General features: G+C 37.2%; 1 long non-coding RNA gene and 1 pseudogene across 1 annotated transcript; one reads left to right on the top strand and one right to left on the bottom strand.

The window, feature by feature from the left end:
• Positions 1 to 35,341: 35,341 nt before the first annotated feature.
• On the bottom strand, positions 35,342 to 36,425 carry LOC122673205 (annotated as a pseudogene).
• A 6,711-nt stretch (positions 36,426 to 43,136) lies between these two features.
• LOC122673391 lies at positions 43,137 to 117,402 on the top strand. The gene is made up of 3 exons (XR_006334672.1): positions 43,137 to 43,449; positions 116,759 to 116,799; positions 117,198 to 117,402. It is a non-coding gene; the product is annotated as an uncharacterized LOC122673391 (long non-coding RNA).
• The last annotated feature ends 26,777 nt before the right edge of the window (positions 117,403 to 144,179 follow it).

Below are 144,179 nucleotides of genomic sequence, written 5' to 3'. Positions count from 1 at the left end.
AAAGTGAAGTCGCTCAGTCGTGTCTGACTCTTACCGACCCCATGGACTGCAGCCCACCAGGCTCCTCCATCCATGGGATTTTCCAGGCAAGAGAACTGGAGTGGGGTGCCATTGCCTTCTCCAGGCCACTTCCCTTAAATGATGATAAATCCAGAGTTTCACAGATAACTACTTGAAGGGACTCTCTGGATTAGGACAACTGACCAAGAGACATCAGTCCCTTTTTGGAGTTTTCCAGAATTGCTTCACCATTGTAGGACCCTTCTTTCTCCCCTCATGGCTTTAAGCAAAGCTAAAAGAAGCTGGCAGTTCCAAACAAGTTTAACTACATAGCACATGATAATATGAAAATATTAAATATTAAGATACTTAAGAACCCAAACAATTAAATTTATAACAGCAGCTTTGCACTCCCAAACTTACTGGTTCTACCTTTTTACCCATGAGGGCTTCCCTGATGGCTCAGATGGTAAAGTGTCTGCCTGTAATGTGGGAGACCTGGGTTCGATCCCTGGGTTGGGAAGATCCCCTGGAGAAGGGAACAGCAACCCACTCCAGTACTCTTGCCTGGAAAATCCCATGGATGGAGGAGCCTGGCAGACTACAGTCCATGGGGTTTCAAAGAGTGGGACATGGAATCTTTACATGTGGAACCTCAAGAAACAGCCAGGTCATACGTCTGTCTCTTACTTTCTTGCTCTTAGCAATTGTCGTATTTAATTTCCAGGGCATAGAAAGACCATCTTTACTATACTCTAAGAGTATAGAAGGAAATGGCAACCCACTCCAGTGTTCTTGCCTGGAGAATCCCAGGGACCGGGGAGCCTGGTGGGCTGCCGTCTATGGGGTCACACAGAGTCGGACACGACTGAAGCGACTTAGCAAGGGTATAGAAAAGAGAAGCTAACCTATTATCTAACGTCTGTTCTCCCCCTTTAATTCTCTAGTATAAACGGCAACCACTTCTTGAGGTGATTATATGAAATCCCGCCCTTCAAGTCAATGCTTATTTTTATAGATATATGACTCTATTAACTTAATATAGAGACTATAGTTCTGTAGTTGTAGATTGATAGTCAATAACTGTCATGTGGAAAGAATTACATCTAAAGCTTTTCTTCATCGGGTGTCATTAAGGGGTTATGAAAACAGTGCTAGCCTAGGAAACCAGAAACACTTCAAAATACAGAATTTGCTGACATACGGTTTAAGATACAATAAACATGATGTGCTGATTAAAATGTAATAAAGCCTTTATCTTTCTGGCTTACTTCACTCTGTATAATGAAAGATAAAGACCAATACAGTATACTAACGCATATATATGGAATTTAGAAAGATGGTAACGACAACCCTATATGCAAAACAGAAAAAGAGACACAGATGTACAGAACAGAATTTTGGACTCTGTGGGAGAAGGCGAGGGTGGGATGTTTCGAGAGAACAGCATCGAAACATGTATATTATCTATAGTGAAACAGATCACCAGCTCAGGTTGGATGTATGAGACAAGTGCTCGGGCCTGGTGCACTGGGAAGACCCAAAGGAATTGGGTGGAGAGGGAGGTGGGAGGGGGGATTGAGATGGGGAATACATGTAAATCCATGGGTGATTCATATCAATGTATGGCAAAACCCACTTCAATATTGGAAAGTAATTAGCCTCCAACTAATAAAAATAAATGACCAAAAAAAAGAAAAAAAAATGTAATAAAGCCATTTAAAATGCCAAGCTGAGGGACTAAAAATTGAGACACAAAGAGGCCAAAAAAGAGGAAATGGAAAACCAGAAGACATGAACTGAGGGTTGGTCTCCCCTGAGCATTTGAGGTGGTTGGTAGCAAGGGACTTTGGTTTGAATGACTGGTGGGAACAGCAAACAGGGATCCAGGGAGCAGACAATTTGGAAAGGACCAGACTGATTTTTCCTGTATTGCTGTTTCCATTACTGTTCATTTCTGTTCAGCATATTTAAAATGTGTTGACTCAGCTAAATGCCTGACAGAAGGAAAGGAAGAAAATAATGAAAGAAAAGAGGTATAAATGAAGATTTGTGTGTGGATCTATTTATATGAAACAAATAGTATTTAAAGTACTTTTTGAAGACTTACCTATACAGTAAATCATTTTCTTTTTTTTTTTTTTTAATTTTTTTAATTATTATTATTTTTTTTTCCCAGTGGGTTTTGTCATACATTGATATGAATCAGCCATGGATTTACATGTATTCCCAATCCCGATCCCTCCTCCCACCTCCCTCTCCACCCGATTCCTCTGGGTCTTCCCAGTGCACCAGGCCGGAGCACTTGTCTCATGCATCCCACCTGGGCTGGTGATCTGTTTCACCATAGATAGTATACATGCTGTTCTTTTGAAATATCCCACCCTCACATTCTCCCACAGAGTTCGAAAGTCTGTTCTGTATTTCTGTGTCTCTTTTTCTGTTTTGCATATAGGGTTATCGTTATCACCTTTCTAAATTCCATATATATGTGTTAGTATGCTGTAATGTTCTTTATCTTTCTGGCTTACTTCACTCTGTATAATGGGCTCCAGCTTCATCCATCTCATTAGGACTGGTTCAAATGAATTCTTTTTAACGGCTGAGTAATATTCCATGGTGTATATGTACCACAGCTTCCTTATCCATTCATCTGCTGATGGGCATCTAGGTTGCTTCCATGTCCTGGCTATTATAAACAGTGCTGCGATGAACATTGGGGTGCACGTGTCTCTTTCAAATCATTTTCTTTTTGTAGTTGAGAATGTAATCTTAGTTTTCATTTAATAAGATCCTCAAACTATCATTTAGTTTTTTTTTTCTAAAAAATGACATTTGAAGAACATGATTTATAACTTATTCAATTAATATATTATTGCTTTAGGCACTTCAAAATATGAAACATTCAACCTTTGTAAGAAATCACTTAGGACTCAAATTCAAGCTCACAAAATATTTTCAAAGAGAGTGAAAGAAGCAATGAATCACTTTTGGCCGTTCCAATAAAAAAATTCAGAAGTAGAACAAGAAATAAAAACACTGAAAATCACTGAATATTACTTTGCTCATTTCTGATTTTGCTTTTGACCTTGTGAGAGTTCCCTCTATCTTTAAACTCTTTGCTCTTCAAAAGTGGAGCTTTTATCCCCTAGAACTTTTTCAAAGAGGATATATCTAATGTACTGCCTCAGACAGTTTGTGGGATGAAGCAGAATATGAATTATTAAATAAATAACATCTAATGTTTATAGTCTGGAATAAAAACATTATGGATGGAAGGAGAAAACTCTTTCAGTTCTGTTTTGAATCCCTGAAATGAAATTTTCTCATCTGTGATTCCATTCTCCTCCTGACTTTTAAGAATCACAAGATTTCATCATAATGAAACTTTACGATTATCTGTTCTTAATAAGGGAGGATCAGAGTGAGTGTGTGAGGAAAACATTAACAATTTGTTTTTGTTTTTCCTTTATAGACTCAATTAACATGTTACTTAAATTTTATTGGAACAGTTGTTTATACTTTTGCTGCATGAGCATTTTAAGCTGCATAAGTAGGTGCTGAGAAATAGATTGATTATTCTATGCACTCTTAAGCCAATAAACATGTTGAGACTTTTCAAGATTAAAATAATCTAAAAGAAATGTCTGTTTTGGGCAAAGTTTTATCTAGAAGTTAACATAATAGAAAAAAATCAACATAAAACATGAAATTGCATAGTAATTATGTCACTTATTTTGGAAAGCCATATTATTTTACATAAGGGATTAGCAGTATCTATATCTCTCTAAATCTATGTCTATATCTACGTGTATATCTTTATCTAGCTTTTTACTTTATATTTTCAGATTCTAGTTGTATTAGAGTGTCTTCTTTACTCACATATAAAAGATAGTCTTTATTTTCACCTGGCTGTGTACATATGAGTTATAGGGCTTTCATTACGGGACTAGTTTTTAACTTCCTAATTTCTCTTTCCTCTGGGCTGCATGTTCAAGACTTTGTGTTGAAGTGAGCACAGGAATTTCCAGCTTCAGTCTCTGAACACTTTGGGATGACTCATAATCCCAGGAACTGAATATGCCTTGAATGTCTTTATTCCCTGAAGAGATGTACTTAGTCACCTTCAGAATTTTATTTTTACTCTGATTCATTAAAATATGTTTCTCCTGGTGAACGCTAAAGAAAGTGATGCTATTTTTTGAATGAAATTTTAAATCAAAGAGGCATTCATCTATAGACTCTGATTACAAATGTCTCTTTGAATCACTTGTCATACACCTTCTCTTGTCTTCCCCTGCATGGTTGAGGCTCCTGAGACATCTTCCTCAGTTATATTTCAGGTAGAACTTAGCACTTTGAGTGACACTCAGAGGAGGTATTCCATTCATCAATCAGGGATCTATCATTAAGCAAGAACTTTTCCTCAAGTAAGGCACTAATACAGCATGAAACTCTTGGTGAGTTTCACATATAAATTTCAGTTAAACTGTATTCATGGATAACAAGGCTTAGCCATTCAGGTTACCTTCAGGTTCCATTAATATTTTTTTACTCAACCAAAAGTGAACTTGATTCAGTTTTATTGTGTTATATCAGTGTGACCACCTGATGTGAAGAGTCGATTTATTAGAAAAGACCGTGATGCTGGGAAAGATTGAAGGCAGAAGGAGAAGGGGATGACAGAGGACGAGATGGTTGGATGGCATCACTGACTCAATGGACATGAGTTTGAGCGAGCTCCAGGAGATGGTGAAGGACAGGGAGGTTTGGTGTGCTTCAGTCCATGGGGTCGTGGAGAGTTGGACATGACTGAGCAACTAAACAATATAAGTGTGGAATCTGCTCATTTCATTTGAAGGTTTGCCCACAAATGTGAGTTGTATATAGATACATAAGCTCTTATCCTTAGTTTCTTCTACTGAAAAGGATCTTCTAAAATTAAAAAAAAAAAGGACATTTTCCAATATACCTATAAAGAAAATAGTAAGGCAAATATTCATTTTTATCCATCATCCAGATTCAACAATTGTCAGCATTTTGACAATCATGTTTCATAGACCACTCCCCAACATTTTTTCTTTTTTTTTTTTAAAGCTAAAACATTTTAAAGAAAACCTCACATATTCTTTCCTCCCAGAGGTTCATCAGCATGTCTATCTAATGGATAAGAACCTTTGGAAAAAGACCCACATTGCAGCATTACTCAAAGTTATAAGGAATTTAAAAAATTTTATTACTAACCATCCATTTGGACCTAGTTATCTTAAAGATGTCCTTTAGAGCTCATTTGCTAGAATCAGGATCCAAATGTGGTCCACACATTGCTTTTTTAAATTATTGTTCTTTTCCCCTGTCATTGATTTGTTGGAGAAATCAGGTTTTCTTCCTTGTAGCATGTCCTAAATTTGGTTTATTGCTTCCAGTGATATCACTTTTCTTATCTTACTTTAATTCATATATTCTGCATTCTCCTAGTAAGATCTAGAGGTTTAATTAGATTTAAATTTAATTTGTGGAAATGGTAAGAATGTTCCAGAGAACATCATATCAAGAATTACATGATTTATGGTTGTCTCACTTTTAGTGATGCTTAAACTCATTAGTGGGTTGAGATAATGCCAAAGTGATTCTTTTTAAAAAAATTCTTTGTCAAATTTCATTTGATGTTTTTAGTATCATCGTTGTCAAGCTCCATTATTTCATTAGGTGGTATGAGATGATAATTTTACAGTTCTATCAACCCTTTGCATTTATTAACCTGAATACTTCTTTAAAGAAAGAAGAATTTTCACACACCAGCTGTTTTCTTATCTTGAAATGCAATTTGTTCATGAAAGGCTGTATGAATGATTGATTCATTCACCTTATTACTGAATTTTCAAAATAATGAGTTCATATCTTGGTAAGTCTCATGTGTTGTGGGTGTTTAGAGGTGGTCAGTGTGTTGAACTCATGGATTTTACATGTTTAATGTATTTGTTTTTTCAAAAAATTTAATATTTTAACTTTTTTTGCAGGGCTAGTCTGATGGTAACAAATTCCCCCAGGTTTTGTTAGGACAAATTTTTATTTCACCTTCGCTCTTGAGGATAATTTTGCTGGTATAGAATTCTAGGTTGTGTTGCTGTATGTGTGTGTTTTCCTTCAACATTGAGTATTTTATTCAACTTTCTTCGTGTAATTTCCTCTACAGATAAAATGTTACCCTCTACCTGGCTTTTTCAATATTTTTCTTTGTTTTTGTTTGTCTGCAGATTGACTGTGACATACTTAGGTGTGTTTTGTTGGTATTTACCCTGTTTGGTGTTTTTCTGAGTTTCTTGGATCCATGATTTGGTGTTTGTCATTAATTTTAAAAACTTCCTAACCACTACCACTTAAAACATTTCTTTTATATCCTTCCATTTTTATACTCCTTTGAGATCCTAGCCATGAGTATGTCCCACATTTCTTGATGTTCCAGTTTTTTTTTTTTTTTTCTTTTGTTTTTCTGTTTGAGACATTTCTATTGACATATCTTTAAGCCCACTGAATCTTTCCTTGGACATGTTGAGTCTACTGATGAGTCTATCAAAACACTCTTCATTTTTGCTGCTTTTTTTTTTTTTATAGTTTCTAGCATTTCCTTATGATTCTTTTTAGATTTGGAATCTCTATTCTTAACTACCTTCCTGTTCTTGCATGTTGTCTACTTTTTCCATTAACCCAGAACATATGAATCATAGTCATATTAAGTTCCCTGTGTCATAATTCCAATATCTGTGTCATATCTGGGTCTGGTTTTAAGGCTCACTTTGTCTATACAAACTATATTTTTACTAACCTTTTGTTGTGCCCTATAATTTTTGTTGAAAGTCGAACATGTTACATCAGGTAATAGGAAGCTGAGATAGTTCGGCCTTTATCGTGAGGATTTCTGTTAACCTAGCTTAGAAGTAGGCTATGTTTAATGTATTCTGTCACTAGAGGTGTCAGAGGCTTCAAGTCCTCTAGTGTCATAGTTTATGCTGCTCCTCTTAATGTTGACCTTCCCGACATACTCTTCCTGAGAGAAGGTTTGTGTCTTGCAGCCATAATCCACTACTACTAAGCTTGTGTGCTTTAGTCACTCAGTCATGTCTGACTCTCTGCGACCCTTTGGACTGTAGCCTGCCAGACTCCTCTGTCTATGGGATTTCCAAGGCAAGAATACCAGAGTAGGTTGCCATTTCCCCTTCCAGGGTATCTTCCTGACCCAGGAAATGAAACCATGGTCTCCTGTGTCTCCTGATTTCTGGCAGATTATTTACCCACTGAGCCATCTGAGATGTCCCCACTGCTATTATACTGGAGCTCTACTGGTGTGTGAAAAGGATGCTAAGAGGAAGCGTTCTATAGTCTTATGATTATAAACAAATGTCTTTTTGTCAACGTGTGTCTCTGGGCTTTGACCCAATTTGTCTTTTATTAGTTTCTTGCTTTCAGATAAAAGATATCCCAAGCCATCTTGTACATTGTCTTTGTCAAACCTGCATGGAGCAGTTTCTTCAAAAAGTTTGAAATAATCATTAAAGAGCAAAGCAAACAAAACATATCTTTGATGAACATTGGCTAAGTTATTCCATGGTATACTATTTCCAAGTATATTCCAAGAATACGAGCTAAGTTATTCCATGGTATTTGTTTCCAAGGCAAACCATTCAATATCACAGTAATCCAAGTTTGTGCCCCAACCACTAATGCCGAAGAAGTTGAAGTTGAATATTTCTATGACGTTCTAGAACTAACAACAAAAAAAGGTGTCCTTTTCATCATAGGGGACTGGAATGCAAAAGTAGGAAGTCAAGAGATACCTGGAATAACAGGCAAGTTTGTCCTTGGAGTACAGAATGAAGCAGGGTAAAGGCTAATAGGGTTTTGCCAAGAGAACACAGTGGTCATAGCAAACACCCTCTTCCAACAGCACAGGAGAAGACTCTACACATGGACATCACCAGATGGTCAACACTGAAATAAGACTGATTATATTCTTTGAGCCAAATGTGGAGAAGCTCTATACAATCAACCAAAACAAGGCCAGGAGCTGACTGTGGCTCAGATCATAAACTCCTTATTGCCAAATTCAGACTTAACTTGAAGAAAGTAGGGAGAACCACTAGACAGTTCAGGTATGAGCTAAATCAAATCCCTTATGATTATACAGTGAAAGTGACAAATAGATACAAGGGATTAGATCTGATAGAGTGTCTGATGAACTATAGACAGACGCTTGTGACACTGTGCAGGAGGCAGTTATCAAGAACATCCCCAAGAAAAACAAATAAAAAAGGCAAAATGGTTGTGTGAAGTGGCCTTAAAAGTAGCTGAGAAAAGCAGAGAAGATAAAGGCAAGGAGAAAAGGAAAAGAGATACCCATCTAAATGCAGAGTTTCAAAGAATAGCAAGGAGAGATAAGAAAGCCTTTCTCAGTGATCAATGCAAAGAAATAGAGGAAAACAATAGGATGGGAAAGATGAGATCTCTTAAAGAAAATTAGAGATACCAAGAGAATATTTCATGCAAAGATGGGCACAATAAAGGACAGAAAAGGTATGGACCTAACAGAAGCAGAAGATATTAGGAAGAGGTGGCAAGAATACACAGAAGAACTATACAAACAAGATCTTAGTGACCCATATAACCACAATGGCGTGATCACTTACCTAGAGCCAGACATCCTGGAATCTGAAGTCAAGTGGGCCTTAGGAAGCATCACTACGAACAAAGCTAGTGGAGGTGATAGAATTCCAGCTGAGCTATTTCAAGTCCTAAATGATGATGCTGTTAAAGTGCTGTGCTCAATACGCCAGCAAATTTGGAAAACTCAGCAGTGGCCACAGGACTGGAAAAGGTCAGTTTTCATTCTAATCCCAAAGAAAGGCAATGCCCAAAATGTTCAAACTACCGCACAAGTGCACTCATCTCACACACTAGTAAAGTAATGCTCAGTTCTCTAAGCTAGGCTTCAATAGTATGCCAATCAAGAATTTCCAGATGTTTAAGCTGGATTTAGAAAAGGCAGAGGAACCAGAGATCAAATTGCCAACATCTGTTGGATCATAGAAAAACCAAGAGAGTTTCATAAAAACATCGACTTCTGATTCATTGACTATGCCAAAGCCTTTGACTGTGTGAATCACAACAAACTATGGAAAATTCTTAGAGAGATGAGAATACCAGAACACCTTACCTGCCTCCTAGGAAATCTGTATGCAGTTCAAGAAGCAACAGTTAGAATGGGACATGAAACGACAGACTGGCTCCAAAGTGGGAAAGGAGTATGTCAAGGCTGTGTATTGTAACCCTGCTTATTTAACTTATATGCAGAGTACATCCTGAAGAAACGCTGGGCTGGATGAAGCACAAACTGGAATCAAGATTGCTGGGAGAAATATCAATAACATCAGATATGCAGATGACACTATCTGTATGGCCAAAAGGGAAGAGGAACTAAAGAACCTCTTGATGGAAGTGAAAGAGGAGAGTGAAAAAGTTGGCTTAAAACTCAACATTCAAAAAACTAAGATGGCATCTGGTCCCATCACTTCATGGCAAAAGGATGGGGAAACAATGGAAACTGTGAGAGAATTAATTTTCTTGGACTCCAAAATCACTGCATATGATGACTGCAGCCATGAAATTAAAAGACACTTGCTCCTTGGAAGAAAAGCTATGAAAGTGTATTAAAAAGCAGAGACATTACTTTGCCAACAAAGTCCCATCTAGTCATATATATGGTTTTTCCAGTAGTCATGTATGGATGTGAGAGTTGGATCACAAACAAAGCTGAGTTCCAAAGAATTGATGTTTTTGTACTCTGGTGTTGGATAAGACTCTAGAGAGTCCCTTGTACTGCAAGATCAAACCAGTCAATCGTAAAGCAAATCAGTCCTGAATATTCATTGGAAGGACTGATGTTGAAGCTGAAGCTCCAATACTTTGGCCACCTGATTTGAAGAAATGAGTCATCTGAAAGGCCCCTGATGCTGGGAAAGATTGAAGGTAGGAGGAGAAGGGGCCAACAGAGGATGAGATGGTTGGATGGCATCACCGACTCGATGGATGTAAGTTTGAGCAAGCTCTGGGAGTTTGTGATGGACAGCGAAGCCTGGCTTGCTGGAGTCCATGGGGTTGCAAAGAGTTGGACATGACTGAGCGACTGAACTGAACACATCATCTATTGATAAGTATTATTTGTACTGATATTTGTTTAATAATTCAGTAATGTTTATTGAGCACTTACTCTGTGCCCACACTGTTCTAGGTCTGAAGGTTTATCAGTGAACAATACAAGACTTTTTCATTCATTGTACTTCATTATAGAAACGAGAAGCAAAACACAATAAACTCCTATAAAAAAGTAAAACAACATTGTTGCACTTTGCTAGGTGCCATGAAAGAAAGGAAAAAATAGAGCTGAATAAGAGGGCCAAAAATGGGTGCATATGGTCTGTTACAGTATTTTAAAAAGTGATCTGAGTGATCTTATTGAGTGACAACTGGGTTAAACTTGAGATGGGTGAGGGGTTAAGCCACGCTGATACCTGCAGAGTGTTCTAGACATATTCTACTGGCCCATGTCCAACCATTTACTACCTATCCTATTAAACAGTGATGGCAAAATTTCTCTATCTTTGGAATTAGGTTTCAATGAGGTGTCACACTAGATACCTATGTAACATTTTGGAGACCTGAAGTACTAAGAAGTTAAGAAACTTGTGCTATCGCATTTGGTATTTTCTGCTTAGAACAGAAAGAAGCCTTAATCTGTAAAAGAAGGAAAATAGTTGTTATATAAAGTACTTCTCTAACATTTAAGGAGCATTTTAGAAGACATTTCCAAATAATTTTTACTGGATGTGTCTATAATGAATTGAAAGTGATACCATGCCTTGGATCATCAGTTTTTGAAATTTCCTTCTCAGTCATATTTAATTGAAGAAAATGTTCTTGTTAAATAAACTACTTTCATGTGCATCAAGAGAACTATGAGAGATCACTAATTGTGATCTCTAATGTAAGAAAATAATTAGACTTAATTATTAAACTAAAAATGAAGCTGCTATATATAATTTTCTTATAAATGAGAATTAGTAAAATAAAATCAAGTTTCTTAGTATAACCTTGTAAAGGGTGGGATCCTGAGAAACCAGAAGGATGAGATAATCTAAAGGAACATCATGAATCAAAAAAAAAAGAAAAAAGTTTTCTGAACTGAAAACAATAAGATAAAAGCATCAAAAGTACATCATAGTTAACATTTTTCTCATGTATTTTTCCACTTGAACATTTTAACATATCTTTTGAAGTTGCATATGTTAATTTACAATGTTTGAAATTGGAATTTTAATGAGTCCAATCATAATACTCCTTCATACATAAAAGTCAAAAGACCTTAATATGTATTACCTTGTTAATTAGCTACAATTCTAAGTTTTAGAAAAGGGAGATCTTATTATCCAAATGAGAATTAGAGAGGTTAAATTTTCACTTATAATAAAGTGAGATAATAAAATTGATTCTCACTTATAATAAGGCTGAAAGTAGAAATCATATCTTATTGCTCCTAGTCTAGGGAACTCTTTTTTTAAAAAAAATCCTTTCTTATGTAAAGTGGATCTTTTCCAAAACGTCAGCCTGGGTCACTGGTATTTTAAAGCAGATGAAGGTGGTTTGGGAGGCAATGGGATAATAATGTGGAGTGGGATAGAGATTGATTGGAATTTACACCTGAAAGATCCCTATGCAGATGACCAGAGCAAGAGACCGCTGTGATGTGCAGATGTTACCTGTTCCCAGCCTTACTTTGTTCCCCGTTCTTGTTCTTCACACTGAAAAGTGAAAGTGAAAGTCGGTCGCACTGTTGCATCCGACTCTGCGATCCCATGGACTGTAGCCCGCCAGGCTCCTCTGTCCATGGAATTCTCCAGGCTAGAGTACTGGAGTGGGTTGCCATTTCCTTCTCCAGGGGATCTTCCCAAACCAGGGATCAAACCTGGGTCTCCTGTATTGCAGGCAGATTCTTTACCAACTGAGCTACTAGCCACACAATCTATTGTAACCTGTTCAATTTCCAATTATTATTAAGAAAATGATCTCTGCAGCCAAGGCACTGCTTCCAAAAGGCCACTCTTCAAATGCATACTTCCTGACCAGGAGAACAGAAATAACTGAAGTTCTAGTTCAAAAGTAATGAATACTCTTACTCACGTGTGCAAATCTGTGGCTGTTGGTTGTGGGTGAATACTGTGCTTGGTTTTGAAGAACTCTGACATTGAGCTCGGGGGAATGAGTTCTAGGGTCACTTGTTGATATCTTCCATGAGTGCAAAAGGAGGAATTTGCTCTTGCTGATAGAGTCTTTTTCCAGAGGTAAGAAATATTTCAAGGCAAAGACAGATAAGCAGGGAAGAGGCAAAGAAAGGTGGCAAATTTAGTTCACTTAGACCACAGCTTTAGCACTGAGTCCTTGGAACTACCCTGGGTCATGGCCATGGGTCCCTTAGAGTCAGCAGAAGAATAATTCTAACTACACATTTTGCTTAGAGCTGGTCTTTTCTGCAGCTTTTCTTGGATTATTCACTTTTAGGGTGAGTGCATTTTTTTTTTACAATTGCAATAACTTTGTGTTAGTTTTTTAATTTTTTAAAAATACATTTACTAAAATCTCATATGCATTTCACCACAAACTTGTGATTAGACCAGGCAAGAATTGGTATACATTTTTTCATCAAAGAGAGAATAAACATAAAATTAAACTCTTTGCCCCCAATTTGATATATCAGGAGCAGAACCACAATTTCTTAATACAGATTATTGTGTCTTTTCCCCACGATTAAATCCTTGTCTTGATATTTTTTTCAGGACACCCAAAATACTGTGCCAGTTATTTTGCTCTAAAGAATTCATTATCTCTTTTCAGTGAAACAGAAGACTTAAAATGAAATACTCATCTTTTATTAAAAATTTCTAACATGTTTGATGTGACAAGATAGGAAGAGGAAAAATGTTAACAGGACAAAATCCATTAGGTCTTCAAAGACTGCAAGATAAATTGCTACAAACCACTGAAAATACAAAATAAAAATTACAATATCTATAAAAATATGGGCACATATATAAGAACCAGGCTTCACTTCCACTGAAACCTGTTCAATAGCTGAAAAACATTCATTGAAAAATTAATGTTACAGCTGTCAAAATGAAACACAATTCACCTTTATCAAGAAAATCTGAAAGTCAGCTTCTAAATGACATTGGTTTATAGAAATGGAGTAGATATTTTCTAACAGAAATAGTATCCCAAATACATTGTCTCCTCATGGAACATCAGTATACCGTAATTCCTTTTTATTCTTTCCTGATGTCACTTTCCTCTAGTTCATTAATCTCTATAGTCAAGTCTTGATCAATGGTCCTAATTCCAGACTGTGGCCAATGGGGAATTAATAATGAGGTAATATTAATTATCTTTTATGATTCAAAATTCAGTACTATAGGGAAGATAACTATTGCTTCTCTTTGAGTTTTCTCTCCTTGTGCCTGTTTCTACTCCCTTCTAGGAGTCTTTTTTTTTTTTTTTAATTTCTTCCTTGGTTTGACCATGTTTCTTCCCAATGATCAAAACCTGACTCCATTTTAACAAAAAATTTTGTTGTATAGTTATGGGCATATTTCTTGTTGCAATTATGGGTTCCATTACGAAGTTGATCAACAACTTATGTTTATATTTTATAGAAATAGAATATTTTTCAATGAAAAGGAAACAGGAGACATTTGAGTTTCATTGAGCATTAATTAGAAAGATTATTCTAAATTAAAGCAAGGAACCAAAAGAAAATATTTCAATGAAATTTCAGAATGGATGGTTGATATTCTATCTTGTTGGAGAAAATGGACAATTCCGTGTCCTGGATTAATTATATAATTGTGCCAGCAAAAATGTTTGTAATATATGTTGATAGAAAGTTGTTTATTTTTCTCAAAAATATTCATGTAGGCCAGTTGGATATCTTGCCTCATCTCCTATTCAAAATCATGAAATGATCTTGGGGATATATAATTAGAAACAAAATCTTATCCTGACTCAAAAGACCTCTCCACCCAATTTTAATACTGAATAACAATGAAACCAGAATGTGACGCACATCACAGGCAAAGAGAGCAATCTCATCCTTTTTCAAGCAGATATAGTCCATTGTATACATGGTTCAAGATAAATAATAACTGGCCCTCAGGTAAGAGGACTTCACAATATCATTTGTAACACATAATTCATCTTATGTATTCATCTTACCACCTGGTAAGTGGGATGATCATCTATGATGGCTAGATGCCTTTATCTGGAGAAGAAACAAACTCTCATATCTTATGGGAGAAGGTAGTTTTGCAACCTGGAGCAAGTCACACACAGAAGTTCGGCTCCTACACTCACAAAGAAAGTGGGATTGTATACTAATTAGCCTCCAACTAATAAAAATAAACGAAAAAATAAAAAAAGAAAAAAGAAAGTGGGATGTAGAGACGCTACCTCTAATTGTTGCATTCAAAGAGATAAGTCCCAGGGCCTCCAGGAAGACCTAGGTCAAATCTGACAAAAGCCCTCTCAAGTCTTCAGAGGGATTTATGTACATTTCAAAGAGAGAAAAATGTACATACAAATATTTCTAAGGTAAATACTCTTATGGAAGAGAAAGAAAAAGTTTCTTATTTTCAAGAGGGGAACTACATCTCTTATTTTTAATTTGTCTTTGTCCTTGTAACCTCTAGATTCTCTGATACAGATATCTACTTCCTCTAGAGTGCTTGTATCACAAAGAGGTCTGGCACATTGAAACTATTGAATCTCCTCCCATGTTAGAGACGGAAGGATATTAATGGAGTGCAATAAGGTTATTTTTTTCAGAGCATGAAGAGATAAGCAGTGTAATATACTGATTTTAACTACTGGAAAAAAATAGGCAACCAGCTGATTGAAAAAGAGAAGAAAAAAAAACCATACAGTTCTTTTCAATTACTTCACACAGCTAGAAGCCTGCCATGAATTGGAATCAACACCCAAGATTTCAGATAATTGCCACCTCTTCTTTTCATTTTTGATGCATTTTCAAGTCTCTTAAAATCAAATATTCAGACTGACAATTTTTTAAAGATTAATTCTCTATCAGATTATTTGCACTTTGTGGCTTGATTTATTAGATTAAAATGCTTGGCAATCATTACTCTAATTTCTACTAGGCATTTTCTACTTGATTATTTTTTTTGTAGTTTTGGGTTCTGCTTTTAAGTAGTTCTGGATTTGGGTTCTGTTTTTAAGTAGTTCTGCCCTCTCTCTCTCTTTCGCCATTTCTCTCTCTGTATGATTTCTACCTTCACATTGGGTAAGATATCAAAACCCTGCATAACTTAATTCTATCCACCACAAAGGCAGTCAAATCTCCCCCAAAACATTCCTGAAATATATAATCAACTGATGGATTAACTACAGTTTATTTACAATTTAATGAATTTTTCAAGCAACAATTGTATTTTTTCATTGTTGCAATGGTATACATAATTTATATCTTGTTCCTAAGCCTAACAAATGTGTTTTCTAGAGATAAGAGGTCTATTTCCACTATGTTTGTTCTCTGCATAGCCAAAATTTTTGAAAAATTTTATGAATATTACTTATAATATATTTGCTAATCATTTCCCCCTTTTAATTATGGACTTAGACTCAATTTTGCTTGCTGAAATTTCATCCCTGTTTTGTTACTTTGGTAATTTTAGATAATCAGATTTGAATCACAGTAACTTATTAACCTAATGTAGAATGAATCTTGCCCTCCTACAAATACATACATATTAACATTACTTATTGACAATTTAAGAGCAGTCATGCAAACTTTCTTTGTTGATGGGAAATGAAACAATGTAAAATGTTAACTTGATTCCATGACTTTTTGAAATCTTATCCTTGAGAATGTCATATCTTGGAATTTAGTTTCTGTTTCTTTATTCACTAGTAAATCTCAGAAACAAAGTTGATGAAAGACTTCCTTTAAATTCAAGAGGTTAATCATCAAGATGTTGTGCACATTTAAGTGAAATTTTCTATGAAGCACAGAAATATAACAGCAGCGGTCATCTTGTATGTGTTTTACAATATTTTAGAATTGACATGAAATAACTCCTTTGGAAAGTAAGTTTTCATAGGGTAAATATATCAGAGTAACTGTCTTACAGTTTTTCCATATTTATCTAGTATTTTAACAGATACGTATCCTCAATATATTTTCAGTAACACTGTGCTATTTCTTAAGCTGTGTAACAAGAAGGCCTTAACTACTAATATTTATTATAATAATAAAAATTATCACTTGTTCAACTCTCCCTACATACTAGGTGTTTTTTCAAGTGCTTCCATGCATTAGCTCTTAAATCTTTATGATACTCTGTGAAGGACAAGCCCTCATAACTATTACAGATGAGGAAATTGAGGTTCAGTATGGTGAGATGGCTGCATAAGCCCAGGTACACTAAGGGCTGGGGTTTGAACACCAGCCCAGGATTGTCTGTGTAAATACCACTGATCTTAACCAATATATTAACTGCTTAATTTAGACATTGCCAGTCTTGGTAACGTATAATCAATTAGATGAAAGAGTAAATTGGAAACCTATAGAGAATCAATAAATATTGTTTCCCTTCCTGATTTTTCTCCTATATCCTCCAGAGATCATCTTGTATCTTTCCCTCCTTTTGGCATCACAGGAAAAAAATCCCAACTATGGTTCTTTACTCAGTTCTGGCTTGCATTCTATGCTTCAAAATGTGTCATGTCATTTCATCCTCATAACCATTTAATGTATGTTAAATGGTTCTTAAAATTGTTCTTACTTTACAGAGAAGTATATGGCAACCCAAATTGCTCAAATTGACTAAGATTTTTGGACTCCATCTAGTGATTTTTCCTTTATGACTGTGTGATGGTTCATTTTATGTGCCAACTTGCAGTGTGTTTTTGGATGCCATTAACATTTAAATGAATGAAATTTGAGTAAAGCAGATTGCCCTCCATGATTAGAAGTGGGCCTCATCCAATCAGCTGAAGGAAAGCCTAAACAGAAGAAAGAATGGGCTCTTGGAACAAGAGGCAGTTCTCCAGGAGATTGTCTTCAAACTTTATCTGCATCACTGGTTCTCCTGGATATCCAGATTGCCAGCCCACATTGTAGATTTGGGACTTGTCAGACTATATTCATGTGAGCCAATTTTTTATAATAAATCTTTTGATGTAAATACATGTTCTATTGGTTGTGTTTCTCTGGGAACCCTGACTAATATACACACTGGGTTTCTGGCATGCATAATTAATGGTAGAAAACTTGGTAATAGGTAGCAGGTCATATACTACTCCCTATTGACCCCTACTGGGGACTTCCATGGAGCTTCCCAGGTGGCACAGTGATAAAGAATCCACCTGTAAATGCAGGAGACACAGGAGACACGGGTTTGTGTGTTTCCCTGGGTTGGGAGAGTTCCCTGGAGTAGGAAATGGCAAACCATCCAGTATTTTGCCTGGAAAATCTCATGGACAGAGAAGCCTGGTGGGCTCCAGTCCACTGGGTCACAAAGAGTCAAACATGATTGATCTACTGAGTGCACTTGGGGACTTCCAATAAGGAACATACTCGATTCTTCTAAATGTGACTTTGGTTTAAAACAGAATTTAACAGTAATAAATGTTTAGAGGAAAATATTGCTTGAGTAATAATTATTCAATTACAAATGCAAACAAATTATATGCAAGAAACACCCTATAAAAAGTGTGGAAATCATTATTTAGGAGAGCTCAACTTACAATGCATTGATTTTTAAAAAAGCATTTTAATTAGGTGCGGGGTAACTGAACATAAACAAATAATGTGGTAGTTAGATGTCTGTATCAGTCTATCAAATTTTGCCCAATAGTGCCTTGGTCTTTTACTATTACAAATTCAAAGAAGTTTCCCAAGTATTCTTACTAGGTGTTGTTGTATGTTTATTGGAAAGTTTCTCAAAATGATCAATATAAGCACATAAAATAATAGTTTAAACACTCTCTTTATGATAAAGGAGTAGTAGTTTCATCCCTTGCATTTGTTGTGGACAACAGCCAACATATGCATGCATTTGACTTTTACTGATGACAAATTTGTGAATTATAAAAGTGGCAGTGCATCTGTTATATTCATGATTCAAAAACATACAAGGGATAGAAATTAAATTTCAATACTATGTATATATATATACACATATATATACGTAATATACCTTAGAAAGATTGAACAGCACAAAAGCTGGATGTAAATCTATTGAAATGAGAGCTATGGAGTGGACTCACAGAACAGAATAGGAGAAACCAAATAAAATATCTATTTTTTAATTACAACAGAATCTAGAATATTAGAGTTTAAAAAGAGGAAGTCTAAGGTCAGAGAAGAGTATATTCATGTAAAAGTAATTATGATAAAATTAAAAAATAGTGATAATATCATTTGATTGGATTTTCCAGGAAAAGTATCCATGTGGATACTAAGATCTGAAATATTGGTTAAGGAGTAGAACAACAACTATACTGAATGGATACATAAAAAAAAGAATCACTATGCTGCTATTTGAAATTAGAGTAAAAGAGAACAGAAAAAAGGTGTTGGACAGATGATCATCAAATAAACATTTTAAAAGGTTTCCTGATCTGAGAAAAGACTTGAAACATCAGATCAAAAGTTGTAAGGGAGTAGCAGGCAAATTTAGTGAAAATAGATACCTTGCATATCCAGCAGATAAGATGAGTTGCTTTCAAAGGATATAATGAGGTTGGTGTTAGATTTTTTTTATCCTGATTACTGAGGGTCAGGAATCAATACAGCAGCATCAGCAGCTTTAAAAGAAAAGAAGTCTAAGGCCTAAGAAACCCTTATTTATTGCAAATGCAGGAGAAAGAGATTCTCTGACATGCAAGGACATGAAAATTATACCACCTAAGTAGTCATCCTGAAAAAAACTACTTGAAGATATATCTAGCTAATGGAAACATGCATCAAAATAAATTTTTCAAGAAGGGAAGTAAATGTATAAAAATTATGGTGAGCAATTAAATCAGGAAAAAGTAATATAGAAACAATTATTGTTAATATGATAAAACAATGAGAATTTTAATGCACAAGCATTAATAATTTACAACTAACTAAAGTGATTTAAATGAAAATAACATGAAGGAATCAGTAAAAGGAGGGCAATTCTCAGTTAATATCAGAAGTCAGTAATTTATAAGTAATCACTTGATACTCATTTTTCAAAGTAATGAAGCACATGTTTCTAAGACCAAATGCAATCAGAATCATCTGGGCAAGTTATCAAGCATATGTGTTGCCAAGACTCATCCCAGATCTTCAGAAACAAAATGTGAGACATGGGAATCAAAGCCACTGAAAAGCTTACTACAGTTTTTTTTTCCCCGTGCATATAAGCACGGGTTTAACATGGATCACGGTAGTTCTGGGAGGCAGCCAATCAAATCTTCCGTAAGAGAACTGAAGATCCTTACCCTACTGTGTAGCTTAATTTTTTTTCCCTTACATTTCCCTTGGGCAATTGATAGGAGTAGGGAAGAAAGAAAAGTATGTTTGTCTATAGCATTTAAAAGTTAGAAGATAACACATTAAAATAGGGGCAAGAATATATATTGTGTTCAAAAATTCTATGAAAATTCTTCAATTATTTTCTGTTTCCTATTGAAAACTTTACTGAGAGAAGAGAGACTGCCTTTGAAGGCCTCAATATGCAAAACAGAAAAAGAGAAACAGAAATACAGAACAGACTTTTGAACTCTGTGGGAGAAGGTGAGGGTGGGATGTTTCGAAAGAACAGCATGTATACTATCTATGGTGAAACAGATCACCAGCCCAGGTGGGGTGCATGAGACAAGTGCTCGGGCCTGGTGCACTGGGAAGACCCAGAGGAATCGGGTGGAGAGGGAGGTGGGAGGGGGGATCGGGATGGGGAATACGTGTAAATCTACGGCTGATTCATATCAATGTATGACAAAACCCACTGAAATGTTGTGAAGTAATTAGCCTCCAACTAATAAAAAAAAAAAAAAAAAAAAGAGCTAAGCAAACAAACTTGGAATGGACATCACCATTGATCCCGCAACAATGAATGAAATGAGGTTAAGTAGTTTGCAATTTGTGGTGTCAGTGATCAATCTCCAAGGGAAATAATACAAGAGGCAGAACACCTTCTCCTGAGGCTGTTATAAGCTATAGGTACTGGTGCAACCTCAGAGATTGGCTGTAAGTTATAGGTAAAAAATCCTATGTTTGCCTCATGATCAGGTATACGCTGGGATGTACCTTTGCAGAGAGCTGAAGATGGGAAATGCAAGTTCCTCAGGGAACGAATTATCAATGCATTTTTGAAATGGGCAGAGCTGCTAAAGCAAATAAAGCTAACCATCTATTAAGACACAAAGCTCTGGAAGCTTATTTCTTACATGAGCAGCAGTCTAAGAACAGTGCTATCTGTGGGTTAGTGGTGCTCTTCCACTTGGTGACGAAAGCATCGGCACTTTCTATCATATGACTCTGCCATCCCTTAGAGCTTCATCCTAGTCAGCATCCAACTGGCCAAACTGGGGGATGAGAATGTCTCTACCAGAAGCACTAAAAACACCAGTTAGAACCAAAGAGGCATAATGCCTTAAAACATGATTCCTGAAGCACAGCCCTTGGCTAGATGGCTTCCAACAGCTAGCCATCCCTGCTGGAGGACATGAAAGTCTTAGACTGGACTTTTTCAACATCCTGAAACTTCCAATTAATTACACTGAAGTGTCCAAATTAATCCTAATTCTCTGGAAAGAGTCCTCATCCCAACAAATGTGGACTAAAATCTTATAAAATTAAAAAACAAAAGGATGAATGTTTTCACTGAAAAATAGGCAAAGGACCCAAATTTACAGAAAGAAAGAAATCAAGATGGGACATAAGAAGCCTTACATTCAATTTCAATAAAACCACGAAATGTAAAGACTCCTCCTCCTCAAACTGACATAATGTGCAAGATAGTTAATATCCATTGTCAATGAGGTTGTATTATCCATTCTTATCTATACCTTTTTTTTTTTAGAAAGTAGATTAGTTTTTTGCTTACTGAAAAGTAACAAGAAATATGTATCTACAGTTTTAAAATAATGTGTATCCTTTGACTGGGTGAATTCACTTCCAGCCACCTACCCTAAGGAAATCAACAGATGTCAATCATGATTTACGAATAAGGGCATTCAATGCAGTATTATTTATAATAATGAAAGATTGGTGAAAGATCCCAGTTACAGTAAAATAAAAACATAAATTTTGTTACAGCCATATTGTGGGCTGTCATTCACTTATGCAATTATGTATTTCAAAGCAGTTATGTATGAAAAACTGGTCACAATACAATATTAAGTGGAAAGGTAAACTATAAGCACATATATATGAGATACATTGTATACATAAAATGTATCTCATATATATGATATGATATATAGATTATCAACTTAATAGAAAGTAAAAACAAAAATGAATAATCTATATTAAAGCAACACATATAGAAGAAAAATATCTAATAAAATGTTTGCTAAAATATTAATGACTTTCTTTTTCAGGTTTTAATATTAGTAGTGATAAATCTTTTTCTTTTATGTGTTTCTGTATTTCCCAGAGTTTCTATTGTTAACATGTATCTTTATCATTTAAGATATATGTTAAAGAATATAACACTTTATAGAGTCATAAAAACTTAAGTTCAGAATCGACTTTAGATGTTAAGTATTCTGAACTTCTACTCAATGCAATAGTCCTTTCCATACCACACTAAATCATTACTGACTAATGCTGGTCACAAAAAATAGTTTCTTTTAAGTTTGATGATCATTTCTGTATATAAGGGAGTAGTTGGGAAATCAGTACACAGATGCAGGACTCTAGATTTATATATAGATATGTGTATATATAAATATACATAAATTTGTATATAAAGCAGGGCTTTATATTTAACATCTATTCTTTTTTTTAGTTTAGTTTTTCTAAATGATTATAATTTTTTTTCTAATCAAAGCAATATTTGAATAAAAATTAAATATATAGAATAATTTATAATTAACTTTTCCATTAGCAGTTTGAATGCTTATAAACAGGTTTAAATTCTCTATTTCTCCTTCTGTCTCTCTCTCTGTGAAAACTTCAGTACCTATATGACAGGAGCATCTCCTCCTCACTTTTGGAGATGTTGAGTTTTTAAAAAAACATTTTCTATATAGAATTTCAAAGGTTGCTTTTAGATGACTCCATTCTGTTTGTTTTGAAAAAGTGCTTCTAAAGTAATCTATTATAAAGTATGCAGTTTTCCGAAACTCATAGCTAGTTGCCTAGCAACACACTTGGTTATGTCATATAAAGAAAGCAATGTGGTAAAATGTTATTTTTCAGGTATTAATTTTTAAACACTTCTCTAACTAAAAGGATATATTTTACAAATGGGAATTTTTGAAAGATTGGTCTTGTAAAAACAAAATAAGAGAGTGTAAATACCGTACTAATTGAGAGTCATTTTCTTAATGACACAATATTAAAATTCAAGCCCAACTGTAAAGGTTTGAAAACTCCTTGCCAGGCCTCCAGGCTCTACCCTGTACTCCCGGCAGCACTCACTGCATTAAGAGCCTGCAGTCAGAGGATAAAATTGCATGTCTGTGAGGGCGACTTAATGGCATTATGACATTTACTGAACACACAGAGTGCCTTAAATGCAACAGGAAATATCCAACTTTGTAAAAGTTCTTTATTTTCTTAAATGTCAAAACTGTTAGAACAGGAAAAATTTAAAAGCTAAATTTAAATCATAGCATGAAAATCAGAACAATTACCTCTTGGGTTTTTTTTTTTTTAATTCATTGCTATTTTTTGTTTCATTTCTAAAAGTTACTTGAAAAATCCCACACCTCTGCTTTTTTGCTTAAATATTTCTCTCATGATCCCTAATATTAGAGATTGGCCAGACTTTCTTCTTTGCTCCCCTTTCAAAATGCCTTCTGCTTTTTCTGTTTTCCACAAAGCTCAGCTTCTTTCTTCTAGTGTCTTTTTCCTGCTCATGTGTATGTTTGTGTGTGTGCATGTGTGTGTGTGTGTGTGTGTTTGTGTGGTGGTGATGGGTAAGGTATGGTGGGAGCGTTCATAAAAGATGGAAGACCCTCACATAAACACAGGTATAACGAATAGTTAAAGATATGGCCTTTCTGTCAAATTTGTTGAGGACTTAGAATTTAAAATTCTAAAGCTTTTAAAGAATTTAAAATTCTTAGGCTTATTCAGGATGTTTTCTTTTTATCTGATTTTTATTCCTTTGACATTTTAATATTTACTGACATATGGCTGTCCATTATACTCTCCTATTCGAAGAGGCTGTTATTATCAGAGAAAGGTGGGAAAGGCAAGAAAGGCAGATGCTTGATCAGACATCTTAATGCTTTATTTATTGCATACGAGCTTTTAGTTTGATATTAAAGCTGCTACTGTGTTGTGCTCTGCTTAGTTGCTCAGCTGTGTTCAACTGTTGTGACCCCATGGACGTAGCCTGATAGGCTCCTCTGTCCACGGGATTCTCCAGGCTAGAATACTATTGTGGATTGCCATGCCCTCCTCCAGGACAGCTGCTATTAGCAGAGCTTATTTTGATTGCAGTTGCTTATAAAGCATTGGTCATAAAAGTCATGAAAGTGAAATCACTCAGATGTTTCCGATTCTTTGTGACCCCACGGACCCCAGTCCTTGGGATTCTCCAGTCCAGCACACTGGAGTGGGTAGCTGTTTCCTTCTCCAGGGGATCTTCCCAACCCAGGGATCAAACTTGGGTTTCCCACATTGCAGGTGGACTCTTTACCAGCTGAGCCACCAGGGAAGCCCAAAACACTGGAATGGGTCGTCTATCCCTTCTCCAGGGGATCTTCCCCACCCAGGAATAGAACTGAGGTCTTCTGTATTACAGGTGGATCCTTTACCTGGGAAGCCCATAAAAGCCATGGGGTAGTGATAAATCCATGCATTCAGCACAAGAAAACCATGGAGCCACGTAAGTAACTGGATTCACAGCCAGTGTTACTCTTGCTGGGTAACATAAGCCCATTCACTTAGTGTTCACATAGCTGATACAGTCTGCATATTATAACCTGCAGCAGCATAAGATCAGTCTACAGCCAAAACATTGCAGTAGGTCTCTCTACCACTCTTGTTCCTCTTTTTTTTTTTTAATTGGAGGAGAATTATGTTACAATATTGTGATGGTTTCTACCATACATCAACACAAACCAGCCATAGGTATATAAATTATTTCTTTACTGAGGAAAATGAGGCTATTGATATCCATGTTCACACTAGTATGGAATTTTTTTTTTTTTTAAGAATTCAGTGTTAAAGTTAGCATGACTGGGTATGTGTGTGGGGTGGGGTGTCAAGGAGGGCACTGATTGTATAAGGGGGTAATATTTAGGGAGCTTGTGGGGTATCAAGAAACCATATTGCTGACAAATGTTCCATACTCATCTATATTACAAAGCAATTCATTTTCTCCATTTTTTAAATTGTGGTAAAATTCATATAACATAAAATTTACCTTAACCTTTTTTTTTTCACTTCTAACCATCTCAACATTTTTTTTCACTTCTGTCTTAGTGTGTACTCATACCTAACTTAACAAGCAGGCCTAAGGACTACAGTGTAATCCATGGGGACAGGGAAAGAGGGCCGCTCAGATCCTCAACCTTCCCTCCCTTCCAAACCACTGGCACATCTGTGGCTATAACTTTCTACCTTTACTTTTGGACACTGACCCAAGTTGTGCCAACATCTAAGGAAGCGTAATTCCTTAGGTTTTGATGTTGTTGATATCCTATGTGTAACTGAAGATCAGAAGTAGGGGTTTGTGGAAGGGAAGGAACCCTGGGGATGAAGTGACCAAGCTCCAAAACTACTTAGAAGGGGCTATGAACATTAATGTGGGAATCACAGTCAAATATTTTGTACTATGCAGTTTTGTTTCATTTATTCTTGCTAATGTGTTTTTGACATCCCTCCTTTTCTCAGGTCCCCCTCTTGCTAACATTTTTATTCAAACTTAAATATGCAAACACACATCTTTAGCATTAAGTGTACACTTCAGTGGTATTAACTACTTACATAATGCTTTGCAGCCATCACTATTATCCGTCTCCATCATGTTGCAAAACTGAAAGTCTGTATCATTAAACATCAATTTCTCATTTCCCTTTCCACTCAGCCCCTGGTTACCACCATTCTACTTTCTGTCTTGACAGTTTTGACTGCTATAAGTTTTAAAAACATTATATCTATTCCTAGCTTTTTATTCCTTATATTTTCTTTTACCATTTGCCACCTTCTCCAATCCACTCTCTTTGACCATTTTATAATAGCACTTACTATCTCAAGGAAGATAAGCATGGGCTTTTTTAGAAAAGAGTGAAATTGGAAAGATTAAGGAGAAATAGAACGTATTCCAGGCAAATACAACATATGTTGGGGGAAACCCAGTAAAAATGATGGCTTTCAAGCAAGAATTTCTGTCTCTGAGATTTGTAAAGGTTTCTGGTCTGGGAGTTGGGAAAGAGTTGTAGATGAAACAGGGAAAATTTTGTAAATCCTGTAGGCTTTTTGGAAGTAAGAGCAGAGAGTAGGGTCCCCAAGGATATATAATTTTGTGATATACTTAAGGAGATAGGATTTTAGATAGCTTCAAGAAATTCCCAGAAAAGCACAGGAACAGTTAAACAAGTCTCATGAACAAAAGAGTGGCAAGAATTTTGTGGAACACAATGCATCTGAGTAGACTACAGCATTAGACGTTCTGTCCTTGACAAACTCTATTTGTTTAAGGATAGCAGGGGAGCAGGTGTAGGAAAGAATTGTATACAACCCTCTAAAATTTTTACTAAAGCAGAAAAATGTTACCTGTTTACCATATTGATTAAAGAACTGCAAGGCCTCAAAAGCTGCAATTGATGAAAACTGAGAGGTGGTCATACAGGAAGATGTAACTCAGTGAATGCCATCATTGAAAAATAACATTGAATAAATGTAAGAAATTAAATTGATAAATCGAATTCTATCTCTGTTCCATACTGTGCCATTATAAAAAGACTCCAGATTTCAGAATCAGTTTCAAAGAAGAGAATGCAGAACATCAAAAAATAGAATGAGATCAATTTCTGCTAAGTGGTGACACTGGGCTTCATATTGAAGCTAAATTCAGAGATAAAATTGAAATTATACTTATTGTTCATCTGAGTGTCTTATGTAGAATTATAACTGCTATTGTAGGTGTGTTTACATAGATCCACATTCTCAAATTCACTTCCTGATCTACATTGGAGCTGTAGGGATGCTGAGGGTTCGTTGTGACCTTTCTATTTTCCACAGTCTACTGTGAAGCAGGTTCCTAGGCATTTGGAGTCTATCCATCATTTACCTACATGCTCCCAGATGAGTTATAACTTATCAAGCACTTACTCTGAACTATCACACTAACTGTGATCTCATAACTCAGCCTGTCTTATGAACTGTCAAAAATAGTTCGTGGGTGCCTGTGAAGCTATTTGAAGACAATTATGCCATTTGGAGCTAGTAGAAGCTCACGAGTGTCAGAAATCTGGGGGAGAGATTTTTAAATCAGAATCACCAAGAGAATTTTGTCAGAATTTTCCTCCACTCAAAGAATATGATATAATATTTAAGTGTAATTGGAGAAAGACAGCAATTTGGATGAATTTTGACAAAGCTCCCTTGATAAATTCAATATTCCTCACTCACAGTTATTCATATTATTTCTAGTGTTTTCATAAAGTGTTTGGAGGATTATTAATTCATTTGATAGATCAGTCTTTATTTTGAATTTCCTTTAAGACATTTGTTCAAGGGGTTGAAAATTATAAGAAGGAGGGTTTTCAGAGTCCTTGCTGACATGAGGCTTATAAAGTAGTGTGGCGAGAATAGAAATGAAAGAAATAAATGTTATGTGGCAATAGTGTTATTAAAAAAAAAGCAAAGAAGCACAAGGTAAAAGCAAGTGAAGAGAGTTCTCTTTATAGGATAGTCACAGTATCTTTGAGGACTTACACTTTATCAATACTTGGAGGAAATTGGGGAGCAAGCCACATAAGTATCCTGGAAAGGAATTCTAGGAGGAAAAAATAGTGAGTATAAAGTCCCAGGCATGGCAATGTGCCTAAGCATGTTGGAGGAATGGCAATAACACAAAAGACAAGAGTTAAATTGTTGATAAAGAGTGGGATATGCAACGAAGTCATAGTGGTAGTGGGAGCTAGATCACACAGAACTTTGAAAGAATTAAGCTTTTACTATGAATTGGAAAGCCACTAGAGCATCTTAAGGAAAAAATATGGTTTGATTTGTGTTTTGACATAGAATTTGTAGCACAAAGGAAGCAACACACCAGGGGAAAGATGATATTGTCCTGGGTGGCGGCAGTGGAGGTGACAAAAAGTGTTCTGTTTTGCATATATTTTAAGGTAAAGCTAACAATATTTTCTGATACAAGGGGAAATGTACAGTTGGATGTGACAAAAAGAGAAGAATTTTGCCTTGACAGTTTGATACAAAATGTTGCCACATACTGGGATGGGGGGCAGACTGAAGGAGGGGTAGATTGTAGCAAAGATTGAATTGTATTGTGCCTGTGCTAAACTTGAGATTTATAATGAGATTTATATCATTATAATATAATGAGGTTTACATTCATGTTTTATATTAAGGATAAAATGTTGAACTGGAAGCAGAATTTTTGGAGACAGATCTTATTTGGAGACAGAAATTTGAGTATTTCTAATTACTGAATTGGTGATTTAGTTGTACGACTACATAAAATCACCTAAGAACCTAGTGTGGATAGAGACGATGTCTAAAAACTAATCCTAATCTAATATTTAGAAATCAGAATAGTGATGAGGGTACAGGAAAGGAAAATAAGAAGCAGCAGCCAGTGAGATAAAGGAAACATGATCGAGGAACATGGTGTCCCAGAAATCGGATGATAAAAAAGCACTTAAAAATATTGGAATGATTAAATACAGATGCTAGATTGAAGGAGAAGTGGGTAAAAATTGACCATTGGATTTAGCCATCAGGGATGTCATCAGAGACTTTGATAACTGCAATTCTAGAAGTTGGAGATAAAAATCTTAATTAGTGTGGGTTCAAGAAAGAATGAAAAGACTAGAACAGGAAGCATTTTAGTATGAAATGGCACAGAAGATTAAAGAAGAAAATGAAAGAGAATGGAGGATAAAGGGGGTTCATTTTTAAGATGTGAAGTAATTCATGACTATATTTAATGAGTATATATTATGTTAATAAATATGTAATACATAGTATTACATAGTATACATAAGTAGTATACATAGTATTATATATTTATGTATATAACAAGCATATATAAAAGTATATGTAAGGCATTTATTATATGTACTTATTCAGTATATATTAATATTGTATGCAAAGAAGTATTATTTTATGTATAATATATTGGTTCAGACAGTAAAGAAACTGCCTGCAATGTGGGAGACCCAGGTTCGATCCCTGGGTCAAGAAGATCCCCTGGAGAAAGGGGTGGCTATCCACTCCAGTGTTCTTGTCTGGAGAATTCCATGGACAGAGGAACCTGGTGGGCTACCGTCCTGGGGTTGCAAAGAGTCAGGCATGACTGGGTAACTAACCCTTCACACTTCTTCATATACATATATATACTTATCTAATATATATTTATTAATAGGTCAGGTAGAAAGAGAATATTATGACCTATGATCCATGAGTAACCTTGAGTCAGAGACGGGTCTGGCTGAGTTGGAGAGTTGGCTTAGGTGGGAAAATAAAAGATTTCCCCCTAAAAAGAAAGGCAGGGAGAAAATCTTAGGCACAAATGTAAGTCAGCTGATAGATTTGGTGATGAGAATATGTGGAAGATTTGCCAATGGCTTCATTTTCCCAGTGAAATAAGATAAAAGATCATGAGGTAAAAGTTAGAAAAAAGGAAGAGGTCTTGGAAGCTGATAATAAAGAATGAGTAGGAAAATGTACCAGAAAATGTACCAGATAATTGCAGTAGTATTTTGGACTAGCACTAAAATTAAGAACTCATTTGGTATTTGATTTCACAAATGTAAAGAGATATATGGTAACATGGTGTGTGGGTGTTTTTTTGTTTGTTTGTTTTGTTTTAGTTTTGTTTTTTCCTTGAGATCTGCTCAACTCCTCAGTTCCAGTAATGAGTAAGTGGAGAGGAAGACTGAACCAGCCAAATCAGTATGTCTCAGGGAGAGATGGGTAAGGAATTCATGTGTGTATTAGTTAGGATAGTCTAAATTGCTGTAAAAATAGATTCAGAATGTAATGGATCAACACAAAATAAATTTTTATTTCTCACATACATATCAGGTTGGTAGGCATCTTTCTTCCATTTGGTGATTCAGGGACCCATCCTTCTCTTTTGTGACTTTGCTATTCCCTAAGGCCTTAATTCAAAAGAGTTTTGTAGAAAATCTAGAAAAGGAAGACCAATTCAAAAAAGAAAAAAAACCATTATGGTAGTAGCACACATCACATCCACTCACATTCAATTAGATAGAACTAATCATACTTTCAGTATGCTTGTGAAAATAACTCCTGGCTGGATATCTGATTTTCAGCTACACATTTATCACTATATAAGGATAAAATAAATTTTGGTGGACTTTTAGAGATGTCTAGTCTCTAAAATACTGGTTATAATGATGGATATGGAACTTAACTAGGTTTGGAGGGAAGTGGGAATAAAAAGGTTTACTGGACAGAGATAAATGTTACTGATGAGATCCTGATGCTAGTGGACAAATTGTTGGAATTGGATGACTAGAGGTCTTAATTCAGAAAGATAGGAAGTGATGGTCAGTAAGTAGGATAATTGGAAGGATGAAGAAAATTGGTTAGCTTCTAATCTATATGACCCACAAAGCCAATTTTGAGTAAACATAGGGTAACTCAACATCAGAGCCTAGTAAACGTAGAGTATCTCAACATGAGATGTCAATTCTCATCCTAATTCTTCCACTGATCATGTGTGTTGTAGAAAAATGTATTATTTCCCTGAATTTTAATTTTCTGTTGTTAATATAAATACTAAATCATTCCACCGGATTATTGGAAAATTAAGTGATAGTACATGTGGGCTAAGTTGCTTCAGTCATGTCCAGCTCTTTGAGACCCATGGACTGTAAAGTCACCAGGCTCCTCTGCCCATGGGATTCTCAAGGCAAGAATACTGGAGTAGTTTGCCATGTTTTCTCCCAGGGTATCTTCCTGATGCAGGGATTGAACCTGTGTCTCTTACGTCTGCTTCGTTGGGAGGCGGGTTCTTTACCACGAGTGCCATCTGGGAAGCATGCAGGTATTAATAAAATGGGCTATAAAATGTATACATTCTGATTGCTTATTTTTTTATATTTCTAGCTAAATGTCAGGATGCTGCTGATTCCCATGAATCTGGAATACTTGTAAGCACTAGGGAGAAATACATGTTGCTTCCAACATGTCATGAATTTTCATTGACTGACCAAAAACTAAAAATGACTTTTCAAAAAAAAAAGGAGTCAGAATATTAACACAGTAAATTGGGAATGTATGTTGGGGTCCAGGGCAGAATTTAACGGTTACAAAGCAAAAATCCTGTCCACTTTCTCAGAGTAATTCATTCCTAAGGTCTGGATTTTCTCCTCAGGTCTATCATACCAAAAATACATTCAACTGAAGGTTAAACTATTTTGTTATGATAAAACTTCTTTTCACTATCTGTAATACAATAAAACTGGTAAGCTTTTTCTAAATTACAATTAATATTTTTCAAACTCATGATACATAGGAAAAGATAGGAACCTAAATTTGAGCCAGTGTTGGAATATAACTACCAAGTTTATAATTATATCCTCTTCATTTAAAGGAGGAAGAAAATTTGTGAAAGATATTTGAAATGCATCCTTCCTTTTCCTTTTCCATTATCTCCACAAAGAATTCTGTACCTCTGACACTAAAACAAAACAAAGCAAGAACAAAACAAGAACACCTGAAGATGTTGGAACTTGAAAGGCTATCAAGATTTCCACCATAAAAGTAAAGAGAATTTAAGGCAGAAGACAAGAAAATTTGCAGAGGAAAAATGAAAGGAGAAAGTTAAATCTAAGAGGACTTCACTGAATTTTGAGAAGAGATTCTAGAGATGTTTTGTAAGAGGTTTTGTAAGAGATTTTGAGAATATGTAAATGTTGGTAGCCTGCTGCGTTAGTGAGTACCATAGACCACGTAGCTTAGACTATTATTTCTCACAGTTCTGGAATCTGGAAGTCTGAGATCAGGGTGATGGCCTGATTGTATTTTGGTGAGAATCCTTTTCAAGGTTGCAGAGTGCTGACTTCCTGTTAGATCCCCTCCTGGGTGAGAGTGGCAATAGGAAGCAAACTCTCCTGTAAGTTTCATAGGGACAGTGATCCCACTTCACCCTCATGATCTCATCTAATCCTAATTATCTCCCAAAGCCTCCAACTCTTAATACTATTGCACTGGAGGTGGGTAGGGTTTCAACATATGGATTTTGGGGTCACCGACATTCAGTCCATAACACCTGTATATTTGGGAGTTGATAAAATAGTAGAAGTAAGCGAAAGCAGTGTTAGCGGAAATTGAGAATGACGAAATCTGATAGTTAAGAGAGAGAATTAGTCTGGAGGTTCATGGTTTGGCATCTGATTAGAAATGGGGAAGAGGGTGCTTGAACTTTCTCTTGTCTTGAAATGTCCTCCCCACTGACCTTCCCTTTCATACTCTCTTCTCAGTCTTTAGATTTAAGCTCAGTCATCATTTCCCCAGGTCATTGATCCCTCAGGAAATTTCATCCAGGTGACACAGTCTTAAATGCTGTCACAGAATCCCACCGATGTCCTTGGGTCTAGTCACATCCTTATTTCATGTATCTGTCCTATTAGACAGTAAGCTGCCTGAGATGAGAGCCTGTTTGTGTTCTGCTCAAAGCCTCACATACTGGCTGGTATACGCAGTGCACACTCAATAAAAATTTATTCAGCATATTAATGTTTAGGAAGCCTCAAGGTATGTTCTCAGTAAGATATTGCATGTGTCTGTGTTTGTCATGTCTGACTCTCTGTGACCCCATGGACTGTAGCCCCCAGGCTCCTCTGTTCATGGGATTTCCAAGGCAAGTTTACTGGGAGTGGGTCGTCATTTCCTCCTCTAGGGGATCCTCCCGACCCAGGGATCCAAGCCTCAACTCTTGCATCTTTTGCATTGGCAGGCAGATTCTTTACCACTGTACTGCTTGGGAAACCCTGGTAAGATATGGATATGACAACTAATTGGCTGGTGTTGTCATTCTTTAGGTAGAAAGGGAACAGATAGAGGAGGTGGGAGAATGCACTTACTGTTGCTCTTTTCGATGTTAGGCTTCAGATGCCTCTGTGCCAGGTAAGTGGAGACAGTGAGTCAGCTGTAGGATACTGTGGACAGTGTGCTTTAAATGCCAAGATAAAGGGTTTAAATTTCATTCAGCTGGAGTGGGATATAGAAAAAAGACTGGAAAGAAGTGGACCAAGAGGACATATTCACAGAAGGAAAACAGACAAGCTGTGTAGAATTTTCTGAGGAATGGACGACCTGGGGAACTGATTACACAGTTTAAATCTAAAGACTGATACAGGAGTATGAAGGAGGAGAGGGTTCAGAGGGGAGGGCATTCAAGACAGAGTACAGGCCAAGTGCCCTCTTCCCTGTTTCTAATCAGATCCCATATCATGAACCTAACTGACGTTAGGAAACATAACAGACATTCCTTCACTCATGGAAGGAGTTGGAAGACCAGGCTGTTGGATGCTTTAGGGTCTTAACATCTGATCCTGTTGCTTAGTTGCAGAGCAATGTTAATGATTAATCAGGGGCACCAGCACAGGCAGAAATTACTTCTCCTGTTTTTATTCATATTTATGAGAATCTGTACCTTATAATTTTGCCAGATATGAAATAGCCAGAGGCCTTAGTGACCAATCACTTAAATGTATATTTGAGCCAAATGAAAGCTTGAGAAATCCAGACTCTACAAAATGTTTCCTCAGAATATTTTTGCATACATTATCAGAAGAAATGGTTTTAGGCAAATTTGTATAACTTAGTGCAAAGAATGCAATTTGGTAGGCTGAAAATCAGTATACAGGCTATTTTTTTTTTTTTTGTATCCCAAATCCATAAGTGAGAAAGAAGTGATTTAGATAATGTAATTGTTAAATTATTGTAGCAGAACCCTTTTTGTTTCTTTTTCTAAAGTACTGAGAAGTGTATCTTCCTTTCCTCAAATTGAGAAATAATTGGAATGTAAAAACTGTGTAAGTTTAAGGTGTAATCTCTCAAAGCTAACTAACATTTTATTTCTTCTCATGCAGCATTTTAGATGTTAACCAGAGAAAAAACTAGTTCTGGCCAGGAAGGGATATGATTTAGAAACTAATATTTACACTGAATTTTTTTTTTGAAAAGCCATTTAAGAACATAAATTAATCTTTACAACACTGTTGAAAAGTAGTTAATGATAGGAAGGATGATCACTACTCCCATATTACAGATGAGTAAAACTACACTCAATGTTTAGAGACCAAATTAAAATTATCACTCGTGTGGCAAAACATTTATGACTGTCCCCACCTGATATTTCATGCTTCAAGTTTTTTTAATGCATAATCATCTCTTGGATGAATAATTGTATTGCTCTGAGGTCTTCAGTAGAAAAAATACTGAAGTAATAAGACAAGGCACGTGGAGTTTGGTCAGTACACGATGGAATATCATTACCCTCTACTGCACACCCAGTGGTAGAGAAAACTTGTACATCACTGACATACTTCATCACTTCCCGTACAGGCATCATATTCAATTAAGGAGAGAACTTTCTGTCAACAAACCTGACATGCTCACCTAGGGAATGTCACAACCTCCCCCAAAATCCATATTCAAGTTATAACGGACTGACAGCTTCACAGATGAAGGAGTGTTCCTTGATTTTTACCTGCTTTTGCTGCAGAACAAAGAAAAGTGTACAAAGCATGAATAAATAAACTTAATTAAGTTTAAGGAATATGGTTGAGCAATGTAAATCCAGAGCAAACAAAGTCGTGGAGCATTAAAGAACAGCTTAATGAAATTCTGATCAACAGGAAAATAATGAAACGCTGCTCCAACTGATTCAATAAAGTTGGTTCTTGGTGATTTAGGAAGGCAAATGTTCACTTGCAAGTGTTTACTTTTGAGAAGTAATTTCCTACACTCTTTAGACTGATACATATCTTGAGAATTTCTATATTTTCTAATATATTTGATAAACTGCTGATCGTTTTCCCTTGCTGTGTTGATCTATAAAATGATTCATAACAGGCTCCAGAAATTAAAAAAAAAAAAAAGGATTTAAAAACTTCAGTGGAAAAGCACAAAGACTAGGGTTATCAAAAAACACAAGTGCCCGGTCCCAGAAGTTTTGACAGATGTCATTCTCTGGGACAACTTTTCCTAGGTGGAAGGTATTTCTCATGATAGTGTTGGTTTCATCTATTTTTTTTTCTGCACTGTACTTTTTAATTGCACAGGTAGTTTTAAATAAGCAGAGAAAGCACCTTCTAAAAGTTACATTCGCAGGGAAAGATTCCATCAAGTATTTATATCACAAATTTCTATAATTTACAAAACATTCTTGATGGTTACTTGAACTGCACATGGGGGAAAAGGAGCCCCCTCTGGTAGGTGTTCTGCTTGCAGAAGCAAACCAAAGGACCTAAAATGGAGGCAAGCCTGGAATGCTGAGAAAGGGAAAGAGAAATGATAAAGGGCCATTCACTAATTCCATGTATAAGACACTGTCCCAGTGGCCCTTGTATAAATACTTCAGGGAAAATTACTGCCCTTAAGATAAAGGTGCACACCCCCAGAAGCTTAATTCTGATTATAGTAATGTATCTGCATACCCTGGACCTCTGAATATTAAAAGACAATACTTGGGGTGACCTATGAGTTTTGAACCAATACTTTTGAGGAATTATCTAGGACCATACACCCTCTGCTTTGGCTTTTTGGATGAAGCACAGGCCTCCGTGCTGTCCTCCAGGCTGTGTAATAGTCAAGAAAAGACCATCAATATTGGATCACTCTTTAGACACTCATCAGCCAGGGAAAAAGTTTCACTGGCAAAAGGGTCCTCCCAAGAATGGTCAGAGAGGACCTGTCACTCAAGGGAGAAGGAGAACCCTCATAGCTACAGTCACCACAAGCATCGGCAGGCAGGAAGACGGCTTCAGGCAGTGGCTGATTGAAAGCGGATCTGAGATATCCAGCTCCGGAATGAAGTCATCTTCTACAAGTTCTTCCTTCACTAAGACGGTGAATTCAGGGTGATCTTTTTCTGAGGTGAAAGGTGCTTCCTCAATCTTCACTACCACACTGACTTGGCTCTCTATCTCAGAGGGTATCTCTAAGACTAGGTCCTCTGTACATATGTGGTCAAAGCGAATCAGTTCATTAATGGCTTCCAGCTTGGCTGATGACATCCTCGGGGATAGACAAGGGGAGGTCGGTAAGGAATTGGGTCCTTCTGAGTCCGCTTCTGGGAGCTACTCCAGTCTGGCGGACTCTGGGGAAGGACATCTGAGGAACATGACCGGGTCCAAGTTGAAGAAAGTGTCAAACAGGATGTCAGACTCAGAGTCTGAAGAGTCAACACCGTGAGAATCCATGGGGAATGTTCTGGAGGGGTGACGACTGGTTCTGCAGCTGCTGTGGACTCAGCAGAGGAGGCCACCGGCCCGGCTCCATCCCCCCGGTCTCTGCTTCCTCTTTAGTCATCCATCCCCAGGAGCTGTCTTAACTTCTGGTTCTCAACCACAAACGAGGCCAGGAGTTTTCTCTTGTGAAAGCTAATTTTTCTAGCAGTTTCTGGTTTTCTTCTCCCAAATCTGCCACTTGTTGTTTCAGCTCACTCATTCGAGCTTTCTTTTGGTCTCTGGCGATCTGAGCTGGTACTCTTTCCGTTTCCCCGCAGCGCCTTCTCCTCCGGGCTCAGCTGCGCCCGGGGCGCCCTCCCAGCTCCGCACCCAGCGCGCCCAGCGAACACCTCCTCCGGGCTGCGCCGTGCTGGCCCGCCACCAAGACCCGCAGGGCCCGGCTGCGGGCCGGCAGGACTGCGCAGTACTTTGGATGCCTGGGCGGCCGGGCTCTGCGCGGCTACACCCACCACCATGGCCTAAGCGTTTCTGCCAAGTTCATCTAACTTAACCTCTTACCTGACCTGTTGTTCTATTTTCGGACTTTCCCCCTGTGACTCCAGTCTTTTCGGAGATGTCACATTAGCCACGTCTTCGGATGAAGATATCCACGAACTAAAAGGCAAAGGTTAAGGCATTCATGAAATAATTTAAATTATAAATGACGTCATTAATCTACATCTTAGTGCATGCTTACACGTGAATCAGATGGCCACGACCTTCTGAATAGGGTGAGTACAGAAAGTTTTACCCGGACAGAGAAAGGCGTGAACAAGTGAACTGTGACTCCTAATGTCCTCGAGGAGGCCTTTTTTTTTCTGTTCAGAAATTGTTGTGTCTCTAATTTTAGACTTTAAACATGACTTCATGAAAAAAACAGTGGAGAGAGAGAAATAGAGAAACACACAGGTCCACTTCTACGACTAAACACAATGCTATTTCGTATGAAAAAATAAACAATGAAATTTCTTCACATTCAACTACAAATACTACACCTTTTCTTCCTTGGATGACTTCACTTTTAAAAAGATACATACAGAATAGCTAGTGATATTAGTATATAAATTGGAAAATATAAAATCTAGAAAACCAGAGGAAAAAACTCAGATGTCCAGGATTCAGTTCCTCTAATATAATTCAAAGTCAGGAAGTTAAAAGGAAAAAAAGGCAGCAGCAAGTTGTCTAAATAATGGCACAAAACTTCATGGTGAATGACATGCATTTATCTAAAAATACTCTTGCTTTTCATTTTCATTTGGATATATTTCTATGAAGTTTGGTTAAGATTTTCCAAAATAATATCAGTTAGATATAGAATAATGGAGGGAAAAGCTTAATAGGGATTCTGATTTTAAGGATTTTAATGATGATTCTATGCTACCAACAAAGACATAAATGCTCCCTCCATGTTTGTTCTATTATTTTTTCATTTTCTTCATTTTAATTCTTCAACAATGTGAATGCTGTGTGCATGTAATATGGCAGGTACAATGCTGGACCCTGAGGTTTTACACTGCTGTGACACGAGGGTAGGGCAGTTTCTTATGCTTCCCCAGTGGCACTAGTCATAAAGAACCTGCCTGCCAATGCCGGATATATAAAGAGATGTGGATTTGATTCCTGGGTCAGGAGGATCTCCTGGAAAAGGACATGGCAACCCACTCCAGAATTCTTGCCTGGAGAATCCCTTGGACAGAAGAGCCTGGTGGGTTATAGTCCATAGAACTGCAAAGAGTCAGACACCACTGAAGCGACTTCACACACAGAGCAATTTCCATATAATTAAGGCAGATTTCTATTTTAAAATGCTGGAATGAATTTTTTTTTTAATTTTGCAATTTCATTTATTAATAGTTTTGGGTATTTGGACACCTTACTTGACATTTTTGATGCTTAGTTCTTTATTCCACAAAATAAGGAAATAGAAAATTCTTAAGCACCTGGTCGGTGCATGGCACATAATGATGTGACATATTATCATGTCATTTATAATGTGACACATTAGTGTCATTTAGTATTAAAGGCAAAAATTTCAGCCATTCTGAAAATGTACCTACTTAAGCCCAGTTTACCTCCAATGTTTTTGCATACCTATATTTTACTATTTTTACCTCCAGTTTATTTTTGTTTTCATTCCTCCTTGAGAGACATTTGAAATATATAAGGTATTCAGAAACTTGAAGTAGGAAGTTTGGTTTTAAAATTGACAGAAGATCTGAATAGACATTTTTCAGAAAAAAGACAAGTAGATAGTCAACAGGCATGAAAAGATGTTCAGCATCATCAGTTATTAGGGAAATGCAAAACAAAACCACAATGAGATTGTTACTGAGCTCAAGTTCTTGTGCCCAAGGCACAGTGAGGCCAAACATCAGCGTCTGGAGCAGAAAAAGGTTTGCAAGGAGATAGGTGGCTCATGGCTTAAAAACCCTGAACTCTCTGAAAACTTTCAGCAAAATCCTTTTATAGGAAAGGTGAGGGAGGAATGTGGTTAGTTGTTGCAAACTTCTTGGGGTCAGATCCTTTGTGCTTGAAGTGAGCTCACAGTCAGGTCATGCTATTCCTGTAAACCTCCTCCAAAACAAATGTTATTCTCCATCCTGACAAGAAATGGCAAGGTCCTAAGTCTTAACTTTCATCCTCTGAGGTCAGGCCCTGGCTAAGAGAAGGCAGTCCCTACTCCAGCCTGTTAACACTGCCCGGGAGTCTCACGGAGCACACAGTCCGGGTCCTCCCACCGGTGCACAGGCAGAGCTGAAGAGGCATATCTCCGCTGGTGATGCCCCCGTGGCCGGGTCCCCAGACCCTGCCCAGCTGTCATCACGGAAGGAGCGAGGCATCCAGTTCCCACCAGTCCTCAGGCTCCTGAGGCCCCAAACAGGCCCGATCCTGTGGACCACAGCTCATGGAGACTGCTGTGGCTATTAGGTTGTGGAGGCAGAGATGGGGGAGAGGTTTACTGCTGCTTCAAGGCCTGGACCAGGCTGATTGGTTGCCATGGAGTGGGTTCTGGAGCCCTGCAGGACACAGCCCTCAGCCTGTCCCTGCCCTGGCCTTCTCCAGCTCACCCGTAGGCGCAAGGCTGGAGGGTCTGGAGAGTCTAGGCGAGAAGACTGCAATCCACCTTTCATCTCACTCTCTGCAGCCAGCACCATTGCCTGGCTGACTGCTTGGAGGAAGTTCTGTAACCACTATGCTTAGGATCTCATGCTAATGGCCTAGTGCAGCCCTTATTACAATACAATCTCTCCCTTTTCCTGTAGGACAAAAACAGAAATGTAAAGTCCAAAACTTTCCTCAAGTTTTTCACAACCATTATAAAAAACAGTATAAACAATCCTCAAAAAATTAAAGATAGAACTAAGATATAGTCCAACTATTTCACTTCTGGATATTTATGTGACAAGCATGAAAACACTAATTTGAAAGATATATGAACTGTTATGTTCATTGCAACATTGCATACAATAGTCAAGATATGCAAACAACCTAAAGGTCCTTTGATGGAAGAATGGGTAAGGAAAATACACACACATACATATATGTGTATCTATCTATCTATCTATATATAGGAATACTACTCAGCTATAAAAAAGAATGAAGTCCTGTTATTTGTAACAACATGAATGAACACTGAAGGTATTATGTTAACTGAAATAAGTCATACTGAGAAAAATGTCATATCATTTCACTCATATGTAGAATATAATAAAACAAAGCAAATTCATAGATACAGGAAATGGAGTAGTGTTTATCAGAGAGAAAGTGGGTTGGGGGTAGGTAAAAGGCATGAAGGAGATCAACTGTATGGTGATGAGTGATAACCAGACTTATAGCAGTGATCATTTTGTAGCATACACAGTTGTCAAATTATAATGCTGTACACTTAAAATTTATCTAATTAAAAGAAAAAAGGTAAGTAGGGAGTTAAATTATAGATTGAAGTTGTGTTTTAGATGCTTGAGTATCTGGACAATTGAACCTGTTTTCTATAAGTGAAGAATTCATTGTATTGTTTTTCATATTCTATATTTTCATTACCTTTGGAAATAACCTATGTATTTAAAATTTCCAGCTTTTTGTGAAAATGTTAGCTGTTTACTCCAACTCTGTGTTTTTTTTAACTTAGAAAAGAAAGCAGCAACAAATGCATCAACTTTCACCATAAAAATATTGATTTGGGTTCATTATGATACATATTGTTGCTTCTAGAATCATTACATTCACTCACTAATTCCCAGAAGCAGACTTTCCTACCTTTTTAGAAACACAATAAGCCATCCACAATGTCACCCAGGGCATAATTGTAATTATAGCTAAAAAAATTTATGGCTTCAAACCAGTTAGATACATTTGAAGATAAACACAAGCATAAACGTGGCTCAGCATTAGCACAAAGCCATCTCATGAGTGCTGCCAAACATCTGTGTTGGAAAGAAAGAAGCGAACGCAGAAGCAGACTCTGTTTTCTCCATCTCTGCACGTGTGTTCTGAGATGACACACAAGGGTGTATGTGAACAAATAATGAGAGAATGTTGTGATCAGCAAGACTCATTACTCGTCTCATGTGAATTTATGTTGGTAATTTTGTTGTCAGTTTTTTTTCTCACTAATTCTGTGATCCTGAACAGAAAGCAAAGTCAAATCAGAGTTAATAATATTAGTTCATTTCTAGGTCTCTGAATGAACTTCTCGGGCTGTTTATAGTTACAGGTCTTTGAAATAGGGAAAGGTTGCTATCGATCAGATTGGGAATGGAGCCCACTTCTTTGTTACCTCCAGCTACATAACATAATGGCTCCACATATCTTCTCCTGTTGGCACTGTTTTGTATACCATGGATTCCAGTTTTGCACTTAAGTGAAAGTGAAGTTGCTCAGTTGTGTCTGACTCTTCGCGACCCCATGGACTGTAGCCTACCAGGCTCTTCCGTCCATGGGATTTTCCAGGCAAGAGTACTGGAGTGGGTTGCCATTTCCTTCTCCAGGAGATCTTCCCAAGCCAGGGATTGAACCCGGGTCTCCCGCATTGTAGGCAGACACTTTACCATCTGAGCCTAAGTGCTCCACATATATGTGCTGATCATGTGATGAGGAGAATGAGTTTATTCAATATGTCACACTCCTAAGATTGAGGTGAATCAATTTGAGTATAATGACCTTGGTTAAAGCAAACACTCATCTTTATTATATAATAAACTATACTAAATGCTAGGATATACTGAGGAGAAAAAAATCAACATAATTCTTGTTGGATGAAGGGCAAAATCTTGTGGGAAAGAAAATATTAATTATATAATGAATGATGGCTAAGAAATAAGAGGTGTCAGTGCAAGTTACTGGCAAATAGGAGAGGGAAGAAGAGCAGTTTATGCCGAAGTTTCAGCCCTTGAGATGGTCTTGTGATGAAAGGATTATAGGAGGATTGCAAGACATCAGTAGGGAAAGTGGAGTGGTCTATGACTTAAAATGAGACTGGGGAAATGGGAACACAATTTTTGTTACTATTTTGTTGTGAGAGCAACAGGAAAATATGAGGGGCATGTCACTGTGGCTTTGGGGTATAAAGAATTGATGAGAAGGAGTCAACTCTAGACATAAATGAACAATGTAGTGGGGAATTTAGCCCCACCCAAAGAAAAGTCTAACTTTTGATCCTGGCTCCTATCAGGTAAGCTTTAAACCCTTAGAATTTGTTGAGTGTTAGGAGTCTTTGTCTAGTAGCAGGTCCCAGGTATGAGTAAGATGAATCCAAATAATGGTGAAAGTTTAGTCCTTTTTCTAATAAAATATTGTACAGATTTTAGTATTTTAAATTGTTAATCAGATGAAGATTACATAGGCTATATTGTTCATACTGTTTAATGCATGTTTCTGGAGTCTCACAGACACATGCTTCTCTGGACTCATAATAATCTCTTTATTGCATACTCCACTAATACATATCTTTCTGAGCTTATTGTGAAAAATTATGAGGCCTCAGGTGTCTAATGTAAATACCAAATGATGTTTAAAACTGTCTTTACCCTTATTTTTGAAGTAGATTTCTAATGAGAAAACACTGCCGTGACATCCCTTGCTTCTTTAAATTAGTATGCTTCGTGTGAAAATAAGGGATTGATTGTCATTTTATCAGAGATGTTAAGTATTGTTTGATCATCTAAAGGACTGTTCTAAGAAGGAAATATCTATCTTACATTATTTTGGGAGTCTGGCAGTTTAACAGCTTAAAAGTATTATATGCTCTGCAGAAATGGAGGTGTATATACTCAGAAAATCTTAGGAACATGGAAATGAGAATATTTTGAACTTGCTTAGGTTATTTAGACTGTTCTAAGGCTAACCTTCCTATAGTATGAAAATAATGTGACATTGTCATCAAATCAAAGACTTATATTTAACCCCTGTGAGTTTGCCAGGAAGAGTGAGAGAATGATAGTCACTGTATAAGATTTTTTGAAGACTGGAATCTCTCTTGTTTTTTGAGTACACAACATTATCTCCACCTGCACAAGCTGGCAAACAGCTGGCATCAGGGGATTGACTCATTATGTGAAAATAAACCTAATCCATTTAGGCTAGCTTGTACTTCATGGGACACAATATTAGTATATTAATGTTCATCAGTAGAAGAGGGGGAAATCTCAAAGCAGATATGTTAAGTTCAACCTTTGAAGGTATTGGCAAATGCAGTCAACAACTCTGCCTCTCCATATGTAAAAACATTCAGTAAGCTGAAAAGCTTAAATCAACGTTAGTTGATGTTACTTATAGATCTTAAAGACTAGAATGTCACCAGCATCACAAACTGCTCACAGATATTTTATGATGTAATTTTAAAGTCAGCATTCTAACCTAATACTTTCATCTAGTAGATGAGCAAGCAGGTCCTGAGACCTTATGGGACTTCTTAAAAGAAGTTCACACTGGAAGTCAATAGGAAGTGTGATTGGAATCTTATATTGACACTACTTTTACATTATCACTAACACTGACTTTTTTGAAATATTAGTTTTTGAACTAAATCTCTTACTATAAAAATTTGCCTGAATTTGAGATTTCCCAGCTTGTTTGCGTAGCCACAATGACAATGACGAAAGTGCCAATGATGTTTTGAAGTCGCACCAGTGTAACGGGGGCGGGGCAGGCGCACAGCCCTTGGCGCGTGACGGTCAGCTTGAGACCCAGAGAGCAGGGGTGAGAGGCCTGGCGGGCCAGCAGTCCGCAGGCCAGTGATCCCCGCGGCGGCGAGTGCAGGGAGAGACAGATCACAGGCTTCTCCGTGGGGCCCTCCAGACCCTGTGGCCTCCGGGATGTCAGTGAGCGGGGAGGCCGGCCGACAGGCTGAGGATTGAGTCCCAGACAGTTCCAGACCCCTCGCTGTGGCTGCCCACTGGCCAGGCCTTAAAGCAGCAGTAAATCTCGCCCCAACACCACCTCCACATGGGCTGCCGTCCGTGGAGGCCTCGGCAACTGGAGTATACGGACGCAGCCTTTAAGGTAATATCTTCAGCTAGCTCCAGTCTCTCTGTTCTAATTTCAAAAGTTGGTTCAGCTGAAATCAGTTGTCTCCCCTTAGAAGGTGGCCTGAGGTCAGGGTTAAGTTGTAAACACGTTGCACATCAGTGCTTCGGGTCCAGCCAGAAGTGCAATTACTGTAAGCTGGGAATGAACCTGATTGGTGTTTGCTACAACGTGTAGTTCCAGTGATCTTATACAAATGAATTGCTCCAGGTTAAATGAAAAGCCTGAGGGCTGGCTGGGTCCTAGGTGTCCTGCTCCCTTAGTGATAATGGCTGGCCAGGCCCTGGGGACCTGGCCTTGAAGCCGCTACCAGCTGAGATCTGCCTCCTCAGCCAGGCCTGGGCACTGGTGGGAGAAACTAGGCTGGGTGCTGGACCCACATTCCCTGGCTGGATAGCTAGCTTACACAGGGACGGTCTTCTCTTAGCCAGGACCTGAAACTCAGGGAGCAAATGTTGAGATTTGGGACCTTGCTCTTTCTTGTAAGAAAATAAAATTTGTTTTGGTGGAGGTTTCTGGGAATGTTGTGACCTGACTATGACTTCACTGACCTCAGGGACAAAGGATCTGACACCAAGAAGTTTGCAACAACTATACCTCTCACCCACCTTTTCTATTAAAGGGTCTTGCTGAAAGCTATCGGGGAGTTTGGTGTATTTAAGGCATGAGCCATGAGTGTCCGTGCATGGCCCTGCAATAGACCCTTCTCTGTTCCAGACTCAGACGTTTTGGTATTGTTTGGTCACACTGTGCGTCCGGCCCATGGACTTGCATTTGTAGCACCGTGTCTCCATTAGCAATGAGCAAAACCAGGCAGAGAAAGGCAACGAGAAGCTGTGTGATTCCTAAGGTCAGGGGTGACAAAGACTAGAATGGATTTTGCTGACTTTTCAATCATGATGAAAATTAGAGTTCAGCCTAAACAGCATCAGAACTATAGGAAGGAAGAGAATGAGAATTGGAAGGTGTTGTCAAGTCCTGCGAGGGTACGCTGAGACTTTGATCCTGAGGACTTACTTGGAAAAAGGGAACACGATGGTTGCCTTTACTTGTTTAGCCTTCTTCAGTTTTTTTTTCCCCTCACTTTTGATGTTTTCATCTAGACAGCCTCTTTGTAAAGGAAGGCAGCACCTGACCCATGAGATGAATAATTAAAGCAGTCATAATGATTCCAGTTCTTTTCACCGCTTAATGGTTTAGTGGTAACTATGTGACCTATATCTAGCCAATAATATATAAGGGAATGCCTTCCAGGAAAAATAACCATATTAGCAAAAGAGAGAGAAGAAAAAGAGAGAGCTCTCTGACCTCTTCTTCGTGGCTTTGAACTTACTTGTATAATTATGTGATGCTTGGAAATGCAGAAATCTGTTTTCACCTTGTAAGAAAATTGAGACACTCTTAAAGTTTAGTGCTGTAATGTCATTGAAAGCTGAAGGAACTCTAAAATTACTGTCACGGGGCTTTAAAAAAAAAAGTTACATTTTGCTTAAGCCACTTTTAGCCAGGTAATTTGTTATTCATGGTCAAAAGAACCATAATGGATTCTGGTTCCCATTAGTCTGCCTTTGCCCTCAGGTCCCTTCTCTGCTCTTCTTTGTCTTGCTCTGTGCCTGGAAGACTGACCTCTCTGGACTATATCACCTGGATCTCTTTGCTTCCAGTTTCTGGTTGGCATCACCTAATGAGAGGCTCCTATAGATCAGAGTATTTTTTTCCCTACAATTTTCTCTGTTTAAATGTGGTTCACGTTGTGTTGTGCCCCCTAAGGTGGTGGTTTCTACCTGAAAGCCTTTATTTCATGGTTGCAGCTCTAAATTAAGCTTAATGAATTACATATTTGCCCCTTTTTCCTTCAGGTCATGGGGGACAATATTAACTTCTTGCTTAACTTCTTGTTGATTCTTCTTGAGGGTCTCAACACCTTGTGGATTCCTTTAGTTTTACACATATGTACCTCCATAGATTCTTCATTAAAAATTCTTACCTGAGGCTGCTGACTTTTTTTTTTTTTCTTTACTGAAACCCTAACTGATACCTACAAAATCTAAAAGCTTTAAAAAATGTCTAAAATCTTTTAAAAATGAATCAGAACAGATATATGCCGTTTATTTTAAAGAGTAGAATAATGCTGGGTCAACACAAGCTGCTTATAATTAAGATGGAAGTCTTACCCTGTACATTGATTTGCTAGAACTGTTATAACAAAGTGACACAAACCTGGTGGTTTAAAATTGTGAGACAGCTGTCTCACAGTTCTGAAAGCTAAACTCCAGGATCAAGGTGTTGGCAAGGTTTGTTTCTTTTTTACGGCTTTGGAGGAGAATCTTTTCTGTGCCTTTCTCCTAGTTTCTGGTGAATTTCTGGATTTCAGAAGTCTTTGATGTTCCTTCATCTCTGAGACAACACCACAATTTCTTTGGTGTTCTCCCATGTGCTTGTCCATGTCCAAATTTCCTCCTTCATAAGAAATGAGTCATACTGAATTGGGGTCCCACTCTCAGCATTACCTCAGCTTTACTAATTCTGTGTGCAGTGCAGTGACCTTATTACTAAGTAAGGTCACCTTCTGAGGTGCTGAGGGTTAGGACTTCAATGCAAATTTTGGGAAAACGTAAATTTTACACATAGCATTCTGTCTGAAGAAATCAGTATGGGTTAGTTCTTCTGCCATGGAACAGAAAAAGGACTTAGAAAAGCCTGTCAAACACTAGCTATGGTTGGTGATGATATATTGGACCAAGAATATCAATTCTCGACATAAATTCTCTAGTCTGAATAGTAGATATACCATCATCTTGGAAATGGGTATCCCACATGGCTTTAATCACATTTAACAAGAAACCTTCTGACTATAATTTACCTGTCCACTTTAAGATTTCTTTATTTCAATACTTTACATGTTTTATTTAGTTTAATCTTTACAACAATCTTATAAGTAAATATAAGTAAATGCATCAACATTTTTCAGATAAGCTTGAAGTCACTTGACTAAAGTCTCCCAGCTTGAACAAGCCAGAATGGTGAAGCAAGAATTAAAATCTAAGATTTGACACAGTGAGAGAAGGTCATATCTAGGGATCCTAGTGTTGTGTTATCTTGGCTTTTTAACTTTTTGTTGATTTGTTTAATTTATGAAACTGATAGTCTCAAGTGCACATCAATATGACTGATTAAATGTTAGATTGTCCTGGGGCTGATCAATGCATTATGCTATCAACTTTGGTTTCCAACTCTAAAGTCTGAGATTTACCTATAACCTCATCTTCTGCTCATTTTCTTTAAATTGTCACAAGAACTAACAGACAGTAGAGTTACTCTGAGTGAGATTTAGCTAAAGAATCCTCCCCTTTCCTAAATATAATTTCTGTGCTTTTATTTATTTACTTATTTATGGGTTGTGGAATTTTAGTTCCCCAACCGGAGATCGAACCCAGGTGTCAGTAGTGAGATTGCAAGTCCTCCCACTGGACCATCAGGGAATTCCCTTGCACTTTTATTTTTTATAAAAGCATTCCTATGTGGTGAATATAGAGAGAATATTCCTTAAGACCACTCACCACTATGTAAGAAATGATGACTACCCTGAATTGGCAGGGAAAACTAACAAGAAGCTATGGAAGTCTGCAGTAGGAGTGAGTATGTTTGATCTTAGCACTAACTGAGAAATCATATATTGGAAAGACCGTCCTTTTCCTTCAGTCAGTCAGTTCAATCATTCAGTTGTGTCCGACTCTGTGACCCCATGGACTGCAGCAGACCAGGCTTCCCTGTCCATCACCAACTCCTGGAGCTTGCTCAAACTCATGTCCATCGAGTTGTTGATGCCATCCAACCATCTCATCCCCTGTCACCCCCTTCTCCTTCATTCACTGGGAAATAAACAGGCAGCAAACAGGACTACATTCTAAAGCAGATGGAGTTGGAGGCCTGAAAGAATAGCATAGCTGCAGCAATCATAAATGGAAGCTTAAATTGTTTTTCTTTTCACAGATTACTTACTAATGAATGTAATTCCTTACATTTAGTCAGAGCAAAATTGCCTTTATTGGACCAGATAAACTTCCCACGTAAACCTTGTTATCTTTAAGGATGATTAGATATCTGTGGTCAGAGTGGGTGTATTTTTGCTGCTGTTTTACCATTTATAATGTAGTTTAAAAGCTTCAATTACATTTCAAGCCAATATACTCTTTTCTCATCCTCCTATAATTGGGCTTCAGAGACTTGAGACTCAGATTGTCTTGCATATAAACATAAGTGGACAATTTACAGATGTCAAATAAGAAGTTCTTGATGCTAAGTATGATGGAGAAGTGGAAAGAAAAGTGTCTATGATGTGCACTTGATCTTACATAGATGAGTTCCTTTGATCCCTTCAACAACGTCTGAAATGAATATGCTTAATATTTATCACATTCATGAGAATATTGGTGTTAGGGACATTAAGTTGTTTAAGGTCTCATAGGTAGGGAGAGGAGATATCATAATATTAATCTTAAACTCTTTATAGGATAGCACACCCCCTTAAATAGCAAATTAAATTCTTTGCCAGATATAGCACAATATTTACAAAAAGTCTGTTTTATAATAATTGATTCAACGAATTCATATAAGTATATTCCCCTCCTTCTCTCCCATCCTACTTCTTCCTGTTTCTTTCTTCTTCCTTCTCTCTTTCCCTCCAACATTTTTACCAGACACCACAATGAACCAGATCATGTTTGATTTGAAAGGTGACACGGGTTCATTGATCTATAATTCTCAGTTAATGACAGTTGACTCTAGGAGTCTCAGACTTCAGAGATGAGAGACCTGAGCCTATATTGGGTAAGCTAGGAAATCACACCCTCATCAGACTGGCAAGACTGTATAAAACTGGTGGAGAAAAGGAAAGTCATAATATAACATACACTCCAGCCACCTCTAAATGGACCAACATGGCCAGTCCTTCTTTTCATGGGGGAATTTTATTACCCCAATTTTAGCTAGTATTGCAAACTTAAGCCTTGTATATAAAGTAACATTGATCATTTAAATCTACATTCTTGGTCAGGTAGTACTGTCTTTAGCAATCAGACAGGAAATAACAGAAATTAAATTCGGGGATGTGACCACTGGGCATTCTGTTGTCCTATGTCTCTGAAGTCAGATTTTACACAGTTTTGAATATTGGATAATGGGCTACAGTCCATGGGGTCACAAAGAGTCAGACACCACTGAGCAACTGAGTACACATGCACACATATGCCTTTGAATGTTAATTAGAAATAAGTTTATTCATATATTCATGATATGCTTTGAATTAATTACAATTATTTCCTTTCTTCATTCATTTCTTTCTCTAAGCCAAAGATAACTGATTCAGCATTTTTTCCTAGCCTAGTGGGAGGCTCTGCAGTTAGAGAAAAGAAAAAGAAAGATCTCTGTTCTCTGAATTCCATTCAGACTTTGGCTGGAGTACGTTTTGCTGTATATGCAGACTACATCATGTGAAATGCCAGGCTAGATGAATCACAAGCTGGAATCAAGATTGCTGGATTCCATTGATTGCTGAAATATCAACAACTTAAGATATGCAGATGATACCACTTTAATAGCAGAGAGTGAAGAGGAACTAAAGAGCCTCTTGATGAATGTGAAAAAGAGTGAAAAAGCTAGCTTAGAACTCAACACTCAAAAAACTAAGATCATGGCATCCAGTCCCATCTCTTCATGGCAAATAGAGGGGGAAAATACACTGTCAGATTTCATTTTCTTGGACTCCAAAATCAATGCAGATGGTGACTGCAGCCATGAAATTTAAAGATACTTACTCTTTGGAAGGATAGCTATGACAAACCTAGACAGGGTTTTAAAAAGCAAAGACATAACTTTGCTGAAAAAGGTCCGTATTGTGAAAGCTATGGTTTTTCCAGTAGTCATGTATGAATATGAGAGTGGGACCATAGAGAAGGCTGAGTGCCAAAGAATAGATGCTTTTGAAGAGTCACTTGGACAGCAAGGAGATCAAACCAGTCCATCCTAAAGGAAGTCAACCCTGAATATTCATTGGAAAGACCGATGCTGACGCTGAAGCTCCAATATTTTGGCCACCTGAGGCAAAGAGCTAACTAATTGGAAAAGACACTGATGCTGGGAAAAATTGAGGGCAAGAGGAGAAGATGCAACAGAGGATGAAATGATTGGATGGCATCACTGACTCAATGGGCATGAGTTTGAGCAAATTCAGGGAGATAGTGATGGACAGATCAACCTGGCATGCTGCAATTCATGCGTCACAAAGAGTCGGAAAAAACTCACTAAGTCTCAAAAACGACTTAGTGACTGAACAACAATAACGACGACGTGTTTAGATATATTTTTACATTTTCTATTTGACTTTCACCAACAAGCATACCAATGGGTATTATCAGAACACAAGAATCAGCATATTACACGGAAGTCAACACTTTAACATGCTTGCCATCTAGAATTTGAATATTGAATTGTTTATCAATGTAATAAATTACATAACATAGTACTTGTAGGGCTTCCCAGGTGGTGCTAGTGGTAAAGAACCCCCATGCCAGTCCTGGAGATGTAAAAGACATGGGTTCGATCCCTGGGTCAGGAAGATCTCCTGGAGAAGGGCATGGCAACCCACTTCAGTACTCTTGCCAGAAAAATCCCATGGACAGAGGAGCCCCAAGGATGGGCTACAGTCCATAGGATCACAAAGAGTCAAACATGACTGAAGCAACATAACACACACATAATACTTGTGATTTAAAAATGTACAGCCATCTACCATTCCAATTTAAGTATTGAACCAAAGGACTTTTTATGGTAAAGTTCCAAGACATCCCTTAAAAAATCTTGGCAGGAATCTGAAATAAGTTTATTGTCGTCTTGAGACAGAGCAGTGCTGAACCTTGTCAAGATTCATACCCATCCAACTACCTTTCAGCCTCTCACTTTCAGAACTTGATTTTGCATTCAATACAATCTCTTGGTATCTAAAAATCTGTCAAACTAAACAGCTGTTTTACGCACATGTTTAGAAAAACCTCACAGACTTTCTGTCTGCACATACAGTGTATCTTTAAAATAATACAACCTTGAAGCAGCATTGAACCATTATTTTCATAAAAGGAAAACTAGAAATCAGTGAAGCTTACATATTTGCTGTCTTTACAGAAAAAGAAATGCAGTCCTTTCCTTATTTTCACCTTGTAGCAAAGTTCTGCCATTTTGAGACTACAAACATAATTCTCTTTTTTTTCAAATAATTCAGATATGGGTTTGCTTCATTTCTCCCTAAATTTGAGAGTTTTTTCAACCACAAAGTAAACATCTTCTCAAAGAATTGAAACTGTGGGACACACATTTTACCTATTATTTGTAGCCCAGAACTCTAGTGAATATTGTAGGTAACCTATAAACTCAAAGACTAGTAACAACATAGAGCCTACTCCAGAGTCTGTGCTTAAAAGGCAGAGTGTAGACCATGGTGGTGCTAGTGTTAGAGAATCATTCTTTCATGATTTGCTTTATATTATGTCATGATCTTATCTACATTTGTTTCTTAAATGCTTCATAGGGTAGCATATATCTTATATATTAAACTAATTTTATTTATGAACTTACATTTACAAATCACTATTTATAAAAAGCATGTTTTGTAGTGATTGATCCAAGCAATTTATATATGTACATTTCCTTCCTTTCCTCTTTCTTCCCATTTTCATCCTCCTTCCTTCTTCAATTACTCCCACTCTCCTTCCTTGACTTCCCTCTGCCTTCCTTCTTTCTTTCTATCCAGCAAATGTATTGTGCACCACAATGAACCAGGTCATGTAACAGTTCCATGGAAAACAAGTCCCCTGATCTGTAATTATGTTTGCAGCTTGATTGCTGACTTATCCCAGGGGTCCCAGGGCTTCAGAGATCAGAGACTTGGGACTATATAAGCTTTTAAAGGTTTAGAAATTTCATTTTTATTCTCTACTTATCTCTATGATGGATTTCCTTCTAGAGAAGTAAATATCTCTTAGTCTGTTCTATCCTCCATACTTAGTACTGCATGTACAGATATGAATTCTATAAATGCTACATGAAATTCTGAATCTGATGCATTCATGCTTGCATTAGAAATTTGATCAAAGGGAGAATATTATAAGGGACAAGATTGTGGACCTGGAGGGGTTTGGTGCTTAAATTTTGCACATTCCATTTTAACCTGGAAATGCCACATATTTTTAGTTAATATTCAACAGAAGACTTTACTAGGCTTAGCAGTAATTCATGCTGTTAGTTCATAAATAATACTACTGGCATTGTTTAATAATAAATAACATGTCATCAGGAATAAAAAAGACCAACACAGAAGGGGCAAAGAAGAGTAGCATCCTAAAAAGTGATATTTTCCATGGTTCTAGCATAATCTTAAGAGGTTACCCATTATAAGGATATTGTCTTGGTTTATTTAGCTCATAGATAACCAGACAGGTACTCATAACCTTAAAGTTTAGAAATTGGGCTCCAAGTCTATATGCACTTCAGTCTACTGTAAATCCTTTTCCATTGATATGAACCTCCCATTCGCTCCATTCTAAGACACACTTTTATATTATGTATGTATGTATGTAGTCATTTGGTACTTATTATCTACTGTGTGTCAGACATGGATTTAAAAGTAATGCAAAAGAATGAGGCAAGATGAGATAGTTGTATAAGTATTGGAATTAGGCAGATTTGGACTGAATACTCTTTACTATCATGGAGACTCAAGCTAGTAGTGCCAATAAGTCATGCCCACAACAAAATGTAATATAATGTCAAAAGTGGCACGTTTTTAGTACCATATGACTATTAAGGCAATAAATGCTTAGAATTCATTGGAAAGAGACCACATAATGTGTGTGGGTATTCATATTTAGTTACTTTATATTAATATACATAAATTTATATATTACAATCAGCCTGAGAAAGATATTCATGTCTTTTCAAAGTCCACTTGGAGTTGTTATGTTATATAGACATTATACAATTTTGAAATATTCTAAATAAAACTTCTAAAATATTTAATGACAGAGAACAATCCTACTACAACATAATTTATTTAGCTTTACTTCCTAGAATGGGGGATATGTTTTTAAAATGTGTCTAAGTGGGACATAAATATTCCTGATTTATTAAACAGTCTGTTGAACAGGGTCTATCTTCTCCTTTAAAGGTATTAAACTTCATGCTTTACATCCTGTCTGTTGAATAACTGGAAGAAGAAGAAGAGGAATGCACTCATTTTGAAGTGTTTTAGTGATTTATTTTATTCCCTCCTCTCTTTGCTTCCTGTACTGCCCTTAACAAATCTAAGGGCAATACTGAGTGTGTTTTCCTATCAGAGGTTGCAAACTGGCTCCTGGAGGACCCCAGATGGTTCACAGATGTATTCTTTTTGACTCATACAATGTTGGCCTACATCATATTTTTATTTTATTCCTAACTATAACTGGAGGAACTTACTCATATGTGGATAATTGAGTTCCCTCAAAATAATATCAGAAAAGTTCATGCCAGTGGATCTTTTTTCAAACATTGTGATTATTGGCTGATTGAGGTCACCTTCCCTGTAGTTCACCGCAGTCCCCACCATTCTCTATTGCATCCTAACACTGAGGCCCAATGTCAATTGCTATATAGCAGAGCACTTGTGCTATTGTTTTTCTTATTGTTGAATGAGAAGAAAAATTGAATATTTCTTACAGCCCTGCCTCTATCTTGTACAAAAACAACATTGAATATTTATACAGTCATCCCTTGAAATCCATGGTGGATTGGTTCTAGGACACCCTACAGATACCAAAATTCAGAGATGCTTAAATCTCTTATATAAAATGTGTAGTCAGCACCCAAATCCGTGGATTCTACTTCTTCAGATACAGAAGTCAACTGTATTATTGTATGCTTTTCTCTAAAATTATATTATTTTAGGACTCCTGTCAATCACTGTATAATTAATCCAGTATAGTGAAAAGGATCAAGCAGATTTAGAGTCTGACAGATCTGGGTTCAAATCCAAGTTTACCATTCACTGATGGCTCAATAGTACAATCAACCTTTGAACAACAGGACTTTGCACTATGTAGATCCACTTATACATGGATTTCCCACCCCCCCCCCCCCAGTAAGTACATACTATTGTACTGCACCATCCAGAGTTGGTTGAATGCATATGCAGAGCCATGGAAATAGAGTATGTGCATACTATAAAGTTAGGCATGGATTTTCTACTGGATGGAGTGAGTTGGCATTACTAACCTCTACGTTATTTAAAGATTAACTGGATATTAATTAAGTCAAGTGACTTATCATTGCCAGGCCTTTGGGGTATCTACAAGAAAGTACTAAAAGTATGTTTATACTTTTAAAGAAATTGAAATGTTTTAAAAATATTTATATAAATTAAAGACATTCCAAAAGGGTTTTTAAGAGAAATAAATGAGACAAAGCTTATATGATATATTTGGTGCAGAGCAGACATTGCATGTACATATAACCTCCATGCAGTGATGAGATTGAGTTCTTTGTGGACTCATGTAATTTTGGTGTTTCTCAGTATCATAAGGAAGTAGTAGTCCTTCTCCCTCCTCAGGCCTTAGTGGGGAACTAGGAATCATTAATTGGGAGTCAAGGACAATTGCAAACATTGCTGCTTCTAAATTCTTTAGAAAACACAGAGGTTACTTCTGTGACATGCAATCTATTCATTTTGAAAAAATCTGTCTTCTGATTATGTTGCAGGAAGGGGAACCCCCTTCTAGGGCCCGAAACTGGGCTCTTGTCTAACAGTCGGAAATGTCTGAGGAGACACATGTGCAGGCAAAGCAACAGATTTTATTGGGAAAGGGCACCCGGGTGGAGAGCAGGAGGGTAAGGGAACCCAGGAGCACTGCTCTGTCATATGGCTGGCAGTCTCAGGTTTTATGGTGATGGAATTAGTTTCCGGGCTGTCTTTAGCCAATCATTCTGACTCAGAGTCCTTCCTGGTGGTGCACGCCTTGTTCAGCCAAGATGGCTGCCAGAGAGAAGGATTCTGGGAGGTGGTCGGACATGTGGTGTCTGCTTTTGACCTCTCCCAAACTCTTCTCCTTTGTGGTAGCTTGTTAGTTCCTTGTTCCTTATCAGGACCTCCTGTCATAAAACAACTCATGCAAATGGTTACTATGGTGCCTGGCCAGGGTGGGCGGTTTCAGTCAGTGTGCTTGCCTCACAATTAGAGCAGATCATCTAAAAATCTAAACACTGTATCATTATCTATGCCCCCTCCTTGTCATGTTTAATTAATAACTTGTATTTTAGTTTTATTTCTTCCACCTACACTGAAGAAAACCTCCTATGCAACTATGGTGATTACTATAAACATGTTGTGAAGATGACTGCATTTTCTTACTATTTTTTAATATATAAAAAAAATTTCAGGAATGTGTCCCTGATTCTATTTCATTTTTGGAAATATCTATCCTTTAGTGGGGGAAATACTTATTCTCTCTCTCTCTTTTTAACAGTATGAGTTTAGTGAAAAAAATATAATGAAGTATCCTATCTTCTGACCCTCTAAGAGGGTCTGAAGATTCCCCTCACCCTGGCAAAACTTCAGACAGACTTCTTCCTGACTCTAGGCCCCTGACCTTTCTTTTCCTGGAGCATTTACTTTAGAAAACTTGCAATTGTAAATTCTTTCTCTGCCCCTTTGAAATGTTTGTAATTCTTTCCCAGCTTCCTGCCAGTTTTACAACCCAGGAAATGTCTTTTTTTCAGGGACCTGAAAATCATCTCTTTAACTTGTAAACATACAAGGAAATAACATCTCTATCTGCCAGTCTATGTAGGAGGTCTGAGCCTAATTTCTAAGCCAATTAGCAAACACAGATGGCCTAATCACAGAGAAAACACTTGCAGACTCAGGAATAATTCAATGTTCTCCACACATCTCCTTGATCAATTTGTCCCCCAATGTCCTCCGGGTCTTACCACTAGATCATTACAGCCCTTAAACACTCTCCCACTTTTTGTTTCAGCAGAGATGAGTTTCAGTCTCTCTCCTCTATTGCAATAACTTGAAAAAAATCTTCCTTGTTTTTTTAACTTTATCCAGTGTAACTTTTGCCTTGATCAGTTTTTGAACTGCTACTTGATTAAGTCAAATTTGATAACTGCTTCTAAGAATAATGCTGTATGTTGTGTACCATTTCTCAATTATATATTTATAATATTTTGTTTTAAAATTCTTTCTAAAGTTTCCTTATTTAAAGATGTCTTATTTTAACTTTGTTATGTTTTAGTGTATTTATTTTCTAAACAGCAAATTAAGTATGTTTTGGAAGATGGAAGGAAGAAACATTAGTTTCTTTTGATCATTTTCAGTTGTTACAGTAGAATCCTAATGGCAGTATGGAGTCAAGCAGACATAGTGAGAAATATTTTTACAGAAGGTTATAGAAATTTATGGGTATGGCTAATAACATAGGATAGAAACACAAAACACTCTCAGAAAGGATCAACTTGTCATAGTTTCCTACAGATATAAGCAGCTGTGGATAATCCCTCTTGTTCAGAAGACAGAATGTGGAAAGTCTCATTTTTTTCTATTTTATTTTATTATTTTTTCCCAATTATTTTTATTAGTTGGAGGCTAATTACTTTACAATATTGTAGTGGTTTTTGCCATACATTGACATGAATCAGCCATGGATTTACATGTGTTCCCCATCCTGAACCTCCCTCCCACCTCCCTCCCCATCCCATCCCTCTGGGTCTTCCCAGTGCACCAGCCCTGAGCACTTGTCTCATGCATCCAACCTGGGCTGGTGATCTGTTTCACACTTGATAATATACATGTTTCGATGCTGTTCTCTCAGATCATTCCCACCCTCGCCTTCTCCCATAGAGTCCAAAAGTCTGTTCTATACATCTGTGTCTCTTTTTCTGTCTTGCATATAGGGTTATCATTACCATATGGGCCAAAGATCTAAACAGACATTTCTCCAAAGAAGACATACAGATGGCTAAGAAACACATGGAGAGATGCTCAACATCACTCATTATCAGAGAAATGCAAATCAAATCCTCAATGAGGTACCATTACATGCCAGTCAGAATGGCTGCTATCCAAAAGTCTATAAGCAATAAATGCTGGAGAGGGTGTGGAGAAAAGGGAGCCCTCTTACACTGTTGATGGGAATGCAAACTAGTACAGCCACGATGAAGAACAGTGTGGAGATTCCTTAAAAAAACTGGAAATAGAACTGCCATATGACCCAGCAATCCCACTCCTGGGCATACACACCGAGGAAACCAGATCTGAAAGAGACACGTGTACCCCAATGTTCATTGCAGCACTGTTTATAATAGCCAGGACATGGAAGCAACCTAGATGCCCATCAGCAGATGAATGGATAAGGAAGCTCTGGTACATATACACCATGGAATATTACTCAGCCATTAAAAAGAATTCATTTGAATCAGTTCTAATGAGATGGATAAAATTGGAGTGAAGTAAGCCAGAAAGAAAAACACCAATACAGTATACTGACGCATGTATATGGGATTTAGAAAGATGGTACGAAAGTCTCATTCTTTTGATATTTTTGTTTTGTCTTTTCCTTTTACTCTTCCTGACATTAACTCCTGACTGTTCCATAACAATGGGCTCACATGTACTTACTCTTTAGGGGAAAATAACTGTTGCCAAAAAAGCCTTCACTTTTCATACAAGATTAAGTAAGGTGAAATTTCCTTAAAGTGTCCCTTACCAGATCCATGATTCAGCCAGTCCAAAGTCCATTCCTATATCTCAGGTCATATTCTGTGTCATTAAATAAATAAAATATAATAAATAAATCTGAAAAAGCTTATGATTTTGTGCATTCAGTTTTGATAAAATATAATTTATTGATGAGTTTGTCCTGTAAATTATATTTGTTAAAGAAAGCTACTCTTAATAGAGGCAAATACAATCAACTGTATGTATTTTGTGGGTAAAATATTAATACATTTTAATATAAAAGTCACACTTAGAATCTTTTCCATTGAGCATATTGGCTGCCTATGGACATGGGCTTCAGCGTTTACATAGGGAAGCACTGTGGCTGCTCATGTCTTCCTTTAAGAGAGACCTCTGCAAGGAGTATAGCTGTCTCACAGCCTCCAACTGCCACACCTAGTGATCTGGTGTGGCACTCATGCTGAGGCATATTCTCTCTGAGATCAATCCATATGTGACGTGTTGAATTATGCTAAGTCCCTATTTTGAAGCTCTAGCCCCCAAAGTGTGATTGAATTTTGAGATAGGGCCTATAAGGAAGTGATTAAGGCTAAAGGAGGTGATGAGGGTGAGGTCCTGGTCCAATAGGATTAGGGTCGTTAGGAAAAGAGATACCACAGAGGTTAGTTTTTCTCTTCCTTTGCCATGTGGGGAAAAAGCAAAATAGTGGGTGTCTGCAACCCAAGAAGAGAATTCTCAGTATAAATCAAGTTGGCTGGCACATCAATCTTGGATTTTCAGAGCTGTTAGAAACAAATGCTCATTATTTGAGTCACCCAGTTTGTAATATTAAATTATAACAGCAGGATCAGACGAAGACACCAGCCCATAACTGAGCCTACTAGGGATGCTAAAGCTGGGTCCTTTCCACTCAATGCAGGCTTTGACTGGAGGCTTTCCAGAAGCCTGGTCTAGACTTTACCAGATCTGTGCTCTTTCTACACTATTTTTCTTCTTTTGAGCTCTCCTTTCACAGGTGTTAGACCTGCATAATGTGCGAGAGCCTCTCCCTAACCTAGCTCTCCTGGCCTTTTCCCCCTTTATCCTCCATGAATCTCTTGCATGTGTGAATTCATTCTAGCATTTTATTCCATGAGGACCTGAGGTGACACAAAACTCAACTTGATAGCCATTTCAAAATTTTTAGTCATAAGTTTCAGTTGTGAAGTAGATTCCAGATGATTTTATGAACACAAAAAAGAATATTAAGATCATATTTAAAAGTATAATCTTCTGAAAAATCATGTTAGAGAAATAAAGCTAAGAAGCTTTTTTTTTGTTTGTTTTTTTAAATTTTTTTTAAGAAGCTTATTAAAGTGTGTAATTATCTACCAAGAATAACTATCTGTTCTATTGTAATGTATAATAAGGTACTAATACATAGTTTTTTGGGTTTATATTCACTGACATATTTTAATGTCTGGAAATAACTAGAGTTTTTAAAATAATTTTTAAACAGTGATATACATTAGACTGTGGAAAGCTCTTAAAGAGATGGGAATACCAGACCATCTTACCTATCTCCTGAGAAACCTGTATGCAGGTCAAGAAATAGCAACTTGAACCCTGTATGGAACAACTGATTGGTTCAGGATTGAGAAATGAGTACAACAGGACTGTCAACTGTCACCCTGTTTATTTAACCTATATGCTGAGCACATCATGAGAAATGCCAGGCTGGTAAGTTACAAGCTGGAATCAAGATAGATGGGAGAAACATCAACAACCTCAGATATGCAGATGATACCACTCTAATTGCAGAAAGGGAAGAGGAATTAAAGAGCTTCTTGATGAAGATGAAAGAGGAAAGTGAAAAAGATGGCTTAAAACTCAACATTCATAAAACTAAGATCATGGCATCCAGTCCCATCATTTTATGGCAAATAGATGGGGAAAAAAGGAAACAGTGAAAGACTTTATTTTCTTGGGCTCCAAATCACTGCAGATGGTGACTGCTGCCATATGTTCAATAGCTCCTTGGAAGGAAAACTATGACAAACCTAGACAGCATATTAAAAAGACATCTCTTTGCCAACAAAGGTCCATATAGTCAAAGCTATGGTTTTTTTCAGTAGTCATGTACGGATGTGAGAGTCAGACCATAAAGAAGGCTAAGCACCAAAGGATTGATGCTTTTGATCTGTGGTGTTGGAAAAGACTCTTGAGAGTCCCTTGGACAGCAAGGAAAATCAAACCAGTCAATCCTAAAGGAAATCAACCCTGTATAGTCACTGGAAGGACTGATGCTGAAGCTGAAGCTCTGATATTTTGGCACTGTGATGTGAAGAGCCGACTCATTGGAAAATACTGTGATGCTGGGAAAGACTGAAAGCCAGAAGAAGTGGGGAACAGAGTATAAGAAGGTTGGATAGCATCACCAACTTAATGGACATGAGTTTGAGCAAACTCCAGGATATAGTAAAGGACAGGGAGCCCTGAAGTGCTGCCATCCATGGGGTCACAAAGATTTGGACACAATTTGGTAATAGAACAACAACAATAAATATATGTATGGCTGCATTAATATATCTTTTCAACTTAAAACAAACCATTACCTACTTTTTTAATACCAGAGTAGTGGTAGTAATCAAACAGAAATCATAGCCAACAATAAGGGAGATTATGGAAATCACCTGCTCAGTCATGTCCAACTCTTTGTGACCCACAGACTTGTAGCCAACCATGCCCCTTTGTCCATGGGGATTCTCCAGGCAAGAATGCTGGAATGGGTGCCATGCTCTACTCCAGGGTATCTTCCCAACCTCATAGATCACACCCAAGTCTCCTTCACTGCAGGTGAATTCTTTATTATCTGAGCCACCAGGGAAGTCCATGCTACTGATAGATCAAGTAGAATAACTAAAATTGGCCATTGGAATTAACAACATAGAGCCATTGTTGACCCTGTTTTTTGAAGTTTCAGTGGAATATTGGGGACAGTAGTTTTATATTCAAGGATTTCAAGTCACCTTGCTTATTTAACTTATATGCAGAGTACATGCAAAATGCTGGGATGGATGAAGCACAAGCTGGAATCAATGTTGCTAGGAGAAACATCAACAACCTCAAATATACAGATGATACCACTGTAATGGCAAAAATCAAAGAGGAACTAATGAGTCTCTTGATGAGGGTGAAAGAGGAGAGTGAAAAAGCTGACTTGAAACTCAATATTCAAAAACTAAGATCATGGCATCCAGTCCCATCACTTCATGGCAAATAGATGGGGGAAAGGTGGAAACAGTGACAGATTTTCTTTTCTTGGGCTCCAAAATCACTGTGGTGACTGCAGTCATGAAATTAAAAGACACTTCCTCCTTGGAAGAAAAGCTAGGACAAACCTAGACAGCATATTAAAAAGCAGATACATCACTTTGTTGAACAAAATCTGTACAGTCAAAGCTATGGTTTTTCCAGTAGTCATGTATGGATGTGAGAGTTGGATCATAAAGCAGGTTGAGCACCAAAGAATTGATGCTTTTGAATTGTGGTTCTAAAGATCTTGAGAGCCCCTCAGGCAGCAAGGAAATCAAACCAGTGAATCCTAAAGGAAATCAACCTTGAATATTTATTGGAAGGACCATCTGAAGCTTCAATATTTTGGTCACCTGATGCAAAGAACTGACTCCTTGGAAAAGACCCTGATACTGGAAAGATTGAGGGCAGGAAGAGAAGTGGACATCAGAGAATGAAATGGTTGGATGGCATCAGTGACTCAGTGGACAGGAGTTTGAGCAAACTCCAGGAGATAGTGAAGGATAGGAAAGCCTGGCATGCTGCAGTTTATGGGGTCACAGAGTCAGACACAACTTAGCGACTGAACAACAACAATAAAATAAAATGTGTATAGAAAAAAACAGTGACCAATGACAAGCATTAGAAGGAATGTAAGAGTCAGTAAATAGAGGTGGGTATTGTGAATATATTTCTAACTTAAAATGGGATAAAGGAAAGCATTCTCTTTTAAACATAAAAACCTTTCTGCTCCTGGGAATGAGTTATTAGAGAGGGATCAATTTAAAGGGATGGTGATAAAGAATCAGGTAGGAGGGAGGTTGTGTAAATAGGAATCTGTGCTGTGGGAAGGATAGAGAACCTGTACTGTCTCCAGGGAGCTGAGGTATTTCTGTTCTCTGTGCATGGGAGAAGTTTGCCAAAAGGAAGTTTTCTCGCTTTGACTTAAACACATTTTTTTCCCCTTGTATGTATACCTGTAATCAGAGAGAGCACCTGATGAGATATTCCCAGTATAAAAAACCCCAATCAAAAATGGAGATAGGTAGCTACTTTTCCTTTTTTCCTTCCTCACTCCTCAACCTTGTATTAAATCAAGGAGCTGATATTCATTTGTCTCCAATTCCTTGCTCCTAACTGCGAAACTACATAATGAAGTTTAATATGTAATCTGAGAAAAGGGATACACCAGTGATTCATTCTTCATTTATTATTTTTATGTTCTTGCTCTATCTTCCTAATCGTAAATATTTTACAGTGTGTGTTTCAAATCTTGCTTTGTTATGCATGCTCTTATATCCAATATAATAGAAAGAGATCTAGACTTACAACATCTGTGTTTGTGCTCTTCTGCCCTCACTGTTAGTGTGAACCGTGGCAAGTCACTTGAGAATGAATCTATATTCAGAGTAGGGCAGAGGCAAGAGAATTACATGGGAGAGGAGCAGGAGCCTGAAATAAACCATACTTGGAACTAACGCTATTTCTGGATCTTTCAGCAATATAGAAAAACTAGTTTATTTCTTAGGGCAGTTTGAGTTGTGTGTTCCATAACTTGCAACAATAAACATCCTAATTGTTTCAGTTTAGCAATTAGCAATGAAGGAAGAGCAGACTCACTTTCTCTGGCATCATTCTTTTGAATACAACCACTTTCAGACCTCCATATGAGAGTAAATTCCCTGTTTGTTCCGCAGGAGATTTGTTGCAGCATTTTCTCTGCAAATGTACCAGATATGCATTTTCATTATGAGACTGATTTCTCATGCAAGTAGAGAAAAAAAGTTTATATTGTTATAATTCCATATTAATAAGATTTTATGTATGAAATATTTTATCATAGAGTGTACAGCATATGGTTACAGAATATAGGCAGCCATGAATTGAATGACAGAAAATTAGAAATCAGCGAGTCTGATTTTAACAACTCATGATAAAGAATATCATTGTCATTCTTTATCATTAAATATCTTTAAAGAAAAATTTTCTACTGTAGTCTAATAAAGTATAAATATTTACTCAGCCCCTAGTATGTATAAGGGCCTATGCTAAATATCTTCAGAGTACAAAGGGAGAGTTTATAGAGATGTCTTCTCCCAAGATAGCTAAAATCTACACAGAAGATGAGGTGCTTACGAATTACAAGTGAGAAATCAGATCACATCTAGTTGGCTGTTAAATTAGGCCTTAACCTCTAATTCAAGCAGAAAAATATCAGTAAAGACTGAATAAATCAGTGAGACACTTCCTGATTTTTGTTGGGTCATGGCCAAGAATTTTTTTTTCTCTGTATTTTTTTATTCAAGCATAGTTCATTTACAATATTTCACATGTACAGCAAAATGAGTCTGTTGTCGGACGCGACTGAAGTGACTTAGCAGCAGCAGCAGCAGCATTGTACGTATTTGGGTATATATATATATTTTCCTGATTCTTTTCTATGAGAGGTTATTGCAAGATATTGAGTATATTTCCCTATGCTATACAGTAAATCCTTGTTGTTTATACACTTTATGTATGGTAGTCTGTATCTGTCAATCATGTGCATGCTGAGTCACTTTAGTCGTGTCTGACTCTTAGTGACCCTATGGACCATTGCCCACCAGGCTCCTCTGTCCAAGGGATTCTCTAAGCAAGAAGATTGGAGTGGGTTGCCACACCCTCCTCCAGAGGATCTTCCCAACCCAGGAACTGAACTTGTGTCTCCTATATCTCCTGCATTGGCAGGTGGATTCTTTACCACTAGCCTCTCCCAGGAAGCCCATATCTATTAGTCCTGTTCCTCATTTGTCCCTTTCCCCCTTCCCCTTATGGAAACATGCTTGGTTTCTACCTGTGAGTCTACGTCTGTTCTGTAAATAAGTTCACTTATATTATTTTTTAAAAATTCCACAAATAAATAATATTGTATATTTGTATTTCTGTCTGACTTTCTTCACTTAGTACAATAGTCTCCAAGAATGTTTTTCTATGAAAATATTAGGTCAAATGACATTCAATATCTTCAAGGTTGAGAACCCTCATGGTCTGTAACCAGAGCTCCCATTCTTAAAACAAGTGCTTTTGTCATTGTATTTATGATTGCATTTAGAAGTTTCCTTCATTAATTAATTATTTTCTGTCCATTTTATAGATTGTGGATATAAATCCAGCACATATTCATAGACACTTAACAGTGTTAAAATAATGAACCACCGATTGGGATTTAATGCATTGTAAGAAAGGTGTTTAACATGGGTAAATTGACTTCCAGAAAGGCCTATTGTTGAATTGGAAAGAGTTAAAAACTTGGAATCAAAAAACCCTGGATTGTTTCTCACCTTTCTGATTTAATAGTTTTGTGGATTTGGTCTGTTTTTTTTCCTGAGTTTTAGCTTGCTTGTACATAAAACACAGATAATAACAATATCTATAGCACCAAAAATATTGGTGATAATTGGGTTTCCATCCAAAATATGGAATATGAAAATACTTGTAAGTTGCATGCATTTATATGAATATTAGTTATTATTGCCATTTGTCCTAGAAAGTTTCCAGATTTCTATATTAATAGCTGGGGTGAAAATTTATAAAACTTCTTTCTGGTGAAAGATAGATATAAAAGAATCAAAAACTATAAAAAACTTGGTCACTGATGACTAACTTTTGTCCAAACTTGTCAAACTTGTAACAAAAAAGTGTTTGTTTTTTTTTTAATACTGTAAAGAAAATAAATGCCTTGGTCATCCAGTATTAGGGAAAAGCCTCCACACAAAGCTGCTTCTAAAGTATCAGCAATGTTAAAGTTAGCTTGTTAGAGCTCTGAAGATTATATGAGGAAAAACTTCACAAATGGCAAAAGAAAGACATCTAACCATGTGGAAGAGTATAGCACAAACTGTAACCTTCTCATTTCCAATTTTGTAGTCAGTTTTGTTTGGTACTAATGTCAGGCAATGAAGCCCTCAGATCTATCAGAAAAGGTGACGTAAGAACAAAAAGGAAATAGAGTCCCTGATCATATAACTCCTCAAACTGAATTTTAATATGTGTGCAATTCTGAAAACTGGGTTTTGAAGGATGAATCAACAGCCATATTCTTTCTATAAAGCAAATTTTTATAAATGGAGATTTTGAAGCATGAATTAACTAAACAAAAATTTAAAATCCTGATAACATGAGCGACTAAGTTCAAGAACAATACAACTCTGTGCTGAAGAGGTGTAGAAAATTACATATGTCTTCCTGCTTATTGTTGCTAAATCTAAGAACTAAGTAACACTCATAAAAATTATGATGCATGACAATTTTAGCATCATCTTATTTTCATGCAAACTACTTTCATATGTAGAAGAAAGAAGGCACAGTGAAGATGATAGGAGATTTTTCATTCACACATCATGAACTATTGCTCTTTTTATAATAAAATACGTTAGTAAAGGAAAATTGATTTTCCCTGGAAAGAAGATATTTACTGTAATATTTCACTTAAACTGCAAAGAACAGTTAATGATCAATAATTCACTGGGAACCATTTTGAGGAATGTAAATGATTAGTTTGCTTGTTGTGTTATTGTCCAATTCATTCTCCATTGATTTATATTAGTCATTTTTTTAAACCTTGCTCATATGTGCAAATGCTATGGGTTTATATAATGTTGACAGATCATGTGATTCTGTGTAACATTAAAATATGTTAAAATAAGTACAAAAAGAGGGATTCTAGATGCATTTCCATCACAGTAGCAGCAAGGAAAGCATGTATGTCATTTTTTCTGCTGAAGAAAATATCTTTTTGTCCTATTTTCATTCTGCCAAAGTGAAACAGGGTCCACAATTTAATGATGTCCAGAATCTTCCAAGTAGAGAAATATTTCTCTGAAGATGGGTAGTATTAAGATAGAATTTCTAACTGAAGTTAAACTAATTTTTTTCTAAATATATAATTTTTCTACCAGCTTCTTAATTGATTATTGGTTTTTATGAAGTTTATTAGTGAAATCGCGTTCAAGATTGGAGGAAAACTGGTGGAATATTTCACAAGTGTTGTCAGAGTACAGAATGAGAAGAATGTCATAGCCACCCTCCATTTCACTGACTACTGAAGAGATGGGAAAATGAACAATCATTTCGTTGATAAGGAAACTTCTAACCCTCTGACAGACACATGCAATTGATGCTCATATTCAATATCTATGTCCTAGTCATTCATTGAGGATCTTCTATGTGTCTGTCGCTTTGCTAAAAGTTATGTAGGCAATGAAAAATCAGAGGTCAAAGGGGCAAGGAAAAACAATAGCAGAGAAATCATCATGTTGCAAGTGCACAGACTGAGATAAAGTTGTTTTTCTTCTTCTGAAGTTTTTCATGACTGCTGTCACCAAGTATGCCTATAGCTCTCCCAAATGGCAAAATTTAGCATTTGTACTGTTTATATTTTTTACTATATTTTCACTTTGTACATTGTTACCCCATGATGCAGATTCCTTGATAACTGCATTTTCACTCCTTCACTGACCCCATCACACTTAGCACAGTGCTGAGTGTATGTTCAGCAAATTGTTTGTTAGGTTAAATGTGAAATGTGTCACCCCAACCCACCATTGGGCTTCCCTTGTGGCTCAGCTGGTAGAAAATCTGCCTGCACTGTGGGAGACCTGGGTTCGATCCCTGGGTTGGGAAGATCCCCTGGAGAAGGGAAAGGCTACCCACTCCAGTATTCTGGGCTGGAGAATTCCATGGACTACAGTTCATGAGGTCACAAAGAGTTGGACATGACTGAGCAACTTTCACTTCACTAACCCACCATCATGTAAATACAGTACATTGAAGGTAAGTCTATATCTTTTGCAGTTGACAGAATATGAATGTCTTCTAACATGCTCTTTTTGACAGATGTCATTGAGATACTTAGTCTGGAAGGAACCTTTACCAAGACTGGCACATAAACAGAGCTGAGTTATAAAGAGAGCAAAGAATAAGGAGGACTAGAACTTTTAGAACAGGATTTCCAACCTCCGCAACCTAATGTCAGATGACTAGGCATTAGGAGGGGAAGCTAAAGTAATAATAATAGAAATTTAGTGCTATATATATATATAGAGAGAGAGTGCTATATAATAAATGTAATGTGCTTGAATCATCTCAAAAACACCTCCCCCACCCTGTCTGCGGAAAACTGGAAAACCATGAAACCAGTCCCTGGTGCCAAAAAGTTTGGGGACCGCTGACTTAAAGCAAAGATTCTCTCAGGACTCTTTGGATTCAGGCAGACAAAAAAACAAAAATGAAGCAAAAAAAAAAAAAATTCATTATATGAGTATAGGTTTCAATGTAGCAGTTGCTTGAGAACTTCTAACAAGAGGGATACAAGTCTGCAGTTTGATTGGAAGGTGTTGGGGACTTAACGCCAAATGTGCATAGCACTTTATTTGAGATTGACACTATATATTTTTTTCCTGGTCAAAGAATCTTTAAACCTGGCCCACTCAACTCTGCTTGGAATTGTCTCTAGGTTTGTGCCTTGCTAATAAGGCAAGGGGAATGAGGCTTTTATTTTCTAGGTTTTAAAGGTATTTATTACCAAAGCACTTCATAGTTTCCTGAACTTCATAATATTGACTTCTTTAGGCAAATATAACAAATTATATAAGTAAGCACACTTTGTTATTTTCATTTTATTTTAAGCAAAAATCACATTTAACTTACAAAATGATTTCTTTGCTATTTTCTATATAGTGCCAATAAATATATAATTGTGTTGTCCTATTTAAATTCAAGTAAAATAACATTTTCCTAACTATTAAAATTTAATCAGTTATTGATAAGAGGTAATACTTTCTTGATTGAGAGCTTTAAATAGCTATCCATAATCTGAGTAAATGCACTAAAATTTTTTGGCAAAATCAAAAAAGACGTATTTGCTTAAACAGGTGAAAAAAGTAGTTGATGGTGTGTGATTTCATTTGGTCTTGGTATGATTCACTTTCTGAAATTGTGTCCCTAAATTTCAATAGGCATTTTGATATCTTCCAGAAACACAGATTAAATTTCTTACAAAATAGTTGTTTGATTAATTTACAGATGAAGGATTACCCTTTTAAAAAGGCATTGCTAGGTAGCAACGTCTACTCTTTATATGAGCCAAGGTGTTGTTGTTCATTTGTTCAGTTGTGTCTTAACACTTTGTGACCCCATGGACTGCAGCACGCCAGGCTTCCATGTCCCTCATCATCTCCTGGAGCTTGCTCAAACTCATGTCCATTGAGTTGGTGAGGCCATCCAACCATCTCATCCTCTGTTGTCCCCTTCTCCTCCCGCCTTCAATTTTCCCCAGCATCAGTGTCTTTTCCAGTGAGGCAGCTCTTCACATCAGGTGGCCAAAGTATTGGAGCTTCAACTTCAGCATAGGTCCTTCCAGTGAGTAATCAGGATTGATTTGCTTTAGGATTGACTGGTTTGATCTCCTTGCAGTCCAAGGGACTCTCAAGAGTCTTCTCCAATACCACAGTTCAAAACTATCAATTCTTCAGTGCTCAGCTTTTTATATGGTCCAACGCTGATATCCATACCATGACTACTGGAAAAAACATAACTGAAAGTGAAAGAGGAGAGTGAAAAAGTTGACTTAAAGCTCAACATTCAGAAAACTGAAATCATGGCATCTGGTCCCATCACTTCATGGGAAATAGATGGGGAAACAGTGGAAACAGTGTCAGACTTTATTTTTTGGGCTCTAAAATCACTGCAGATGGTGATTGCAGCCATGAAATTAAAAGACACTTACTCCTTGGAAGGAAAGTTATGACCAACCTAGATAGCATATTAAAAAGCAGAGACATTACTTTGTCAACAAAGGTCCGTCTGGTCAAGGCTATGGTTTTTCCAGTGGTCATGTATGGATGTGAGAGTTGGACGGTGAAGAAAGCTGAGAGCTGAAGAATTGATGCTTTTGAACTGTGGTGTTGGAGAAGACTCTTGAGAGCCCCTTGGACTGCAAGGAGATCCAGCCAGTCCATCCTAAAGGAGATAAGTCCTGGGTGTTCATTGGAAGGACTGATGCTGAAGCTGAAACTCCAGTACTTTGGTCACCTCATGCGAAGAATTGACTCACTGGAAAAGACCCTGATGCTGGGAGGGATTGGAGGCAGGAGGAGAAGGGGGCGACAGAGGATGAGATGGCTGGATGGCATTACTGACTCGATGGACATGAGTTTGAGTAAAGTCCGAGAGTTGGTGATAGACACGGAGGCCTGGCATGCTGTGATTCATGGGGTAGCAAAGAGTCGGACACGACTGAGCTACTGAACTGAACTGACTGAACTATATGGACCTTTGTTGACAAAGTAATGTCTCTGCTTTTTAATACACCATGCATATTTTAACTATTGTGCTGAAATCACTTTGGTTGTTTTCAGTTCCTCTACCCTTCACTTTGAAAGTGTTTATGATTTTATAAATCTGATATTTTCATCTTTGCCTTCTCCTTGAATGAAGAAGATGAGTTTTGTTCCTGCATGTGTATCCACGTCATATTTTTTACTCTTCAAAATCCTTATTTGTGACTAAAAGACCCTTACAACTTGAGAGAAGCTAATTCCATTCCTGCTTTCAAGGGTGGAGCATATGATGTAAGATGAACCCTATCACCCTATTGGTGCATCTCAGTGTCTGGCCACTGTGATTAGTAAGTGAAACACATGTGACTTAATCTAATTGGAGTACATCTCAGAATTTGGTGAACATTTTGGGAGAAAGATACTCTTGTCCCTCTGTCGAATATGAAAGAAAACTTATGCAGACAAGTATCCTAGAGAAAGCATTTTGATACCATAAGAGAAATTCTGTGAAGGAGGAGATGAAGTAGAAGACTGTAGAGACAAGGGAAAAAATGAGTGGCCTGACTTGGTAATAACACTGTAGTCATGGCTCAAGCATCAAGACGTGTTTGAGCTGGGCTTGCTGTTATTGAAACTAAAAGCAACTAAATGGAAATATAAGTACTATATTTTTTATTCATGGAGGAATACATTTAAATGTCTGCTTTTTAATTGGAACTAAAAGTGTATGATACGTCCTTCCATAACTGTGTGAATTCCTAAGCCCTAGAGCTACCCAGCTAAGATCAGAAATAAGCTCTCTTTGATTTCTAGTCCAAATCCATTTTCTCTACCTCAGCATTTCCCCAGCTCATGTCCCTCAAATCACCTCCAAGAGTTAATAGGTTTTCCATGGAAATATTCCTTTGTGCTTGAATAAATTTGAAACTTTTATTTTGTACTTTAACATATTCAGAGTAGTGTCCTTTCTGTGTAACATCTTAGGAACTTCAATACTCTAACATAGTAAATGAATCCACAGGAGAGAAATCTAAGTTCAACATTTCCCAGTCTTATGTAAAGATCCCATTTTCAAAGCACTCTTACTAATATTTTTTAGATTAGGGCTCCAATGAACAGAACTTTCATAACCCCAGTCTTATTGTTTTCTTTTCTTTTTTTTTTTTTTTTAAATCATCTGGTTACATGCTTTATTTTTTTATTTTTTTTAATTTTTTTATTAGTTGGAGGCTAATTACTTCACAACATTTCAGTGGGTTTTGTCATACATTGATATGAATCAGCCATAGATTTACACTTATTCCCCATCCCGATCCCCCCTCCCACCTCCCTCTTCACCCGACTCCTCTGGGTCTTCCCAGTGCACCAGGCCCGAGCACTTGTCTCATGCATCCCACCTGGGCTGGTGATCTGTTTCACCATAGATAGTATACATGCTGTTCTTTTGAAACATCCCACCCTCACATTCTCCCACAGAGTTCAAAAGTCTGTTCTGTATTTCTGTGTCTCTTTTTCTGTTTTGCATATAGGGTTATCATTACCATCTTTCTAAATTCCATATATATGTGTTAGTATGCTGTGATGTTCTTTATCTTTCTGGCTTACTTCACTCTGTATAATGGGCTCCAGTTTCATCCATCTCATTAGGACTGATTCAAATGAATTCTTTTTGACAGCTGAGTAATATTCCATGGTGTATATGTACCACAGCTTCCTTATCCATTCATCTGCTGATGGGCATCTAGGTTGCTTCCATGTCCTGGCTATTATAAACAGTGCTGCAATGAACATTGGGGTGCACGTGTCTCTTTCAGATCTGGTTTCCTCAGTGTGTATGCCCAAAAGTGGGATTGCTGGGTCATATGGCAGTTCTATTTCCAGTTTTTTAAGGAATCTCCACACTGTTTTCCATAGTGGCTGTACTAGTTTGCATTCCCACCAACAGTGTAAGAGGGTTCCCTTTTCTCCACACCCTCTCCAGCATTTATTGCTTGTAGTCTTTTGGATAGCAGCCATCCTGACTGGCTACTTTGTATTATTTTTTAAAGATAGGCAATTTACCTTGTAAATTCTTTGTCTTTAATAATGTTATTTGATGTGATTTTGATATTTCAAGAGATAATGTTTTATGATATGATTTGCATGTCATAATCAGCTGTGTTATAGTTTTATTAATGTTTTTATATTTTATGCTAAAATATATTTAATTTAATTATCCTAAACATGCTCACTTTTTGATAGACAAATATTAGAGGTGTTTGTGTCAGGACAGCATTGGAAAAATGGATAATATTGTTAGATGTGTTAAATTATTAATACCATCATTACTGGTAGATTGGACACTAGAGAAAGCAGAATAATAATATTGATACCATAAGAGATCTAGAGAGAATTCACCATGAGTATTGAACCAACTATAGTGAGAAGGGTGAGGAATTTGAAGGTTCTCTTCTGGTGCATGCTTGCTTGCTAAGTAACTTCAGTCGTGTCTGACTCTTTGTGATGCTACGGACTGTAGCCCACCAGGCTCCTCTGTTCATGGGATTATCCAGGCAAGGATATTGGAGTAGGTTGCCCTGCCCTCCCCCAGGGGATCTTTATGACCAAGGGTTCAAACCTGCATCTCTTATCTGTCTCCCACATTGGCATGTGGTTCTTTACCTGTAGCACCACAAGAATAAAAATACTTCACAACATTCCTTCTACATGTATCTAGTTTAGCAATGGAGAAAAGAAAATGGACATTTTCGTGAATTTTTTCAATCAATTTGTTTTCATGAATTACTTCTATGTTCCAACCTCTATGGGATATTAAAAAGTATGCTGATTTTACTATGCTGTTGAGAAATTTGAATTATATTGACAAAAGAAGGTTGATATTCACAAAACCATTAGAGAACAGCATCTAATCAATTAGGGCTGTGAAAACACACACACACACACACACACACACACATAATCAACCAAAATTACCATGAATTTAGGTAGTTGGAACATCTTCCCAGAGTACAACCTGGACTGAGGAATAGCATCTGGAATGATGGAGGAAATGATCACATCTCAAAGGAGAAAAAAATTTTCAGATATTCTGACACAGTGGATATCATTAACTCATTAAACATTCATTTATGTATATTAACTATGAAGGATGTGTAGATGATGTATGTCCTTCACTTCTAAGCTGTTACCATTGACTCAGACACATTTCAGTAAAATTTTACTTCCTTAATCTCTTTTATAATTAATATCTTCAGTTATTGTCTGGACTTTGCTCATCAATCTTATGATTAATTCTAAGCAGTAAAATACAAAAGAAAAAATAATTCTAGTGCAAAGAAGATAAACACATACCATACAAACTCTTTATTGAGCTTCTGATCATGGTTTGGAGGATTCAGCATTGATAATTACATATAAGGTAAAATTCACAGACCATTTTTTAAAATATGGGACTTTCAGCCAGTTCACTCAAAACTAGAATTCTTTTATTCAACAATGCATTTTTAAGACATACTATGTGGTAGCTGCTTAAGCAAAGAAAAGCCTGGTTTATTAACAAAGTAGAGGAGTAAAAATCACCAGTTGCAGCACCATTCTTGTTAAAATGGCTCGAAATTTTCTTGGCAGTGGAATGTGTTTGAGGTTTCAGAGACTGCTGCCCTGTAGCTCTCTGGACCAGTGCTTCAATAATCAGTTTTCACTTTGGGTGGCATAGATTTATCCTGGAAAGTATGATTATTAGGTAGTTTGTGCATCATTCAATATAAAGTATCTTTCAATAACTAGAGGTAACACATTTAAGCTGGTCATCTAAAATGTAACAGACTTCCCTCTCACTAGTGATGTGTAAACACAGGACTCGGCTTATTTTGATTTTTTAAAATGTTATTGGAGAATAGTTGATTTACATTGTGTTATTTTCTGCTGTACAGAAAAGTGAATAAGTTATACATATAAATATATCCACTCTTTTTTAGGTTATTTTCTCATATAGGTCATTAGTATTGAATGGACTTCTCTGTGCCCTACAGTGGGTCCTTATTTGTTATCTATTTTATATATAATAGTGTGTATATGTCAGTTCCAATCTCCCAGTTTATCCCTCCCCTCCCCTTTTCCACCTGGTAAACCGCAAGTTCACTTTCTACATCTGAGAGTCTATTTCTGTTTTGTAAGTTCATTTGTATCATTTTTCTAGATTCCACATATAAGCAATACCATATGATATTTGTCTTTCTATGTCTGACTTACTTCACTTAGTATGATAATCTCTAGGTCTATCCAAGGTCTATCCATATTGTTGCAAATTATATTATTTCATTCTTCTCATGGGTGAGTAATATTCCACTGTATGTAAATATCACATCTTCTTTATCTGTTGCTCTGTCAATGAACATTTAGGTTGCCTCCATATCTTGGCTACTGTAAATAGTCCCACAATGAACATTGGGGAGCATGTATCATTTAGAATTAGAATTTTCTATGGATATATGCCCAGGGGTGGAGTTGTTGAATGATATGGAAATTTCTACTGGTGGCTTTGCAGTAAAGGATGTACTTGCAAGTGCAGGAGACCTGAGTTTGATCCCTGGGTCAGGAAAGATCCCCTGGAGAAGGAAATGGCAACCCACTCCAGTATTCTTGCTGGGAAATCCCATGGACAGAGCAGACTGGCAGGCTGTAGTCCACAGGTCACAAAGAGTCAGATATGTCTTAGCAACTAACCAAACAATAACAACACAATGGGAGTTCTATTTTTAGGTTTTTAAGGAAATTCCATAATGGTTCTACCAATTCACATTCCTACCAACAGTCTAAAAGGGTTCCCTTTTCTCCACACCTCTCCAGTATTTATTGTTTGTAGATTTTTTTGATGATGGCCGTTCTGACTGGTGTGAGCTGATACCTCACTGCAGTTTTGATTTGCGTTTCTCAGATAACTAGTGATGCTGAACATCTTTTCATGTGCTTTTAGCCATCTGTATGTCTTCTTTGAAGAAATGTCTGTTTAGATCTTTTGCTCATTCTTTAATTATGTTGTTTCTTTTTTTGACATATAGTTGCATGAGCTATTTGTGTGTTTTGTATATTAATCCCTTGTTAGTTGCTTTGTTTGCATTTTCTCCCATTCTGTGGATTGTTTTTTTTTTTCATTTTAGTTATGGTTTTCTTTGCTATGCAGAAGTTATTAAGTTTAATTAGGTCCCACTTGCTTATGTTTGTTTTTATTTTAATTAGTCTAGGAGGTGAATTTTAAAAGATATTTTGACATAAATCATTGGTTTCTGCCTATGTTTGCCTCTAAAAGTGTTATAGTGTCTGGCCTTACCTTTGGGTCTGTGATCCATCTCAAGTTGATTTTTGTGTACAGTATTAGAGAGTGTTCTAATTTTATTTTTTAGATGTAGCTGTCCAGTTTCTCTAGCACCACTTAGTGAAGAAAATGTCCATTCCCCTTTGTATATTTCTGCCACTTTTGTCATAGATTAGTTGACCACAGCTGTGTGAGTTTGTTTCTGAGTTTTCTCTCCTGTTCCATTGATCCAGATGTCTGTTTTTGTACCAGTACCATACTGTTTTGATTACCATAGCTTTGTAGTATAGTCTGGAGTAGGATTTCTCCAGCTCCATTTTTCTTTCTTAGAATTTCTTCCTCTATTTGGGATATTTTGTGTTTACATATAAAATTTTAGGATTTTTTTTTTTTTGTTCTAGCTTTGTGAAAAATGCCATTGGTACTTTGATAGGGATTGTATTCATCTCTTGATTGCCTTGGATAGTATATTCAGTTTGACAATATTGATTTTCCCAGTCCAAGAACATGGTATATGTTTCCATCTGTGTGTGTCATCTTTGATATGTTTCATCTTTGTCTTGTAGTTTTCAGAAGAGAAGTCTTTCATCTCTCTAAGTAGGCTTTTTTCCCTAGGTACTTAGGTATTTTATTCTTTTTGATGCAATGGTAAGTGGGATTGTTTCCTTGATTTCTCTTTCTGATCTTTCATTGTTAGTGTATAGGAATGCAAGAGATTTCTGTGTATTAATTTTGTATCCTGAAACTTTACCAAATTCATTGATGAGATCTGGTAGGTTTTTGGTAGTCTCTATAAGATTTTCTATGTATAATATCATGTCATCTACAATGAGTGACAGTTTTACTTCTTATTTTCCAGTTTGAATTCCTTTTATTTCTTTTATTTTCTGTCTGCTGTGACTAGAACTTCCAAAACTATGTTGAATAAAACTGGTGACAATAGACACCCACCCTTGCCTTATTGCTGTCTTAGAGAGAATACTTTCAGCTCTTCACCATTGAGAATAATGTTAGCTGGGGTTTTTCATATATTTCCTTTACTGTGTTGAGATAAGTTCCCTCCGTGCCCACTGTCTGGAGAGCTTTTATCATAAATGGGTGTTGAATTTTATTAAAAGATTTTTTTTTTTTTTGCATCTACTGAGATGTATGGTTTTTACCTTCAATTTGTTAATGTAGTGTATCACACTGATTGATTTGTACCGGGGTAGATGTTACCACTTCTCTAAATGTTTGATAAAATTTGCTTGTGAAGCTATTGGGTCCTGGACTTTTATTTGTTGAGAGGTTTTTAATCACTTTCAATTTCAGCACTTGTGAATGGTCTGTTCATATTTTCTATTTCTTCCTGGTTCAGTCTTGGAAGGTTTCACCTTTATAAAAATTTGTCTATTTCTTTTAGGTTGTCCATTTTATTGGCATAAAGAATGTGTAGTGGTCTCTTATGATCCTTTGTATTTCTATGATGTCCATTGTGACTTCTCCTTTTTCATTTCTATTTTTTATAGAGTTGAGCCCTCTCCCCTCTTTTCTTGATGAATCTAGCAGAAGGTTTATCTATTTCATTTATCTTCTCAAAGAATCAGCTTTTAGTTTCAGTAATCTTTGCTATTGTTTTCTTCATCTGTATTTCATTTATTTCTGCTCTGATCTTTATCATTTCTTTCCTTCTACTAACTTTGGGCTTTGTTTATTCTTTCTCTAGTTGATTTAGATGTAAGGTTAGGTTGTTTATTTGAGATTTTTCTTATTTCCTGAGGTTAACATTATGTTACTATAAACTTCCCTCTTAGAACTGCTTTTGCATGTGTCCCAGAGGATTTGAATAGCTTTTTTTTTTTTTTCTGTCTAGGTATTTTTTTATTTCCTCTTTGATGTTTTCAGTGATCCATTGGTTTTTTAGTAAGGGCTTGGCTTATTGAATAACTAACAATCAATACATCCATCTGCAGTGGGAAATATAGATGACAGAATTCCTGGGCATGGAGGTTGCATAGATAAAGTGGCCTTGATGACTCTTTTGAGTGGGAATTATTGTGATAACAACAGAAATAAAGCAGTTCTATAGAAAGAAAAACAAATTTCTCCCTCCAAAGAGCCTGTGTTAGACACAAGGGAAATGTATGTAGAGTGTGTACACGTGTCATGGAACCTAAACAGCTAGTTTTATTGAAATATTAGAAGACCTTATATATAATTGTAACAATATAATTAGAAGGATGGAAAAGAATCAGAAAAAGTATGTATCCATATAGCTGAATCATTGTGTTGTATACTTGAAACTAACATGACACAGTAAATCAACTATACTTCAATTAAAAAAAAATAAGAAGAGAGAGGCACAATGATGAAAGTCTAATAATGAAAGAAATGTAGAATTTTGTAAACATTGTGATTGTCTTCTCAACATTCACCCCTTCCCCATTTAATGATTAAGATCCTGAGAAGCAGTTGGAGGGCTTCATTCAAGACATTAGACCCATCTCCTTGACTATCATTGTTTCAGGAACTCTGGCCTAACCCCCAAAAAATGAATCACATTCCTGGGATGGGAGGGAATAATTTCAGAAGGGGTGGGGGTGTGCTATCCCAAGCAAACAATGAAATTCAAGAAGACAGTATTTCCTTGAGAATTCTGAGGAAAATTTCCTTTTCTTAAATGTTAGCCACAAGAAAAGACAGAATCTGTTCTTCTGGACATGAATTTATCCTGCGCAAGAGTTACACATTTACTGCTGTCTTTTTCCTAGCTCAAGATGAAACTACACAGGAAGGAGGGTAAGGTCAAGAGGACTGAGAGCAAGGAGGCCAGAGATGTTGGATTCTATCATATCTGAGGTCTGCTCTAAACTGTACTCCCAGATTTCCCTTCTACTTAAGAATAATGGAGGTGAATTTTCTCATTTTTTTCAGTTGGAAACATTTTAACTGATATAAAACCTGTATAAAAAAATTATGCCTATTTTCCCTGAAGCATAATGGTAGCACTCAAAAGCTAAAGAGGCAAGTAATTTGGCTTAGATTACATTATTCAGGCCAATCCTAATTTAAAGAAGTACCTAAACTGGAATAAAATTACTTTTTTTCCAGAGTAGTACAATCCCTTTGGAACTGTCACTAACCCATTCTTTTTTCTTCTTTGTTACCAAGAGGAGTGCTTTTAAGATTTTAACATGCATACAGATTAACTGGAGTGGGACTTGAGATTTAACATTTCCAATAATCTTTAAGTAATGTTGGTGCAGTTGGTCTATGGGTCACACTTTCAGTTGCAAGGACCAAGTGGACTTCAGACTTCTGCAGTAGGAAAATCAACAACAATGAGTAATACTGGGCTCTGACCATGTTATTCCATTATATTAAAAAAGATCCAATGAATATTTCTGTGTAGAATCCAATCCTAAACAGAGTTGTGTATTTCCCATTCATCTCCATCTCAAGTATATATTAAAGAAATCTTGTCTCATAAATTCCTAATACCTTATGGGAAGGATAGAGTGCTGGAGGAGAAACTTCCTGATTAAATTTTCTTTTCCCACTTAATTTGATCTTACTGAAGTAAATTGAATGACTATGCAAAAAATGGGGGAAACCATTGACACATAAATTGGGCAAAATAAACAATCCTCATATACTTACTTGGATTTATATGAAAAAGCAATGTGCATAATACGGTTATGCAAATAACTTAATCTATTTCACTTGGATAGTTTTAACTGGGCCCTCATCCAAGTGCTTTCATTGCCCTTATTAGTTGTCAACACATTCTAGATTCTCATTAATTATTTGTACTGTCCTTTTTATTTTTTGAGAAAAACACTGCTTTCAATTGTGTGCTAAAGTGAAACACTATTAAAATGAAGAAATTTTATAAAAATGCAAATTTTGTGATATGGCCCCAATTAACATTTTAGAATGTTTTTTCCCTCTGTATTTGAAAGAAGCGACATATAATGATCATTATACTTTAACCACATTTGGGGGAATGCAAGAAAGGAATCCTTTCCTTTTATGCTGCCCTCACCCATTTATACAAATGTATAGTATGTAGATATGTAATGAACCTTAATTTCAAAATATTTTTCTGACTATCTACTTGTATTAATTGGGGTAATTTGCAGCTATAACATCTTAAGGCATATATGTCTTAATATGATAGCAACGTATGCTCACTCATGTTTCCTAATTAGGATTCTTTTGGCAAATGGGTAACTTGCCTGCAGTTTGTTCTTCGGGGGACTTAGGTTTTATTTATCTTTTGGCTTCTCTTTCCACCAAAGTCTTGAAACTTTCTGCATTCACACTGTGAAAGGCAAAGTGAGAGAAGAATACACCAAACTGTTAGGAGCCCTAGCCTAGAAGCAATATATCATTTCTACTAAAATCTTGCTATTATGAACCAGTCATATATATTCTTGCATAGAGCTAGCAGAGGTAGTCCACAGGTGGGAAGTTATTTCCCAGCACCAACAAAAAAATGAAAGAGGAAGCACAAATTTTGGTAGAGAGATTGCCCATCTCTGCTATATTATTATTTCTACATTTTAATACATATTTTATACAAAATTTGTACATATTGTTTTTACTATTCATTCACTTTCGGTGCACTGGGCCAGGTCAGGAGACTCACTAGAAAGGTAACTGAGACATTGACCATTATGTACTATCTAATGATGTAAACAGGAATGCAAACTTTTAAAAAAAATGTAATAGTGTAGTGTGGTAAATACTAGGAGTTGAAAATACCAGAAAACAACATTTCATCAGAACTTTTGCTTTTTACATAGTATATTCTGATGATACTAGAAGAGAAACAGTAGATTTAGGAAAGAGAAGACTCAGAAGAAGTTATAATCATTAAGGCTTGACAAGAGCTTAAGGTTAGATATTGACAGCAGGAAGAGAGGTTAGATTCAAGAGTCGTCTATTCAGTGATATTAAAAGGATGTGTACAATGAAAGAATTAAAAGTTTCAACATGGCATGAGCCAGTGCTGACCTTGAGAAATTGAATGAATGACAATACTGATTGTTATAGGGAATTAAGAAGTTACAATAGAATTTGAGTGGGTGAATGTCAATTGGTTTATTTAGAAACATCCAGGGAGTGTACATGAAAGGTAGTCTATGTTTTGGTTCTCATACATCAGGAAAGTAATCAGAGATTGAAATAGAATTCAACAGTATTAGAAGGGTAGCTAATGCTAAGAAGTTAGCTGAAACTGTGAGGAAGAACATGTAGAATCAGAAGAGACAAAACCAAAATGGACTAAGGAAAAAAATCAAAATTTAGGATGCAAATGTAAATAAAATGCGGCTTCCCAGGTGGCTCAGTGGTAAAGAATCCCAATGCAAGAGACGTGGGTTTGATCCCTGGATCAGGAAGATCCCTGGAGTGGGTAATGGTAAACCACTCCAGTTTCTTGCCTGGAGAATCCCATGGAAAAGGAGCCTGGCAGGCCATAGTCTATAGGGTTTGCAAAGAGTCAGACATGACTGAAGCGACTTAGCACACATGTGAGCGTGCCAGATTTTTGTTCACTCAATGACAACAGATTAAGTAACTCAGTCTTTAGTGAAGTAAGTATATTTGAATGAACTGTCAATGGTTCTTGGTAGTTTTGTTGTCATAGGTATTTCAATGTAACAAATAAAATTTTCTATGTCAACCTGATTAGGCCAAGAGATGCCCACATAGCTGGAAAAACATATTTCTGGGTGTGTCTATGAGGGTGTTTCTGGAGGAGATTAGCCTTGGAATTGGTGACTAAGTAAAGTAGATTGCCCTTCCCAATGTTGGTGGACATCATCCCATCTATGTAATGCTTGGATCAAACAAAAAGGCAGAAAAATGTTGAATTCTTTCTCTCTGCCTATTTGAGCTACGATATAGGTCTTTTCCTGTCATTGGGTGGGGGCCCTTGGCTCATCAGTCATCAGGCCTTTGGACTTAGACAGAGCTACACCACTAAATTTCCTGTCTTCAGATTGCAGATGACAGACTGTGGTATTTCTCAGTCTTCATAGTCATATGGGTCAGTTCTTCATAATGTATTTATGGATATCCTATTTCTTCTGTTTCTCTGGAGAACGTGAATACCAACATATTTAATAATCAATAAAATCCTTATCTTTCTTTTAAAATATGTGCATATGCACATGCATTGTTCCAACTAATTTCAGGATTTTATGCACTTCTGGAGACCCATATGTAGCACATAAAATCCAAGTTAAGAATTCTAACACTATGTACCTAAAGAGTTCAGATCCTAAGATAAGATTAAATAACATTGGTGAATTGTTTCTTTTAGGGCAAGCAAATCCCCAAATATGTTTTTATCAAGTGAAAAAATTTAAAGGAGATACATTGTTTTCATTTCCTTGATATAAAATCTTTTATAAAATCAAGGACATCATGGAATTCAGGTTTTAAAATTTTGCTAACTTTGATTTTCTCTTTTGTAGGCAAACCCTGAACAAAAATACATTTTATTTTGGTGTTTTATAACCAGATATGTTATCTGCTATTCCTCTTAAAGTGACACCGTCAGCTTCATTATTGCTTCCTTTCATAGTTGGTTTATTTATAATATTCTTCATTGAAGATACTGATTTTTCTTCCCTCATATTTTCTATTTGTAAAATTTGACTTCTGATTCTTGTTTTCTGATTATTTCTAGTGTATTTGGAAAATAATATTAGAATGGATTATTTGTTTATTATGCTCATTAAAGAAAACATTACTGTAAAAAATGATGTCAACAATGACCAACATGAACAAAGATAACATATTACAAATTAATGACTAAGTCAACTAGAGGAAAACTAAAAAATAATAAGAAAAATTAGAGTGATTTCACTTAGAATAATAGAGTATTTTCTGTAGAATGTTTTATGCTGTTTTATGGTGTTTATCCATTTTACTTTTAGACAATCAGAGTAACTCATATTTTTTAAGTTTTCTAGAGGGATGCAGTCTTGTTTTTTACAAAGAAATTTTAATTGCTCCTCCATTGCTACAGATCATGAGATATAAATTGATGTAGCTCAGGCATTTAAGCTAGCTTAATTCATTTTCTGTAGATTGTTATAATTAGTAAAAACATCAACTATAAAACATCACCTTTTCCAGTTCTCAGTCATTTTTCACATCTCAGCACGTAATTTTTTAGTTAGATTTTTTGCTTGTTCATTTATTATATTTCATTTTTATCTCTTTGCAATGTTATCGTTCAGTCACTAAGACTCTTTGCAACCCTATAAATTGCAGCACACCAGACTCCTCTGTCCTTCACTATCTCTCGGAGCTTGTGTAAGCTAATGTCCATTGAATTGGTGATGCCATCCAACCATCTCGTGCTCTGTCATCCCCTTCTTCTCCTGCCTTCTATTTCCAGCATCAGGGTCTTTTCCAATGAGTCGACTTTCTCATCAGGTGGCTGAAGTATTGGAGCTTCAGCTTCAGTATCAGTCCTTGAATAACCAGTTCTTGAATTCAATGAACATCATTGAATATTCATTCAGGGCTGATGTCCTTTAGGACTGGCTGGTTTGATCTCCTTCCAGTTCAAGGGACTCTCAAGAGTCTTCTCCAACATGACAGTTCAAAAACATCAATTCTTTAGTGCTCAGCCGTTTTTATGGTCCAACTCTCACATCTATACATGATTACTGGAAAAACTATAGCTCTGACTATGTGAACCTTTGTCAGCAAAGTAATGACTCTGCTTTTGAATATGCTGTCTAGGTTTGTCATAGCTTTTTTCCCAAGGAGCAAACATCTTTTAATTTTATGGCGGCAGTCATTGTCCACAGTGACTTTGGAACCCAAGAAAATGAAGTCTGTTACTGTTTCCATTGTTTTCCCATCTATTTGCATTGGAGTGATGGGAATGGAGGCCATGAACTTAGTTTTTTGAATGTTGAGTTTTAAGCTTGCCCTTTTATTCTTGTCTTTCACCTTCATCAGGAGGCTCTTTAGTTCCTCTTTGTTTTCTGCCTTTAGGGCAGTATCATCTGCATATCTGAGATTATTGATATTTTTCTCAGAAATCTTGATTCCAGCTTGAGATTCATCCAGCCTAACATTTCACATGATGCACTCTGTATATAAGTTAAATAAGCAGAGTGACAATATACAGCCTTGACATACTGCTTTCCCAATTTAGAACCTGTTTTTGTTCCATATCCAGTTCTAATTGTTGCTTCTAGACCTGCATACAGGTTTCTCAGCAGACAGGTAAGGTGGCTGGGTATTCCTGTCTCTTAAAGAATTTTCCACAGTTTGTTGTCATCCACACAGTCAAAGGCTTTAGTGTACTCAGTGAAGCAGAATAGATGTTTTTCTGCAATTACCTTGCTTTCTCTATGTCCATTAAAATGTTAACAATTTGATCTCTGGCTCCTCTGCCTTTTCTAAACATAGCTTGTACATCTGGAAGTTCTCTACAGGTTCACATACTGTTGAAGCCTAGTTTGAAGAGTTTTGAACATAAACTTGCTAGCATGTGCAATAAGCACAGTTTGAACATTCTTTGAAACTGCCCTTCTTCGGGATTGGAATGAAAGCTGACCTTTTCCAGTCCTGTGGCCACTGAGTTTCCCAACTTTGCTGGCCTATTCGGTGAAGCACTTTAACAGCACCATCTTTTAGTATTTTGAAAAGCTGAGCTGGAATTTCATCACCTCCACTGGCTTTGTTTGTAGTAATGCTTCTTAAGGCCTACTTGATTTCATACTCCAGGATGTCTGGCCATAGGTAACTGACCACATTATCATTATCCTAATCATTTAGACATTATTTTTGTATATTACTTCTGTGTATTCTTGCCATCTCTTCTTAACCTCTTTTGCTTCTGTTAGCAATACTTATCCTATTTAGACTAGTGATTTCTGTGCACCTTAACTTCAGAGTGTCAGGCACGTGGAGACACTGAAAGAGACAATTGGTCAAAATACTCCAAGAAGAGTTTACTATTTTATCCTTAACCACCAAAGGCAACATCTCATTTCTAATCCACCCACAAGTAGGACAACCCGAGTTCCTGATTCAATAGTCATTCATATAGACATTGTTCTATTTAGTTCATTTTCATTAAATGATAATCATATGCTCAGCACTGTTTTGGGAACTGAAGAGCAACTAGTTAAAGATACATATATTAAGTACTAAAAATATAGAGAAACTCATATTCCCTCATTTTAATACAAACTCATATTTCAATATCCATTCATTGGACCAGTAAACACTTTTACTTGAAGTGCCTATTCCCTCCATGTGCCCACTCAATCAACATTTTCCAGTTTTCCTTTATTTAAGCCGACTAGATCCCTCTTTGTAGAGGAAGTCTTGTACTTTGAAAGCAGTAACTTTATTTTAAAGACATATTTTTTAGAGCATTTTTAATGTTCACCACAAAATTGAGAGGATGTACAAAGGTATCCAGTTGATGGCTTGTCTTTTAATTCTATAGTATTTTTTTTTTTTTTTTTTTTACTGCATAGAAGTTTAGTTTTAATGAAGTTCCAGTTCATGGATTGTGTCTTCAGTGTTATATCTAAACAGGCAACAACATATGCGTAGTCATCCAGGTTTTCTCCTATATTATCTTTTGTTGTTGTTCAGTGACTGAGTTGTGTCCAACTCTTTGCGAACTTGTGTTCTGCAACACCCCAGGCTCCCCTGTTCTCCACTATCTCCTGGAGTTATCTTCTAGGAGGTTGTAGTTCTATCTTTTACATTGTGGTCTAAGAGCAGAAAGTTACTTTAAAATATTACAGCATGTTATTACATTACAGTATTGACTACTTAGCCAAACTGAAGAAAAATAAGAGAAATGTAGGTATTTTCTTTAGCTTTTGTCTATTAACTTGTTAAGGGGTTGTAGCAAATAGTGGGTCACTACCAGAAAAGAGATTAAGGGCTTGGAAATCTAGATTCATGGTTTTTAGGTCTTAATGTGTATATTTTTATTTACCTGGAGGCATTTCATTTACTTTTTGACTAAGTTTTTAATGCAGCACTTATTCTTGTGGTCTATACTTACTTAATATTTCCTATTTTCAAAGATGATTTAAACGAGAATTGATGATTGGAATAGGCCAAAAGGTTACAGATTCATGTGGACCCAACTACTTTTTGTTTATGACGTATTTCCCCTTCACAGTCCTATGAACCTGAACTTATACAGGTTATAGCATAAAAACTAAATTAATATGAAGTGTTTGATCTCTGTGTGTCTCATTTTGTGGCTCAGGAAACTGAAGCAGTTATGCTACATGTTCTGCATAGAGAGTAGAAAGCATAATACCTTCAAAGGAATATACATTTATATGTACACGTATATTCTTTCTCTAAAAGTATTCTGTATCATGTGAGAGTAATCCTGTCATTTTCCAAGTTGGAAAATAATAGAGTTCACTGATTTTTGTTGAAATAAACTCTACAAATTTATTTTATACCCCATTTGGGGGCATCTTTCCTAGAGGACAACAGGAAAACTTGGATGCACAGGTTTTATTTTCTTTGTGTTTTTTCCTTTCAAGTATAACCAGTGTTTCAAAGTCCAAACCAGCCTGGACAGAAACAAGTTTAATATTATTGATAATAAGAGACCATCTCTGTCTCCATTTGTAATTTCAGATCAGTTGAAATCCAGGAACTCTAATTTGTTCCTAACCAATTTCAGAAGATCTTAGGGAGATTGTCACATTTATTCTCCAACACTCTGTCCTCTTATTCATTTGTGTATGCTTTTCAAAATCACCTAAAATTAACTGCTCTGAAGTGGGCAGCTCAATATTATTCTCATCTTCCTGTATTATACATTTTAGAAAGCATATTTTGGTAACATAGAAGAAGACACAAATTTGTTTTTTTTATCTTGTTTGTGTCCCAGAATTCAAGCTGTGTTCTTGGGGATGGATAGGGCCTTAGGCCGGAGGTTAATGTTTACAACAATTCTCTCTGCTGATCATTTGTCTTTGAACAAAACATGCAAATTCTGAGCCTCTTTTCTCTTTTGGTGAAAACTCATGGTCTCTCCTGCAAACCAATGCCCAAGTGACCCGCTTCAAGGGCATCTAAATAGGGGATGAGTTTTTTTGTGGGAATAGAGCTGACACCAAGATTCTGTGCCTCCATTTCATCTGGAATTGTATTTATTCTTTAATTTACTCATAAAAGTGACTTTTTTTTTGTCCAGATAATTGTTTGCAATCTCCTTCTAGTTCAATGGAATACTAATGAAAAAATATTCTCATGTAAATACTTTCATTTTGTTATCCTTAATGTTGTTTTACTCATGTGATGATTGTCTAATTAGATGACTTTCTCAATCTTCACATGACTGACTACTCAATGGAAGATTTTTTCCTTTTCATACATGCTTAAAAGTAACCCCTTATTATGGCTTTAAGAAATTAAGCTAAAGTTTAAGAAGGTATAATGAATACTAACAATCTATGTGCTATACAACTTTAGCTTAGTAAGTAAAATGTGCATGAAAAGGACTGGGATTAATAAGACTAGGGGTTAACAGGAACAGAGTATAGATATTACACTAAGTTTGACAGAGCTCCTGCTTCCCAACAGAAATTCTTACATGGAATTGTGAGAAGCAACTTTTTAATGAGCATATGATTCAGTAGGTAAAATACATCTGCCATCTCTAAAGAAGAAGGGTGACGTGCTTCTAACTGGAAACTAAAGCTCAAAGACCCGGATACCTTGTCTTAACTACGGCAATAATGCTTGAACATATCTTTTGTCTTGAATGAAATGTTTTTGATTTTCTAATTTTAACTTAGATGGTAACTGTGTTTAAAAGTACTTTTCCCGTACACACGTGGAAAGCTTCAGTTCATCCACATTTCATCTGTATAGATCTGCAGACGCTTGGTACTGAGCACAGAGCATGGAGCTTTTGAGCGACATAAACTCTCAGTAATCATTTCACTTGATATCATCATTTCATAGCTCAAAAAATTGATGCTGAGATAGAGTATGATATATCTTCAAGGTTACTCAGTGAGATTTGTAGCAGAATCTAAATTTGAACCCAGGCCTATGATATCCAAGTAGTTCATAGTCTTTCTTGTGCTCCTTTCTACCCAAAATGATGCAAATATATGAGTTAGTAAAATTAAATGTGCAAGGATAAGTCATTTTTATTAGAACTGATGGGAATCTACTTCACTGGCATTTTCACTTCTCTTTCACTTAATAGTTTTAGTATGTGGACACTGTTGAATATTTTAGGATGTAGACACAGTTGATAACTGAATCTAAAACAAAAAAAAAATAACATTTCTTGCATGTTTTTAAAGCATATAGTTATTTGGGATAATATGATACTTACTGAAAGGTTGTAAAACAGGTAAATCTTAAATATTTTCTGCTTCAGGTCAATCAATTCATTATTTCTACATAGAAAAATACACAATTCAACTCATTTTTTTGCCCTATGGCTTTATTTATTATTTTTATCTTTTTTCCCCCCCACAATGTTTTTGCTTCAGTACTTTTTTTGCTGTAAAAGCCACTACTTAACTGTATGGAGTACTTTAAATGATTAGCATAAAAATAAATTATCTGCCTAGGAATAAATGCTACCATCTTTTGTATGCAAAGAAAACAATGCACAATCTACAAGATTTACCCAATGCTAGGAAATTAAGTTGTTCGTTGTTCAGATGCTCAGTTGTGTCTGATTCTGCTACACCATGGACTTTAGCACATCCAGCTCCTCTGTTTTCCACTATATCCTGGAGTTTGCTCAAATTCATGTCCATTGAGTCGGTGATGCTAACTCAGAGATGACCCTGATTCTCCCAACTCAACATCAACCACAATAAGTTGTGTAACTTATTGTAATATTTCTGTTTAAATAACTATTACTCATGGTGAGGTTGGAAATTAAGTTTTCAATTTCTGTGCATTCTATCTGCTGAAGATTGAATACAGGCTAATGTCACTGTGATTATAGAAGCCCTATTAGAATATTCGGTTACTCTGGTTCTGCTTCCAGCTCTACCACTGACAGCTACATATTGGACATCTTGAGGCATGTCATTCTTTAGAAATATTTGCTGAGGATGACCTACTGGTGTGTGTGTGCTAAGTCACTTCAGTGGTGTCCACCTCTTTGTGACCTTATGGGCTATAGCCTGCCAGGCTCCTCTGGCCATAGGATTTTCCAGGCAAAAATACTAAGGTGGGTTGCCATTTCCTACTCCAGGGCATCTTCCCAACCCAAGGATTGAAACCGTGTCTCTTATGTCTCCTACATTGCCATGCAGGTTCTTTACCACTAGCACCACCCGGAAAGCCCTAATCTACTGGTAGGAAATGCCAGAAGAGGGCACTTCATACACAACTGTGAACTTCAAGTCTTCATCTCATATTGAAATGTATTAATATAATGGGTATAATGCAGTAAGGAATTCTAAGTTTTTAGACAATTGAATTTGTCAACATGTGAATAATTAATGATCTCACCTTGTGAATGATTATTCCCTTTTAAACATTTCAGTATTTGTTGAGACCTAAATATGAAAAAGAGTTCTGAGAAATAAGTGTATGAGTTTATTCATCTTTGAAGATTTATTTCCAATCTATAGTTGCGAAGGAACTAACATCAGGCTATTGCTATTAAATTTTTAGAAACACTACCCACGCAGTAAGATTTCCTGACCTTGCAGGCTAATAAAATGTTTTAATGTATCAGAATCAGCAGAGCATGTGGGCGGATAAGTCACTGAGCTAATTAGTCATCCCTTTCCCAAGAGCTGTGTATGACTTAGTGGAGTGTGTTTAGCATTACAAGTAAATCAACACTGTTGCGGCAGGGAAGCATCATTTCTGAGTCATTTTCATAACTCTGCCACCTTGACTTTCCAATAAAACCTCCCAAGTTTATGATGCTTACAGCTTATAAAAAGGGAATGTAGCAGGAAGGAAAATTAATGCCACACATAATCGTATGATAACCAGAGTACACTAACTTTAAAAAACAGAATGTATTTCTGAGTAATGGAAATGAAGATATATATCAGTTCCTATACATAAATGAACAATGGTGAATAAGTTATTTTCATTAGAATGGACCCACAACTGTTTTACTGGCATTTTGGTTCATTTTCTACCATTATAATTTTAGGATGCAGACACAGTTGAACAGAAAAACAGCAAACTTAGATCTATAGCTAGAAGCAGTTGAAGATGAATTTTGGGCAGGTCCTTTTATGGGAGTAGCAAAGAGAACTGTAATGTCTCTCCTCGGAATTCTTCAAGAAGAGACATAGGAAGCAAGCAGTAAAAATAACACAAAATTTTAAGTTTCCTATATAATTAATTTTAGTTTCTAATCTTTACTTGTATATTTTATAATCTGGTTTGCAAATACTTCTAGTTTGGACCCTCTGAATGAGTAAATCCATAAGGTAGGCCAGACCAAGACTATTATTGTTATTCTGATTTTATAGATGGAAAAGGAGATACAGAGAAACAGTATTGCTGAAGGTTACCTGCTTGAAAGTGGCAAAACTCAAAATACCTAAGACAAAAATACAAGGAAAAAAGGATCAAAAACTGATACAAGGAGAATACAAGAAAACAGTTTCCTGTAATTAATGCTTTCTTTCTCTCCTTGTCAATTCTTTCTTTGTCCCTTTATCTTTTAAATAAGGCCAACATCTTTGATCTTAAAACTCATTTCCTTGGCTCTATTTTTCCACCATTCTATTTGTTTCTCCTCTCAATTTCAACGTCTGAAAAGAGTAAACAGCCATCACTTTCTTACCAACAACTCCCTTTATAAGCATTTGCAATCTGGCTCCTGCCTCTCCCTACACTGGAACTACTCTCTTGACAGTCATCAGTGTTTATTCTTAACTCCAATATTTTGTTCTCAGTAATTCCTCATCCCTCCTTGAGCTCTCTGCGACATTTAGAACTCTTGAAAATTTGCTTACTTAACTTCTCTCCCCTCTGTGATTAAATGACACGATAAGCCTCTGGAAAAAAAATAAAGTTTCTTAGACTCCACATTTGCCTCCTCTTCTTTCAGTTCTTCAAAAAAGGCTTTGTTGAAGTCTTTCCTTTGACTGTCTTCCTTATATGTCAATTTCATACATTCCTATCAAATATCATCGTACTAGGTTTTCCAAATTTTTTTCCTCAGGCTTCACTTTTCTCTTGAGCAACTGACCCACATTTCTAATTACCTGTTAGATATCTTCATATAAACTCAGTTTATACTAAAGCCAAATTTATTATCATCTCAGTTACTGTTCCACAATGTACCCAATCCCCTACCTCAAAGACAAAGCAAGGTAAAAACAAAATAAAAACAGGAAAATAAACTTGATGTGGAATCTTTTCCTGAATTTGAGGCTTCATTATTTCCTTTTGTTTCTATTTCCAGTCTGTCTCTTTCATGTGCTCTGTCCATTCTATTTTTCACTATCACTTTCCAACAGTTCTAATTCTCTGTTGCCTGAATTTTTCAACTATAAAAGGGGATTTGTATTAGTATAACATTCTATCACTGTTATGAGGTTGAATAAATTGATACACACAGAACACTTAAACCAGAGCCTGGCTTAGATCAATTGCTTAATAAATGCTAGGTTTTGCTGCCACCACTACTACTATTACTATTTTTACTACTACACCAGGACGACCTACATAAATTGTGGAGTCCATTAAAAAATGAGGTTCAGAAAGCAGGGAAAAAACTTAAATCAGTTGGCACTGTCTTCTGTGTTCCTAACTACATTTCCAAAGTCAGTTTCTATTCTACAGAGTGACAAAGTGATGCCCAAGAGAAATTATTCACCAGCCACTGGTTAAAAATTGCAAGGTAGATTTTATTCCAACCGTAAGGAAGAGAGACTTCAGTATACAATGTGCTCAACTCCACCAAAAAAAAGATAGGAGGCTTTTAAAATGTTGGGCCTGCTAACAGCAAAGTACTGAAGGGCATTAAGGGAGCTTGTCAATGTGACTAGGTCTTTAGGGCTTGTTAATTAGCACTAATCTGGAGGAGAAACGTACTTTTAATATCTTTAGGACATAAGGTTGTTTTGTAAATTGGATAAGGCACTCACCAAAGTTAGGCTCCTACTCTCCCATGGGAACTAGGAGACAAGAGAGCTGTCTCCCTGGAGGTTCTCATTTCAAAGCACTTGTTTCCCACGTTCTTACGGAGACATTTCTGCATGGCAGAAAACTTTCATCTTGAAGGGAAGAGGAAGGATTTATAATTAAAAGTTTGCTAAATGAACTGCTCTGAAAAAGGAAGGTCAAAGACCTATAGTCAGGTTTTGGCCAGAATAAAGAGTAAATTCTTCTGTCAGTTGTAATATTGCTCTCCAGCGGATCAGGACCAAAAAGGATACAACACGTGCACGCGCGCACACACACACAAGCACATAATTTATTTTCAGCAATTGACTCGCATCAGTATAGAGGCTGAGAAGGCCCAAGGTCTTCAGTGGGCAATCTAGAGACCCAGGGGTGCTTCCAGTCCCAATCCAGGCCTGAGAAACTGGGGAATCGATAGTGTAAGTTCCAGCCTAAAGCCAGCAGACTCAAGACCCAAGAAAAGCTAACATTTCAACTTGAGTCAAAGTCAGGAAAAAGCTAATGTTCTGGCTCAAGGCAGTCTGGCAGGAAGATTTCCCTCTTTTCCCAGAATGGTGAGGCTTTTTGTTCTTTTCAGCTTATTGGATGAGGGCCACCCATGTGAGGGAGAGTGACTAACTTCTTTATTCAGTCTGTTGACTCAAATGTTAATCTCATCCAAAAACAATCCTAGAGACATACCCAGAATAATGCTTCACCAAATATCTAGGCACTCCATGGCCCAGTCAGGATGATAGGTAAGTGCAAGTGCAAGTGAAAGTCACTCAGTTGTGTCTGACTATTTGCGACCCCAGGGACTATACAGTCCAGAGAATTCTCTAGGCCAGAATACTGGAGTGGGTAGCCGTTCTGTTCTCCAGCAGATCTTACTGACTCAGGAATTGAATTGGGGTCTCCTGCATTGCAGGCAATTAGCCAAAATTAACCATTGTAGCAGTCTTGAGCTTTCTCACGTATATATTTTTAAGTGGGATGGAGGAGCATGATCTTCCAAGGATCAGGGTCTTGGGCCAATAGAAGCTATAGTAGAACTTAATTCTCATAGCACAGAAAGGTTGGACAGTGTTGTTTATACTGAGAATTTTACAGTTCTCAGCAATTAAATGGCATTATGAGTTTCATGAGATTTATGTCTGCTAAGTCTCTTCAGTTGTGCCCAACTCTTTGAGACTCTATAGACTATAGCCTGCTGGTCTCCTCTGTCCATGGGGATTCTCCAGACAAGAATACTGGAGTGGGTTGTCGTTTCCTAACTCAGTGGATCTTAATGACCCATGGATTGAACCCATGTCTCTTAAGTCTCCTGCATTGGCAAGCAAGTTCTTTATCACTAGTGCCACCTGGGAAGCTCCACTTAGTTGGTAAATATTTTGAATCAGTTTAGAATTCTAAGAATATTTTAAATGAACTTTGTTATGATAAAAGTTATGATAAAATAACTGATTTATGTATGTGAGAAAAGCTAAGACAAACCTAGACAGTGTATTAAAAAGCAGACATTATTTTGCTGACAAAGGTCCATATAGTCAAAGCTATGATTTTTTCCAGTAGTCCAAAGCAGATGTGAGAGCTGGACCATAAAGAAGGATGAGTGCCAAGGAACTGATGTTTCAAACTGTGGTACTGGAGAAGTTCTTGAGAGTCCCTTGGACAGCAAGGACATCAAACCAGTCAATCCTAAAGGAAATCAACCCTGAATATTCATTGGAAGGACTGATGGTGAAGCTGAAGCTCCAGTACTTAGGCCACTGATACGAAGAGCTGATTCACTGGAAAAGACCCTGATTCTGGGAAAGATTGAGGACGGGGGGAGAAGCGGATGACAGAGAGTGAGATGATCATATGGCATCCCGGATTCAATGGACTTGAGTTTGAGCAAACTCTGGGAAATAGTAAAGGACAGGGAAGCCTGGCATGCTGCAGTCCATGGGGTTACAAAGAGCTGTACATGACTTAACGACTGAACAACAATCCATTACAGAACTGTGCATTCTAGAATTGAGCTAAATTTTGTATTTTGAAGGGATACAAATTCATCACTTATTATTTTTAAATTGCTGCCTCATTCTGTCCTTACTCACACCTTGATGTGTACATGATCTTAGACATTTTGAAAATATGGAAGCAATGAGCTCAACCACACAGGCTTGAAATTCCAGAAAATATTCTTCTGGCAAAAGAAATAGAGCCAGTTTTTTTTTTTTTTTAATTTATTTTTTTATTAGTTGGAGGCTAATTACTTCACAACATTTCAGTGGGTTTTGTCATACATTGATATGAATCAGCCATAGATTTACACGTATTCCCCATCCCGATCCCCCCTCCCACCTCCCTCTCCACCCGATTCCTCTGGGTCTTCCCAGTACACCAGGCCCAAGCACTTGTCTCATGCATCCCACCTGGGCTGGTGATCTGTTTCACCATAGATAATATACATGCTGTTCTTTCGAAACATCTCACCCTCACCTTCTTCCACAGAGTTCAAAAGTCTGTTCTGTACTTCTGTGTCTCTTTTTCTGTTTTGCATATAGGGTTATTGTTACCATCTTTCTAAATTCCATATGTATGCTGTAATGTTCTTTATCTTTCTGGCTTACTTCACTCTGTATGATGGGCTCCAGTTTCATCCATCTCATTAGAACTGATTCAAATGAATTCTTTTTAACGGCTGAGTAATATTCCATGGTGTATATGTACCACAGCTTCCTTATCCATTCATCTGCTGATGGGCATCTAGGTTGCTTCCATGTCCTGGCTATTATAAACAGTGCTGCGATGAACATTGGGGTGCACGTGTCTCTTTCAGATCTGGTTTCCTCAGTGTGTATGCCCAGAAGTGGGATTGCTGGCTCATATGGAGTTCTATTTCCAGTTTTTTAAGAAATCTCCACACTGTTTTCCATAGTGGCTGTACTAGTTTGCATTCCCACATCAACCTGCCTGACTTCAGGCTCTACTACAAAGCCACAGTCATCAAGACAGTATGGTACTGGCACAAAGACAGAAATATAGATCAATGGAACAGAATAGAAAGCCCAGAGATAAATCCACGCACCTATGGACACCTTATCTTTGACAAAGGAGGCAAGGATATACAATGGAAAAAAGACAACCTCTTTAACAAGTGGTGCTGGGAAAACTGGTCAACCACTTGTGAAAGAATGAAACTAGAACACTTTCTAACACCATACACAAAAATAAACTCAAAATGGATTAAAGATCTAAATGTAAGACCAGAAACTATAAAACTCCTAGAGGAGAACATAGGCAAAACACTCTCCGACATAAATCACAGCAAGATCCTCTATGACCCACCTCCCAGAATATTGGAAATAAAAGCAAAAATAAACAAATGGGACCTAATGAAACTTAAAAGCTTTTGCACTACAAAGGAAACTATAAGTAAGGTGAAAAGACAGCCCTCAGATTGGGAGAAAATAATAGCAAATGAAGAAACAGACAAAGGATTAATCTCAAAAATATACAAGCAACTCCTGCAGCTCAATTCCAGAAAAATAAATGACCCAATAAAAAAATGGGCCAAAGAGCTAAACAGACATTTCTCCAAAGAAGACATACAGATGGCTAACAAACACATGAAAAGATGCTCAACATCACTCATTATCAGAGAAATGCAAATCAAAACCACAATGAGGTACCATTATACACCAGTGAGGATGGCTGCTATCCAAAAGTCTACAAGCAATAAATGCTGGAGAGGGTGTGGAGAAAAGGGAACCCTCTTACACTGTTGGTGGGAATGCAAACTAGTACAGCCACTATAGAGCCAGTTTTATATCGTTACTGTTTTCCCTTTAAAGATCAGTATTCTTCCATTTACTACTGTTATATACCAGGATCTTGTTATGGGGTTTTGTCACTATAATTAAACCAATAATGAATGCAACAAATATTTAGTATAAGTATATTCATAGCATCAGCTTCTATGGAAAACAAGGGTTTTTCTCATTTTACATTCACGTTTCCTAGCCATAGAACTCTTCCTAATGTGAAAGCCCTTTGTTCCACATGTGCAGGATTCTCCCTTTTCTGAATGAAACTTCAGATCTTAGTCAAAATCCTAACCTGTGTATTTAGCATTTAGTCTCCCTCTGTGAAACTTTTAAAAGTGATTTCCATGCTAAGAAGCAATTAGTTCAGCACACCCTGCAAAGAAAGTCTTCTTCAGTATTATATTTTCTCTCTTCTAGATATCCAATCCTTTTAATATTTTAACTTATGTCCACAGAATGAAGGTACTTTATAAGACAGACTATGTACCTATTTACAGGGGGACATTACTAATATTTATGGCAAATAGATCAGTTTCCAATGTTTTAGATACATTTTAAAGTTTCTATTTTCTCAATCCTACCTTAGATATTCAAGAAATATTTATTAAGTTCCTATTATGTGCTATAAATACTATGTATTGAGTGCCTCTTGGAAGATGAAACTACACTAGCTAATGAAAGAGAGCATGGCCTCAGTCACACAGAACTTTCATTCTAGTCTAGGAAGATAAGGGGTAGTCAAATAAATAAAACATATGATGAGTGATAAGTTATGAAATAAAAGCAGGATGATTTTATTAGACAGAGCCCTTAGTTAGGTGAACATTTTACCAGGTGAACGGGGAAGGTCTGACTCCTAAGGTGACATTTCAGAAAGGAAGCATGAGAAATGGAAGTGTAATCCATAAGATGATTTCAAACACAACTTACAGCAACTGTGAGTGTCCCGAGGCAGAAGTGAACTTAACATAGTACAGGAATAGCAAGGAGGCCAGTGTGACTGGAACAGAATGAACAACTGGAAAGTGGTAAGAAATGAGCTCTTAGAGAAGCAATAGGGGGTCAGATCACATAGGGCTTTGCTTACCAGTATTCGGATACTGTCTTTCACTCTGAATGTAAAGCTATTTAAGGGTTCTGTGTAGGCTAGTGATACATGTATGACCTACATTTTGGAAAATTCCCCTCACTACTATTGTTAAGGATAGATTAAAGGAGGGTGAATCTGCAAGTAGAAAAATGAATCAAATGCTATTGAGATACTGCGAGCTTGGCCTAGGGTGTTAACCACAGAGGTGATGAGAAGTGACTTGATGCTGGTTTTATTTTGAGTGTGTGTGTGTGTGTGTGTGTGCTCAGTCTTGTCAAACACTTTGCAATCTCATGGACCATAGCCCACCAGCAGCCTCTGTTCATGGAATTTTCCAGTAAAGAATACTGGAGTGTGTTTCCATTTTCTCTTCTAGGAAATCTTCCTGACCCAGATATGGAACCCACAAGGCCAGTGTCTCCTGCATTGGTAGGTGGATTCCTTACCACTGCACCACCTGGAGGCTAGAACTGGCAAGGACAGTGTCCAGATATTTGAGAAATAGGACAAAGATGCAGTCAAGATTTTTGGGTTGGAAAACTGGAAACATATAGCTGCCTTTGTCTAAGGAGAGTAGAAGAGGCACCATCAGGACAGGCTCCATGTTGAACTATGTTATGCTTTTGGAACTCAGTTATTAATCTGAGTGGAGATGTAGGCTAGATAGCTGGTTACATGAATCCACAATATCCTGGCTGAACATATATATTTAGTAGTTACCCCTTCTGGCTCAGCCGATAAAGAATCTGCCTGCAATGCGGGAGATCTGGGTTTGATCCCTGTGTTGGGAAGATTCCCTGGAGAAGGGAAAGGCTACCCACTCCGGTATTTTGGCCTCAGAATATACAGTATTCTGTATAGTCCATGGAGTCACAAAGTGTGGGACATGACTGAGCGACTTTCACTTTCCTTTCACATGCTGATGGTGTATCAGAGTGGCTGAATGAGCCACGAAAATTCCAGGATGAGTGTAATGACCAATAATAATCTTCCACTGTATTTAGATATGGAGTGATCATAGGTGACTTTGACAAAGGTAGTTTTAATGGAACAGCAGTGTAAATGTCTGAATAGAATTCAGACATAGGTTCAAAAGAAAGTAGGAGGAGAATGATGAGATTCAGCAAGTATCAAAAACTCCTGAGATTTTGAGGTATGTTGTTGTTAATAAAAGAAACAAAACATAGGGGTTCAAGGGGGAATTTATTATAGAGAAATTGTGGCTGATCAATTGAATGGGAAGAATTTTCAAGTCTGTGTATATGTGTAAAAAGAGTCCCATAGGAATCTCAAGGTCATTTAGAAATATTTTAAAACAAAATTTGATCACGGTCAGAATCAACTAGAGAACATAAACAAAAAACTCTCAGAGTAACCACAGAGAAATCACTATATAGAGCTGAGGAGCGATGGAGACTGAATATCGTTATTTCTGGAAAGTCTGAATCTGAATATTTGGAAGGTTTCATCTGCCTTAAATTTGTATGGTCATTTTCTAAGCAGACTTATATGAATCATCTTGTTTTATCTTCTCAACAACACTGGTAATAAGTAAAAGGTAGTACACCCTTAACTGAAGTAAAAATGTGCTATCTCCAAAGTTAAGGACTTGACTTAACCTCTCTGGCAAGATTTATTCTCATGATATATTAAAGTCATAGCAAAAACGAGGACCCTTTAGCTTTCCATTCTGAAGAGAAGATATATATCCTAGGAAGATGATTAGTAAAAAAAGATATCCAGTCATTTAAAGTATTTCCAAGTCATTGAGAGGACATGGCCGCAGGTTGACCTGGGCATCTAAGACTTCTCACCCCTGTCCTTGGAATATGTATTCTGCTTGCTTTCCCTACAATAGAATCTGCCTCAGGGACAGCGCCCTGAGGTAACAGTGTGTTGTTGAGACCATCTGGAGTATTCCAGACCGAATCCAGTTAAGACCTCTACTTAAACTTTAAGCTTCTGGCAGGCGCGGTCAGAGATCTAGTCATCCTGCTGTTGCCACCCAAGACAAACCTAGGGTGTCACTTCCTTTGCTTATGGAAACTCTACCATCCATCTGGGGTGGCTTGATTCTTTCTTTGGTCTCTCTTTGTTCTTCCAGTATAGGGCCCCATTTCAGATTTCACCAGGGAAGTTCCTGAGGTTTTGAACAAACAGCAAGTTGAAAAATATAATAAAATATGCTTATAGTGATGAAAGTGTAGTTAAGTTTAATGGTGGAAAATGACATCATGAACACAGAAATCAAGAGAGAGTTGTACCAGATGGTTTCTACAACCATTCATGTTTGCAAGTTAAGTTGCTTCTGTTGTGTCCTACAGTCATGTCTGCGACCCTATAGGCAATAGTGTGCCAGGCTCCTCTGTCCACAGGATTCTCCAGGCAAGAGTTGCCATTTCCTCCTCCAGGGGATTTTTCTGATTCAGGGATTGAACCAGCGTTTCTTAAGTCTCCTGCATTGGGAGGCAGTTTCTTTACCACTAGCGCCACCTTGGGAAGCCCTCTATAACATTTGATAGAGCCAAAGCATCTTAGAAGAGAACTTGAGATAAAATTAGTTTAAGAACTTTGAGAGGGAATTTATTATAGAATAAGTTCTGTACTATCTATTGTAGAGAGGGAATTTGCTGTCCTTGTTAAACAGATTTTTAATTAATAAGGAATTATCACATACACTGTACAGAGGGATTATCATTTTTCCAAAGAATTAGAAAACAATAGAATATACTTAACACTAAATTAAATCAAACACAATTTAATCATTTTAATGACTCCAAAGTTTTCTAGAATACTTTACATTAGAGAATGAGTTTCAGCAGGTGTCCTGTGACAAAAATTGCAGGTGTACACAATAAGAAATTAGGTTATTGATTAGCTTATATTTTGGAAGCACTAGTAACTATTGTTCAGATCACAGAAATATTTAGACATGGCAGGTGTTTAGACAAGCCTTGTAGTACAAGAGGATCGTGTCTTCATTGATTCATTTATTCATCCTCTATTTTGTTGAAAGCCTGCTGCATGCTTGGCATTGTGGTAACTGAATTATTATCAGTAGGAATTGTATTAACAAAGCTTTCTATCTTCAGGAAGTTGACAGTCTATTTCACAGAGCAGAAAAGTCAAGTATAGGAATATATACTTGATAGCATGGAAGCCCAGGAGAGAGTTACTCCGCCTAGTCCTAGTGTTACAGAGGCTCTGGGACCGGGTGGACCCCAGCTAGGTCCTTTGCTCATCCCGCGCCTCTGGCACCGATGCAGGAGAGTCCAGGTTCTGCAAAGCAGAGCAGGAACTATTCACTGAACAAGGAATGGGGCAGGGTGATCTCCTGCTCTAAAGACCCCTCCTCCCGTGGTGAGGTGGGGGCTGGTGAGGGGAAGTGCAAAACCTGTGAAGGGTAAGAGATTAGTGTGCCTGTGTGTGCTGTCAGCTCAGTCGTGTCTGACTCTTTTTGACCCCATGAACTGTACCCCGCCAGGCTCCTCTGTCCCTGGAATTTCCCAGGCAAGAATACTGGCGTGGGTTGTCATTTCCTACTTGAGGGGATCTTCCTGACCCAGGGATCAAACCTTTGTCTCTTGTGTCCCTGCATTGGCCGACAGATTTTTTACCACTCTCTCACGGTAATCCTCAAGAGATGAGTACACCATCAGAATTCAGGGAAAGGGAGGCAATTGCCAGAAACAGCTGAAGCGTGCACAGTCCTTTGGGCTCCTTTGCATGCTGCTTAATTTTGTCTCACAGAGTGCAATCCTCTGTTTGGGTGGAGATCCTAACATCTTAGAAGCAAAGGCAGCTTTCAGTCTCTTCTGCTCTGGTACTGCCCTCCTGCTCAGGCTGGAACCAGTTCAGGGCAAATGACTAGCGCCTTCTTGGTCCTTTCTGGCTCCAGGGTGGTTCTGTGGTTTTGCTTATGTGGCGTCTGCCTTAGTTTCTATTAAGTATAGCTGTGGGCACATACTAACAGATTTTGGTGTGAGGGGAGAAAGAATAGTTTAGTCTTTGTACAGTGACAAAGGTCTTTTCCTTGTGACATTAGTTTGGAGAAACAATAATTTTGGGGAAAATTCACCTCTCTGTTTGAAATCCTGAGATTTGTTGCTACTGTATCCATCATGCATATGGGAGCATATTTAATGGGTAATTAATAGATTTAAAAGATAAGTACGTGTCAGTGGAGTAGAGAATTAGAAATAAAAGTCTTGGTTGTTGTTGATTCAGACTGCTTGAGTATATAAGAAGGCAAACAAAATGTATTGGAAACCACTTTTCCTTGAGTAATGCTAAGAGTGGCTCATTTTTTCTTAAAAAGCAAAAACAAAAACCAAAAAACTGAACCCAGAGTGTTTAAGTGCAATATTGATTTCTTTTTCAATGACCTTGAGGAATTGAAGTTCAGCTGAAAAATGAGTAAGAATTCACACATTGATTTCACAAACAAATGCATGTTGGCCAAAGGACTTAAACAATCATTTGTTAATCTGTAATTAAGACTTATGTATCACTCAGGGTCCAGTCTGGAGATAGAAACTACAGTAGCTTTCATTGTTATTTCTCTTTGATTTTCATTTTAATCAGGCATATTTAATATAAAGATGTAATACCAGGTATTGGAAGACTGGAAAGAGAAAGCTTACACACTACTGCATCAGGGAGAGTAGCTACTGGAAGGTGATTTTATCCTAAAGCTGGGGCAAGGGAAAGATTGATGTTATTAAAACATTGGAGATGGAGTAGTGAATCTGCAGAGCCTGAAACTCAGGTGGGTGAAACTCAAGATGTCCAAGAGTTGTTGCTCACTCAATGAAGCTGACATCTCTGAGGAGGTGTCGTCAGGTTGATCCTGAAAGTGTTTGGAAACAGCAAACTGAAATCAACTGCTTTTGCTGAAATGGAATATTACTGTCAGGGTGAAATGTTGTTGCTATGGTGATAGAGCAGCAAGAAGCAGAAAACAAGATCAAGAAACAAACAGGAAGGAATATGTACCTTCTTTTACCTTAATTCTTCCAGTACTTTTCTGGTACCTTATATTGGTAGAGACTTACAGAATTCACAAGCCAGAGGACAAAGCAGTCCCAGTCCCAGAATCACAAAAGGAGTATAAAGGGTGGGTTTAAAGATTAGAGCCATCACAAAAACTGATAAAACAATTTATGACTCTGATACCCTAGCAGGTAATGTGTGCTGTTCTGTGCTTAGTCGCTCAGAATTGTCCGGCTCTTTGCTACTCAATGGACTGCAGCTTGCCAGGCTCCTCTGTATGTGGGGATTCTCTAGGCAAGAATACTGGAGTGGGTTGCCATGCCCTCCTCCAAAGGACCTTCCCAACCCAGGTCCTCCCACACTGCAGGCGGATTCTTGACCATCTGAATCACCAGGGAAGCCCAGCAGGAAACATACTTGAGCATAATTTTGCATTGTATGTGTATGTGCTCAGTCGTGTCTAACTTTTTGTGACCCCATGAACTATATAGCCTGCCTCTGTCCGTGAAATTTTCCAGGCAAGAATATTGGAGTGGGCTGCCGTTTCCTTCTCCAGCGAGTCTTTCTGACCCAGGGATCGAACCTGTATCTCTTGAGTCTCCTGTGTTGACAGGAAGATTCTTTACCACTACAGCTTCTCACCCGAGAAGCCCTGCTATAATTTTTGCATTAGCCCTATATAGTTTAAGTTTAAGGTTGGAAGTGGAATTCTATGAAGAATTTGTTTTTGCTCCATTAGAATTGAAAGTTGATTACTAATCAATACATTTATACTTTTAAAAAGCTTAGTTAGGTAAAGTTGCAGAATATTGCCTTAAGTCTCAACATGCTTCAAAATGCAGAAAACTCACTTGGTGGATGTATCTGTCTTGAAGTCATTTTATTGTTCTATACTGTTTTATTAAAGACTGATATGTAAGTTTGCTTTTTGGAATGCAGTGTGAAATTTTGGCCTGAGTTAAGGATATCAGAATATAAAATACAAAATTTGTATCAAAGCAACAAGCTATTTTTTTTTTCATGTTACTAAAAGAAGAATGCTTTAAGTCCAAAATATTCTATTTTCAGCTTTATCATTACTTTATCATTTTCTCAAATATCAATCCACAATTAACAATGGGAAGAGGTGAAAGAATCTGGTCTTCTGATTAATCATGTAAAAATCTAAAAAGACCTTAAGATTAGAACAGTCATAAGCTACACGATTGGAACTCTTACAAAAGCTATAGAAATCACTCAACACAAGAATTCACTCAACAATGAAATAACATTTAGAGGAAATTATTTATTTTACTTTATTAATGTTGGTATTAAAATGTTCAGCTGGGCTTTTTGTTTCTTAAGGGGAAAAAGGTAGGCAGAAAGTTGATCAAGCAAAACAATAAGAAATAAGATTTTGTGAAATAAGTAGATTTTAATTGCATCAGGTGCTAAAGTGTTATTTTTCCCTCAAGTGTTCTAAGCCAATTTTTCATATGCATCATTGCATAGCACCAATGTTGCTTATTGTTCCCCATTTAGATTCTTTTTTCTAATCAAGTTTTTTGAATAAATTAGTAAGTCTATATATTTTACTTGCCTCTCAAGATTATTTTTTTTAGTTTAGCAACTAAATTACTGTTTCTTAAAAGTATTATAGCATTATATATTAATAGTTCTGTGAATTTTCTGATTTGTTCTTTAGTAATATTTTTGCATTGTGGGAAATCTAACATCAAGTTTGAAGTTTATACCTAGATAAATTGTAATATATATTTTTGATATAAAATACTAAGAGACACGAATCTCTTTAGTTTTCAAGGAAGAGTTGCCTTTCCATGCCATTTTGAAAATTATTTATCTTTATCAAACTAGGTAAAGAAATATTAACATAATTATATATTTGTTTTAATTAATTAAATTAATGAACATATTTAAGATAAATTATTAAGAGAATAATAATAGGCTTGGTTTAAAGAAAGATATTATCAAATGCTAAGATTAAAATCTCAGTACAATCTCAATTTTTAAGAATTTCAACAAAATATTTAAAAATTCCTGTTTAAACCAAACAATAAACTATTGTCAGCATGGTGTCAGACTTTATTTATGCCTTTATTCCACAGATTTCTTGATTGAAAAGATGTCGTGATATCTGAAGAATGAATTAGAGTGTGTTGATGATCAGAGGAGTCAGTATTTTGGCAGAAAGACCAGCATGTATTAAGGTCCTGTGATAGGGGGAGGGATGATGTGTTTTAGAAAGTGGAAAGAGACAAATGTGACTATTTTGGTAGATAAAATTCAAACCATTTAGAGCCTTCAAGTTCAAATCCAGGATTTTGATATTTATCTTAAAATTAAGAGAATATTAATATTGCTCAATCAGAGGTACTGGTATTATTGAACCAATGCAATTTTCATTTTTAAAAATTGCTCTGGCTCTAGTGAAAATGAAGAAAGAACCAGCTAAAGACAAGTGTGTCTCTAGGAGGCGATGTAAGTAGCTATACTTACCAGTGTTTGCCTTGACTTCAGGGAGCTCATAGATCTCTTGGAGCTAACCCATAAAATAAATTTTAAAAACAGATCTGCTGTTCTAGAGACTTAGTAATTAAAATAAAATTTTAAAAAAGAGTAAAATTAGTTGAGATATAAGTTTATATTATCATGGAGGAACGAACTAGAACAAACTCATAGCTTTTGAACTCTTTTTATAAATGGTATGTTTTTATACAAGAGTATAAGATTGACAATATGAGACTATTCTGCCTTGGAGACAGTTGCTTAAGTGATGTACCCATGGGGTTGAGAAACACCTCTATAGCTACACATCTCAGGTTTTTAGTCACCATTGGTTTCACATTTATTTCTTGTGATTTAGAGCTCTCCTGGGAAAGGGAGGGTAACTTCAATATTCATTTTGAATTAATAAAAATGATGATGATAGCAATAAAAGAAAAATGATAGATAATATTTGGTTCGTGGATAGCATAAAAGAAGCACTTCTCTAAGAAACACCATCTCAAAAATCAAAACTCTGAGGAGAAACTTTTTATTATAATTATCCTAAGGATATAAAGAAATTCAAACTTGGAAAAGAACACATGAGATTATACAAGAAGAAACTGAATTCAAGCCAGGGTCTGTTTGACTCCAAAACATATATTCTAAAATTATACTCCTCCTAATGGGAAGTAAGTATGGAAGATCTGTTGTGAATAGTGAGTAAAATTGCTTTCTACTTTGCCACTGTTCGGTCAACTAGCTTTTAGAGGTATTAAGTGCAACAAAGATTATTTGAGGTAGAGGATTTTGCTGTTGTTTAGTCACTCAGTCATGTCTGACTCTTTGCAACCCCATGGACTGCAGCACACCAGGCTTCCCTGTCCATCACCATCTCCTGGAGGTTGCTCAAACTCATGTCCATTGAGTCAGTGATGCCATCCAGCCATCTCATCCTCTATTGTCCCTTTCTCCTCCTGCATTCAATCATTCTAACTAGTCGGCTCTTTGCATCAGGTGGCCAAAGTATTGGAACCTCAGCTTCAGCATCAGTCCTTCCAATGATTATTCAGGGTTGATTTCCTATAGGACTGACTAGTTTGATCTCCTTGCAGTCCAAGGGACTCTCACGAGTCTTCTCCAACACCACAGTTCAAAACCATCAATTTTTTGGTGCTCAGCCAAGAACAAGTAAAGTAGAATTTTAATGAATACTGGCATGATCATATCCTAGATATAACACAAAGACTGCTGTTTTCAACTTCCTGTTTCAAATTAATAGAAATATTTAAAGCAATGGAGATAAATATTTTAAAAAAAAAAACTCTCTGTTTCTTTTCTCAGAAGAGACATATAGGACTGTATATTTCCCTTTTGTTGATTTTCAAAATATTCTACAGAATATTTTGTTTCTCTGTAAAGAAATGAAATAATTTCACCATAATTTAATTATACTGTTTTGTTAAGCCTTCTTGGCATATTTGAAGAAGTAATAAAAATGAAGTTGCATTTGTTTTTATAGTGCAAAGATGATAGGGGAATATTTTAATCTTTTTCTCTAGAGTGCATCCAAGGCATCACAATTTCTCCTCATTATAACAAGAGTAGAAAAGAGCTTGCAGTGGAAGTTGAATAACCCTGTGTGGGTTTATAGAACATTGTGAGGATTTTATGACATACTTAGTTGTGCATATGAAAGACCAATTTTGTACTCAATATTTTTAATTTTTAAAAACATGTATATTATCAAGGGTGAAACAGATCACCAGCCCAGGTTGGATGCATGAGACAAGTGCTCGGGGCTGGTGCACTGGGAAGACCCAGAGGGATGGGCTGGGGAGGGAGGCGGGAGGGGGGATCAGGATGGGGAATACATGTAAATCCATGGCTGATTCATGTCAATGTATGGCAAAAACCACTACAATATTGTAAAGTAATTAGCCTCCAACTAATAAAAATAAATGGAAAAAAATAAAAAAACAAAAATAACTTATTCATGCAGTCTGATTTTATTAGATTTAACTTTTTAAATGTTAGATCCTATGACTTTATTCACATTTTTTATTTTAATTAAGGTCCATTTAGTTTAATCTTTAGTTAAATATTTATAATATTATATTAGTTTCAGGTGTATAGCACAGCAATTCAACATTTTTATAGATTATGCTCCATTTAAAATTAGTATAAAGTACTGGCTATTTTCCCTGTGCTGTACATTGCATCTTTGTATCAGATTTATTTTGACATAGTAGTAGTTTGTCTTTTAATCCCTTTAATCCCAATTACCATGCTCTTCCTCCCCTTTTTCTCCCCACTGGTAACCACTAGTTTGTCTTCTAGATCTGTGAGTCTGTTTCTGTTTTGTTGTATACATTCTTTGGTTTTACTTTTCAGATTCCACATATAAGTGATAACATACAGTATTTTTCTGTCTCGGACTTATTTCACTAGGCATAATAATCTCTCCACATTGTTGTGAATGGCAGAACTTCATTCTTTTTATAGCTGAGTAATATTCCACTGTTTATTTATATATATATATACATACATATATATATACACACACAGACACACACACAATGTAATAATGTGTATTCAAATTATATATGTATTCAAATTAACAAACTGTAATTGTTTTCCCAAAGATGTATTGTTTTTCATTCACATCCATCATACACTGTAACCGCCCCCCTCCAAAAAAAAAACAAAGCAATGTACGTGAAATAAGAGAAAATAAATCACAAACACACAGCACGGGTAACGGGTCTTGGTTGCACACAACTCAGTTTCCAGCAATATAAGGAGGATGAAAATGTTCTTTTATAAGAATTTTCTGCTAGCAAGATTTTCAGGCAGGTGATTGGTTGGCCTGTAAGTCAGTTTTGAGTACTTGAAACAATTTTGTTTGCTTTTCTTTTCCTTAGCATTTAGAACAGCCACCGTTGTCCTACGAGGGACAGAGCTTCCATCATGTCCAGGAAAAATGAGGGAGGGAACCACAGAGGCAGCATGCGATCCAAACACAGCATTCAGATGATTGGTCCAGTGTAGCGTGGGGAGGAGGGAGGAGACGGAGCTCTAGGGTTAGCACATCCCTTCGGGGGTGTGCACCAGCCGGTTTTTCATGCATCTGCACCAAGGACTTGTAGGACTGCTGGGCTCGTATCAGACTGGGTTGAGATTTGTTGGCTCCACACTGCCTTTCCTTCATAGAGCGGCGCTGATCTGCACGATCACTGACGATTGTGTAGGCCCCGCTCCTGCCCTGCTGGGTGAGAAGTTTCATGCAGATGCAGACGGCACCTCCATCTGCAGAGGGACACTTAGGGTGCTTCCACATCTTGGCTATTATAAATAATGCTGCCATTTTCATTGAGGTATTATTTTTTAATATATGCCAATAACCGGGATTGCTGGGTCATAAGTTAGTTCTATTTTTAGTTTTTTGAGAGGCTTCCACACTGCTCTCAACAGTGACTATACAAATTTATATTACCATCAACAATGGACTTGAGTGCCTTTTCTCCACATCCTTGCCAACAATGGTTATCTGTAGACTTTTATTTTTTCCCACCGAGGGAGTCTATTGGTTTAAAATGAGTTGCTTATGTGGTAATAAAACAGTCTGTAGGGGAAGGGGGTGGGGAGGCACAGGGGATGTGGCCCATGTCCTCTGTCAAGAAGGCACGTCCCCATTTTTGGCATCTCTAGTTGGGCAGGGCTGGCATCCTCACAGATCGCAGAGAAGATAAGTGGGGTGGGGGAGGGAGAATGGGGGAGCTCAGAGAGGGACACACACAGAGAGAAGCAGAATAGTTGTATGTGTGTGTGTGAGAGAGAGAGGAAAGGGGAGGAGAGGAAAAATCTCAAAATAGGACTCTGGGTGTGTTTCTGTTTGAGAGAAAAGGGAGGGAAAAAAGTATGAAAAAATGAAAAAAGGAGTGGGGAGACAGACCCTACTTGCCCCTTAGGGGACTGGTAAGACTTTTTGATTTTAGCTCTTCTAACAGACATGAGATGAAATCTCATTTTGGTTTTGATTCTTATTTTTTTAATAATTATTGATGTTGAGCTTTTCATGTGTCCATTAGCTGTCTATAAGTCTTTGGAAAAATGTCTATTCAGGTCTTCTTGCCCATTTTTGAATCAAATCGTCTTTTTTGTTTCTCTTGTTGAGTTGTATGTTGTTGTTACTGTTCAGTAGCTCAGTTGTCCGTGGCTCTTTTTGACCCCATGGACTGCAGCACGCCAAGCTTCCTTGTTTTTCATGATCTCCTAGAGCTTGGTCAAATGCATGTCTAAGTCGGTGATGCCATCCTACCATCTCATCCTCGGTCACCCCCTTCTTCTCTTGCCTTCAATCTTTCCCAGCATCATGGTCTTTTCTAAGGAGTCAGTTCTTGGCATCAGGTGGCCAAAATATTGGAGCTTCCACTTCAACATCAGTCTCCCAATGAATATTCAGGATTGATTTCCTTTAGGATTGACTGGTTTGATCTCCTTGCAGTCCAAGGGACTCTCAAGAGTCTTCTCCAACACCACAGTTCAAAAGCATCAATTCTTCAGTGCTCAGCCTTCTTTATGATCTAATTCTCACATCCATTCATGACTACTGGAAAAATGATAGCTACGACTGTTTGGACCTTTGTTGGCAAAGTAATGTCTCTGCTTTTTAATGTGCTGTCTAGGTTGGTCATAGCTTTTCTTCCAAGGAGCAAGTGCCTTATTTTCATGGCTGCAGTCACCATCTGCAGTGATTTTGGAACCCAAGAAAATAAAGTATGTCACTGTTTCCCCATCTATTTGTCATGAAGTGATGGGACTGGATGCCATGATCTTTGTTTTTTGAGTGCTGAGTTTTAAGCCAGCTTTTTCACTCTCTTCTTTTACTTTCATCAAGAGGCTCTTTAGTTTTCCTTCACTTTCTGCCATAAGGGTTGTAGGAGTTGTTTATATATTTTGGATATTAATGCTTTATCTGACATATCATTTGCAGATATTTTCTCCCATTCAGTAGGTTGTCTTTTGGTTTTGTAGATGGTTTCCTTTGTTGTACAAAAGCTTTTAAATTTAATTAGATCACATTTAAAAAATTTTGCTTTTATTTCTTTTGCCTCAGGAATAGATACTGCTACAATTTATGTCAGAGTGTTCTGCCTGTGTTCTCTCCTAGAATTTTTATGGTCTCCCGTATTACATTTAGGTCTTTAATCCATTTTGAGTTTATTTCTGTATATGGTATGAGGAAATGTTCAAATTTTATTCTTTTATATGTAGCTGCCCAATTTCCCAAGAACTGGGAGATTTAACTCTTTTTTTTCCTCTCTTTCTGTAATGCTACTCTCTGTCTTTAGTTAAAAGTTAGGTTTTACATGAAAAGTAAAAAACAAATCTGAATATATCTTTTTAACTTTCCCACAAAAGTCTACTCAGATTAAAGGTGTTAATGCCATCCCTTCTCTTTTTAATGATAGGTTTCGACCACTGAAAATATCTAACCTATATTCAAAATATTTTTTAAGTTATGGAGTTAATGTGCAGGATAATGGCATAGCTTATTTAAAGTTTGCAAAGGGAGTACATTCCTGTCACTGTATATTAGTTTTGTATAATACCTAGCATTTTAACATCCTAGTACATCCACTGTCCATGATACGAAGACATAAAGTTCTATTTTCTCTATTCACATATTCTTAAAGCACTCTGAAAAGAAAAATAGCATGCTAAAAGTGTTTTGTTCTTTGTGGCACTACTCAGGTTTAGGTTAAACCCAAATCTTCATAATTTCCTCCATGGTTTGACAATTGTCTCTGCTTAGTGCAAACCCATTAAAGTTTCTCTAAAAGAGAAAGGCTTGATTTGGGAAAGTAGAAGGCTGCAAAGGACAGTGAAATGAACAATGCTAACCTCAGTTTGTTAATTGAGGTCATTGGTTAGCTTTAGAGAATCCTGTATGCACAATTAAGCAAGCATTTCACACGGGTCTTCCTCATGAACTGGTTTTGAGCTATTCAGCTGAACAGAAAATTGATAGGCATGGTAAACATGCTCTAGTTGCCTAATTAGCTCAGGTAGTACAATTACTGGTGTTCAATATCTATCAACAAAGCAAAGGTGCCTTAAATGTCATATAAACACTGGAAATAAAAATAAAGCACAAAGGGATTTCACACAACCAGCCATCTGAATGAAAGTCGACTTCTTGCTAATCCTGTCTTGTAATGTAGAAAGCTCAACTTAGAGAAAGAAAGACAAGAAAGAAAAGAAAAAAAAAACTTGTTTAATTTAAAATTGCCATTTCTGAGAGTTAGAGAGTCATTTAAGAGAGTGTTTACAAGCTTTATAAAACCTCACATTAATTTGGAATTATAAAATAGTTGGTTAAATAAGTCAAACGAAATGATAACAGCAGAAACTCTCCCATTCTGTAGTCTCCCTCCCCATGCAGAATGAGCCACATGCAGAATGAGCCACATGCAGAATGAGCCCCATGCAGAAGAGCTTAAGAATTCTATCTTATAGAATGCAGTCCTATAAGTGAAAACATGTCAGTATATTAGACTGAGTTAAATTCAGATATAAATTTTCAGGATGTTTTTGTCTTCTAATATCATTTTGCAAGTTCTTATATATAGCCTTCCTATTATGTCTACCATTTATCCATTTGATTACTGAACTAGTACTTTATAAGCAACCACTCTGTGGCTAGGACTATGGAAGCACATACTTGAAATGGTTGAAATGCTTTGCACACAGAATGTCTCAGGGTAGTGAGCAGACTGTAATTGACGGTCCAGATGGACTTTTCCCTTACTCAGATGGACATCCCCGCTTCCCTTACTCCTAGGAGTACCTCTCTCCACACAGCCTTCTGACTCAGGGAAACCCGGGTCTACACTCAACTCCAGCTGGAGAGTGTGTGTGTGTCCTGTGCTTGCTCACTTCAGTCGTGTCTGATTCTTTGCAGTCCTGTGGACTGTAGTCTGCCAGGATCCTTGGTCCGGTCTATGGGATTCTCAAGGCAAGTTCCAGCCCCCTTCCAAGGCATTAGCTTAGTAAAGAGCTTCTCACCCATTGAGTGACTGAGTCATCCTTAGAGATTTGCTGGAGATTTTGAGAAAGGTATTCTTACCTTTACATTTTTATGAGAGAGTCTCTAGGACTCTTTTCCTTTGGATTCTGTAAATACAAAATGTTGACACAGAAAATCAATCATTTTTCACATGAAGGAAACAGCCAGGAGAGGAAAGAATCACAGAGAGGAAGGCACATTCAAGGCGACAGCAGTTCTGACCTTCAGGAAACCCACTCTACCTCTGACTTTATTACTTTTATGGCAGTATGTATTGCTTTTACTGGTACTTAGAGTCACAGTACTTTAGTCTATAAATGAGAGAAATCCTTTTATCAAAAAATTATTCAGAACCATTTTGTTTTATTTCCTATTGTTTTCTCTTCTTTTGTCACAATTTATCATCAAAAATTGTTAACAAGTCAAGACTATCTGCTTATTGATATATTATATAAAGGGATTTCTTGATTCTTTGATAATATAATACATGCTTATAGTTTATAAACCAAATAGTGCTAAGATTCTTGTATATAATGTTAGATGCAATATCTAACCTGTAAGAATGCCAACTGATTTTTTTGAGGACTCCTACTTCTGCTTTTATCTGAATGTTCTCTATTTCCTCCCTTTTTCTGTTTCACATTTTTCTCTTAATTGGAGACTCCTATCAAACAGCTGATGATTCTTGGCTGTTTGTTAATAGTTAAGATTAAGACACTGAGATAATTAAAAGCCTTAAAAAGCTTTACTTTCATCAAGTAACTTTTGATTTCCTTATTTCTTTCCCACAAGTTTCTATAACCTAACCTCCTTAGCTGGCTTCTCCTCTTGCATCTGAAATTTAAATTCCATTCTCTCTTGGAATACTCCATCTTCAGAGAATTCCCTGAGCAATTTATTGAAAACACTACTCCCCATCAGCCACTCACTAACTCTTTTAATCAGTGCTACAAAGCAGTGATTTTTATTTTAAATTATATTACACAACTCTTGTTGTTGTGTAGTCACTCAGTTGTGTCTGACTCTTTGTGACCCCCATGGACTGCAACACTCCAGGCTTCCCTGTCCTTCACTATCTCCTGGAGTTTGCTTGAACTCATGCCCATTGAGTTGATGATGCCATCCCACCATCTCATCCTCTTTTACCCTCTTCTCTTCTTGCTCTCAGTCTTTTCCAGCATCAGGGTCTTTTCTAATGAGTTGGCTCTTTGGATCAGTTGGCCAAAGTATGGGCACTTCAGCTTCAGCATCAGTCCTCCCAATGAGTATTCAGGGTTGATTTCCTTTAGGATTGCATTGGCTTATGGTCTGTCCCTTCTTCCTTGTGCCTAAGCTCCATGAGGGTGCAGATAAAGTCCTATTTAAATTTGTATTGCCATATAACATGGTGCCTAGCACATAATAGAGTCTCATTAAACATTCATTGGGTAAATGTGTTACCCTTAAATCAGTCCTAAATTCAATGTGCCTATTCTTAAAGGCATTTTGTTCTTTATTAAACTTTTTGGGGGGAGGAGGAGGGGGATTCCAAAATAGGTAGAAAGATTGTTTCAAAAGTCCAGAGAAGTCGCTATTCTTTAAGACCTCTTAAATTATATGTTCAATGTATGCATGACAGTTGATGCTAACCATTGTACCAAAAATCACAAGGAAAGTCTAGCATTTTTGTAAACTAATTTCAGTCCAAGTATCTTTAGCTTTAGGACTTAGATGATTGAGAAACAAATAATTTCCCACTTAAAAACAGTGATGGGTTCAGTGGAATCTGTCATTCTGTCAGATAAAGGACTAAGGGACCCTCCTTGATTTACTCTAGAGAATTTTTTAAAGTAGTTCCTTTGGAAAAGTGTTCATTCTGCTTAAAGCTATACTTGGTAAATGATACTCAAGACACTTTAAACTCATCTAAATTATTCCATGCGTTAATAGACACATCACTAAGAGAGGAAAGAGCACCAGATACCATTGTAAAGAAATATTGGAAAGTGCACATTCTACATATTAGGAAATTTCACTAATGAGGGAAAGATGAGCACTGAAAGCCTTTGTTATTGTTCTTCTCTTCTGTGTGAATTCAGATATTAGACTTCAACGAAATGCAGCAAATATTTATTGACTTTATATGAAAGGTGTTCTTGAATTTAGATACTGAGGATAAATAGATAATATGGGGAACCTTTCTTCAAAGGATGAACTCAATGTAAGCAAATATTTATAACACAAGTAGCAAAATAGTTTGTGCAAAATAATATGGAATGGAGGGAAAAAGAAGGAACAAAAATCTCTAGATTGGAGGATATGTGATGAAGGACTTTCTAGGAAATCTAAAGTAAACTGAATGCTTGCTGGGGCTTTAGGGGCCATAGGGAGTAATTCAGATCAGACTGCTCTAACTTTGGTAGAGTTTTAATGGCATTGAATATTTGAGGGGTAAGTGTGCTGGGAACCACAGGGGTTGTAGAACAGAACAGTGTGTGTGAGTGTGTGCACATGTGTATGTTGTTGTGTTTTATGGAGAGACAGAACCACTTTAGTGACATTTATGCAAAAGATGTCTCAGTTATATTTTAAAATGGCTGAAAGTGTATAAAGTTTGAATCAAATTGAGGTTTGATTTTGGCTATTCTGTAATTCAGGCTTATATAGCAGGAATCTAAGAAGTTGTTCTAATATAGTAATAGTACTCCTATGCTTTAAATAATCAACAGGGTTGAAATGTCTCTATAGTTTATATATTTTTAAATAGAAAAACAGGATCCTCAGTAAGCAACCCAAACTATTTGTGACACATATACTTATCTTCTTTGATTATATTTATATTTTCTATAAAAGGGAGGTTTACAGAATTAAAAAAGAAAAGATGCAAATTGGCAGCAATTACTTTGTCTTTGAGGTAAGGGAGGGGAGACAGGAGTCGTATCCATGTCACTTCATATAATTGCAGTAGTAAATTTTTCCATATTGGCCTTCATTCCTTTGTCTCCTTTAACTTTGGAACATGTTAGGTTTTACTGCTCTCTGTGCCTTATAAGGCATAACATTTATTAGCTGGATATTATGCATTGTTGTTACCATTAATTACTTTGATACTAAATCAGGATAATAATAATCTGTTTCCGATAAATTAAAAGTTGCTTTGTTTTATGAAGTCTGACTTGTCAAGAGGAAAAAAAATTTTTTCCCTATGCTTAAAGAAAGCAAACCTCTAAACTGAGAATAATCTAATATTTAAGCAAGGCAAATACACTAAAATATTATTTTTTGTCTCAGTTCAATAGCTTAGATTACAAAGAGCTTAATTTTTATAATAAAGTGAAATAATTTATTTTGCACTAACTATATATTTGGGCTTCCCAGGTGGCACTAGTGGTCAAGAACCCACATGCTAATGCAGGAGACCTAAGAGACATGGGTTCAATCCCTGGGTTGGGAATATCTTTTGGAGGAGGTCATGGAAACCCACTCCAGTATTCTTGCCTGGAGAATCTCATGGAGAGAGAGCCTGGCAGCCTACAGTTCATAAGGTCACAAAGAGTTGGACAAAACTGAAGCAGCTTAGCATGCATGCAGCTATATATTTAGGTATGTCAACTGCCCATAGCTTGTGAAATAGTAATATCCCCATGAGATAAGAGAAAATAACACGGAAGATGAATGTGTCAGTTATATATTACTTGGGTTATATATTTTAAACGTTATATCCTTTATTTTTTGTTATTGGTAGGTTAGGACAAGAGTTTAACTTTAGCCTTCAAGGGATTTAATTTTGAAGATATAAAAAAAGGAAAAGAAAACTATAGGTTTCTGTGAGTATGTATCATTTTGAGAGCTGTCAGACTTCTCTGAAAAGGAAATTAATAATTCATGAAAAATAGAAAACTCTCTCATCCATGGGTGTTTGATCTCAGAAGTGTAGACTGAGGTGGAAGACCAAAAAGTCTGGAAATGTATACAGTTACAGGCAGCCTTCCTGCTGATCTGGTCACTAACCTGCAGCCCTGAAAAAGACAGGTTTCCTCTCTGCCAGTAATAGGAGATGAAAACCCGAAAGGCAAAGAGTTTGTATGGTAAATAAAGACATGACATTTAAAAGTGTTTCTACTTGTGGGAAGAAATTTTGTCTCATTAAAGGTTAAGTGCCCCTTAAGACTTGGTATCTCTTAAGTCTGTATATTTTTCTAAACTACAATTGTGGGTTATAAAAATTCTATTGGTTTTATACAACTACCATTTCTTTCATCTCTTTGTCATTCTCATGGTGAAACATTTAAATAATATTTAAAAAATAAGAAAATATCAGTTCAGTTCTGTTCAGTTGTTCAGTCATGTCTGACTGTTTGCAACCCCATGGACTGTAGCACGCCAGGCTTCCCTGTCCATCACCAACTCCGGGAGCTTGCTCAAATACATGTCTATTGAATTGTCCATCTCATCCTCTGTCATCCCCTTCTCCTCCTGCCTTCAATCTTTCCCAGCATCACGGTCTTTTCAAATGAGTCAGTTCTTAGCATCAGGTGACCAAAGTGTTGGAGCTTCGCATCAGCCTCAGTCCTTCCAATGAATATTCAGGACTGATTTCCTTTAGGATGGACTGGTTTGATCTCTTGCAGTCCAAGGGACTCTCGAGAGTCTTCTCCAACACCACAGTTCGAAAGCATCAATTCTTTGGTGCTCAGCTTTCTTTATGGTCCAACTCTCACATCCGTACATGACTACTGGAAAAATGTTAGCTTTGACTATATGGACCTTTGTTGGCAAAGTAATGTCTCTGCTTTTTAATATGCTGTCTCTGTTGGTCATAGCTTTTCTTCCAAGGAGCAAGGGTCTTTTAATTTCATGGCTGCAGTCACCATCTGCAGTGATCTTGGAGCCCAAGAAAATAAAGTATGCTACTGTTTCCATTGTTTCCCCATCTATTTGCCATGAAGTGATGCCGTGATCTTAGTTTTCTGAATGTTGAGTTTTAAGCCAGCTTTTTCACTGTCCTCTCTCACTTTTATCAAGAGATTCTTTAGTTCCTCTTTACTTTCTACCATAAATGTGGTGTCATCTACTTATCTGAGGTTATTAATATTTCTCCCAGCAATCTTGATTCCTGCTTGTGCTTCATTCAACCTTGCATTTTGCATAATGTACTCTGCATATAAGTTAAACAAGCAGGATGACAGTATACAGACTCCAAAACACATTATACCACTCTGGTATGTTCTGTGCTTAGTAGCTCAGTGATGTCTGACTCTTTGCGATCCCATGATCTGTAATCTGCCAGGCTCCTCTATCCATGGGGATTCTCCACATAAGAATACTGGAGTGGGTTGTCATGCCCTCCTCCAGGGGATCTTCCCAACCCAGAGACTGAACCCAGGTCTCCCGCATTGCATGCAGGTTGTTTACTGAATGAGCACCAGGGAAACCCAAGAACACTGGAATGGATAACTTATCCCTTCTCAAGGGGATCTTCCCAATCCAGGAATCGAACTGGGGTCTCCTACATTGCAGGCATATTCTTTACCAGCTGAGCTACCAGGGGTGGTACGACTCTGGTATAAACCCCAATAATATTTTTAAAGGTTCATATTTCATAGATTGCCTATGGATGTACATGTATACCACCTCATATTATCATCTATTTTATGGCTATAATCTATTTTGTAAATTTTAAAGATTTTCATTTCTTTGAGCTTTCTCCCAAACTCCTAAGTTAATAATCTCTTATAAAATCTTTCATAGCCTTCTCTAGTTCCCTATCATAAAAATCATAGAAAATTTTGGTCATTTTATACTATGTGAGGTTACATTACATACACTGCTTCCTTGATTTCTGCCTTCAGTCACACATCTTAAATCAACTGATACAAAACTAACTGGTTTTATTTAATGATATTGCTGAACCTCAATTTGTCCAACCATTCTACAGTTGATGAGTATATGCTTAACTGCTAATATTATGTAACTGTCCAGAAGATATTGCAGTAGATCTTCTGCAGCAAATATCATAATGTGTATGTACTTATAATTCTGTGGAAGAGATCTGATATTTTTAATTGAAACATATATTATCAGTTTGCTCTCCAAAAAGACTATATTTCCAAAAAAAATCTATGAAATATATGCTAAAATTTTTTTATTATTACTTCCAATTCTTTCATACTTCAATCAGGACTTCTGTAATTTTTACAGCTTTAAATGATCAATTCTTAGATATATCATTAAATTAGATATGATTTTTTTGTCTTGGACTGGCTTTCGTATGTGATGTCAACTTGAAACTCATTTCTTCATCAAAAAAATAAACATACTTTTTCTTTTCCCTTTTTGGTAGTTTTTAGATGTTGTTATTATTTTTTTAATGGCTTTTTTCTCAATGTTTAACCTCCTTGACTCTCTGTGATCCCATTTCGTTTGTAATGTAAGAAATGTGAGCTATGAGATAAATTTTTCCTTAAAACTTCAACTTAAGAGTATTGATCTTTTCAAATCCAAGAATGGAATATTCTATGATGATCTAGATAATCTGAGCCTTGTAGATCACTTTGTCCTCCCATCCATCTTTAGTTTTATTCTAGCTCTCTGCATCTCCAGTCCTGATTTACTTCTGAGCTCAGGGTTTTCATAGCAAATACAGCAACCTAGTTTTGCACATTTATTTTAATATTGTAGCTTCCTTTAAACTGCTTCCCTGGTGGCTCAGATGTTAAAGAATCCTCCTGCAATGTGGGAGACCTGGGTTTGATCTCTGGGTTGGGAAGATTCCCTGGAGAAAGGTATGGCAACTCACTCTAGTATTCTTGCATGGAGAATTCCATGGATAGAGGAACCTGGCGGGTTAGTCTATGGAGTCACAGAGTCTGACACGACTGAGCGACTTTCACTTATTCACTCATTCATTGATGGAAGGTAAACTTGATGTTAACTTATACTTGGAATTCTTTCCCTTTGTTAATATCTAATCAAAATTGTGCTCCATTTATATTTAACATAAAGTCCACACTTCTCCCCAACCCTGTAACAGTCTTGCTTCTTTCTTTGTTTAGCACAAGAAAACTACTTTTGCTGGTAATTCTTCCTTGTCCAGGTAAGAAATAAATTCAATTTGTGTCCTTCAGATGAGTGTGAATTATGATTACTTTGAAGAAAGATAATAATCTTAAAAATAGCCCTCCACTCTAAAATCCCATTGACCTTTTGGAATTCTAAAAAGTTATCGAGATTTCCAACTGTTTTCAGAACCATATTGTTTAAATATATTACTTTTTAATTTTCTTGAGCAAAATTTTGAAATGGACACAGTACAGTTTTAGTAAAGCCTTTGTATTTTGTTCTGTCTTTCCCTTTTCTCCTATTGACACTTTTACTGCTCACACTGTCTCTATCAGCTCTGTTCACATCCTCAAATATATCAAAATGTTTTCATAAACTTGCCTTCTTTTCCCATAAGCTCAACTCCTCCATGCTCTGTGCTCTCCAAAATAGATCTGCATGCAGTTCATTGCTCCAGTAAAGCGGCTGAAGGCAGCACAAAAGAATCTGACAAACATTCCAACCAGGACATATCAAAGAAAGAAGGATAAATGCCAGAAATGTCAAGTGACTGCAGAGGAGATACCCTATGGAAATTAAAGGTCAAATGACTGACTCTGAATATCAAACAAAAATTCATGTGCTTTTTCATGTTGAGTAAAATGTGGTTATTTGCACAGAGATCATTATTTGTCGGTGTGTGTGTTTGTGTGTGTGTGTGTGTATGAGGAAGCCTGTGTAAAGTGGCTTAAAATATATTTGTATTTTATTTATGAGTTTGTATTTATTTATTTTATTTATGAGTATGTATTTATTAAGAGTGAAATAGAGAATTTCACTCTTCAAAAGAAAGGCTGTCTACTCCCTTAAACATCATGAGTATACAGTGGAAAGAGGAGAGCTGGATCATTAGGCTCTAAGTCAGTTATGGATACAGATTTTTTTTTTCATGGCATCTTGAGGGGAAGAGAATTCATTCAACTCCTTGTGAGAGGGAGATATAACACAGCTAGCTAAGAAAAGCTATGAGTAGGGTGGGAGTGCATGGAATAGAAAAGGGTAATACATCCAAATACTAAGAAAATAATTATGCTCTCTTTTATCTGTATGGCTGGAATAAAATGTCATTAATTTCCTCCAATCAGAGGTAAAAAGATACATTAAATTTTGGAGGCCACGAGTGGTTTTCTTTGTTTCCTGGGGTGAAATGTATTTTGCTGTGATTGAAGAAGCCAATCTTTGTCACTGTATTTCCCAGTGAGGTAAAGTGGCAAATTGTAGATGTGGATGGCTATTAGAAAACCAGTGTTAAGAGTCTAGCTCTGTTACTTACAGACTGTGTGATCTTGATTATAGATAATTGCTCTGTGCTTCTATTTCCTCAAAAATGAAATAGTTAAAAAAAAAAAAAATGAAATAGTTAGACTGCTGCAGTTACTGCTGCTGCTTACCTTACTGTGCTGTTCAAAGTTTGATAACAGTACTACTAAATACTGGTATCCTATAATTGCTATATTTATTGAAAAGAGCAGACTGTGATGGAGACCTTCAGCACAACATTTACCATATATGAAAGATTAAAATCAGAGAACTTAAAAAAATACTGTAGCAGACAGATTTTAAGCTGTCCCCCGTGATTCTTACTCAATGCACATGAGTTTGAGCAAACTCCAGGAGATGGTGAAGGAAAGGGAAGCCTGGCATGCCGCAATCCATGGGGTCACAAAGAGTTGGACACAAACGAGCGACTGAACAACAGCATATTCCTTAAGACCAGTATCCATAGTTATCTGTAATTCCCTCCCTGAAACACGTAAGGGCCTGTGAGTTGCTTCTAACCAACTGGATATGACAAAGATGATAGTGTGTCTCTTTTATAATTATGTCAAAGAAAACTCTGTCTAGCTAACAGGCTCACTCTCCCTGTTCTACACATTTTATACAAGAGACTCTTCCACTCCTCTACTCACCTTTCCACTGATACTAGTTTCTTTTATTGTTCATTCTGCAATTATTTTGGGGATGCCTTTATTAGTCCTATGCATTCTTTTTGGTTTTAGAGACATATCAATAAGCTAAGCATTGGGCCGAAATAGTGCATGAAGCCAGCTGTTAATTGAACAACTGCAGGGAGCCGGCCTGAACGAACAGGCCCCTTACCGCCCTAAGAGAGAACAGAGGATCTCTCTTTGTCCTGCCACCCCTTCTTGTTAAAAGTATAGACTGGCATTTGTCTCCTTCAGGGAAAAAACACACCGGTGACCTTTTGCCTGTTTTTCTGGTGCTGATAAACTCATCATGCTCGAAACCTGTTTTCCATCTAGATAATGTTCTATTGATGAAGCCTGTTTTCTATCTAATGTTCTATTGATCTTAATCATGTTGGGCGCTAGGGTAATTAATGCTCTACTGATCTTGAGTGTGGGAATTTAAAACATCTGTAGCTCTGCACGTATGCAAACCCTCGATCTATTCTTAGTAACTCCTGTTAGCATATATATAGGCGTGCTATTCTTCAATAAAGTTGGCGGAGTCAGACGCAAGTAGACTCCGTCCCTCTCAACCCCATCTTTCTGAGTCTTCTTTTCCTAGGTACTCTGGTAATTGCGTTCTCGACCAGTTCGTTTGCCGGCAGCCTCCAGCAAACAACCACACAAATAAGCATGTAATTATTAAGATGAACAGTGATGAACATTAACAAAGAAAGATCCTAGGAATTCACAACCTGGTGATAGGGGGAATTATATGACTTTTAGGTTGGGATGCCAAGTAAGACTTTCTTTAGGAAATGGGGCATTTGGACCAATGTCCGAAGGATGAGTTGGAGTTGACTGAGATAAAGGCTGGAGACAAGACTTAGATGGACATTCTGGGCAATGAGATTAGGACAACCAGAAGTTGGAATATGAGTGTGAATTTGAAGAACTGAGAGGAAATTTGATATGGAGAGGGTATAAAGAGCAGAAATACATTTATTAGTCCTTTATCTTCTCTTTTGTGTTTCCATTTTCTCAACTCACACATTATTCCCTACTCTAATATTAGAAAAAAGAAAGTTTATAGACACTTCTTTTTACTTTGAAATATTCAGGTCATTGCTCCTTCTAAATGGATTTTAAATATGCCATGAGTAAGTAACCTTTTTTTGGTGTGTGTTTGATAAGGGACACTTGCTTTTCCAGTGTCATTTATTGATGAGTGCATCTTTTTATCCTGATTTGCAATGCCATTTCTCACCCCTATATATATATATATTATATATATATAAAACATCTATATTTAGATATGTTTCTAAAGTTTCTGTTTAATTCTGTTTGTCATTCTCAGTTTTTTTTGAAGTACTTGATATATGTTTTATTATTCTTTTTGCCATTTATATATTATTGAAATACAACCCAGTTCATAATACAGTTGGGCGTAAAAATAATTAGTATGGTTTCTGTTATAACTCAATGCCAGTTTATAAATTTCATTTTGTAATTAAGGAACTGTTTAGAGTTTATATTGCTATGACTTCTTTTTTAGTTTATTTATATTTAATTGAAGGATAATTGCTTCCTTACAATATCGAGTGGGTCTCTGCCATACATCAACATGAATCAGCCATAGGTATACATATGTCCCCTCCTTCTTGGCCCTCCCTCCTACCTCCCATCCCATCCCACCCCTGTAGGTTGTTACAGAGCACTGTAGGTTGTTACAGAGCACTGTAGGTTGTTACAGAGGTTTTTTAAGCTCCTTGAGTCATATAGCAAATTCCCACTGGCTATCTATTTCACATACGGTAGTATGTATGTTTCCAGGCTACTCTCTCCATTTTCCCACCCTCTTCTTCCCCCGTGTCCACAGTCCGTTCTCTCTGTCTAAGTCTCCATTGCTAACCTGCACATGTACCCCAATGTTCATTGCAGCACTATTTACAGTACCTAGGACATGGAAGCAACCTTGATGCCCATCAACAGATGAATGGTTAAAGAAGCTGTGGTACATATAGGCAATGGAATATTTCTCAGCCATACAAAGGAACATGTTTGAGTCAGTTCTGCTGCTGCTGCTGCTAAGTCACTTCAGTCGTGTCTGACTCTGTGCGACCCCATCGATGGCAGCCCACCAGGCTCCTCTGTCCATGGGATTCTTCAGGCAATAATACTGGAGTGGGTTGCCATTTCCTTCTCCAAGGCATGCACACATGCTAAGTCGCTTCTGTCATGTCCAACTCTGTGCGACTCTATGGACAGCAGTCAGTTCTAATGAGGTGAATGAACCTAGAGCATATTGTACAGAGAAAAATGAAAATAAATATTGTGTATTTATGCATATATACAGAATCTAGAAAGATGGGCCATTCAGGTTTGATTTCAATGGCCATTCCATTGTATAGTTGTTCTATAACTACTTCATGATTACTTAACTTTAGACAGAATCTTGGTATTTTGTTAGACAGATTTTCTCATTTATTCTCTTTCAAAATTGCCTTGACTGAGAAGTTCTCTACAAATAGCTTTAAGAATAATTTGTCTCTAGTAGTTTTGTTACTTAGTTACTGCAATTGTTCATCTTCTTATGGGCCCAGAGAGTCTGGAAATGGACTCCATCCTTACAATAGCAGCTTATTTTGCCATAAAAAGTTCTCTTTAAATGATAAGTAAGCAATTTGTACTGCAGACAGAAAACACATAAGCTTTTAAAATGTGTGGTGATTTTTTAACAAAAATAACTTGTACACAAAGAAACCCCAGTAATTATCAAAAAGTATACATTTTATATCATATCTCTGCTTAATATTAAGAGAATAGTTTTGAGCATTTTGGACCTTTATTTTCTGGTATAGATAACTGAATCAGAGTTTCATGTTGTACATACAGATAATCTTTTAGTGATTTTGATGGGACAGCTTTGAATTTTGGAGGAGACATCCTTATGGTACTGAAAATTCCCCCATCTAAAAGAGGTGCTTCTCTTCATTTCTGTTTATTTTTAAATCTTTCAATTACATTCTGCATTGTTCTCCATGAAAGGTCTTAATACGTTTGCTAGCTTTATTCCTTAGTACTTCCTATTTTTTGTTCCTATACCTAAGAACATTTTACTGACTATTTCTTGCTAATGTGTTAGGAATGCAGTTGAGTTTTGTCGGTTCATCTTGTTCATTTAACTTGCTGAACACTTGTTAATTCTAATTAGGATACATATATAGTCTGTCTATATATAGGCTTCTTTGATTAAATTTTCTGGGATTTTGTCTGTTATAGTAATATTTTAATGTTTTGGTTTATAAATTGTGGTACTTTGTTCTTAGTTTGCGTATTTCCGATTGCTGGCAAACTCTTTTTGTTCGTTGACTTTCTTAATACTTTCTCCAGTTTAGTTCAGTCACTCAGTCATGTCTGACTCTTTACGACCCCATGGCCTGCAGCCAGGCTTCCCTGTCCATCACCAACTCCTAGAGCTTGCACAAAGTCATGTCCATCCAGTTGGTGATGCCATCCAACCATCTCATCCTCTGTCATCCCCTTCTCCTCCTGCCTTCAATCTTTCCCGGCATCAGGGTCTTTTCAAATGAGTCAGTTCTGAGCATCAGGTGGCCAAAGTATTGGAGCTTCAGCCTCAGCCCTTCCAATGAATATTCAGGACTGATTTCCTTTAAAATTGACTGGTTTGATCTCCTTGCAGTCCAAGGGACTCTCAAGAGTCTTCTCCAACACCACAGTTCAAAAGCATCAATTCTTCAGCTTTCCGCTTTCTTTATGGTCCAACTCTCACATCCATACATGACTACGGGTAAAACCATTGCTTTGACTAGATGGACATTTGTCGGCAAAGGAATGTCTCTGCTTTTCAATATGCTGTCTAGGTTTGTCATAGCTTTTCTTCCAAGAAGCAAGCGCCTTTTAATTTCATGGCTGCAGTCACCATCTGCAGTGATTTTGGAGCCCTCCAAAATAAACTCAGCCACTGTTTCCACTGTTTCCCCATCTATTTGCCATGAAGTGGTGGGAGTGGATAATATGATCTTATTTTTTGAATGTTAAGTTTTAAGCCAACTTTTTCACTCTCCTCTTTCACTTTCATCAAGAGGCTCTTTAGTTCTTCTTCCCTTTCTGCTTTCTTCACACAAACACACAAAACACATGCATATATATATATAACTCATTTTATCAACAGTTCTATAATTTCAGGATTTTTAAAAAATTTATTATTTGCTTTGAGTAACTTTCTTTTGTTTCCTGTTTCTTTTCTTTGTTACATCTTTTCTGTCTTCTATAAACACTATTGAATTTTGGTTTTTACTCAATTTGATAATCTTACAGTTCTTTTTCATACATTTATATTTTGTTCTTTTTAAAAATCTGATAGGGTTGACCATTGTACATTTATTATTCTTTTTACTACTACTAATATTATTATTATTAATATATTCAGATTTCACTTAATTTTAACTTCATTGGATTTTGGAAATATTTTGCATCCAGATTTATCTTTATCTTCTGGATTGAATGTGTTTCATACAACTTTCATTGGTTTTGTGTGCTTTTATTGTGTATGTGTGGCTAGCCTTAAATTTTTAACTTTACACTTGACCTAACAAAATTTAAAGCTACTGGAGTTTATATCCTGAAGTTTTTTAAAAAGCAATGTAGATTTTTTTTTCTTTTATAAGTTTCTGTATTTTTGTCTGTGCTGGGCCTTCCTTGCTGTGGGGGCTTTTCTCTAGCTGTGGCAAGCAGGGGCTATTTAGCTGTGCTGTGCAGACTCCTCATGGCAGTGGCTTCACTTGTTGGGGAGCACAGGCTCTGGGGTGCTCAGGCTTCAGTAGCTGAAGCTTCTGGACTCCAGAGCATAGACTCACTAGTTGTGGTACACAGGCTTAGCTGCTCTGTGGCATGTGGGATCCTCCCAGATGAGGGGTCAAACCTGTGGGTCCTTGCCTGACAGGCAGATTCTTCACCACGGAGTCGCCAGGGAAGACCCAGATGGTTTTCAGTGTTTATCACCCATGCTTGCTCCTGTGTAGAGCTGCATTGTGAAAGGACAGTGGTGACTCTGAATCCATGAACTGGAGGACTGGATACCTTAACTTGACCTGAACGAGTTTCTCTTGTGTGAACTTGGGCTCTGATGACATGGGCCACGTTCTGGATTTTCAGAAGGTAATAATTTTGACAGTACAGACAATGGTCATGCATGGCAGTGAGGGCTAAACTATCCTTCCTCATTTGAATGACCTGAACAGAGTATATTGCATTAGGCTCAGCCCAGACAAGAGGCGAAACAGCAGCCAGACGGCCTGACTCTGGTGTTGTATTTAATATTTTAGCACCGTAGCAATGGTAGGTGGAGGCTTTTCTTCAGATTAGGATTGATAAAAAGTGCTGGCTCTCACCAGTGGGTCACTGTCCAGGCACAGAGTGAGAATTGCCAGAAATCACTGTCAATTTAAATAACTGTCCACAAAAGGGCTTTTTTTTTTTTTTCTGATTGAATCAAGTATAGAGAGGAAAACTTAATCCATTTTCATTAGAAAATTCCAGGGTTATTTCTTACTACAAGATGGTGAAGTGAGTCAAATTGGTGAACACTTTGTCTCCTATAAGAAATGTCAAATACTGGCCACCGTGATTAAAATCGGTGACTAACAATCTAACCAAGGGTTAGTTTGTATTGGGCTCCATTTTCAAATAACTTCAATGTCTTTTCTCTTTACCCCTATTACACTAATCATTACTACTGGCGTTAAAGTTTTATACCAGACTAGATTCCCGCAAGTCAGGCTGGCATGTTCTTCTGTACCCTCTGTGCCATAGTATCAGGCAGCTTTGCTTCCCTGAATCTCCTTTTATTGTTCTTTGATGCTCCTTATGAAAATGTTTTTCTTTCTCGGCCATGTCATAAATCTAAATTTATTACTCCCTCTGCTATTGTGTAATGTTTAACACTAATAAAAATGCTGCTTAGCATTTACCCAAAGGTTCATATTTTCAAAGTGCTTTACAAGGGCTATTACTCAGATCTCTTTTAATGAGAGTATTTTCAGAGGCAATGTGTATGAATATTCAGGAGATGTTATAAATGTGAAGCTAAAGCCTGACTCCTGTAATGATTTGGAATTTAGGTATGTATACACAGAAATAGGAAAGTGCTGATCTGGCAATCACAAATAAAAAAGAAGCATTTATAGTATTTTATTGAGGTCAGTAAAAATGCTCATTTCTATAACTCTACCTATCTATCTATTATTTGGATAGATTATTTTTATTGAGGACAATATCTCTAAAGTAGGGTTTTAAACTACTGGAGTCTCTCCTTATTAATATAACATTCATTAAACTGAGAACTTTTCTTAAATTGAGAGCAAGCTTCTGTTTGATTTAAATTCAGAATTTGTTACTAAGGTTTCAGACTTTAGTTGTGTTTTAGCTTAGTTCGGGATGGGTATGTTTTAACTTAAATTATGCTGGTAATGTTCTACTTTCCCATTCATATATTCCTTGATATTCTGAAAATAAAATTAATTGCTTTATACAATGTACTCCAATTCCCATTAATAAATGCATAGAATATGTTTGAGCTGTTAATAATTCTACAATTGGCTTTGTCAGTATAGCTCTCAAAAATTAGTAATCCCATGCATCATCCAATCTTTTGTACCACAGGAGAATTTCTGTATAGGGAATAAATATAAAGTAAAATTATGATCTTACATTATTCTTCATGCCTGTACTGAGAGTAGGGATGAGGTCTCATTATTCTTTGATTCCCTGATGATTAAATAGTCATTGGCATTTATTATATACTCAATAAATGTCTGTGAACTGCTAGTTACTGATTGTATGTAGAGGAACACCGTTTCAAACAACAAATAACTTGTGAGGGAGAATTCTGCTGGGGCCAGCGCTGATTTCATGGCTTTATTGGCTGGGCATCACTTGGAACCATGCAGAAGCTTTCCATCTCACTCAACATTAAACCTAATTTGCAGACTGCAACCTGAGTGACTTTCTCTCCCCCTATATGGTACCATTCCTTGCTCTGCCCTCTAGTGCTCTGATCCCACAGGACTTTGTTTTGTTCTTTGGCTCCACATTTTCCTCATAGAGCTGTCTTTATTTCCACAGACTGTACCATGGTGTTTACTTAAACATAACCTCCCCAGAGAGGACTTCCTGATCATTCAAATCCCTCATCTATCCGTCATGTTATTGTAATATGTGATGGCTAATTTTTTGTGTCAACTTGGTTGGGCCATGAGGAAACTAGATATTTGGCTAAATATTCTGGATGTTTTTGTGAAGGCATTTTTGAAGGATTAACATTTAAATCAGAGGACTTTGGGTAAAGCAGTTTACCTTTCATAATTTTGGTAGACCTAGTCCTATCTGCCTTTAAAAAAAAAAAAAAAAAAAAAAGGCTGACCTTTTCCTTTCCAGCAAGAGGAATTCTTCAGTGGGTGGCTTTTAGACTTGAACTGAAACATTAATTATTCCCGGTTCCCTTGACCTTGCTCCTCCTGGGTCTCTAAGATGCCAGCCCACCCTGCATATTTTGGGCTTGCTTGCCAGCCTCCATAATTGGATGAACCAGTTTCTTACAACAAATCATTTTATCTAGCTAGCTAGCTATCTAATCTGTCTAATCTATTTATATATCTAATTTATCATCTATTCATCTAATTTATCATCTATCTTACCGGTTTCAGTGAAGAACCCTGATTAATGCTGTGGGTTTGCTTATTCCATTTTCCTTCCCTACTAGAAGTTTGTTCCATGAGAATAGTGACCTGACTTTCATTATTCTTGGCTATATCCCCAGGTCTTAGAATGGGTCTTACCCAGAATATATATAGTAATAAACTATTGTTGAATGTTAGAACTAAGGAGTTGATCCATAGAAACCTATTATAAGGATATGTAAAAGCATAAATAATAGTAAGATATTTTGGATTGCTATGTATTCTCTGGTGTGAGCTATAAAAATCAATTATATTTAAGTATATACATATAGTCTAATTATAGACAGACTTATCAAATAAAAGTACTTATTTTGAAATATTGTGCATTTAAATTACCTTGTTACATGATTCTAGTAACCTAAAAAGCTATCACTTATTGTATGACTGATAATTTATACTTGATGTGATATTAGATTATTAATATTTGATTGTTTTATCTAATATTAGATATATTTAATAATGATAGTCACTAAGTCATTTCTGACTCTTGCAAACCCATGGACTATAGCCCACCTGACTCCTATGTTCATGGAATTTCCCAGGCAAGAATATGAGTGTGGGTTGCCATTTCTTTCTGCAGATCTTCCTGACCCAGGATCGAAACCAGGTCTCCTGCATTACAGGCAGATTCTTTACTGACTATTAATATTAGATTATTTTATCTAATATTAGATAATTTAATAATACAAAGATACAAATGTTTAGGCATTACCATTCTTCTTTACTTCTATTTATCTCAGTTTCCTCATATGTGAAAATAATAATAGTATCTATCTCACAGAATTATTATAAAAATTAAATGAATTAGTACTTGCAGATTGTATTAACCATTATTATTTTTATTATAGTTGTTACTAGAATTAGCATTGCCAAATACACACTATTTTATAGGTCAATATGAGATTTCATTAATTATATTAATGGAATAAAAGCTGCTAAAGTAGAAATTATGTTTTATTTACTCTCTTTTAAAGAAATTATGTTTTCAGGATAACAGAAAGACTTTTTATATTTTTATATTTTATTACATCATATTCCTGCGAGCTATGCTAAGTAATAGCTTTCACTTCTTCCTCTTCTCACCTATCAAATATTTATAAATGTTTTATTCTTGCTAAGTTATACAAATTTAACTCCTCTAATTTTTTCACTTATGATATTGTGTTGACTTCTTTAATTATTTAAACTTCTATGCTCTGGGTGCTCTCCACATTTCTTGAGTTATTTGGAAAAGCCATGCTAAAAATACATATGAAAATTTAAAATATATCTCAACGAAAGTGATATCAAACTAATATTTTTGGACATCCAGTGGAAACATGTTCATTATATCCTTTCCTGAGTGCATTATGTGTTTTGGTCACATTGGGTTTTATATCTTCTTTAAAAACGTCAGTCTAAACTGACAGATATAGAAACTGGTATATTTAGAAACTCACACACACACACAGCTACATCTACATTTATACACCCCAAAACACAAATGCACACACACACACACACACACACACACACACACACACACACGTGTATGGATTATTTCTATGATTGTATTGGCAAACATTTCTGGTAAATAATTTCTTTCGAAACTTCACCAGTTCAGTTCAGTCGCTCAGTCGTGTCCGACTCTTTGCGACCCCATAGGAAGTCACAATTATCCCCAGTTTCCAAATTTAAGTACTAAGAGGTTAAATGATGAGCCTTAAGAAAAGCTTTACAATTTTCTTTTGCTCTGAGCTAGTGGATTTATCACTACAAATTCTTCAGAGAAAGTGAAAGACCTGTTTGCATCAGTTTTAGGGTTTGTTATCTATATTTGCATGCCCCTCACCTTAGAACTCAGCTCTCAAAGCATTTTTATGGGGACTTAAAAATGCAGCAAATTTGCTGGAAGCAATAATGAATTCAGTAAAAAAAAAGTCACTATGGCTCCTTTTCTGTTCCATTATTGGTCAAACTGCTGTGGATTGCTTTCTAGCTGAGTACCTAATACTGGAGCAAATCCATCTAATGACTTCCTTCTGGGTCACATAGGATTGAAGAAATAACCCTCTGTTTAAGCAGAATGAAAATCTAGGATGACAAAAAGTATGGGGTTATCACACAATCTCAGTTTTTTCCAAGAACTAAACACTACCCCTTCACCTCTAAAGAGGGTCTGTTAGGTTTTTCCCATTTGAAGCAAATCTGTCTGCTACCATACGTGTATGTTGTTTATGTGCATCATAGTCTTTCTATGGGAACCCTAAAGGCTATAATCTTGACTCCCAAGGTAACAACAACAACAAAATTCTGGGGTCCTGTAGGCAGATATTTGCAAGTGATATATGTGATGAAGGGTTAGTATCCAAACTGCACAAAGAACTAATACAACCTAACCTAAGAAAGAATGTAATCTTGCCATTTGCAACGGTATGGATGGACCTATAGGATATAATGATAAGCGAAATAAGTCAGAGAAAAACAAATACTGAATGACTTTATCTGTATGTGGAATCTAAAAAACAAACAGAGCCAGACATCCTGGAATGTGAAGTCAAGTGGTCCTTAGGAAACATCACTATGAACAAAGCTAGTGGAGGTGATAGAATTGCAGTTTAGCTATTTCAAATCCTAAAAGATGATGCTGTGAAAGTGCTGTATGCAATATTCTAGCAAATTTGGAAAACTCAGCAGTGGCCACAGGACTGGAAAAGGTCAGTTTTCACTCCAATCCCTAAGAAAGGCAATGCCAAAGAATGCTCAAACTACCGCACAATTGCACTCATTCACATGCTAGCAAAGTAATGCTCAAAATTCTCCAAGCCAGGCTTCAAGAATACATGAACTGTGAACTTTCAGATTTTCAAGCTGGTTTTAGAAAAGGCAGAGGAACCAGAGATCAGATTGCAAACACCCATTGGATCATCAAAAAAGCAAGAGTTCTAGAAAAATATCTATTTCTGCTCTATTGACTATGCCAAAGCCTTTGACTGTGTGGATCACAATAAACTGTGGAAAATTCTGAAAGAGGTTGGAATACCAGACCACCTGACCTGCCTCTTGAGAAATTTGTATGCAGGTCAGGAAGCAACAGTTAGAACTGGACATGGAACAACAGACTGGTTCCAAATAGGAAAAGGAGGATGTCAAGGCTGTATATTGTCACCCTGCTTATTTAACCTATATGCAGAGTACATCATGAGAAACACTGGGTTGGATGAAGCACAAGCTGGAATCAAAATTGCTGGGAGAAATATGAATAACCTCAGATATGCAGATGACACCACTCTTATGGCAGAAAACAAAGAAGAACTAAAGAGCCTCTTGATGAAAGTGAAAGAGGAGAGTGAAAAAGCTGGCTTAAAGCTCAACATTCAGAAAACTGAGATCATGGAATCTGGTCCCATCACTTCATGGCAAATAGATGGGGAAACAGTGGAAACAGTGGCTAACTTTATTTGTTTGGTCTCCAAAATCACTGCAGATGGTGACTGCAGCCGTGAAATTAAAAGACACTTACTCCTTGGAAGGAAAGTTATGACCAACCTAGACAGCATATTAAAAAGCAGAGACATTACTTTGCCAACAAAGTTCCATCTAGTCAAGGCTATGGTTTTTCCAGTAGTCATGTATGGTTGTGAGAGTTGGACTAAAAGAAAGCTGAGCACCGAAAAATTGATGCTTTTGAACTGTGGTGTTGGAGAAGACTCTTGAGAGTCCCTTGGACAGCAAGGAGATCCAACCAGTCCATCCTAAAGGAGATCAGTTCTGGGTGTTCATTGGAAGGACTGATGCTGAAGCTGAAACTCCAATACTTTGGGCCACCTGATGCAAAGAGCTGACTCATTTGAAAAGACCCTGGCTGGGAAAGATTGAAGGCATGAGGAGAAGGAGACGACAGAGAATGAGATGGTTGGATGGCATCATCAACTCAATGGACATGAGTTTGGGTAAACTCCGGGAGTTGGTGATGAACAGGGGGACCTGGCTTGCTGCATTCCATGGGGTTGCAAATAGTCCGACATGACTGAGTGACTGAACTGAACTGAAATGACCGTTTGCTTCTGTGATATTAATCTTAAGGTGATTTTTATATTAACTAGATATGTCTTTAATACTGAAAAACTAACAGCAGGCATAACACAGCTCCGTTTTTACATTACTTATAGTTTAGAACTAGTTGATACTTGGCAGTTAAGTCACAACAAATGTAGTTTTTTTCACTTTTTTCATTTTCAGTTCAGTCGCTCAGTCATATTAGACTCTTTGTGATGCCATGAACCGCAGCATGCCAGGCCTCCTTGTCCATTACCAACTCCCGGAGTCCACCCAAACCCATGTTCATTGAGTTGGTGATGCCAGCCAACCATCTCATCCTCTGTTGTCCCCTTCTCCTCCTGTGCTCAATCTTTCCCAGCATCAGGGTCTTTTCTCTGTTAGGCTATGGTAAAGTTCATATATCAGGACCCACATAATGAAGGACACCCTTGATCCTTCCGTGTCACACAGCTAAGTCATCCTTAAACTTAAGTCAGCCTGAGCTTACTGGAAATGACTAAATCTAACTGTTTACCAATGACAATCCTCCAGCTCTGCTCTAGCTAGCTTTCTGTACCCCCCAAAATTGTATCTGCTATTCTCTTAAGAAAACTGCAGATCTCCTAGTCAATTGTCACTCATTTTCATGTTGCCTATAATGCTCTCTGAAACTCACTTTTGCCCCAAATTCTTCCTCAAGAGTACTCCACCACTTGTGAAGCACCGTACTTCTCCAATCTATGAATTGTTTTCCCTGAATAAAGACTATAAAACTATCACTAAATTTTTTAGTTTTGTCAGTTGACAGTTTGTTATGGTGGAAGTCTATAATCAGTGGTAGATGAGGGAGGGTTAGCTACTCTTTGGAAAGTTCACTGGCAGGTTGTGATGAAAGTCCTAAACCAAATTCAACTGCAGAGACATATACTTAGCAACCAGACTCAGCTGGTAAAGAACTGTGCCTGCAATGCAGGAGGCCCTGGTTTGATTCCTGGGTTGGGAAGTTCCCTGGAGAAGGGATAGGCTACCCACTCCAGTATTCTTGGGCTTCCCTGGTGGTTAAGACTGTAAGGAATCTGCCTGCAATGCGGGAGACCTGGGCTCAGTCCCTGGGTTGGGAAGATCCCCTGGAGGAGGGCATGGAAACTCCAGTATTCTTGCCTGGAGACTCCCCATGGGCAGAGGAACCTGGTGGGCTACAGTTCATGGGGTCAAAAAGAGTTGGGTATGACTGAGCACACACACATGTATATATATGTGTGTGTATATATATATACACACACACATAAGTTTCATCAAGGAGTGTTTTTAAACATCCATTATGCTGGGAGGGGTTGGGGGCAGGAGGAGAAGGGGACGACAGAGGATGAGATGGCTAGATGGCATCACCGAATCGATGGGCATGGGTTTGAGTAAACTCCAGGAGCTGGTGATGGACAGGGAGGCCTGGCGTGCTGTGATTCATGGGGTCGCAAAGAGTCAGACACGACTGAGTGACTGAACTGAACTGAACTGATGCTAAACAAGCTCCTAATTTCAGTCAGGAAAACCCATTTCTAGTGCTTGTTTTGCTAATTGGTATTTCTTTTGCCTTCAATCTTTTCTGGCATTGTTCAGGGTAAGAGCTGAAGTTGTAAAGGCTGACTCTAGAGTGGACTTTCTGATTAAATAATAATAGACCACCCTTGGAGTGTGGTTTACTGATTAGAAACTGTCACTTGAGTACAGCTTAACACCTATGTAATATCACACCGTCTATATAGAAGTTGTTTTAAAATAATTTACAAACATGGTAATGTTGATTTTCTCTGAACAGGATCAGAAAGTGGCATTCTTTTTTAATCCCAACCAAGCACAGTGTCTGGCATGGAGAAAGTGTTGAAGAGGGAGAGATTAAATCAAATTTTGTGGGGGCTAAGTAAATGATGAAAATGAGGAATTAGCCATGAGTGACTCATCCTATCAATTTTGCCACTGATATAAGTGGGATTTGCTCAGTCTCCTTGAAAACACCCTGCCTTAGATATAGTCTATCACATTCATCAATTCGATGAATTTTTTTATGAAAAGGAATGAAGATTATTTAAAAACCTAAACATTTAAAGTTTGTTCTGAACATTCAAAAATATTTATTATAGAATTTTTACCACTTTTCATCTGTGTGTGAGATGTACTTAATGATGTGACACTAGGGGTATTGAAGATAAATTTAAGGCAATTATATTTCTAAAACCAAAATAGTAATTGCTATTTAATAGATGTATTTCATCATAGACAATTATGATAGCTTTTCCTAATCCTATTGGGTTTTTGTATTTTCTCCCCATGCAATCTCTATGTATCTCATTTCTAGCTTTCATACCAGATATTTTATTTGTGATTCATTTTACTTTTTAGATGACTGTATTTAATATTTTAAATCATTCTATTATACTTATTATAGATCAAAAGCAAAATTGCCTCTTCCAAATTTATTTTATTTTGGAAAATACTTTTCAGTTTTATGCAAATAGAAACTGAAAGATAATTTACACATCCTTTTTCTCAGTTTGTAATATACATTTTAAAATTTGAAAGCAATGACTGTGATTTAGATTGTAAGATTTTTGCAAAAGAAAATAAACTTTTTCAAAAAGATATATAAAGTGATGTGTGCATGCAAAAAGAAATGTTCTGGAAAATGTACAATAGTCTAACTTCCAGTCTGAGATTATTCTGATTGCATCTTTATTTTACAGAAAAAAGTTAGAATATATGAATGTGTTCTAGATTTCTCAAAAGTAGAAAGTGTGTGTTTCTGTATGTAAATAAGAGATAAATAAGTGTATAAAATTATTATTATCAAGAATTAAAGAGTTTTCTTAACAGTCAGTCATGAAGTAAATTATGCAGAGCTGCCTGGCAATAAAACAAATGTCAGTTTCAAATGAACATTTTATGTTTTAATCTTAATTTCACATTTGTTAACTACTAACAAGCAAGGACCTAAAGTGTTGTAGAAATAGGGCTTCCCTGGTGGCTCAGATGGTAAAGAATCTGCCTGCAATGCAGCATACCCAGCTTTGACTTCTGGGTCAGGAAGTTCCCCTGGAGCTGGGAATGACAACCTACTCCAGTATTCTTGCCTGGAGAACTCCATGGACCGAGGAGCCTGGCAGGCTATAGTCCATGTGGTGGCAAAGAGACAGATATGACTGAGCAACTTCACTTCCACACTTTTCTGTTTGATGAGATACATTGTTGTAGAACCCAAGTTCATGTACTTGATGCACAGTGAGGCCAAAGAAACCAAAATGTCAGAGTTTGGAGCAGAAAAAGGTTTATTGCAAGGGCCAAGCAAATGGAACTCGTGGCTTGTACCCAAGCCTTATCTCTCCAGTGGGTTTCAGGGAAGAGTATCTATAGGAAAAATTCAGGAGGAGGTCTTCAGGGTGTGTGACCTTCCTCTGAGGGGCTGGTGGTGAGGTAACAGGGTGGGGCCACGGGAATCATAATCATCAACCTTCTGGTTCCAACTAATCTGGGGTCCAAGTGTTTGTGCTTAGTCTGAAGTTTCCATCGACAACCTGGGTAGAGGGATTCAGAGATACATATTACATTGCCATGTGTATCCCTTGGGGAGGAACCAGGACCCTGATAAACTGCTGTTGTTTAGTCACTAAGTTATGTCCAGCTGTTTGCAACCCCATGGACCATAGCCAGCCAGGCTCCTCTGTCCTTGGGATTTCTCAGGCAGGAATGCTGGAGTGGGTTACCATTTCCTCCTCCAGGGGGTCTTCCCTGCTCAGGGGTTGAACCTGTGTCTCGTACATCTCCTGCACTGGCAGAAGGATTCTTTACCACTGAGTCACCTGAGTTCTTGACCATCTTTCTTTTGTTTCTTTACTTTTTTTGTCAGTGAAGTATTAGCTGCTTTCTTCCCCCTAACTTTTAAAATTTAAATGGGGGGTTCATATTTACTTATTTATAATTTTTAATTGAGTATTGTTGATTTACAATATTTAGTTTCAGATGTACAGCATGATACTGTTAGAAATAGGTTGACTGTTCTCTTCCACCATCTGGTTTGATACTAAAGGAATTACAGTTTGCTCTTCAGAAAATTTAATTCAGCAAAGAATTCACAAATCTATTTAGCTGGATTCATTGTTGCCACATTTAACATTGCAAACATTTTGAAAAATATCAGCAACAACAAAACAAATGTTCATGGGAAGGAGAGTAGATAACAATGTTATCATATAATAAATGTTATATAACTATTAAAATGAGCGTCCCAAATGACATACAGTAATATGGATGAATCTTAGTAAAAAAACATTAAGTGAAAAATTAGATTCAAATGATCATGTAAAACAATAGTCCATTAAAACATTTAAGATGTCTGTATGTGCATATACATTTAATAGTCTCCATATGTGTATTCTAGGACTTCCCTCATCGCGCAGTTGGTAAAGAATATGCCTGCAATGCAGGAGACCCAGGTTCGATTCCTGGGTAGGGGAGATCATCTGGAGAAGGAAATTACAACTCACTCCAATATACTAACGTGGAGAATCCCATGGACAGAGGAGCCTGGCAGGCTACAATCCATGGGATCGCAAGAGTTGGACACGACTTAGTGACTAAACCATATATGTATTCTATATAACATGCACATTCTTTTTACTAATGAACATAAATGTAGTTTATGATTGATTATACAATGATGAATGTGAAAGTCAGGATGATTTTTTATCAATTTAGTGAGGGACAGGAGGTTTGATTGTTAAGAGGAGAGGAATCACATAGCTGAATGTAGGTTTGTCAAGGTCTTAGTTTTTAGTTTGGGTGGAGGACTCAAGATTGTGCATTGCAGTATTAAAAAAACAAGCTAATTAATAAAAATAAAAATGAATTATTCATAGACTAATTATCAATGAGAATATATCTTGAATCAAACTCTCTAGGGTTTTCTTAGATTCTAGTGTTTATTATTAGTTCTTTTTCCTAGTTTGTCTTTTTAAGGCTTTTCAGTTTTCAGCACTCCAGACAGTTTTTGGCCTGTCTTTCTTTTGGATCTTTTACAGTTCTATCTTTGATTTCTTTGACCATTTTTCTTTTGCAATAGAGAGGAAACTTTTCCTTTCTTCCCTTCTCAAATCTTTGATGGCCTCACAACTAAATTGACATAGGATAGATTAACAGGAGGAAAACACTGCATAAGTTTAATTTTGTATATATAGGAAATCATAGAAATATATACTAAAAGAAGTGACCTACGTAGGAAGCTTTTATACCTTTTCAACAAAGAAAGAATTATTGTGAAGAACTGATGAAGGTGTTTGGTCTTGTGGTGCCAAATCACCAGAGAAGTAATGAAGTTTGTTTATACAGCTTTCTTGGCCATGAATTCTCTATCTCTGGTGTTAAGGATAACTTCTACTCTCCAGGTGCAAGGAGGGTACCCTTACATGGAAATTTATTTCCTGTGTTCAGTGGGACAAATGACAGTTAGAATGCCCTTCTCATGCCAGTTGTTTCTTAAGTAACTTTAATTAAAAATAATCAATATGCCAAAGTGACATATTTTGAGATGACATGCTCTAAATCCCCTCAGTTCCTCCCACTGAAATTTCTCTGGAAGTTTCACATCTTAAAACCTGAGATGATGGCTGTGAGGAGGAAAGACAGGTTAGCAGCTGAATGGCATGAGGTCTATATAGGGAGAAAAGAATCTAGATTCAAATGAGAATAAACAAATAGAAAAGAGCAAATTAAAGAATGTTTCCCTGCAACCCTTTAAACCAGTCATCCAGTTCTGGGACTAGATCAATTCAATAAAATAGCTATGCTTCATTTAGTTGATGGTAAGTGTTGATCTTTCTTTTAATAGATGTAAGTTAAATAGTATTTATCCTGTTTGATTTACATAGAAGCAGCATTTTCCCCCAGTGATTACACAAGTTCCTCTTTGTTGGGCAGACAGGGTCTCATTGCCTTTGCCCTGATCATTGAGGATGGTATGGGGTATGAAATTTTAATGAGTACCCCTGAGTTTTTGTAAACAAGTTTATCTCTGTTGTGAAATTAGTTCCTCAGTCAGGTTTAGTCCATAAAGGAATGGGAAAATGTGGAATATTCTCAGTTATTAATTTATCTACTTCTGTTGTGACATCAGTATGTCTAGTTAGATATCATTCAGTCCATCCATTAAACATGCAGACAAAAATCTAACAGTGAGAGTAGCCTAAATCTGGAGGTAAGTCTAAAAAATCCGTTTGTAGTGCTGCAAAATTCAGTGTGGGCTTTGCAGGACTTCATGGGGAATATTGATTTCTTCCAGAAATTTGGTAAGATTTGCCAAGTGGTGCACTAGGAAATAATTTGTTTAATTTTGTGGATGCCAGAGAAGAACCAATGGTCTTACAGTTCCTTAATTATTCTCCACCTGCACACACATCCCGTTTAATAGAAGATAAAGTGAAAGTGTTAATTGCTCAGTCATGTCTGATTCTTTGTGACACCACAGACTGTAGCCTGCCAAGCTACTCTTTCCATGGAATTCTCCATGCAAGAATATTTCCTGGTTGCCATTTCCTCTTCCAGGGAATCTTCCCAACCCAGGGATTGAATCTGGGTCTCCTGTCTTGCAGGCAGATTCTTTACCATCTGAGCCACCATGGAAGCCAAGGACAAGCCTAAAGATTAAAAGAAAATAATGGCTATAGGATGTCTATTTGCACCAATGTATAATCCCTGATAACTCTTTGGCGTCTTTCATCATGTATTTGTCTTTTTCAGATTGTGGAGCATTTGCCTGATAGGGATAAGGCAGGTTTAAAGAATAGGGGATCCGGTTGGAGCATCATATTTAGCAACCTTGTTGGTCCTTTTGTTTCTTAAAGATACAATATCTCCTTACTATGGCCGTGAACAAAGGCAGTTTTAGAAAGGAGGTGATTAACTTCTCAGAGGGCAGCAATTATATGTCCTTTAGCTATAGGAGTGTTAGCAGAGATTAAGAATCCATGTGATTTTTTATTTTTTTTTTATTTTTTTTTTCCAGTGGGTTTTGTCATACATTGATATGAATCAGCCATGGATTTACATGTATTCCCAATCCCGATCCCCCCTCCCACCTCCCTCTCCACCCGATTCCTCTGGGTCTTCCCAGTGCACCAGGCCGGAGCACTTGTCTCATGCATCCCACCTGGGCTGGTGATCTGTTTCACCATAGATAGTATACATGCTGTTCTTTTGAAATATCCCACCCTCACATTCTCCCACAGAGTTCAAAAGTCTGTTCTGTATTTCTGTGTCTCTTTTTCTGTTTTGCATATAGGGTTATCGTTATCACCTTTCTAAATTCCATATATATGTGTTAGTATGCTGTAATGTTCTTTATCTTTCTGGCTTACTTCACTCTGTATAATGGGCTCCAGCTTCATCCATCTCATTAGGACTGGTTCAAATGAATTCTTTTTAATGGCTGAGTAATATTCCATGGTGTATATGTACCACAGCTTCCTTATCCATTCATCTGCTGATGGGCATCTAGGTTGCTTCCATGTCCTGGCTATTATAAACAGTGCTGCGATGAACATTGGGGTGCACGTGTCTCTTTCATGTGATTTTTAAGTCGTGGCAACAGTATGTCAGATTCCAAAAACACAACTGGAGTCAGTGTAAATAGTGACAATTTTCCCTTTTGTTAATGTGTAAACCCTAGTTATACCGATGAATTCAGCAGCTTAGGCTAATTTTACAGTGGGCAGAGTGTCTCTCAAGTGGTTCTTGTGGGGAAACTGTGGCCTAACATGTCATTAAGTTTCCCTGGAAATTTTGTTAATAGGATGTCACAGAATAGAAGTCTGGATTGTCTAAAGAAGAGTCTATGTTTTTTTTTTTTTTTTTTTTTTTTTTTGTGACTTTGAGACCATTTCTGTAGTTGCAGGGCAATAATGTAGAACAGAATAGGGCTCTTCATCATCAGCAGAGGGTAGTAAAGAACTGGATTCAAAGTATTGCTGTAGATGATGGAAAGGTTAATCAAACAGTCCTGTTTGTAAAACTAAGAATGTCACCCTCCATTCCAGTTCAAGCCTACAGCCACTGCAGTGCACCTTGAGGGAATTCAGGATGGAGAAAAATAGGACACTTTTTATGCTTTATCCCTGGATAGTTAAAATGCATATCAATGAAATTTCACTTATAAATTTCACTGACTCTAGATTCTTGCATCTTCCCACACATGGAAAAACACTAAAATCATTAACTTGAGATGTCTGGTTTTTTGTCATTATCAGTAATCTTTTAATGTTTGATTACATATTCTTTTCCAGAAAAAATCCATGTATATCTTGACTCCTTCCCTTCCTCTTTGGGGCAATTCCCTAGACCTATCTGAGCAGCTGTCTCCCAGGCTATAGTTGTCAGTAATTTTCCCCCGTGTAACTTAACTCACAACTTTTATGTTGTGTTTTTTGCTTTCATTCTAGATGTTCATAGGTAATCTGTCACTATGCAGACAGATGCTATCTTATGAACTTGTGAGAAGGCAGGCATCACATGGGGAGCATAAAGGTGAGTGAGGGAGCCTAACGTAAGGGACTGGCTTTGTTAATTTAGGTGGCAGCTTGGCTTCTGTGTACAAGCATGGGGGCATGGCTGATACCACAGGGTCTAACTGGCATGTGCTTGCTCAACTGTGTATGACTCTTTGTGATCCCATGGACTGTGGACTGCCAGGCTCCTCTGTCCATGGAATTCTCTAGGCAAGAATACTGGAGTGGGATGCCAGTTTCTCCTCCAGGGGTTCTTCCTGATCCAGGGATCAAACCTGTGGCTTCTGCATTGGCAGGCAGATTCTTTACCACTGAGCCACCTGGGAAGCCCTAACTGAAATGAGAAATATGCTATACAATGTCTCTGGGGGGCAAAATCCTGTCCTAGAATACTTGCAGCAATCCCATTATTTGTGTGGCTGTTTAAATGAAAAGATTTGTCAAAATTAGGTAAACTGAGAGATGAATGTGTGAAAAATGTTAATTTTAAAGCTTCAAATGAGATTCATGTCTTTGAAGGTGAGGAAATGGGCTCTAGAGTGGTCTGGGAGGAAGGTGTTCAGAGGCTTAGTAAGGACAGAAAAGTTAGTAATCACTGGTGGTAATGGCTAGCTGCCCCAAGCTATATAACTGTTTTCTCATTTGGGGGAGAGGAATGAACATTACTGACTCAGTGCATTTTGGGGTGAGCTTTTGAATGCCCTTAGATAGCTCCTGTCCTAAATGTATGAGTTAAGTGTACCCACTGAAGTTTGTACCCATTAGGAGACTTTATGGTCTTGTTCGGCTAGTGACTTTAGGAGAGTGGAGAAGACTATAAGGGCACCCTGCTTAGTTTGGTTACAGAACAAAAGGTCATTAATACACTGAACAAGAGTGGAGCCTTGGGGGAAGGTTTTAGAATGTAATTCAGCTTTAAGGACTTAGGAAAATATTGAAGGAGACTCATAATATCCCTAAGGTAGACAAGTCCATGTTAACTGTCTCCCTTTACACATAAATGCAGAGAAATTGCGAGTCGGGATGTATCAGAATTGAAAAGAAAGCTGAGCAGAGATCTGTTGCTATAAAGCAGGTGCATAAGCAGGAATTAAGGTAAGAACAGTGACTGGACTGGGAACTGAAGCTGGAGGGAAGGAGGCATGGCACAGTCTTTAAAAGAATAACATAGCCATAGGACATGGTAAAAACTGGTTAAAACCAACTAGGTCCAAGATGGCAGAATACTTGACTTCCAGTGGACCTTGAGCCCCGTTTTATGCTCATTGTAATACATCAGCGTGCTAAATGCACACCCACAAGTGCCATGACAGTTCTGAGGCTAACCACAGAAAGCCAAAAGGTGGAAAGTGTAAGCATCAGTTGTTCAATTGTGTTCAACTCTTTGCAGCCCCATAAACTGTAGCCCACCAAGATCCTCTTTCCGTGGATTTCCCCTGAAAGAATACTGAAGTGGGTAGCCATTCCCTTCTCCAGGGGATCTTCCTAACCCAGGGATTAAACCTATGTCTCCTTCCTTACAGGCAGACTCTTTACCATCTGAGTCACCAGGGAAGCCCTCCAAAAAGTGGATGGTGGCTCAATTTCTGGAAATCTCCACCCTTCCCCCCAAATAATTGGGATAATCCTCCCATTCATTAGCCTATGAAATTACCCAGCCCATAGAAATTAACCAGTCTATATACAGGGACTCTCTAACCTGAGATAGGCAGGCTCTGGGGAGTGTGTTTCTCTCTAAATGAATCCACTTCTCACCTGTAACTTTGTCTCTTATTGAATCCTTACTGTGAGGAGACATCAAGAACCTCATATTCACTGGGAACAGGACTGCATGAAACCAAAGAATTACAAAACACTTTGTGTCTCTTAGTTCTTGCACAGATCAATAGATTGTGTTCCCGTCTGAGTCAAACATATGCTCTTTCTTCACTGGCAAGACTGGAGTTTTACAGGGTGAGGAAGTAAAGACAAACGCAGCCCAATGTAAGAGAGAGTCTATTAGAGGTTCATTTCTCTGCTTTACATCTCTGGAGAGGTGATATTGGGTTAGTGATGGAAACAGTTCTTTCCTTTATTTTTGAGTAACACACACAAACTCTGCACCTAGTTACAATCCAATTCCATTTCCATGTGTGGCCCAGAGACCAACTGGAGATTTCTTTAAATATTCATCTTCTTCAGAACAATTTAAATGAAGAAGAGGTTCCAGTAAGAGAAGTAGGAAACTTAGGATTTGGTCTGAGGGAAAAAAAACAAAATCACCTTTCTCATTTATAATGGCATTACATTTATAGAACAAATTTCTACCCAAAAATGTTCTGTAAGGAATTGGAAACTAGTGTCTACTGATTGACACTTAAATACAACATAAAAGCTGAGTCTAATTTGTTCAGTGTCTTAATGAAGACTGTATCCCAGGAGACATCATACTTCTCCGAGAAACTGTTCTGAAGAGGTTGGGGGAGGTCAGTTGGCTATAGAGTAGGATCTTTATTAGTGTACTTATTCCAGTGACAATTTAATCCAATAAGGCTTTTTTATGGAAAGACCTGAAGATAAATTTTCATATTTGGAATAAATCTTAACCATAAACACAAGAGGTATCTTTGAACAGGGTGCAGAGATGCAGCCCCCCATGATCCAAGAGTTCTTTTCTAGAGTTAGCAAAGTGAGAAAGAAGAGATTTTGCTGTCATAGGCAGTAAAAATGACATAGCAAATCTAGTGCCTCCTTGTTCTCATGGGAACAGGAGAGTCTCCAGTTACAGACCCAATAATCTGTGACACCAGGCAGGTGCTACCAGAATGGGATATATGGCAACTCACTCCAGTGTTCTTTCCTGGAGAATCCCACGGACAGAGGAGCCTAGCAGGGTACAGTTCATGAGGTCGCAAGAGTTGGACATGACTGAGTGACTAAACCGTCACCACAATCCCAACACAAAGGTTGAGATGACAAAGGCCGCTTATGACAAACATCCGTGAGAGCTGGCATGGCCAGACAAAGAGCATGCTGCCTGTGACTGTGTCTCAGAACCACAGTGTATTCAACTGGCCACCAGATGCACAGCCGTACATGTACATTTTACAGGGCGAAGGTCACAGAGAAGGTCATTAGTCCTAAAGCCAAGCTCCGAGGAGGTCAATAATCCTAAAGCCAAGCTCTGAGGACACAGAACAAAACAAGGGGAAAATTTCATCCAGTTTTTATATAGAGGACCCACAGCAAACTTTGTCTAAACAGATGCCAGTTGATGAGAACCATGAACTTTCCAGTCTGTGAGCTGGCTTGAACAGCAGGTTTATAGGACCTCTGTCTGCCTTTTACACTATGGCTTTCCTCCTTATGACAAATGACACAAAAAACAGAGACAGATGAAAACAACGGCCATCTTCAGGAGGAATGAGATCCATAGAAGACAATAGTACTCATCACAAATCTTTATTAGAATCACTCTACCCAAGGCATGAGTTCACACAAATATTTTCTTCTGTCAATCTAAATTTAGATTAAAAGAAAAAAAAAAAAGGACTTTCCCCGCTTTGTTTCAACTGAACCTGCAAGTAGAGTCTGGGAGATGGATGTGGTCAGAATTTTTACCTTCTGCCAGTTCTTGTCAGAGGTCCCCAGATCTCTCTCCTATAGTAGCCCAGAGCAGCAGTGTCAGCCACTGAAGTGTCCCATATTGGCATCAAAACTCCAGGAAAGAAGCAGTTTTTTCTTCTTTTCTAAGTTCTGTGGCTGGACAGATAATTAAATTGACATAAGACAAATTAACTAGAAAAAAGAAATTAATTTGGTACATATGGGAGCTTGTAAAGACATGAAACTCAAGAAAGTGACTAAAGCAGGAAGTTTGTGTACACTTTAAACAAAGAAGTGGCTTTCCAGGTGGCACAGTGGTAAAGAATCTGCCTGCCAATTCAGGAGATGCAAGAGAAATGGGTTTGATCTTGGGTGTGGAAGGTACCCTGCAGTAGGAAATGGCAACCCACCCCAGTCTTCTTGCCTGGGAAACCCATGGGGTCACAAAGAGTCAGACAGCACTGAGCAACTGAACATGCACATATGCAAGCAAGAGAATAGTATGTGTGAAGAACTGACATGTAGTTTTGGGCTTGCATGGCTAATCACTGAAAAAATTAACAAAGCCTATTTATATACTGTTCTCCGCTGTGAATTCCCTATCATTGGCAATAAGGATACCCTCCAGGTGCTGGGAGGGTGCCCTTCACATTGAAATTGATTTTTTGTTTCCTGGAGACAAAGGAAGGTCAGAACATCCTTCTTGGGTCAGTTGTTTCTTAAGTAACTATAATTCAAAATACTTAGTACATCAAAGTGGCACATGTGGGGATGGCTTGCTCTGAAACCTCTCAACCCTTTCTAAATGTCACTTTTCATATTTTCAGATAAATATATCTCCACTTTGATATTGCTATTTAGTCTTTAATTCTTTACCAACTGGGCTATGAGGTTTTAAACAGTGGTATTGGAGAAGACTATTCAGAGTCCCTTGGACTGCGAGGATATCCAACCTGCCAATCCTAAAGGAAATCAGTCCTGAATATTCATTGGAAGGACTGATGCTGCTGCTGTTGCTGAATGACTAAGTCACTTCAGTCGTGTCTGACTCTGTGCGACCCCATAGACAGCAGCCCACCAGGCTCCCCCGTCCCTGGGATTCTCCAGGCGAGAACACTGGAGTGGGTTGCCATTTCCTTCTCCAATGCATGAAAGTGAAAAGTGAACGTGAAGTCGCTCAGTCGTGTCCGACTCTTCACGACCCCATGGACTGCAGCCCACCAGGCTCCTCGGTCCATGGGATTTTCCAGGCAAGAGGACTGGAGTGGGGTGCCATTGCCTTCTCCGGGAAGGACTGATGATGAAGCTGAAACCCCAATACTTTGACCACCTCATGCGAAGAAGTGACTCATTGGAAAAGACCCTGATGCTGGGAAAGATTGAAGGTGGGAGGAGAAGGGGATGACAGAGGATGAGATAATTGGATGGCATCACCGACAAGATGGCCATGAGTTTGAGTAGGCTCTGGGAGTTGGTGATGGACAGGGAAACCTGGTGTGCTGAAGTCCATGGGGTCGCAAAGAGTTGGACATGACTGAGTGACTGAACTGAACT

This window comes from Cervus elaphus, chromosome 17, assembly GCF_910594005.1.
Source record: "Cervus elaphus chromosome 17, mCerEla1.1, whole genome shotgun sequence".
NCBI classification, from domain to species: Eukaryota; Metazoa; Chordata; class Mammalia; order Artiodactyla; family Cervidae; genus Cervus; species Cervus elaphus.
This window is presented reverse-complemented; position numbering and strand designations above follow the sequence as displayed.